The sequence below is a fragment of the Grampus griseus genome, assembly GCF_964374135.1.
Source record: "Grampus griseus genome assembly, chromosome: 4".
NCBI classification, from domain to species: domain Eukaryota; kingdom Metazoa; phylum Chordata; class Mammalia; order Artiodactyla; family Delphinidae; genus Grampus; species Grampus griseus.
The window spans coordinates 34,783,902-34,928,080 of NC_138997.1; the positions used below are offsets into that span (position 1 = coordinate 34,783,902).

General features: G+C 39.0%; 3 protein-coding genes across 4 annotated transcripts in view; all 3 read right to left on the minus strand.

Annotated features, from left to right (window-relative positions):
• Positions 1 to 3,022: 3,022 nt before the first annotated feature.
• CPE (carboxypeptidase E) lies at positions 3,023 to 110,704 on the minus strand (the record flags this gene model as incomplete). Its single annotated transcript, XM_082653848.1, has 9 exons — positions 3,023 to 3,761; positions 5,365 to 5,483; positions 8,025 to 8,124; positions 13,240 to 13,379; positions 19,802 to 19,980; positions 21,415 to 21,536; positions 30,670 to 30,837; positions 32,495 to 32,691; positions 110,401 to 110,704. The coding sequence occupies 9 exons, from the start codon at positions 110,702 to 110,704 to the stop codon at positions 3,663 to 3,665; spliced, it is 1,428 nt and encodes a 475-aa protein (XP_082509974.1). The 3' UTR covers positions 3,023 to 3,662.
• On the minus strand, positions 34,145 to 34,809 carry LOC309822110 (ubiquitin-conjugating enzyme E2 K-like). The gene is given in 2 exon segments (XM_082653799.1): positions 34,145 to 34,370; positions 34,374 to 34,809. Coding segments are annotated over 2 exon segments (600 nt in total). The 5' UTR covers position 34,809; the 3' UTR covers positions 34,145 to 34,205.
• A 30,320-nt stretch (positions 110,705 to 141,024) lies between the features above and the next one.
• MSMO1 (methylsterol monooxygenase 1) overlaps positions 141,025 to 144,179 on the minus strand; it is a 22,677-nt gene continuing 19,522 nt past the window's right edge. For both annotated transcript variants that reach the window (XM_082653846.1, XM_082653845.1), the window contains exon 6: positions 141,025 to 141,965. In XM_082653846.1, the coding sequence (XP_082509972.1) occupies positions 141,770 to 141,965 (196 nt within the window). In that variant the 3' untranslated portion in view covers positions 141,025 to 141,769. The remainder of the gene's footprint in view (positions 141,966 to 144,179) is intronic.

The following is a 144,179-nucleotide window of genomic DNA, read 5'->3' on the forward strand; positions in this document are numbered from 1 at the left end:
CGGACCTTTGAAACCCTGTATCATAATCACAAATTGCTGTAAGGGTAGAACTATGTGAAATTAACATCTTCCTTCCAACTGCTAAATGAGTGGTGGATTTGTCTGCATGGCCCTGTGGCAGAGGCCAAAATTCTACTTGCCCCCCAGTATTTCCTGCATCCTGTTCAGTTAGGCAAGGCCATGTGTCTAGTCCTGCCCAGTGAATTGTGAGCAGGGCTGACGTGTCACCTGCAGCCTAAGGCAAGTCTGTTCTTGGTTCTTGGGTCTCTCTTACCCACTGCTGCAGTGACCTGGGGCCTCTGTCAACCTAGGTCTTGAGTGAATCAGAGAGATGTTCAAGAAGGCAAGGCCATGGCCACGGGGAACAATGAGGAAGGAAGTGCTTCCCAGAGCGTAGAATCAATTCTGAATCCAGGAACATTCTTCATCCCCTGAAGAGGAGGCCTATAAAATATCTGTTCAGCAAGATTTCAGAATTGCTGCAGATCAGTGAATGCTGGGCACCTCTTACTCCTTACCATTCTGAATGGAGTGTTGACTCTGTTCTGTCACTGTATGTTGGGTGTGAGGGATGCAAAGAACCTCTCTTTTTAGTTCACAAGTTTCTGGAGCAAGAGTGACCATATGCAGACCTCATACAGAGGCTATCATGGGACTCCTCAAAAATCCCAAACCTGAAGCTCAAAGCCTTGATTTGCTGTGACTTTAAGCTGCCTCCCCTGTGGAGGAGCTAGGTGAAATCTATATTTGGAAAAAGAAGAGCAAAGGTATGTTGGTGGCCAGAAGGAAAGACTAAGGTGGTGACAGTGTTGCTCACCAAATGCTCTGGTTCAACGAGGCTAAGCGCCGAGGTCTTGTCAATAAGCTGTGGACGGAAGTGACTCCAGGTATCTGTCCCTGCATCTAAGACAAGAGACTAAGGAAACTTTATGTTGAGACAGCAGAGCCACAGCAGAGCCTGAAACATTCCTGGTGCGTCACTACATGCTGCAGGACAACTTTCCTGGAAAGTTACAGGGACCTATAGGCATTTCATGAAATTACTAAGTTAAACCACTAAGATTTAGGGTTTTGCTTCTTACTGCAGCATAGCCTAGCTTATCCTGTCTGAGATGAAACACAGGGAGCAGAATTCTGAAGTTCCTCAGAGATCAGTCCGGATCCTATTTTCCTTCTAACTCTATGGGCTCTTCCTAGAGGATCTTATACATTCTCATGACTTTAAATACCATCTATAGGTAGGTAAGCCTACTCCCAAGTTGCCCCTGGCAGTTCTGAATTGTACTTGCCATCCTGGCAAAATTAGTTGTGCCCCTTTCATTCTCAAATATGCCCTGGTTCGGATAATTAAATAATATAGCACCTTATTTATATGTCAACTACTGTCAAATCTCTATTTCCAATCCCAGGCCTGTTTTAGAGCTTCACACATAGACTATGCAGCCATACAAGCAACACCTCCATTTGTATATATCACAAGCATAGGCATCTCAAGCTTAACATTTCCTATACTGGAATTTTTTCTTCTCACCTTTGCAATCTGCTGCTTCTCCAATATGCCACATGCCATGTACCCATTTGGTCAAGTTAGAAACATGATGTCATCTGTGACACCTGCCTCCTCATCGCCCACATCCAATGTCTCACCAAGGCCTGTCAATTCCACCTCTGAAATACATCACAAACCACGCACATCTTCTCATCTCTACTGCCACAACCTGATCCAAGTCACCACTATTCTGGGCCCTGCAATAGCTTCCTGACTAGTCTCTACTCTTGCTTCTACTCTGGACACAGTGGCAAGAACGACCTTTAAAACTTAAATTAGATCATGTCCTTTCCTAGCTTCAGACCATTCAGTGATTCTAAAAACAGAATCCTCAATTCTGGTCCATAAGGTCCTGCATGATTTTGTACCTGTCAACTTTCCTGGCCTTTACTTCCCACCTCCCACATCTCTGCTCCAGTCATTCTGTCCTTTTCCTAGTCCTCCAGCAAGCCATGTTCTTTCCTACCCTAATGCATCTTCACCTACTCTTCCTTCTATCTGGCAGAGGCTGTTACATGCTCACCAAAGATCATATTCTCTTCACCTACCTAGGTGTGCTGCTAGACTATATTTCCCAGACTCCTTTGCAGTCATTATAGCCAGAGGATACAATTCTAGACAATATGATGTGATCATAAGTCACGTATACCTCTTCCAGGCCTGGCCCATACAGACATCCCCTACATGCTCCTCCGTGCTCTTTCCCCTTTCCCATTGGCTGCAATGGAGATGACCACCAGGCAACTCTCGCAGCCACATGTAGAAGACGCAAGATCATCTGTCAGAAAGAGACTCAGAATGACTGCGTGGAGAAAAGCTATCTCATCTTTCTGTCTTCTGCCCAGTACAGGTACCTGAGTAAGAAATACACTTCTATTGTGTTTAAGCCAGTATATATTTGGGGGTCTATTATTACAATGGTTAGCACTATTTAATCAAAAACCTGTACCTGGAGCATTGCTCAACCATACCACCACCACTATGCACACACACACGCACCCCTACACTCAGTAACTCTGCATTGCTCACACCTACTCATAGCCTAGGTCTGGGCTTACACGCATTGGGAGGCCATCCCTGAATCCCCTCATCCACTCTAAATTAAGTTGTGCTGACATTCTCTTTCTCCACACACTAGTCCTTCCTGTCACTTTACTCATCACAATGCTTAATTACATATTCATTTGTGTGTATATTTATTTAAAGTCTATGTCCACAGCTGGTCCATAAGATCCATGGAATCAGAACCTTTTGTCCACCAAAATAATATACACAGAGCTTGCACTGTGCTTGGCATACAACAGTCACTTAATAAATTTAAAAATATACAGGATGAACCAATGAGAGGCCACTCTCAAGGGAATACATATGTTTTATCACAAGACCACAACTCTAGACCAAAAATCATAGAGAATTAAAATATATACCATAGGGATTTTTTAATATTTAATCATTCAGAATGCAATTCTGGGACAATCAACAACCAAGAGAAACCCTACACTGTGAAGCAGTGTTAGCCAGCTGAATAATATAACAGTATTGCCCCGATATGTACAACCAAGAAGTCAATTTCCATTCCTTTCATAAAACCTCTTGCTAAACGTTTACATTTTCTTCCCATCAAGAATGCATTAACGAGATCATGCTTATATAGCTAGTCAGCACAAGAGACAATGACAATTTACACAGGTCTGGTTTAAGTCTTGCAGTAGAGTGCTCACAACTCAAGCTATAGCTGTTGACCTTTCTGATGGCATTCATTATGTGACATTGTCACCAATTACATTAAAAGGACTCACTAACTTTTAAAATCTAGAATTACTCAAAAAGTTCTGTATTGCAAATAATACATGGACTATTGCATCTACACCTAAAATGGCAAAATCACTTAAATCTCTTCTATGGTCCTCTGTGTCTTATATGTAGGAAAATGAACATTATAGACCAAGTTCTTATATTTTTACTTGAGTCTATTTTAAGTAATGCCTATTAATATTTAAATGATTAAAAAATAAATCAATGTTAAATATTAACTGCACAAAATCTAAAAGAAAATGGCCATATTACATCATACTACATTATATAGATTAAAAGCAGTTAATTAGAAGGCTTTTTAAAAATTTAAAGTTTCTGACATCATCTTCCACCATTCCATTAATTCTTCCTTCTCTTCTTCTTTCCTTTCAGAAAATGACTCCAGTTCAAAATCAACCTAAAGGAGAAAATAAGGGTATATTGTTATCAAACTGATTACGTACTTTTAAAAACTGAGAAAAGAACAGCAGGTTTAGAGTTTATTAAAATAAGCTCAATCCAGCCACCTGAATTAAAATATACCCTAAAAAACCTCTCATGATAAGCAACAAGACACTTTTAGGGAAAAAGAATATCAAAAGCCATTATGTTTCAAATGTGCTTTGATCTAATAGCTTTCTAGAATTATTGGAAAGCAGATTATTTAGAGGCAGATTGTTTAAAGGCAGTTTTTCCCCCATAAAAAGTTGTAACTTATAATTAGTTTTCTGCCTTTGACTATTCAGTGAGCTTCTCCTGCCAACCTTAAATTTTCTCCTAAAAGCTGGGGAAATATGGAAGAATGCAGTTCAGTGTCCTGGTGTTCCAAACCACAAGGTTCTGCTTTCTAGAACCTTGAATCTGCTAAAAAAAACTGATGGAAATACACACATCTCCAAACCACCACGAAGGCCAGTAGTCCAGGAACTCAACTCTCCTATGAACTGGGCATCCTCATCAGGTCTATGGAGAATTCATACACTTCTGCACAAAGGACTATTCAAAATACGCAGCTCCAAACCCCAGTCCTCCCCGGGCCCAGGAGATAGTCATGCCCCATTCCACATGGATCTAAGAGTTCTTTGATCTGGCCACTTGAGCCTGTGGTTATTTAAGAAAGTGACTACTCATACCTCCTTGAACTCAACATGGGCTAGAAAGGCTAAGGGTCAAAATAGTTGAACCTTTTACAACCTGGCTCTGGAGCTACCTTTGTCCAGGTTTTATTTGCCCAAATTTACCTCCTGATTTTAATACATATCCAGCCTAATATATACATACACACAATCGAAACCAAAGCAACAGTTAAAAACTCAGGATATTTAGTTTGCAAAACCAAGCATTTATACTCCAAACTTTGGGGACATAAACAAAAACACAATAAATTCTTTTCAAGCTTTTTAATTGGAAACTCTGTAGGCCATTCCATAGTAAATGTAATACAAGGACAATAGTAAAATCCTTCTCTAAAGGAGTTTTGGTCTTATCACCACCACCTTCCTAGTAAAATAAATGGTATTTACTTAAATAGGTATCATTCTTGATAGTTCTTAGCATAGAGGGCCTTGCTCATAGTGTGTGCTTAATAAATGTTTAGTTAATGCCTAAATTTACCTTGCAGGCCTAATTTATTTTTCCAAATACTTATTGAGTAAGGTATTATACTAGGTGCTAGGGATAAAAAGATAAATTGAACAGAATATTATTGAGATTGAAATCAAGGTCAGCAAATAAAAGCTTCATTTTTTTAAGGTTTTATTTGATTTTCTGGTGGATCTCTTCAAAAACTGAGAAATGGTAATAGAGCTTCACACTGAGTGGTGTTAAATCAATCACTGAGCCCTTGGGCAAGTCACTTAACTTTGCTAGGCCTCAGTTTTCTCATCTTTTAACAGATGGATAACAGGATAATAATGGCTTCTATTTCACAGAATTATTATGAGAGCTAAATATAATCACTTAAACATGCCTGACCCATGGTAAGTGCTTAATACATTTTAGCTATTATCACGATCACTTACCCTGACAGCGGGGCTGTAAGGAACTGCCACTTTCTTTGTTATCGCCAGATAGCCTGGTGCCGAGGCTGTAACTTTATAGTTTCCAGGAACAAGCAGTCTCCAGTAATCACCATCCTTTGCTGCAGGGCAACAAAATTTCAAGTCACAGGCACATATATGAAATGCATAGTTATGCCATCTAAGTTCAATTTTGATTCCCTGTTTAAAAAGTAGATGTTTACTGAATTTAATGAAATTCCATTGAAAAGAGCATGACACTCTCTAGAGGGCATCGTTACTTACAGCAATTTTACAGACATTAGTGTTAAGTTATCTAATAAATCTTCTAATATGATGAATCATCATAATCATGTCAGGAGTAACACAGGTTAACAGATATATCAAGTCCCCAAGCAGTGGGATCCCACCATCTGGAACCATGTTTTGATTCTTGCCGAGTCTAGGTCAGTCTCAGAAAGTGTGGCTGAAGGCACCTCGTCAGAAACCCTCAGGGACTTGTTAGAAATTTAAATTTCTAAAGACTCAGAATAGTTGGTCTGGCTGCCTTCTAGGAACTGCATTTACAATCAGCCCTCCAGAGGACTTCTGTTCCCATTCCTCCCCTCACACCCCTGTCTTCTCCTTGAGCAGCTTAGGTTCCTGGGCACTCCAGTCAACGATACACATATCCTTCAACCTATGTGCTGTTCCCCACCTCCTTATAGGCCTGGCAAAACACCAGCGCTGAGTAACATCCACCTCCTCTACTGTCTGCCTGCCCCTGTGGCTGTGAGGGGCTGGGGAAAACACATACCCAAGCTGGGCTGTCTCCTGTCCACAAACACCAGCCTTCCACAGGCCCTGGTCCTGCCCTGTCTTCCTCCCAAGCCCTTTCACTCTCCCATTTCCTAGATTAGTGTGCATCAATCACCTGGGAAACAGTAAAGTACAAATTCTAATTCACTAGCTCTGGGATGAGACCTGAGCTTCTGCATTTCTGACCAGCTCCAGGTGATGTTGAATTCAGCTGCTGGTAGGGGTCATACTCTGAATACCGAGGACCTAGTGGACAGTCTCCCTTTTCCTAACACCTGTAAAGCATCCTCTTCATCCTCACTCTCTGTTGATGCTTCACATTGTATTTCACTGTGAATATGGAAACCATCAGAAAAAAATAAACCCCCATCACCATCTCTTCCATTCTACCTCTGGACTCTACATCTCCTTTCAGCTAGTGCCTCATTTATCTTCTTTGCTTTACAGCAAAATCTCTGGAAAGACTTGTCTACTCTTCATTTCAAATGTGTCTCCTCCTCTCTCCTTAGACCCTCCCCAATCGGGCTCCGCTGGTCCATGGAAATAGACTCATCAAGACTCTCCACTCTGCCTTATCCACAAGATTCTCCACTCTGCCTCATTCCTGACACTTTTCACACTCTCTCCCTCCTGAAACATTCCAGCCTTCCTGAACAAGGCACTGGGTTTTCTCTCCACCTTAGACCCCGTTGTTCATCCCTCCCTACTACCTCACCCTGCCCTAGAAAAGCTGCAGTGTCCCAGAGCCCACTCCTCAGATTTCATTCCTTTCTACCTATAATTATTCCCAACGTCCAGATTTTTCTAAATTTTTCACAGCTGGAATGCAGAGAAAATGATGTTTGTATGTTATGCTAGAGTTAACAGAAGCAGTTACTTGTGGCCACAGGGGACATGGCCTGGGTCCTTCAGGAGCCCCTCCCTGGGGGCGAAGGGAGCAATAACTTGGCACAGGTTCTGGCATATTGGTCTGGAAGCTGGGCTGGCACTTCATGGGGTGTTGATAAGTATTGTTTAATGAATAAATAAATGGAGTTTTAGAGAACAAATATTCAGAATTTTAAAAATACACGTTATAAATGTGGAGGTTAAGAAATAGGTAATGGTATAGGATGTTTGGGCACTAAAGGTTCATTAATGCTAAGGTCTACAAACATGTAGAGTTTATAGCTAAAAAGATATTGTTGTTGTTGAAAAGATCCCAACAAATGAGAGTTACACTAAAACGAGCTGGATAGATATTTATTAACAGGAGTAGGTAGGTTTGCCAGGAAAATACATCATTTTCCCCAAAGTAGGAAAATGGAAATGAGGCTTTAAACTTAGAAATAACTAACATCAACCTCAATCCTGTAACATCCTGTTCAGCCTTGAATACATCTGGATTAATGATACAGATTAAATGAAGAAATGGATGGGAAATCCTAGACACACAATACACTGGCAGTTACCGTCCTTCCTACTCTTCTGCTCCCTCCTGAGGTTCACCAATTAACAGCTCATTAGTACTTCTTCTTAGAAGAGATCAGTATTTTAATTCCAGCTGGTTCATCTTCCTTTGCCTCGACAACTGCAGAGACTCCCGAAGATGGCCCCACCTCACAGCTCTGGGGTGAGACAGCTGAGGAAAGGGCGCCACCTACTGCACCCCAATTTCTAAGCGCAGCAGCCATCCTAAGTAATTGCTTGACCTGCTCCCCAGAAAAAATTTAACTAGATCAAAGCTGGGGGGAGAGAGGGGGTAAAGAGACAGGACGCATTTAATTGCTTTGCTTAGAACAGTGTAAGAAGTATAACTATGCTAAGAAGTAACCACGCTCTCGTGTGCAATACTAGAGCCTCCGATCACGGCAGAGAACACCCACCAGATGTGACATCATGGTCTATTCCTTCCACGGAGATGGTTGCATTGGCAATTGGGTTACCCTGAAGGTCTCGGACAAATCCTTTAACCCCTCGGTGTATCTGTGATGGTCAAGAATAACCAAAAAATCTGTATTAGAAACGACCTAAAAACATGCTTCAATCAAACATCTTATTTTCTAGCAAAATACTGCAGATCCCCACTGTTTAAGAATCAAAACAAGCTAAAAAAAGCCACTGAATTTTCTGTGTACTCTTTACTCTGCTTTTCTGCAAGCAGACAAATGAGAAGTAATCCCCTGAAAACTGATATCTTGTTCTGAGTCAAAGAAGACTTTGAAGTACCTTCCAAACCACCAAAACAAAAACAAAACAAAAAGGTCTGTCAATGTGTAAAACAGTTCTGGTCTTAGCACATTTCACTGTTTTCTCTCTATTTTAAATTTGGTCACTTGCGTATACTTTATATGGCAGCTGTCAGTTAAAAAGATAACCACATTACAGCCCTTCAATACTTTTTACTTCTAGATAAAAGGATATACACTGTGAATACTTTTGCATTAAACCAATTAATAATATCATTTTGGTTGATAATCAGTACATGAAAGGTCAGTGAACTTACTAACTGAAAACTGGGTTTAGAAATAACATGGAAGAGTTTTTATTGAGACAAGCCCGTGAATTAAGTTGCTGTCATCAACTAACTACTGCAATGCAAACTACAGAAACAGCTTTATTTTCTTTTTATTTTTATTATTTTTTTTTTGCGGTACGCGGGCCTCTCACTGCTGTGGCCTCTCCCATTGCGGAGCACAGGCTCCGGACGCGCAGGCTCAGCAGCCATGGCTCACGGGCCCAGCCGCTCCGCGGCATGTGGGATCTTCCCGGACTGGGGCACGAACCATGTCCCCTACATCGGCAGGTGGACTCCCAACCACTGCGCCACCAGGGAAGCCCCAGAAACAGCTTTATTTTTAAATGATAATTCAACTAAGTCAATATGTATTTGAAGTGACGGAGAGCCACTTAAGGTCTCTGAGAAGGTACTGCTTCTGAAATATCAAATGATAATCTATTAAGCTTGATTACCTAACAAAACATCCCCCTCCCCAATGCTCCAGTTGCTCCTCACTCATCTGGCCCCAAAAAATGAATTTTCTTTTGCTACTGATGATATTTGAATATTTCCCTACAGAAAGTAGAATAAGTCTCATGTATCCCTTTGTCACTGGAGAATAAATTTGGCAGCGGTACAATGTTTTATCAAAGAGATAGCCCTGGATATCAGCAAATTCTTTTTTCATTTGCTTTTTTTTTTTTTTTTTTTTGTGGTATGCGGGCCTCTCACTGTTGTGGCCTCTCCCGTTGCAGAGCACAGGCTCATGTGCAGGCTCAGCAGCCATGGCTCACGGGCCCAGCTGCTCTGCGGCATGTGGGATCTTCCCAGACCGGGGCACGAACCTGTGTCCCCTGCATCGGCAGGCAGACTCTCAACCACTGCGCCACCAGGGAAGCCCCCATTTGCTATTTTTTAAAAAAGCAAAACCTCTGAAACTCTATAAAAGTAACACACAATTCTTTTCTCTAAAGGCAATTTACCAATGGTAAAAAGCTATACATGTTGTCAGTAATAATAAATAATATTTTAATGGCAACCAGTACAGTGAGAGGAGAGTAAACACTTTTTTAAAACAAAAAGACATTCTTAGACTTTTCCCCAAGACTTACCTATGGATTAGCTAACCAAAATTGTAAGAGGCTGAAATTTAGCCACTGGAAACAAGAAAAGTTAGCTTTCTGAATGAAATTCACATGGTAAAAGTCACTGGGATCTGAAAAATTGTGGAGATGAATTTATTCATCTTGAGGCACTATAATCCTGATATATTATAAACCTTAAAGAAATGAAAGTTTTAAACTTCCTCATCTTTGGAAAATAAATCAATCATGTCAAAAACATATAATGCACCTACATTAGGCACAAATATACCCAGTTAATATTCATAACTTTACTTTTTTCTGCCTCTGCAACCCAAGACTTAAATTACAGTATGTGATTAACAAATAGTTAAATAAGTAAATGTCTATCTCTGATATGCCAATTGTGAAGCACAATATTTCTGTTTGAAATTTTCCACTGTAGGAATAAATCTCAACTGAAGTGTTATAGGCTGTCACGACTCCACAGGAATGCAAACTAGAAAATACTGTCACTTTATGACTTTTGCAAAAGAAATTCCAGAAGTTCAAATTTCACTCATACCTGGGGAAGCTATTTTACTACACTTGTCCTTCCTATAATTCTCTCTCCCCAGATTCCAGGACATTTCAATCAACCAAGGCTTTAAAAAAAAATCCAGAATATTCTTCATTGTTACTAGAACTGTTATGTCAATAGCCCTTAAATCCTCGAATACTTAAATGCCCCCCAGAGAGCTTGCTGAAATGGAGACTCTGGGGTCCTGCCCTGCTAGGAGTGTGATTCAGTGTTAGGACAGGAAACTCGTTTTTAACAAGAATCTAGATGATTCTGATGCAGGTGCTCATGAACCATTCTTGAAAAATTCTTTGGAAATTTTGAGAACTAGATGGTTCTAAAGCTGTTGTGTGGGAGCTCTTCTTAGCAAACTATTTACCCTAATTAACTTTACAGTTCCAGTTCCTGCAAACATTCCTTTAAAACTCTGCAAGAGATTTCCTCTCAACCAATTACTGAATTGGATCCCCTAATCACCTACTTTCCACGAGTTCTAAAATTACTCCACACTTAGATTTTAGGCCCAGGTGTTCAATCATTAATCACCACCATATTGTTCCATTGTCAAGAAAATTTCAACACAGAACTTCTGGCAGTCTTCACTGATCTTCCGCCAGCCTTTGATTCCCTAAACTAGAGTGTCCTCTGAGGCAAGCTGTGTGAGCTCACTGCAAATACCACTCTTACTGCTTCTATATAGTCTGTGCCATAACACTGATGTCATGCCAGGGTGGGTCACAGGTATCTGTGGACAGATCAAGTTCTCATTCCAAGTGGCATAAAACAGGACTGTATGACCTGGTCCCTCTTCTTTTCAGCTTATTCTTACATAAATTGTAACAGCTTTTAGATGAATTAATGCACCTGCCACCATAAATATGACAAGCATTCTCCTCTTTCCAATGGCACATTTGGGTTTTGTTTTATATTGCATTTTTTTCTCAAGAACTAAGAGAGAACTTAAGTAGCAGCTGAATTAGTTTTTTAATTGTTGACAGGGTAATAATCTTATTGACATGGACTATAGGGAATCCTATAGCATAGCTCCAATAAGCCTTTTCTGAACTGGCAGGACTGGGTTAGGGACCCTTCTGTGTACTGCCACTGCTCTTTATTTTAGCATTTATCATCCTCTCTTGTAATTAGGTATTGATATCTGAACCTCACTAATACAAAGCCTTCTTGAGGGCACTCTCCCCAGTACCTCACAGGGTACCTAGGACATGAAAATAGCTTAATTTTTGTTGAAAAAATATGTACATAAAATGAAAAGCATTGTATTAAGGAGGCATTCTTTAATACCTAGGCAAAGAACACACCAAATTGGCCCATCTTACTTCCTCTGCCTAAAACTATATGTTTAAATTTTGCTCTTAAAAGGTCCATCCAGGGCTTCCCTGGTGGCGCAGTGTCCACCAGGAGAGGCCAATACAGTGAGAGGCCCGCGTACCACAAAAAAAATAAATAAATAAAGGTCCATCCAAATATAGCTCTCCTCAAAGGACATTCTACAGGGGTACCCACTACATTTGTTCCAGGGTCAACGTGGCTAATTATCCTTAGTTTTGTTGTTGAAAAATGCCTTTTTATGTTAACATGCAGCAGGATCCCACTGATTAAAAAAATCCTGTGTAATGTGTGTTTTTTAATCACTGTCTGTCATCATTGGATGTATTCCATGATAATTCCTTTTGGTAAGGTATTATATGTATACGTGACATGTGTAAAAGAATTCTTAAGCTAATTTTACTTTTTTTTTTTTTTTTTTTTGCGGTACGCGAGCCTCTCACTGTTGTGGCCTCTCCTGTTGCAGAGCACAGGCTCTGGACGCGCAGGCTCAGCGGCCATGGCTCACGGGCCCAGGCGCTCCGTGGCATGTGGTTTCTTCCCAGACCAGGGCATGAACCCGCGTCCCCTGCATCGGCAGGCGGACTCTCAACCACTGCGCCACCAGGGAAGCCCTGATTTTACATTTTTTAATGCACTGGGTTCATGTGTATATGTTTATATGTACCTATATATGCAAACAGCATTTGTTTATGTTAAATTAGCTTAAACATTAGTCTGGACTACCTGCCAGCATGTGAAACTAACATCACTCTCCCTGACTTTGGGTGTAAATGGCCGCATACAGAATGGAATGTGAAATTGTCAAGGCACTGCAGGCAAAGAAAAGAGTCCTTAGGTCTTTCCCACCAGCACTGCCCCTGGTGCCAGTGTCTACCTGGTACAGAGGGCTAGGGCTATCAGGGCACTGGCCTGGGTTAAGTCTGAGTAGGTAGGTATTTTATTCTGACACATTGTGAGATTCCCCCAAATTCTGTACAGTGACTCTCTGGTAAAGATCTAAGCTTATGTCATGAGAGGCAACATGGCATGTTGATTCTGGAACTAGACATTCTGGCTGTTTAACTTCTCTGTGCCTCTGATTCCTCATTTTTAATTCGGGGATGATGATGATGAGGGAGTAGAAGATGCTAATGGATCCAGCTGAGTCTAGGGTGAGACAAGTTAGGCATGTGGGGCACAGAATTTAAGGAGATGCTCACATCCTATACCTGCATGACCCTGAGAGTGAAAGGCTCCTTAAATTTGCATCCCAGGTGCCTCACTTACCTCATTCTAGTTCTGGTCCTGCCTCAGATGCCTGAGAGACAAGGTGATAAGGGTGGAGGAGGATCCTAGGATTGCCCTTGCTTAGTGCAATATGAAAGAAAGTAGGGTGTCACCTCACTTCTCCACAACTCTCCAGTTTAGTCAGTTCTCAGTGAATATTCATGAACCACAAAACCTATGACAAATGAAAGCCTATTTGAATCACTACTGACACATTTTCCAAACGCAGCATCCTCATTCTGGGTCAGATGGAGTCCTGTAGGCTGGGATCCTCTTAGGAAACTATTGTACTCCAGGTTTAAATGTTCTTAAATCTCCCATTTTATGCTAGAGACTGTGTTTACCTGCTGAATGTAGCTAATGAGGGAGTTTTTGTTATCTTCCCAGTAGCTCTTCAAAGTCTCTTCAGGTGGAAACTTTTCACAGCTAAGCTCCACGGTAATCTCAAAACAGTTGCTGCTGAGGTAATTGAAATCTTGCATTCCTGCCAAAAAAAAGAAATGAAAAGTCAAAATATGCATGTGGTGACTAAAACCCTACACAGACTGCTCTGCTGAGGGTCAAGTAAAATATGTACCAACCAGTGCATCTTGGGGAGACTGTGGGAAATCGCAAGTGAAATCACCTTCCATAAGCGATGGAACAACATACTTGGGAAATAGTTACCACCTCACAAGCACAAACTCTCTCAGGTTCTTAAGCAGTCATTTAGTGTAACACATTGCTGTTTTACAGTGCTAAAGCAAGTATCAGCCACATTCCACAATGCTGGAATCAGCTTTGAAGACTGAGAGTGACGTCATTAAAATGGTGAAACAGGAGTTTTCTACTGTCTTCCCTCCCCAAAGAACACCAATTTTGACAATTACTCATGAATAGAGTGCCTTTGTGGAAGTTCAGGAATCTAATGGAAAAGTTAAAGCACATCATTGGAGAAAAAAAAAATCCAAGCTTGGACACATTGAAGGGAGTGTGCATCACCCCCTTCTCTAAGGTGGCACAGCTCAGTGCCAAAGAGACCTAATTTAGTGATATGCAAACATATAAAAATATACAACACACTGGTAAAGGTAAGTATATAGTCAGATTCAGAATATTCTGATTTAATATGGTAGTGTATTAATCACTTAACTCTAGTATAAAGGTTTAAAAATATTAAAAATAACAATAGCTACAATAATTTGTTCATAGATACACAAAATGGTAGGATGTAAATTGTGACATCAAAACATAAAATGTGGGGGGAAGGAGGTAAAAGGGTAAAGTTTTTGTTTGCAATCAAAGTTAGGTTGTTGACAGCTTAAAATGGACTGTTATGCTATAAGATGTTTTATGTTAAGCCTCATGGTAACCATAAAGCAAAATCCTATGGTAGATGCAAAAAGAACTAAACAGAAAGGAATCAAAGCCTACCACTGCAGAAAATCATCAGTTCACAAAGAAAGACAGCAAGAGGGGAAGAAAGGAACAAGGGAACTGCAAAACAGAAAACAATAAAATGGGAAGTCCTTATCAATATTTTAAATGTAAATAGATTAAATTCTCCAATCAAAAGGCATAGAGTGGGGCTTCCCTGGTGGCGCAGTGGTTGAGAGTCCGCCTGCCGATGCAGGGGACATGGGTTCGTGCCCCAGTCCTGGAAGATCCCACATGCCGCGGAGCGGCTGGGCCCGTGAGCCATGGCTGCTGGGCCTGCGTGTCCGGAGCCTGTGCTCCACAACAGGAGAGGCCACAGCAGTGAGAGGCCCAAGTACCACAAAAAAAAAAAAAAAAAAGGCATAGAGTAGCTGAATAAATAAAAAAATAAGACCCAACTATATGGCACCTACAAGAAACTCACTTCAGCTTTAAGAACACATGTAGGCTCAAACTGAAGGGATGACAAAAAATACTCCATGCTTATGGAAACCAAAAGAGAGGAGAGGTAGTGATACTTATCTCAGACAAAATACAGTTTAAGCCAAAAACTGAAACAAGAGACAAAGAAGGTCATTATATTTTGATAAAGTGGTCAATTCGTCAAAGGATATAACTATCAAAAATATATAAACACTCAACATTGGAGCATCTAAATATATTAGGCAAATACTAACAGGTCTGAAGGGAGAAATGACAATAGTACAATAATAGTAGGAAACTTCAGTACCCCACTTCCAATAATGGATAAATAGATCATCCAGACAGAGTATCAGTAAGGAAACACTGGCCTTGAACTATAGTTTATACCATATGAACCTAACAGACATACAGAACATACCATCCAACAGCTGCAGAATAAACATTCTTCTCAAGCATACATGAAACATTCTCCAGGGTAGATCATATGATAGGTCACAAAACAAATCTCAGCAGACTTAAGTAGACTGAAATCATACCAAGTATCTTTTCCAACCACAGTAGTACAAAACTAGAAATCATAAGAGTAAAACTGAAAAATTCACAAACATGTAGAAAAGTAAACAACACACTCTTGAACAAGCAGTGGGTCAAAGGGAAGCCAAAATATCTTGAACAAATGAAAACAGAAACACAACCTGCCAAAACTTATGAGATGCAGCAAAAGCAGTCCTAAGAAAGAAGTTTATTATGATAAATGCCTACATTTAAAAGAAAAAAGACAATTTATTTATTCCTACACTTCAAAAAACTAGAAAATGAACAAACCAAGGGCAAAATTGGCAGAAGGAAGGAAATAATAAGGATCAAAGCAGAAATAAATTAAATAGAGGCCAGGAAAACAATAGAAAAGATAAACAAATCTAAGGGCTGGTTTTTGAAAAGATAAACAAAATAGACAAACCTTTAGTTAGACTTAACAAGAAAACAAAGAGAGGGGACTCAAAAAAATCCGAAAATAAAGAGGAGACATTTCAACTAATACCATAGAAATACAAAGGATCATAAAAGACTACTGTGAACAATTATAAGCCAACAACTGGATAACCTAGAAGAAATGGATAAATTCACAGAAACATACAACCTACCCAGACTGAACCATGAAGAAACAGAAAATCAAAACAGACCAATTATTGGTAAGGAGATTGGATCAGTAATCAAAAACTTCCGAAAAAGAAAAGCCCAGGGTCAGACGGTTTCACTGGTGAATTCTACCAAACACTTAAAGAATTAACACCAATCCTTATCAAACTCTTCCAAAAAACTGAGGAGGAGGGAACACTCCCAAACTCTTTTTTACAAGTCCAGCATTATGCTGATTCCAAAGCCAGATAAGAACACTATGGGAAAAGAAATTACAGGCTAATTATCATGATGAATACAGATGCAAAATTTCTCAACAAGACACTAGCAAACTGAATTCAACAGTACATAAAAAAAAGTCATATACCATGATCAAGTGAAATTTATCCCTAGGATGCAAGGATGGTTCAACATACACAAATCAACAAATGTAATATACTGCATTAATAGAATGAAAGATAAAAATGATATCATCATCTCAAAATATGCAGAAAAAGCATTTGAAAACATTCAGCATTTTTTCATGATAAAAACCCTCAACAGATTGGGTATAAAAAGAACATATCTTAACATAATAAAGTCCATATATGACAACACCACAGCTAACATCATACTCAATGGTGAAAGATTTAAAGCTTTTTCTCTAAGATCAAGAACAAGACAAGGGTGCCTACTCTCACCATTCCTATTCAACATAGTGCTAGAAGTTCTAGACAGAGAAATGAGGCAAGAAAAATAAATAAAAGACATCCAAGTTGGAAAGGAAGAAGTAAAATTATCTCTGTCTGTAACGATATGACCTTATGTATAGAAAACCCTAGAGACTCCACAAACACACACACACGAAGAAAAAAAAACTGTTGGGACTAATAAAATATTTCATAAAAGTTGCAGGATACCAAATCATCATACAAAGATAAGTTGCATTTCTATATGTTAATAACAAACTATCCAAAAAACATACAAAGAAATCAATCTCATTTACAATAGCATCAAAAACAATAAAATACTTAGGAATAAATTTAACCAAGGAGATGAAAGAGCTGTACACTGAAAACTATAAGACATTGATAAAAGAAATTGAAGAAGATACAAAGATAATGGAAAGATATCCAATGTTCATAAATTTAATATTGTTAAAATGTCCATACCACTCAAAGCTATCTATAGATTCAATACAATCCCTATCAAAATTCCAATGGAATTTTTCACAGAGATGGAGGAAAAAAAACAATCCTAAGATTCATATAGAGCTACAAAAGACAATGACTAGCCAAAGCAATCTTGAAAAAGAAGAACAAAGCTGGAGGCATCACACTTCCTGATTTCAAACTATACTACAAAGCTAAAATAATGAAAACAGTAATGGTGCTGGTATAAAAACAGATGCACAGACCACTGTAATAGAATCAAGAGCCCAGAAATAAACTCTGATATATACACTCAACTAATACTTGACAATAGAGCCAAGAATACTAAATGGGAATAAGACACAGTCTCTTTAAAAAAAAGTTTTGGGAAAACTGGATACACATGTGCAAAAGAATGAAACTGGACTTTTATCTTATGCTATACACCTATATTAATTCCAAATGGATTAAAGGTTTAAATGCAAGACCTGAACTGTAAAGCTCCTAGGAGAAAACAGAGACAAGGCTCCCAATACTGGTCTTAGTAAAGTTTTTTGGGTATACCAAAAGCACAAGCAACAAAAACAAAAATTAATAAGTGGGACTGCATCAAACTGAAAGCTTCTGCACAGCAAAGGATATGGTCAACAAAATGAAAAGGCAACTTAAGGAATGGGAGAAAGTATTTTTAAATCATATATTGCATAAGGAGTTAATATCCAAAATACATAAGGAACTTATACAACTCAACATCAAAAAAAACCAAACAACCTGACTAAATAATGGGCAGAAGACCTGAATAGACATTTTTCCAAAGAAGACACACAGGTGGCCTAAAGGCACATGAAAAGATGCTCAACATCATTAGTCATCAGAGAATTGCAAATCAAAACCAAACTGAGGGCTTCCCTGGTGGCACAGTGGTTGAGAGTCCACCTGACGATGTGGGGAACATGGATTCATGTCCTGGTCTGGGAAGATCCCACATGCCGCAGAGCGGCTGGGCCCGTAAGCCATGTCCGCTGGGCCTGCACGTCCGGAGCCTGTGCTCCACAACAGGAGAGGCTACGGCAGTGACAGGGCCGTGTACCGCAAAAAAAAAAAAAAAAAAAAAAAAAACCTGAGATATTACCTCACACCTGTCAGAATGGTTATCATCAAAAATAACACAAATAACAAATGTTGACAACAATGCAGAGAAAAAGGAACCCTCCAACACTGTTGTTGGGAATTTAAATTGGTGCAGCCAGTGTGAAAAACATTTTGAAGGTTTCTGAAAAAACCAAAAATAGAACTACCATACAGCCCAACAATTCCACTCCTGAGTATATATCCGAAAAAAACAAAAACACTAATTCAAAAAGTTACATGCACCCCAATGTTCATAGCAGCATTATTTACAATTGACAAGATATGGAAGCAACCTAAGTGTCCATCAACAGATCAATGGATGAAGATGTGGTATATTTACACAATGGAATACTACTTAGCCATAAAACAGAATGAAATTTTGCCATCTACAGCAACATGGATGGAGTTGGAGGGTATTATGCCCAGTGAAATAAGTCACACAGAGAAAGGTAAATACTGTATGATATCACTTATATGTGGAATCTAAAAAATAAAGCTGTGACTATAACAACAACAAAACAGACTCACAGAAATAGAGAACAAACTAGTTGTTACCAGTGGGGAGAGGGAAGTGGGGAGCAAGCTAGGGGTAGGTGATTAAGAGGTACAATTACTATATATAAAATAAGCTACAAGGATATATTGTATAGCACAGGGAATACAGCCAATACTTTATAATAACTATAAATAGAGTACAACCTTTAAAAATTGTGAATCACTATGTTGTACACCTGTAACTTATATAATATTGTACATCAGCTATACCTCAATTTTTTAAAAAAACAGAATAAACATATATCAGAAAGAAAATATCTGGAAGAATATTTTTCTCAGGGCATAATTCAACCAAAAAAAAAAAAACATATTAAACAAACCAAAATCCTATAATTAGCCACTGCTGCTACTGTCCTAAATTCTGTTTTCACTTCCAGGTAGGCCACAGAAAATTGTTCTTAGGCAGAGAAAAAAAATCAGTATCTTTACATTTCACTCTTCATCCTTGGTAGAGGCAATATTACACAACTATGAGTGATCCAGCCCGAAAAATGAGAGCTCTTCAAAAAACGAGAACTCTTCAAAGTCCATGCTAGATTGCCACATGAGCTGCCTTGGTGTCTAGAGATGCTTCCTCCAGCTGTGCTGAGGTGGGCTTTTCCCTTTTCAGACCCAATAAAAGGTGAAGTGCTTCCTGATCTAATCATAGTGTTTACTGCAGCAGTGAATACAAAATAAACATTCCACATGAAGTGAAATTTTTTAAATAAAAACAAATGGTATGTGGACCAAGATATACTAAAGGCCAAAGCCAGCCCTCTAAAATATACATTTACCTACAATCGAAGCATGACTAACATATAACCGGGATGGTACCTTATTCCCTAAGGCCAGAATTTGAAAAGTAGGGTAATTAACAATATTCAATCTATATTTTCCCAGCGGATGTCTTCAGTTCGTTTACTACAGCTCTTCAATTAGCATCTTGATTCTTAAAAATCAACAAAAAACTATAATAGCAATCATCCATGCATAAAGTAGACTAATTTTAATGGATGAACTATAGGTTCAGTCTATTTCTTAATGACTGAAGATTGAAGTTTCCCTAAACGTAAACGGTAATTATTTTTTAAAAGCCACTAATCACATAAAGAGCAAAAGGGAAACTCGCCTCCAGGCACGCTGTACCACGCTGCGCCGTTGGTCGTTCCTTCTACGAAGCTGCTGTCGTCATCATTCTTGCGACACGGGGGCCGATCCGGGTCCGACATGGGGGGGTTGAAGGACGAGTACGCCCGAGCCAAACTTTGGAAGATGTCATCATCTGGGCAGGAGCTGTATTCATGAGCACTACCTGGAAAATAAACCCACAAGACTAAAGAAACTGACACAGGCTGAGGAGCACTGCGTGTTTTCTGAAGAGTGATTTGGTGTTGATCTCTTGCTGACGTATTTTTTAACTACATCACTATGGGAAAGGAGTGAAGGTTTACGTACTCAACAATTACACCTTAGTTTTTAGGTTGTATAACGTCCACTCCTAATACCACAAAGCAGAAACTGGGTAGAATGTACATTCTGCTTATGAATTGAAAGCTTCACAAGAAAAGGTGACAAGTTCATAGTAAATTGGACTTGGGAAGACAGCAAGGATATTTCCATTGTTAACTCCACAGGCACTATGAACCACTCTCACACTTATTTTTCAGTATCTAAATTTACAGTTTTAAAAAATTTCCTATGTGTATTACTGAAATAAATAAATATTTTAGTACACGGTATTCTTATTCTGTATTATCAACTATGCCAGTCCTTTAAATTTCCAGCTATTGACAAACCACAAAATCTCCAAATTTTAAGAATGTTTTACCAAAGACTCTTCAAAACTCAGTTTCCAATACCTACAGTTATCCTGTGTTTACAAAGACCTGACTTTTCAAAGGCTCCTAAGAATCCATTCAAAGCAGGAAATTTCCTGGAACAACAAAAATTAAGCTGATAATATCTATCTGGCTAAAGTTTGTTGTGCTTAACTAAAACTAGTTAAAGCTTAACTAAAACTAGTTAAAGGAAACCAAAGCATCACTTCCCCTCCCTGACACCACCAAGAAACAGTTCCAAATGCAGAAGTGGGGGCTTCCCTGGTGGCGCAGTGGTTGAGAGTCCGCCTGCTGATGCAGGGGACACGGGTTTGTGCCTCGGTCTGGGAAGATCCCACATGCCGTGGAGCGGCTGGGCCCGTGAGCCATGGCCGCTGAGCCTGCGCGACCGGAGCCTGTGCTCCGCAACGGGAGAGGCCACAACAGCGAGAGGACCACGTACCACAAAAAAAAAAAACAAAAAAAACCAAATACATAAGTGTGAGTGCACAAAAAGACACATGCAGAGATGTATATGGGCCCTGATGGAGCGGCAAAAGGCTGCCTCCATTTTTAAGCTATCTTGTACATAAACCTACATAAATTCCATTACTCCTCCATTTTACCACAGTCCAAGAGTGACCCAAGTTCATGACGTCTGTTTTCTCCCTCTCCCTTCTCTAAGTATTCAGTCAAGATCATGTTTCTCTTCACCTAAACTTTTTTTTTTAATTTATAGTCTTTTTCTGCCAGATATATATGCCAATACCACATGAAATAGGGGATATTCCAGTTCAGTAGATGTATTTCTACAGGCAAAATCACTGAATGACCAGTCCCTTAAAAGAATATTACAGAAATCATCCAATAAACTCTTGTAAACGAATTGTAAACCTTGAACCAATTAGAGAAGCAGGAAGGACACCTACCGCTCCGTGTCTCGTCATATGGGTAATTAGCCACAAGGTCTCCTCCATGAAGATTGGCCGAAAGCACAAAAGGAATATCCATAATCCAATGAATGACAGCCTTGGTCTCAGGAGCAAGCTGTATTAAAGATTAGAGATTAAAAGGATTCTAAATGTGGCAGTCATTGGTGGGATCACTTGACAGAAAAGACATAGAAAAGGTAAAAACAACAACAAAAACCAAAAACAACAACTGAAAGCTGGTCATATTCCAAGAACTCTGTGATTGTTTTCGTAGAAAGAAAGGAGCAGCATTCCCCATCTCTATCTTTCTCAGACTTATAAAAAATATTTCGATTTCCTTGAAAGTTCTACTTAAAAGCTGCCAGCTTTTCTTTCTTTGTAACGTGAAAAACAGCATACAAATCACTTACAAATTTGGGCACAACTCCATCTGATCTTTGTTAATAATAACTAAGGATAAGACAAGGAGAAAAGAAAATAGCTGAGCCGCAGAACAGGGTTCCTTCTCTGTGGTGGTGCAACTGAAGAAACATGGTTGATTTTCCTTCCAATTTTTGCTTACTATTTTTCCAATTCCCTTCAACTACTTTAAACATTTTTCCTAAGAAAAAAATTAAATTGGGTCTCTTCCAGATTTCACCATCAAATAGTTTACTTTGGGATGATCATCTTAAATTTTAAAACAAAGGCAAAAGTTTCAGGAATTCATGTTGTCTTTTGAATGATTCACAGCCCCTCATACCTTGGAAGCAAAACAAAGGAGGAACGAAATGTATACCAAAGAATTAAACTGAGCCAAAAGCTTGATACTTTATGTGATGAGTTTTTAATAGCAACTAGGAAGACTCTCAAACTACCAAGTACCCCTCTGATTTAAAAAAAATAAAGCTTTTTACTGGAGATGTGATTCATATTGTTCTTTGGGACAGAATAACTAAAAGCATCAGTAGGTTTTGATGGTTATAATTAGATCTTGTATTTGTATGTCTCTGTTCAGTTTATGAATAGCTCTCACATACACTATTTTATTGAGCTTCACAACATCCCCATTTGATAGGGGATATACATCCCCATTTTGCAGGGGAGAATCTGAGAGTTGGGAGTGTTAATGACGTGTCCAAGTTCAGACATTTAAGATTCAAATCCAGTATATAAACTGTAAGTCCCACATTATTTTCAGTATGTCAGCTTTAATGTATCAAAACTATCCTATTTTTCATGTAGGCTACTTCTAATTGTGGAAAAGTGTGATTGTGATTTAGAATAGGACATTGTCTTTATTATTTGTTTGGTTTATCTTATTCTCACTATAAAAAATATGTTCATTGTAAAAAATGTAGAGGAGATAAACACAAAGGAAATTAATATCATTTATATACCATTTTGTATGCCACCTATTTTGCTCAACAGATAACACTTTTTCATGTCACTGAATTATTATTTCAATGGCTGAGTAGTATCCAATGTATGGACATATTCTTAAACATGGAAAAAATAACAGCTAATACTTATTAAACACTTTCTGCATGACACACTGAATTTTCACATCCACCCTATGAGATAGGGACTGCACATACCCCCATTTTACTGATGCGTAAAGTGAGACACAGAGAAGTCGGGGAATAGCGTGAGGCCACCTCATTGAGAGTAGTAGGACTGGACTCAAACCCAGCAGTATGGCTCAGAGCTACTACACGAGCACTAGGGACCTCCACTTGGTGGAAGAGGAGGAGAAAATAGGAAGATGTTGGTCAAAGGGTACAAACTTTCAGTTACAGAACGTATTAGCTCTGGGAATCTAATGTATCCCCAGATGACTTAATAATACTGTATTGTGTACCTGAAATTTTCTAAGAGAGTAGGTCACAAGCGTTCTCAACACAAAAGAAAAAAAAAAGATAACTATGGGAGGTGATGGATGTGTTAATTAGCTTGATTGTGGTGACCATTTCACAGCATATATGTATATCAAATCATCACACTGTACATCTTAAATCTATACAATTTTTATGTGTCAATTATACTTCAATAAAGCTGTGGGGAGTGGATCGCCAATTGCTGGGTATTGACTTGTTTACTATGAAAAAAAAATGCTGTGAACACACACTGCACTCTTTGTGCAGATCCACATTTTTTTAAGGGAAATTTCCCTAGAAATGGAAAGAACTGACCAAAAACTAAGCACATTTAGAAAAAATTTTTTTAATGTATTCCAGACTGCACCCCTGAAAGATACAACAATATACCCAGCAACACTATAATAAACCTGTCATTTGTAATTACTCTTACCAACATGGGATATGTGTTTTTTAAGTCTGTCACTTTGATACATGACAAATAGAATTTTTTTAATTTTCATTCTTTGATTAATAAAACTAGAGCAGTTTTTTATATGTTTAGTGACCATTTAGGTTTATTCTTTGGTGACATGTTTATACATGGTTTAACTGATTTTTCTATTGAAATGCATATTTTCTTATTAATTTGCAAGAGTTGTTTATTTATTAAAAACATTAACCCTCTATCTACTATATATTATAGATATTTTCTAAGTTTCTTATTTGCCTTTCAAATTTAAGAATAATAATAATTAAAATATAAAACATTAAGATATTTATGTTGTCAAATCTACTGATCTTTTTTTATGGTCTTGTCCTTTGCTTTTATATTTCATTCCTTTATTCAAAAACTATTAAGCGGCCACCATAAGCCAGTTTTCTATACTGGGATTTAGAAAGTTCTATCCCACTCCAAAAATGACAAATTTACCAAAGTTTTCTTTTACTAGGTTCATACTTTTTATATTTAAGTCATAATACATCTAGATTTTATTTTGATCTATGCTAATATTTGTGAAATGGATTTGTCTCAATTCCATTTATTGAATAATCTATTCTTTCCATAATAATCTGAAACACTCCCTTTTCATAAACTAAATTCTTATATACACTTAAATTTGTTTCTAAAGTTTAAATTAATTTAAATCAAATCCAGTTTAAATTTTAATTTAAATCAACTTTAAAATAACTAATATAGGACAATTTAATCAAAAAATCTGTAACGTTTATGCTTTTTTGCAACGAATTTACGGTTTATTAGGCTCGATTGCTCAAGAATGGCATTAATATTATATGATATGGGTTTGTCACACATCCTTCTATAATATTCTGTTCAGAAGTTTTTCTTTTACTGCTGAATTCCTTGTCAGTCCTCTTGTTTGTACATCTGCCCCATCTTTCCTATTTATTCAAAACCCAGTGATTGGCTCTGACAAATATTTCACTGAGTTCAGACGAGACAGAAATCTCTGTGGTTTGGAAAATCACTAAGGATTTCAGGAAGGAGGTAGAACTTCACAATGTCTCGGGGGAAAAATAAGGTAGATTTGGACAGAGAAGCAAGCAAATACTCCCTGGAGCGAAGGATAGGTTTGAATGTGAGCTCAGGAGGCAACACCATTCTGCGGCAGACTGTACCCTTGTATTTATTATTCACCTGAAAAGGTTCAAAATGGCATGTTTCCATATATTTATATGTTGATTCATGTGTAAGAAATAATTTTGAAGGACACATACCAAAATGTGAATGGTGGTCATTTAAGAATGCTGGGTAATGGGTTATTTTTCTGCTTATTTATATTTGCTTTATCTTTTTGTTTATAATAAAATATTAATTTTTTAACAAAAAAGTTTTTAAAGAAAATGTTTTTTGAAGCAAATTTAAAGATACAGTCCTGAAATATCACACGCCACAACATAAATGATCCTTGAAAACATGCTCAGTGAAACAAGCCAGGCACGAAAGACCACATATTATATGATTCCACTCATATGAAGTGGCCAGAACAAGGAAGTCCACAGAAACAGAAAGCAGATTAGTGGTTTAAGGCTGGAGTGGGGGTGGAGGGATAGTGGGGTGATAGCTAAAGGGTATGGGGTTTCTTTCTGAGATGATAAAAATATTCCGAAACTGTGTGGTATTGGTTGCTCATTACCTGTGAATGTACTAAAAACCACTGAATTGTACACTTCACATGGGTGAGTTCTATGGTATGTAAATCATATCTCAACAAAGCTGTTTTTTTAAAAGAGAAAAAGAAAAAAAAAGATACAGTCCCGAATACACAAAGTCGTATGTGGCTATTAGGTTTAGCCTACTGTTAATTCCTATTACATACACTATTGCTAATAGTCATGTTACTAGATGTTCAAAAGCAAGCAAGCAAACTCCACAATTTGATAAGTTGAACTCATTTCTCTTTGACTATTAATAGAGTCTTTTAGGCTGACTAAATGCTGAAATCTCCTGGGTATTGTAATCACATATTTAACTAATCCATAGAGAAGGCTTTGGAGCACCTCTTAGATGGAGCCCTTAACAGAATCCAGAGCCAATTATGACCTATCTTTAAAACTTCCATTTAAAGACTGTAAATATGGGCTTCCCTGGTGGCGCAGTGGTTGAGAGTCTGCCTGCCGATGCAGGGGACACGGGTTCGTGCTCCGGTCCAAGAAGATCCCACATGCCGTGGAGCGGCTGGGCCCGTGAACCATGGCCGCTGAGCCTGCACGTCCGGAGCCTGTGCTCCGCAACAGGAGAAGCCACAACAGTGAGAGGCCCGCGTACAGCAAAAAAAAAAACTACATAAAGACTGTAAATATAACTCAAATGTTATGCTCTATAAGTAGATGGCTTTGGCTCTTAAAATATATCAAAGCTATATTTATTCCATTTTCTTCACCACTTTAGCCATTAAAGACAAGTATTTAATATAATTATTTGATTTAATCACTCTGTTTCCATGCAGTCCAAGCCAAGGCTCATGTACCGAGCCCAGATAATAGTGGAAGTGACCAGGCTGAAGAGCTTGAGAGCAGATGAGAAATGACTTAGCAGGAAGAACTCCGGGGAGCAGGAGAGACCTTGTATTCAGAGAGGTTCGGAAGAGCAAGGAGAGCCTCTGGAGGACTTGGTAAAATGTAAGTTCCTCTCTATCACTCATTCCCATAGCAGATACACCCCAGGCTTCTTGATTCAGCAATCACAGGAATCTACAGTTTTTAAAATTGACGTATAGTTGATGTGCAATATTATATAAGTTTCAGTGTACAACATAGTGATTCACAATTTTTAAAGGTTATACTCCATTTGTAGCTATTATAAAATATTGGCTATATTGCCTGTGCTGTACAATATATCCTTGTAGTTTACTTATTTATACATAGTAGTTTACCTCTTAATCCACGACCCTTATCTTGCCCCCCCCCTTCCCTGTAACCACCAGTTTGTTCTCTATATCTGTGAGTCTGCTTCTTTTTTGTTATATTCACTAGCCTGCTCTTTTTTTAGATTTCACCTATAAGTGATATCATATAGTATTTATCTTTCTCTTGTCTGACTTATTTCACTTAGCCTAATGCCCTCCAAGTCTATCCATGTTGTTGCAAATGGCAAAATTTCATTCTCTTTTATGGCTGAGTAATATTCCATTGTATATATGTACCACATCTTCTTTATTCATTCCTCCGTTGATGGACACTTAGGTTGCTTCCATATCTTGGCTGTTGTAAATAAGGAATCTGTATATTTAACCCCTGATTCCTACAACCATAGAGATTTTAAAACCACTCTAAGGAAACAGGGAACAGATTGGTGGGTGCCAGAGGCAGGAGGCTGGGGGTGGATGAAATACGTGAAGGGAGTCAAAAGTACAGACTTCCAGTTAAACAATAAATAAGTCCTAGGCATGCCATGTACAGCACAGAGTAGATAGTTAATACCGTACTGTATATTTGAAAGTTGCTAAGAGAGAAGATCTTACAAGTTCTCCCCGCAAGAAAAAAAATGTGTAACTGTGTATGGTGATGGATGTTAACTAGACTTATTATGGTGATCATTTCAGAATATATAAAATATCAAATCATTATGTTGTACACCTCAAATTAAATAATGCTATAAATTATATCTCAGTAAATACATACACACACACACACACACACACACACACACACACACACACACATACCTACAAACACACACACCACTACAAGGCCAAGAAGGCGAAGTGAGAAAGGGGTGATGTGTAATAACATTAATGAAATATCTACTATGTATCTTGTACTGGGCTGGGTCCAAACACTATCTGTGTCTAATTGACAAAGATGGAAAAAGGAGATGAGCCAGACATGGGCAATATCATCCCGTGATTTAAACAGGTTTACTGAAGATTTAGTAAAATGTAAACAAATCTTACTTCTGTTCCAGAAAAGAGACTAAAATTTAATTTTTATGCATTTTTTTAATTTTACCTTTACCCAGAAAAAGTATTGACATTGAGACTATTTAAAATAAAAGCTCTAATTTTTTTAAAGTGCCTTGAACAAACATCATTTTTAAAAAGTATTGCTTAAACTAGAAATATGAAAACATCTAATATAAATATTATACAAGTCCCATTGAGGAAGAGGAAGGCAGTGCTGGCTGAAAATGAAGGCACTTACGTGAAGGCTGCTAATCTCATATCCTGTCAACGTGAGTTTATTTCACAATTCTTCTATGATAGGTGACAGGAATTCTTTCTCTCATTTCTTAGTTTTAACAGACAGCATGGGCAAGGGGGAAAGTTTGGGCTGATACCCACACTGGGCTTCCAGAACAGTTTTTCATTTCAGTCTTAGGCCTCACAGGTCATCACACAAGACTACCCTCTTTTCCCCTCTAATTACCCCTGCCCTTTGCTTTTCCAGCTCTCCCTTCTCCAGGGAAAGATGGTTTAGGGGCTGAGAAACTGCAAATCTGTGACTCAGAAACAGGAGTGTTGGGGCTTCCCTGGTGGCACAGTGGTTGAGAATCTGCCTGCCAACGCAGGGGACACAGATTCGAGCCCTGGTCTGGGAAGATCCCACGTGCCGTGGAGCAACTAGGCCCATGAGCCACAACTACTGAGCCTGCGCGTCTGGAGCCTGTGCTCTGCAACAAGAGAGGCCATGACAGTGAGAGGCCCGCGCACTGCGATGAAGAGTGGCCCCCACTCACCGCAACTAGAGAAAGCCCTCGCACAGAAACGAAGACCCAACACAGCCAAAAATAAATAAATTAATTAATTAATTTTAAAAAAAATAAGAAACAGGAGTGTTTAAGTGAGTCACTTATCAAGTTCTGCCAAAATCCTCAGCCCCTGGCAGCCCTTTTCACAGGCCAGTCCCCACTTAGGCTCAGTCCAGGTTTCTGGGATGAACTTTAAATACAGGCAGGAGAATTTGAAGAATTTTAGACCAATAAGCTGAGACTCCCTCTCTCCTGGATCCTCTACACAGTGTCCCAGCCACGTGCTGAGTGCGTGTCTGGAACTCCAGCAGCTGGCGTTGCGATCTGCTTGCCAGGCTGGACTGCACTCATTCATAATAGGCTTCAAGCCTACTATGAGTCAGACTCAAATAGGAATTCTAATTCCTGTAATCAAGGTACTGAAATCTAGAATCACAAAGAAAAACAGCTGTGTAAACAAATAATAATATAACATCTATAAAGTTCTATACAACTATAAGCACCAGACTGGAAATATATATAAAGAACATAAAGGCAGGCTCAACAGGATCTGTCTGGAGGAGGAGAGGAAGGCTTCACAGAGGAGGTAACATGGAAGGAAAGGGAAGAGCACTGTGAACATAAAGTTAGTAGAAGACAGTATGCTTATGGAGTACATGGCATATCAAAGCCAGATTAAAGAGTGGCTGAGCTGGCAGCTGCCAGCAGCCAAGGGAAACTTGAATGGCCCTGGAACTGTAATAAAATGGAGACACCGTCTTTTCCAAGCTCTCACTTAGGAAAAATACTAGAAGAAGCTGATAAGCCAGAGTTGAATTGCCTGGAAAGACACAAGACGCAGTGGGGGCTGCCCCCAGCAGTCCTTGCCGTTCTGTGATGGGCTCTGTGATGGGCTCGCCTCCCCTCTGTGGAACTGAAAATAGTGTTCAAACCCAGTGTTTAGTGTGTGTGTGCATCCATCTGACCTTGTGGTCCGTAACAGAGCACTGAGCAATGACGCTGACACAGCAGTAACAATTCCAGGTCCTGGCCTCCAGCACTTCACATGTACTGGCTCATCCAATCCTCATAACCTCACTATGGGCTGGATGCTATTGTCAGGTCCACACTTCGGATGAAGGGGAGGAAGCACACAGTGGTTACAGAACTTTGCAAAACTCACACAGCAAGGACAGAACCAGAATTTGAAGCAAAGTGGCTGCCTCCAGAGTCTCCACACTAAACCATCACACTATTCTGACATTTTGAGTCTTTTCCTTTATCCTCTGGGCGGTGGAGACCCGGCAAGGTTAGGGTTTTTCAGCAATAGAGCAATAATTTGTGTATGAAGATCACTCTGGAGGAATCTGAGAAGACTGAATGGAGCTGGGAGAGGCTGAACCCCAAACAGGAATGGGGGCTCCCTTCCTCGTCAGAGCAAACCACAGGGCCTGAGTTGGCAGAGGAAGGAGAGGCTGAAAGGTGTCAGGAGGCCAAATCGCCAAGGTCTGGTTACATGTGTGGTGAGTGGTGACAGAGACGGAAAAATCAAGGCTTTGACGATCAAGTAAAGGAGAGAATAGTGTTTTCTTAGGGAATGATTTATTTCTGGTCATGCTGAGCTTGAGGCCCCAGGTGTCACCAGATAAAGGGACTCAGTGAGCAGGCAAAAGAGATCTGGGAGAATTTGTATAATGGACAACACTGAAGGTCCAGGAGAGGATGGAAACCCAAGGAGAGACAGGAGGGTAGCAGATGGGACCCTGAAGGCCAGCATTTAGGCCAAGGCAGAAGGAGCAGGGAAAGAAACTGAGGAGTGGTTTGAAAGGTACTAGAAGAGGTAGGAGGAAGTGCAGTTGTGCAAGGCAGAAGAGGAGAAAGTTCTGGAAAATAAGAAAAAGTTCAACAAGGTGGAATGCTGTAGGAGTTGCTAATCAGATGTGCTGATAAAGGGCCTCTAAAGAGGCCAAAAAGACTTTCTAGACAACTGGGTTCTCCCTCCTACCCCTGTCCCTGCCTCCCACTCCCTAAACCCCTGACCACTTCTAGGGGCAGGACTAGTTTCCAGGCCCCAGGCATCCCAGCCTTGACTTTCACAGCCATAGTGAACTATCCCATACAAGCTTTCACAACACTCCTGTGTCCTTCATTGTGATGAAGATAATAGACATCTTTCCTTAGGCTGGAGGACAGAACCCAGGAAAACCATACATGTTCTTTACCTTTGTGTTTTGATCCACAATTTTCTTCAGATTTTTCAACAGATGATTATTTGGACCACCTTCTTTCTCATTAACATAAACTATTCTGTCCAGGTCAGGAAAGTTCCGGTTCAGATCTATTCCCTGGGCATTGCTTCGACCCACGAACCAGTCCTTCAGCTCACCAGGCTGAAAAAAAAAAAAAAATCAGAGGAAAATCATCAGTTATTTATTATTATTGTTACCATCTATTTAAGGTCTTCATTAATGGTTTTTAAAATAATTTATTAAGATTATTCATTTCAACAATATCCTCCTACAATGGCATTTTCACTATCTTACTGATATACACATGAAAGTATCAGGTTTAAAGTATATATTATGGATATTTTGAAAATATTCTCAACGAACGATATTTTACATGTCAATAATAATTTTATTTAAAAGATATTCAACATCAAACTGCAAAAAAAGTCCATGTGTGTTAGTAGTAGATGGCATGCCATCTCACAGCATGCCACTCTGTACTTGGTTTAAGTAAAATACTCACTGCCTCTGAAAACCACAGCAACTACTTCTAAATATTCAAAAGAATAAATTACTAGAGAAGGTTAGATGCTTAAAATGAGTTTAACATGAATTGTTTACATATTAATAATATACCTCTCTCTTACCGTCTTCATGAAAATATATGAGCTCTAGAACTTTTGTTTCAACTTTGTAAGTTGAAAATTTTTTGTTCAATTTGAAACCTTTCATTTCACTAATGATATAATCTGGAAATTTAATAAATTTCCAGAATATTCAGTTATATTCCATAGTGTAGATTTTCTTGTTTTACTGTTAAATTTTACTAGATCTCTAATATAGAGATAATGCCCATATTCTTAAAGTCATGTAAACTCAGATACCTTAGACTGTGAGGAATCAAAACCTATAAGACAGAAAATAGCAATGACAGTTTTTTGTCTATCCTGTCTTACAGTTCTGAATATCACCTTAAAATAGTCAATAATTTAATTCTCTATGTTACTAGAATTTTTCTCTCATAACTTTAGAAATTATATCAATATTATACTTACAGAAATTCACTGTCTGGTCACTTGATCTTTTATTTTTAAGGTACAAAACAACTTCTTAACTATAGATTAACATACTAAATATATGCTTTAATATGTTCCCGTAAAATAAGAAAATTATTTCAAACTGTAGAAAATAAAATGTCCTCCATCCCTGTCTAAACAAAAAGGGAGCACACTTAACTGTGAAAACATAATTACTTCCCAGCTTCTCTAACAGTTAAAATGTATTAAATTAATTTTGATTTGTAGATAGGAGGGTTTTGTTTTGATTTGTTTGTTTGTTTTTACTTTACACATCACATATAGATAAGGATTATACATCAGTGAAACATTGGCCAAAAATCCTCATTCCTTGATTTCAGTAGAGGGCGCTATGATATCGCCTCATTCAGAGACAGCAATGGCCTCACTCTTCAATACATGGCAGTAGATAGTTTTCAAACTTCTAGATTTTTAGGAAGAAATTTACCTAGTCACACACATGAATGAATAAATATGATTCATTTAACAACGAAAACAAAACATTAATTTAATATTGACTAACAAAATCTCTCATTCACGATCTCTGCTGAAGAAACCCTCGCCCACCATCCCTTACCTTCTGCACTTTTTCCTTACCAGCAAATTAAACACCATATCACTTATACCCGCCCCTGCACTATCTGTAAGCTTCATGTGAGCATATATTCCTTATATGTGAGCATATATGTACAAACCATTAAAAAAAAGCAAGCATGCCCTGTTGTGAGCTGGCCCACACCCACCTGAGATGCTGCCTTCTCAAAGCCATCAGGGTTGAGGGAGGGCATGATGTGGATCCGGGTGTTGTGGATCAGCTGGACGATTGTCTCATTCCCCTTTTGGTATTCGTTGCACAGGTATTGGGCCAGGAAAACCAGCAGTTCCCGTCCAACAGCCTCATTGCCATGCATATTCCCAATGTATTTAAATTCAGGCTCACCTAAAAGCGCAAAAATAGATAGTATGGAGACTTTTTCTATCGCACCAAAGAGAAGGCAAATGACATAGTGTAAAAAGTATTGTATAGTTACCAATTTATTACACACAGCTGATAACTTCTTTGCCCTCCACAGCTGATGCCTAAGAAATCTGCGCTAAAAATAAAATACTCCAAATGCCCCTCTGTCCTTCTAGTTCTCTCTCCCCAGCTTCCCACTTGTTATGCAGTGAATTATGCCCCCCAACATCATAGGTTGAAGCCCTAAGTACCAATGTGACTGTATTTGGAGATAAGACCTTTAAGGAGGTAATTAAGGTTAAATGAGGTCATAATCCAGAAGGATTGTTGTGCTTATAAGAAGAGGAAGAGACACCAAAGATTCTGTCTCTCTCTCCACATGCATGAATAAAAGGCCATATGAGGACGCCTCAGGCAGGCAGCTGCCTGCAAGTCAGGAAGAGAGGCCTCATCAGAAACTAACACTGCAGGTGCCTTGACCTTGGACTTCCATCTTCCAGAACTGTGAGAAAATAAGTGTCTGTTGTGGTATTTTGTTATGGCAGCCCGAGCAGACAAATATACACCCCCCCCCATAACTAATAATAGTACATCGTGTGCATCCTACCATTAAACAGTGAACTTTCATGTTTTCTTATTTAGTCCCCACCAAACAGCTAAAAATAGGTATTATTACCCATCTGTATTTTAAGGTGAGCAAACTAAATTTCAGACTGCTTGAGAGGCCTGACTTCAGTTACACAGCCAATGAACCCAGGATTCAAACGCTGGTCTTCTCATTTAGTTAAAAATCTACTTTTTTTTCATTCTTTTTTAAACCATAGTGACTAAAAGCATTAACTTCTAGAGCCAGACTGGGTAGTTTCAAATCCTGGCACCAATTCTTACTGGCTGGCCTCAAGTAGTTACTTCAGTTTTCTGTGGCTCTGTTTCCCCATTTATAAATGAGATCCTAGATTCTACCTCATAAGGTTATTATAAAGTTAAATAATGAGTGTCAGTGCTTAGAACAGTGCCTGGCAAAAAACAGTGCTATGTGTTTGCTATTTTTTTTAATATTATTATTATTACATCACATTGTCTTGTCATTGTAAGGTGCTTTACCATACATAATCTAGTTTTCTCTTTATAACAGCCCACTAAAATACAGGAGACAGATAGTTTTATTATCATTATTGTAGAAATGCAGCCAAAGAGGATAAATTTTGCTGAAGGCCCCAGAATTCAAACATAAATCATGCTGCCTATCCCATTGCATTTTAGGAGGAGTAATAAAATTGTAGAGCATGGCAGCAAAATAATCTTTTTTTTAATTTACAGAGATGTTTAATTAGCTTTATTTACAGAGCAGAGATTATTTTGTCTCCAATGGTGCCTAGATAACATCATTAGGCAAGAATGCCAGTTTAAAAGAAATCTATGCAGAATCCTAAAAATAGCAGATGTTGACGCTCCTCAAGAAGGGTCAAGCTTGACTATATCAGCAGCTCTATGTCTCAGTTACTCAGAAGCAATTCTGTTGCAGTCTCTACATCCCAAGATTTTGAAGACAAGGCCACTATTACTGCATTCCTATCAAAGCCCATAGCACATAGGTTTTCTATTTTTTTGGTGTACTCTGGACTAGACACGGGTGCTCCAGCATACACATGTGCCCCAAGTCAAGCTGTCTGTTTGAACATTTCGGGATTTTGTTTGTACTGATTTGCTACTACTGCATCTTGCAGATCTTCTGGTTCTGCAGCTGCCAGTAGTGCTTCTAATGACAATAATACTGTGCGGAGAGTCATTGCTGCTGCCCATTGATCTTTCAGGATATCCAAACAAATAGCCCCTGTGATGGAACTAATATTAGGATGCCATATTTTAGTGATAAACCGGACCTTAGGGGGATTAAATAGATATGTTTCTGGTATTTTAATCTCTAGTTGATATCTTCCTCCTTCATATGGTGTGTCTGGAGGTCCTGCTATTTCTCCTCTTAATTCTGTAAAATTCTCATCTACAAGATCTACTTTAGTTTGATTTTTGCTCGTCTCCTCGCTCTTCAGCACCTCCTTGAACTCTGGCTTGATTCGCTGCACCGCGATGTTGGCCATGTCTCCGCCCGCAGCTGATTCGTGCCCACCTCCTCCGCCACCACTACGACCGCTGCCATCTCTTCCTCCACCGCCTCCTCCCTCGGCGATTCACACCCGAGCGCACGAACGCTGCCAATACCACCCCTGCCGCCGCGCTCTCCTGAGTGTGCAATCACCTCCGCACCCGGCCCCCAAAATCCAAAATAATCTTAATTAATCCTATTGTTCTGCTCCTTTCTGCTTCATCCATCCAAAAGACCCAATTTCTGCAGTGAACAAGATCCTCCCATTTACAAAATCACTAGGACTGCCCACCCCTGGTTAAAAAAAAGAAGTTGGAATTATCCTTCTCTTAGAAATATGTTACCTAAATATTCTTTGCATGAGATTTCTGGGTGTGTGATTTGAGTGACCGCCAGCTGCAGAAACCATGTCCTGTGTGACCTCTCAGCCTGAGCTGAAGCTAATCTTAATCTAAGGATCAGGTGGGAGCAGGGTCAGGGCTGTATTTATATGTCCCTCATTTTTCACTTAGAGGGAAAGAAAGCCTCACTTAAACCACCTCCAGAGACACGCACCAAAGGTATGCATGTGGGAAGAGATGTTTTCTTTGCTTCTGATTTCAAGTCATAATAATCTTCCTCCTTTCTGTCAAACTCACCCCTTCAGTGTGTGTGTTAGTGGGATTGAGGCACAGGGGACACTGCACCAGTCCACTATGGAAGAAAGCAAGAGACCAGGAAGCCAGTGGGGTCTCAGAAGCCTGCCTCCCAAAGTTATTAGAGAAGACTGCAGTGTTGGAGGCTTTCTGGTCCTGCTGCTTTACCCCAACACAACTTTGGAGCTTTCGTCACTCAAAAGAGCTTGGCCCACAACTCATAATGAATACGTGAGCACATTGAAATTTCCTATTATTCCTCTGGATTGAAAAACTAAAATTCTTTAATCACTTGAAGGAGGAATAGCAAACTCATAGTCACGCAGCTAAACTTAGCATCCCAGTGTTTTGTTTGGCTATCAGAGACTATCTTGTGTTTGAATTTGAATGCTTGGGATAGAGCGTGCTTTTTCCAGTCTGCCACAGGCCGCACCACTCCATATCACTGCTTTATTTATTTATGTTTCCAGAGTCAGAAAATTTCCAATGTGGTTTTGCTTCCTGCTCTGTAGGAAGTCTCAGGAACCAATCTCCCCAATATGTCTATTATATTTGTAAGGAGGTAGTAATGACACTAGCAATGCTTTAGGTTGACATAAAGATAGACTCTAAAGGTCATTTTATAGAAGATATTAATGTGTGGAAATAAAGTACAAGGCATATATGAGTTAGCAAAAGAAAAGGAAAGTGTATTTTTATACACTTCCTCTGTCTTAAGGAACAAATTAGATCGCTAGATAATACTGTCACCAGAATACAGAAGGGCTGTGATCTTTTAAGGTGACTGACACGTCTTGTGAGTTGGGGAAGAGCCACAGTTTAAATACAGCCTTTGTTGAATGTATGCAAAGCCCAGTGTCAGACACTACAGGGACCCCGAAAGCAAGTAAAGCAGCATTCCTGAACTCAGGGAACACGGGGTCTGGAGGAGGGCGCTGACATGCGAACAGTGTTTATGAGGGAGGCAACCATGCAGGAACTTTGGATCCACAACCAACCAGCTTCAAGGCTCCAAAATGAAATGTTACCACCACCTCTCTGGCCTCTCTCTGGCCCTTTATCCTCCCAAAGCCAGAGCTATCTTTTCAAAAGATAGTTCCCTCTACCTGAAAATCCATCAGTTAACTTCCCACTGGCCTTCACCATAAACACCAAAGTTCTCCATAGTGTTAGAGCAGGCAGGTAACTAGGTGTGAGCAGAGAAAGCGGGGCAGGGGCCAGGTGACAGGAAACCACGCCTCTTGTAAACAGTGCGGGTTCACGGGCAGATAAAGAAAAGCAGGAACTTCCAGACTGAAAGGAAACCACACATTCTGGGGTTATAAGTGTCCTGGAAACAGACAAAGAAAGGTGGGAAAAGGCAGCAATCTCCAGTGTCTGAATGTAACCTGTTGCTCATTATGCTCTCATTACAATAAAATTAGCCTTGCAGATAAGAAATTCCCATCACGCACCAAAGCTATGACACTTCCAACCAAAGCTAAATAAGGACAGAAATCCCTCCTCCCCTTGGGAAGGTGGAGCTGGGATGAAAATCAGGGAAGATGACCCCCAAACCTCTCCTTCCCCAGTGAAATTCCACCCCTTCATTTGTATGGCCCTCATAACTGGCTTGCCAAAGAAACCCAGGGCAGCTCCTTACCTGTCTGCCCACTCTCCCTCTGAGAGCGTATTCTTGCTTATATAAATTCTCACTTTACTTTCTTAACCTCCCTGTCTCCTTTCTGAATTCTTTCTGTGAGGAGACAAGAACCTTACTTTCACAAGAACAATAGGATCTCTAACCCCCAAGGGGCCTGGCCTGAGGACCTCTCATCTCCTGAGGCACCATCTCCTCTCCAGTCTTCCAGCCACACCTCCTTCAGCACAGGGCTCTTCTGTGATGCTGTCTACTCCTCACATATATTTTGCCCTCTCATCCCTCTGATCACGGATAACTATGGTTTCCTTAGAGTATCTTTCATCCAAGTCCAGTTCCTCTGTTATTTTTAATACCTCAGTTGGAAAATGTACATTAATCAGTGTGATTATGTGCTTAATCCCCATCCCACACTGTATGTAGTGGGATGGTGTCTATGTCAGCTCATGTGTGTATCACCTGTGCCTGGCATCTATGCAGTGAGAGCACAGATACATCAGTTAAATAAATTCATGACTAAATGAATAGAGGAATGGTCTTTTCCTAAATCCCATGCTCCCAGCAGCATAGCTGAGAGTAGAGCTTCCCCTTGAGATGTTCCTTTCTGGAACAGTGAAGGGAATAACTGAATAACTGAAGGGGGCCTGAGGCAGTGTCAGGGAGGCTGCGCCCCGCCCCGAGTCCTCAGTGCTTGTTGCCCCATCCCGCATTCTCAGACAGGAATGGAAATTCTTTGGGGAGGAAGGCAGCAGTGTTGTGGATAGCTGATTTCCCAAAAAGATTAATCTCCATGGTCACAGAGAACCATAAAGCTCTCCAGGCATACACTTCCCTAAGGCTATTTTTGTTGTAAGGTCTAAACAAAGGGTTCTGAAAAGACTTTGCCTTCATAATGTTTAATCCAGAAATAGAGATAAAATGGAAGATTTTGGAATAAGCCTCTCGCTGTCAATTTACTTTCAATTTGTTTAACAAAGGGGTGACAGCTTTTCCTCAGCACTTAATTTTCTTTTCTGTGGCTATAAAGATGGAGTTTACAACAGGATGACATATGCATTCCTGTTTATAGTGTCTGCGTGGACCAGATGCCAGGTTTAACCAAGATGTCATTCCTTGTGTTTATAACTGGTGACGCACATGTACCCAGGCACTGGCTCATCTCTCTCCTGGCAACGGGAGGAAAAGGCAGCAGGCACTCTTCCTAGTACACTGGGGGACAGTTGTTTTTACCTTCATCTTACTTTCCTCACTATCTTTTTACGAAGTAGTTACCCTGTTCCTGAGGAATCACACTTGCACAGCCTGCATCACATTGGCTCAGGAAGTACAGTTTCCCTGTTGCACCAATTTTTCCACAGTTTTGTGTAACTATCAGTTTTCCAGTCACTTCACATGGCACACAGTCATCAGTCAAGCTAGCATTAAAAGACAATCAACTCACCAACCACATTCAGCCTGGCTGGGCTGCGTTTCTATCTTCCTCATCTGTGCCGTAGAACAATCAATGTACCTGAGTGGATCTGTATTTTCTTCATCAGAACAAGATAAGAATAACTTATAAGACTTTTTAAACATAAGATCCAAACTTTTATTGAAGTCAGAAATAATAAATCCCCACCTGGAGCAAGCAAATAATTTTAAATTCCATACTTGTTGTAACTCTTAACTTGCCCGTTGTGTATTGATGTAATTTGAAATAACTAAATCAGTAAGGAGGGAGATGGGGAGGGGAAGAAGGGAGGGAGGGAGGGAGGGAGGGAGGAAGGAAGGAAGGAAGGAAGGAAAGAAGGGAGGGAGGGAGGGAGGGAGGGAGGGAGGGAGGAATTAATTTCTATTGCTTTAAAAATAAAACATAAGTATTTTACACCCCAGAACCCCACACCCTTAGGCTCAGCATTTGAGGCAAGTCTGCAGCTGACAGCAGACTGGCAAAGCCCCCAAATGGGAGAATTAATGGTCTCAAAGTGACCAGAGACTCTGAAGCAGAATCCATACTCAATAGGCTGATCCTGAAAAAAATGATCAAATAAAGGGGCAAAAGTAAAAAAATAATACTGTCTGCCTTTCCCACAAAAAGCAAAATTTACTTTCACCTCCTTATTTGACCCAATTAGTCTCTCTAATATTTTCTCCTTCTCGAAATAGCTAACAGACAGGCTGACTATTGGGTAGAGTAATTGATCAGATAAATTTAAGGTCCCTTTCACATCTCAATTATTCAATGACCTTATATGGGAAGAAAACTGCAGAGGGAAAATATCTAATAATGAGATAAATGTGAAAGTGGGTGGTAAATTGTGAAGTTCTATCTAAGAGGTATAGCATCATTATTTAGAAAATATAAGTAGATTAAGGGTATTTTAAGAAAGAACTTGATCATAGTAACAGAACCCTTCATCTTTCATCCTGTAAATAGAGGTGAAACTCACACTGAGATGAATCCTCCAACATCAAATTATTGCCAAAATATAAGTTCACTAACTCATTCGAAGTGTATATACTTAACTCACTGATTACATAATTCTTAGAGCTAGGGACAATTTCAAAATATATGTTCCCGGCACATGTAATATACTAAACACATTGCTGAACAACTATAGCATCTAAAAACAAAACCCCATTTCTCAAAGATATCATGGTAAAATGCTCTCATAACCAATGATTTTGAGAAACTGATAAGCAGTTACGCAAGCAGCACAATCACTGAACTGACTTGATTCACAAAACACTGGGCAAGCAAGTCAAACACACCTTTGGAACAGATGGACCTTTTAATCGATGACGTTCCTCCCTCAGTTGTGAAACTGGGGTTAAGACATTAGTGCTGGTAATGGTTTCCACTTGTTTGACATTCTAACATATTATAGCCTGTAAATCATTCTTGCAGAATGAACCCTGCAAGTTTCCTAGAACTCGTGGACAAATACGTCATAAATTGGTTCCTGTTTTAGCACATCTTAGCAACCTAAAATGCTGAGCAAATTCCTAAAAGAAATGCAGATCTTCAGGGTCCAAAGAAACAATGGAAGAGGATGGGTACACTCATAAAAAATGATTCCTCTTCTACAGAAGAGATGAGGAACAAATAAAGAAGGAAGGGAGAAAGAGAAACCAAGGAAAGGCAAAAGTATAAAAAACAGCTGCAGAAGAAATTACAGAATTAGAAGATATTATCTCCCCTCACTCCCTCCTTCAGAGTAATATTTTTAAATAATTAAATTAAATGACATCTTGAAAGGGAAACCTGATTTTTAATGGGCAGTCAATATAGAATACATTACAGAATTATTCTGTAGAGGTGCATTACAGAATTGTTTTTGAAAATATTATGTATTAGCCATTACACATAATTTTAAAGTTTTCTTACATATAACATCCAGAATGTTTCTAGTAATATTCTACTTGAAGAGGGTAAACAAAAGACCAGAAGATATTTCTAGCCATACAAGTCCATAAAACAATGTAAGAGTTCTAATATTAATGAATACATTCAATTTTTTTTAATTAAAATGTTTGTTTTCACATGAGTATGTCAGATACAGTGAGAAGCTGGTAAATGTTTAACAACCAGCTCTGATCTGTAGCATATGCCAATTTCCATGGTGTAAATACTCCTACCATGGCCAATTTGAAGCTATCTATATGAGGTCAATTAGCTCACAAATTTACTGAATAGTAAAAATAGGTCTCCTAAGCCAGTACAAGCCTACTCTAGCACACCACTGGACAGCAATTATTTGGGATGTATGGCTCCCAGTTTCCTCATAAGTTCTCCAGAAGGGGAATCTGAAGTCTAGGATATTTGAAGACTTTTCAAACACATGATAAGAAATATAATCAGATTAGTCTCTACTCTACTGTCTTTCTTTATGTTTAATTTTATACAGGAAGAAGTAAAAGAGGTTTGTTTGGGTTTTTTCTTGTATTGATATAGAGCTGTTTTCCTAAGCACTGCACCATCATCCATTCATTCTAGGAGGAAGGGAAGATAGAGAGAAGTGGGGAATTTTTTTGGTTGAGTTAATTATCCCAGAAGGGACTAATGCACTGGATTATATCACCCTTTGCTCTAAATCTGCCCATAATAAATCAATGAAAAAAATTTAACCTAGTCAATAGTTTTTCTAAAATATTTATCAGCAGTTTCACATATTCAAAGTTCTTCCTACAGTCTTGACCTATAAGGCTATCTTTACAGTGGAAAAGGCAATATAATTTCTGTGCCCACTCACAGAAATCAGTTATTTAAAATTAGTAACATGGGGGTTCCCTTGTGGCACAGTTGTGGCAAATTCAGGGGACATGAGTTTGAGCCCTGGTCGGGGAAGATCCCACATGCCGCAGAGCAGCTAAGCTCATGCACCACAACTACTGAGCCCACGAGCCACAACTGCTGAGCCCATGTGCCACAACTACTGCAGCCCACGCGCCTAGAGCCCATGCTCCACAACAAGACAAGCCACTGCAGTGAGAAGCCCGCGCACCACAACAAAGAGTAGCCCCCGCTCGCCACAACTAGAGAAAGCCCGCGCACAGCAACGAAGACCCAATGCAGCCAAAAATAATAAATAAAATAAATTTTAAAAAATTTTTTAAATTAAAATTAGTAACATGAAACACTTTATAATTACTGAGGAGAGACTGCCTACAAAAGCCTTTAGATTCAGAAAAATCTTTAAGAGCATCTTGAAGTGAACACAGAGAACTTTTAATACAGAAATGAGATATGGCAGAGATTATTTTAATGATGTAGTTTCATGATAGATTATCTTTCTGTAATACTAATCACAGAATTGCTTTAAAGCACTGCAACAGTTATGGATCTCCCCAAATGCTTGGCAGGATGCCTTTGTACACTCATTTACTAAAGGTGGCTTTTGGACCTTAAAGCATCCTTCAGAAATATTAATTTCTAGTTATTTTAAATAACTCTCTTAAAAGATTCTGCTGTCTTTCACCAGTATTCTTATCAAATAAAATAAAATGTAAAGTTAAATTTATCTAAGAGGCCAGGAACAGAATTAAATGAACTGGCACTAGAAGAGAGGAAACAGGAAAGGACCCAGTTTCAGACAAGTGATTATGATTCAGGTCTTTGCCAACTCTCTCACTAACGTATTTGGTTGTGACTGGTATGTTTATTCTGGAAAACAATGCTTATGAGGAACTCTTTTTGTAGCTTGAGAAATTTAGATGCAGTGTCAAGTTTCTGAAGGTTGAAGTTTAAGTTTCCTAAGGTTGTTATGTGGGGAAGGATTTGACTCTGCAAAAGTCCAAGGACAAAACTAGAATCGAAACTAGAAGGTTCAGAGAGAGAGCATTTTATACAGCTGAAGAACAAACCTTCTTTCAGCTAGAGCTCTCGGAAGACAGAATGGTTGCAATGAAGTCATTAATTCCCCTGGAAGGCACAAAGCTATCTCAGAGATACGGTATAGAGGTTGGACTGGATGGTCTCTTAAAACATCCTATGATTCCACTGAAACAGGACCTTTGACAAACTATTGGTACTCAAGCTTCTAAACTTGTCCTATACAAATCATAGCCCTCAATACATGATAGCTGACAATTTTGATAGTTCTCTGAAACAGAGAAAATGGTGGATCATCATAGTGAACTAAGACATGATTATGAAATGTAATGGAAAAGCACGAGTCCATTTCTACCAATCATCTCTCTTTATGCCCATGAATAAAGAGCTCATCTTACTTCAAAGATGAATATTTGAGAGGATGAGTAAAGTGAAGTCATCAGAACCTGTATGGGTGGAATATGACAAGCATTTCTAGCAGACAAGGATGAATGAAGAAGAAAAACTTCAATTTGCTAATAAGCAGATAAAGTAGTAGCACAAGTAACTACCTAAAGCAAAATCAGCAATGTAAAAGCTTAGCTGAACAATATCTCCCCAGAAACTCCTTGGAACTTTCTTTTTACCTCTCTCAGGAATAACTGAAAAGTCAAATTTATTTGTCAAAACATCTTCAAGATGTTATTTTTTGCAATATCATAACTAAAGACTTGCAGTGCTAAATATATACCAGTCTCAGCAGAAGTGGGCAACATAGTGGAATCTTCAAAGATGAGTAAAGGGCCAAATGGAGTCTGGTCTCTGTGCTGCCTCAATACCTAGCTGGTGATGACTCACCTGTGGGAGGACTGAGTCTACTCCAGGTCTCCCTCCAAGAGATTACTCCATACCAGGGCATGCATGAAGTATCCTCTTTTTTCAAAGATTTTAAAGAAAAGTGTGCTGACTTAACAGCTCTGTAGGTCAGAATCATTTGTGGACTTCCAACACATACAGATTTCTGAGCTCCGTTACCAAAGATCATACTTCAAAAGGTCTGAGAAGGGGCCTGAACACATGTATTTTTTAAAGGATCTAGAGGTGATTCTGACGCCCTTCCAGGATTGAGAAGGAGTGGTTAAGGAGGTAGGTGCAGGGAAAGCCTAAAGGTAGAGAGGAGGTCGATAATGCCAGCAGATAGGTGGGAATTCCAACAGCCAATTCCATCAGGATACAGCCTGAGTAGGGTGATCATTCTTAACAATTTGCGGGTCGTGGACTTTTTTTGAGAAGTTGATTTAAACAAAACTATGAATTCTCTTCCCTCACATTTGCAAGGAAAAAAAATCCACAAAATTATGCAAAGATCTTACAAACTTAAGGAATATTATACTAAACAGTTATGTGTCAAGAAAGAGGGGAAATCATAGCCACCATAAATATCAATCTCTTACACAGGTTTCTTTTCTGTTCCAGACAAATAGGAGACTATTGCATGCACTTCCTTCCTGCACGTGGAACATGGCAGCACAGCAGCAACTTGGCACTGTTTTAAAACGTTGGGGAGGTGCAGAGCATGGACTTTGGTGAGACCAACTTGGGTTTGAATTTCAGCTCTAACATATCTAAACTTCTGCAAGCAACCCCTTCCCTGAGTCCTAGTATTCTTTTCTATAAATTGGCTTACTAAAACCTCTTTTGTCGAGTTGTTGAGGATTAAATGAGAAAATATAGACAAGACATTCTGCACCATGCCCAACAAATAGTAGGTAACCAATAAATGGAAATAATATTGCCCATGACCCACGCTGTTATAATATGAACAATCTTCTCTACTCAAGGCATATAGAAGCTAGAAGCTTCCAACAGGAATATGAGGTGCGTTGGGATCTTTCAAAGAGCTATGGAATGTAAATGTTTTTGGAAAACTAACCAGTCCTTCCAGGAGTGTAGATAATAATTTCAGCCTAGTGTCAACCTATCCCATATGGCAGGCTCCTCGAGCTTGGACGTGCATGTGAATCATGTGGATATCCTGTTAAAATGCAGATTCCGATTCAGTAGGTCTGCAGCGGGACCTGAGAGGCTGAAGCTCTAATAATCTCCTCAGAGATACTGCTGCTCGTCTATGGACCACTCTTTCAGTGTAGAAAGACTATTTGAAACCTCTAAAATCAAGAGTAGTGGAGAGAAAGAGCAAGAGAGACTGACTTTTAAATAACAAAAAAACCCTTTAGAAACTTGAGTGCTTCTTCTTATTGTTGGGTTACTCCAAGCAACCTGAGTCCCTACCTCCCCAAAGGGACACAGCATAATTCTGGAGGCCATGACATGGCCTTAGGTCTAAGATTCACAATAAATGCTAAACTGCATGACCAAAAAAGTATCTGCTGGTGTACACTGAACCCAATGTTAGATGTGGGAAGATGGTAGACTATTACAGGGCTTACTGAAATAACCCTATAATGCTCCGGAACTATTCAGATCATAGGAAAGTATACTGCTCTTCTCGATTTTAATATCAATGTTTACACTTTAAATATACATTAAATAATTATACACAGGGTTAAATTTTTATTATAGTTATGAATAAATTGAGTAATTAGAGTCATATAGGATTATGTACTATCATATTTTTATTTTGTTTATAGTTCTCTCACTAAAGTACTTTCAAGATTTTCACTGATTGAAACTATTCTATTTTTACCTCTCACTCCATCTCACCCATTTTCTGCTACCCTTTTTATTTCTTCGGAGACTAAGATAAAACCTATAGAGAATTTGTGGGGGTTTTTCTGCAATGAAGACAAGAGGTAAAATAAGGGACAAAATCTCATACGAGGTCAAGTAGACAACTAAACAGATACACGTGGCCCCCAAAAGACTAGAGATTTCCGATCTTATAATATTTTATATTAGTTTGTATCGATATTAGTATTTTAACTTTTCCTTCCCTTAGGGATTCTTTTATGTTAATTTAAATAAATGTTCTACAAGCATTCAAAAGTAAAAATAATATTGAAATGTTCTGCTAAATAAAATATAAGCCACATGGTTTCAATGAAGAAATAAAGCCAATGAAGAAATAATGTCCTAAATATTAACTAATCATCTTTAATTTCATGTGATCACAAATAAACCATATCTAGAATCCCAAAATGTCAACAAAAAGTTTTATATTGAACCTTATTATTGTTTTTGCTATCATTGTTTTTATTCACAATTCTTTTAAAGCTATTTAAGATTTTGTATTTGGATGGTTTGAGATATCTTGTCAAAAACAGTCTTACTGAAACATTTCTTGGTGAACAAAATAAAGTTGTCTGCTTTCAAGTTTAATGATACAAATCATCATGTGTATCAAAATTTTCCATTTAAAAAGATTTTCTAATTGCTTAACAGCTCAGAAAAAGAAAAATAACTGTATCCCAAGCCCAACAAGAGAAAGAATTTCTTTTCTGGGAACATAATTAAATAACAACAACAAAAAAAAAACAGAAAAATTGCACATGAAATTGCATGAAATCAAAACAAACAAAAATGTATACAGTTCTATCTACGCAGATAGATAAGTATATTTCAATAGCTTCTTCCAAAAAGGTTATAGCAATTCACACTCCCATAAGCAATGTAAGACAGTATCTGTTTACCCATACCATGGCCAGCAATGGAGCTTATTGTCTGTTTTTAATTTTAATAATAATTTCAATTTCATTTTAACTTGTATTTCTTTTATTAAAGAAGTTGAACCTTTTTCCTATATTTCATTCATTTGTATTGGCCATCTGCATTCCATCATATGTATCTTGCTTAATTGCAAGCTTTGCCTATTTTCTATCACGTTTCTGTTTCTCTTATTTTTTATAGAAGCTCATAGTACATTAAGTACAAGTTTCTAGTTTATCATGCAGTCTTGTAAATATTTTCAGTCTATAATTTTAATTTTTTACTTTTTGTCATATATTTTCCCACATAAAAATTCCTAATTTTGCTAGTCAAAAACTATCCAACTCTTTTCTTAAATGGCATCTAGATTTTTCTTCTCTTTTAAGAAAAATTAAACAAATGTAATCCTAAATTTTCTTCTATTACTGTATCATTTTAATTTTTGCATTTAGATCTTTATTCCACTTCCATATATGAATATGATGTGAGGTAGTGTTTATCTTATTCCAGATGGAGGCCAATTACACCAACATCATTTTCCCCCTGAATTTAAATTATACATTTATCACAAATTAGATTTCCATATATACTTTAGTCTATTTCTGGATGTCTTTCTATACTACTAGTTATTTCTTTCTGGACTTTACACCATGCTGTTTTGATTAGATAATCTTAAAAGTATATTTTAACAGTTGGTAAGACAATATAATTTTCCTTTTCCAAGATTTTCTCTAGAATTCTGATACATTCATTCTTTCACGTAAAAGTGGAAATAATTTCCTTCATAAGGAACATAAGACTCTGGCTGGAATTTCATTAAAAATGCACATTCATTTTGGAAGAATTACTATATTCATGATTACTAGTTTCAGAATTACTATTTCATGATTTTAAGTATTTCTGTGAATTCAGTTTCCATTAATTCAACTCCTCTCAATAAAACTGTACATCCTTCTTCACATAGAAGCTGCGCCTTTCTTGTTAAATTTATTCATGGATATATAACTGTGAAAGGAATATTTTTCCAATACGATATGTAACTTACTATTGCTATTTTTAAAAAACTGTTAACTTTTTTGTTGTTTCTTTTATTTTTTCAAATGCAAAGAAAATGTCAAAATCAACAAAAGAAGGTAGGGAATTTTCAAAGCTACAAGCAAAAATTAACCACTAAGATAGGAAATATTAATAAAATATAAATTCTGTTGAGTCTGAAACAAAAAAAAGATAAAAGAAATTTACATACTATTAGAAAAAAGGAAAAAGAACTATAAATGTAGACAAAGTTAAAATAACTTTTAATAGTAGTAAAAAACCAAAGCAACAAAAGATAAATAAACAAGTGGGACTACATCTAACCTGTGACCTGTTTTCCCCACTTGGTCATCATCACCCCCAAAGCTCCACCTCAATCAACAGTTATTTCTCTTTCTAATACATTTCAAATCCAAATGGGTTGCCAGCTTAAGAAAATGCAGTACGTCTCCAAGGGGTTAAAAATGCAAGCTCTGGAGGCATACAGGCTAGATTTTTATCTGCATTCCATCATTTACCAGCTGGGAGACTTTGGGCAAGGTATTTATCCTCTGTACCTCAGTTTCCTCAACTCGGATGCAGGAATAACAATACTACTACTTCATAGGGCTACTGGGAGGATTAAATTAGAAAATCTATTAAAAGCACTTAGCATAATGGCTTGCATGTAATAAATGCCCCAAAAGGTTAACTATTTGATAATGATGATGATGATGACGAAGAGGAGGGAGGATAGACGGGAGAAGAAGGAAGAGAGGAAAAAGGAGGAAGCACTCAGAAAACTGTCTGCTAAATTCTTTGTTCTGACTTCTACATGGAAGACACTTCCAATGACTCTTACCTGCTCCTTCTCATAATTCTAGAGAAACTTCAAAATGATCCAAACCCCAAGAGATGCTCACATCTTTGTACTTAAGGACCCTTTAATTGGTCTTTGCTGAATTCTTTCATTTATTCACTAACAGAAGTGTGTATTGAGTGTCTGCTATGAGCCAGGCCCTGGAATTACAATGGAAAACAAAGCAGACGTAGACCTTACGTTCATGAAATTTCAAGTCTCCTGGACCTTGGGTTCTGAGTTCTGGGACCACTTTTAGGTTTCATTGCTCTTCTTCAAACTAACACAAGGGCGTCTCCTAGAGCTCTGACTCACTGGCACAGACTCGGAACTGAAGACACACTGCAGGTTGATCAACTATATTTTCACCAGAGAATAAAAGGACTGTTTATACAAGCTCTGCCTATTCCTCTTTGTCATCGCCATCCAGTAGAACTTTCTGTACTGGTGGCAATCTTCTACATCTGTGCTGTCCAGTATAGTAACACGAGGGCACCCAAAATGTGGCTAGTGCAACTGAGAACTGGATTTTTAATTATACTTAATTTTAATTTAAATAGATGTGGCTACCATACTGAAGAACACAAGACTAAACTCCTTACAGCTTTTTTGTTTGTTTGTTAAAATCTGGAAACCGAATTTGGCACTTTTGTATGAATTCTCTGTATGCTGAGTTTATTTACATTACAAAAAGAAAGGTTTGAGGAGTACTGGAAGGAAACTCAGAAGCACTACTGTGGACAAACAAGCAAAAGCTGCAGTTATATTTTGGAATAAAAAACTCATTGTTTTGCTGTAGAAAGAAACTGTCCTTAGTGGGGAAATTTTAAAAGGTTCTGCCAAACCAGAAATTCTATCTGAATAATAAGAATTTACTCCCTTTTTTTAGCAGCAGAGATGACCAATGATTAGAACCATTTACAAAAGTCACCTTGAACACATCTGCATCCACAACCTAGGGCAGCAGCGAGAGAATGGAAGCAATAGAGGTCATTTTGGTGTGGTCAAAACATCCATAGGTCCTCAACCATAACCCACACCCTCCAGCTCGTGATGAAAGTCAAACCCAAGATTCTGAGTGAAGCCAAAGGAAAATAAAAAGGATCTGTAAAGAAAGCTCAAATATGATGTGTTAAATAATTGAGAGTAACTGAAACCAGGACCTTATGGAAAATGCCCACCATGAAAGTTACTATTATTGGTTCTAGACTGCTACCTGGAAAACAGAGTTAGTGCGTGTGTGGAGCTGGCTTGCAAGTGAGTGCCCTGAAGACTCAAAGGACCACAGTGGCCTACTCCAGAGGCAGGCCTTGACAGGACATTCAAATGATGGCATCATTCTTTAGCAAAATGGAGCTGAGTTACTGTGATGTCCTCTGTCACAGGAAAGCTGAGATCCACCAAGTGCTGATCAGCCTTCTCTATGAGTTCAGGATATACACGAGCCACCTCTTCTGCAAGTTGCTTCAGTTCTCTGGATAAACAATACTTATGCATTTGAGCAATTAAAAACACTTCAACATTCAGCAGATAACCAACCAAACTGGGACTCCTGAGAGTGCAAGAGTTCTCAATGACTAATTACTCCAGGGAAACAGTCATAAACCAGCCCATCCTGAGCAAACCAGGATAGGTGGTTATGCTAGCAATGCTGGGCATCTGGTGCAAAGGCCTCAGTTTGCGGTCAGGAGATGTTTCAGCACCTGTATCTCCCTCACTTTGTCTCCTTTGTACTGACGAAATTTTCCATCCAGTGACATCCTGCAGTTCCTTTAAGGTAACAGCATTTTACATTCTTCTTTTACTGATGAGATTAGATTGTAGGGGCTGGACTTTTAAGATTTACCTCATACTGACATTTGCTAATGCTGTCCATGCGATAAGGAGCATGGGAGTCTCACTGGGAACCAAGAAGCCCCTACCTCAGAGAGGGATGTCAGACATTCAGTAGCCAGTGCTTATCAAAAATTCACAGGTCCCTGAGGCAAGCCCCTCAAGGCAAGCATTTCTCCATTGGAAATACAAAGACACAGGTGGCCATACTTTCTTGCACACTCCTTGGAATTCCCCCAGCATTGATGCTTATATTTACTAAGGACTATAGGTCATAGTGACACTATAAAGGAGCTCAATTGGGAGGGTATGAAGAGGATACCCTGTAAAGTGGATAAGGCTTAAAGTATATAAATTATTATAAAAATTTACTCTTGTTCATTCGCATGGTATTTACATGAATCATAAAATCAGTGACATTTCCCAAAACCCTGAAAGTCATGCCACTGCTCCAGAAGCCACAGCTTGGGAAGGGGTATGGCAGTAGCTGGGGGAATTCTGAAACTTATGCTTTGTTCATTTCTGCTGCAAATGAATACCTTGGTAATACTTCCATTTGCCAACATGTATGTTATAAGAGGGGCTTAGCTGATCTGACTTCTGAATAATTAAAGAGACAAAGTTCTTTTCTGTGATGGTGAAGATTAACTCTAAAACCACCAATATTCCTGCTGCCCAGTGATTCAGCACTGACAAAAAAAACTAGGAGCCTTTCTGGTTAAAGACATCACAGCATGAGAAGCATGTTGAAAACTTGGAGAGGATACACAGAAAATAAAAACAGAAAACACACATATACACACAGTGTTTTTAGTAGGAAAAACTAAACAAAGCAAGAAAGGCTGATGTGGAAGTCTTATGTGAAGCTACATAACAGCCTAATTATATTATGCAAATGATAGTCTTTGAGCTAAGGTATCTAAAAATTTCTAGAAAAAAATCTAAAAAATCTAAAAAAAATCTAAAAATATCTAGAAAGCAGAGAAGTAAATCTTCAAACAAGCAAATTGCATTTTGTTCATTCATCGGATTAATGAGCTGATCTTGGGAATGGTTTAGCTCACTCATAACTCCATCAGTTCCCCATCACCTCAACATTCTTTTACCTATTACACTGACATTCTCTCAATTTAAGAAATCTGCTCCCCTTTTCTAACCAGATGGCTGCCCCAATCTTCTGGAAAGTTCTAGCAGCAACTGCAGATTTATATTATTAGTAATAGTATCCTTTTATTGTTAGTCTCTCTGAATTTTTTATGAGTAGGAAATGCAGCATGAATTTTCTGTTACATGAGAAATAAGTTTAAAACTGAAGTAAATCTTCAAAGTCACACAAAAAATTGCTTCAGCAGACTTCTGCCACAATACTTTGTTTTTCCTATGTGGTAAATTAGCAATAGAGAACACAGATGAATAATTTACTTCTAACAATTTAACTACAAAATGAATTCCTCTTGCCTTATTTTTTCTGAATGCTTCACATATATGCTTTATTTAATCTCCATAACAACCCTTTGAAGTAGACATAGAGAGGTTAAGTGACTTGCTCAAGGAAACACAGCTAGTCAGAGCTGCACCAATGTTCAAACCTAAGCAATCTGGCTCCAAACTCTGCTCTTAACCACTCCTCTGGAGTGAGGGTTTCCAGCACAGGCTTTTTTTTTTTTTTAATTGAAGTATAATTGCTTTACAATGCTGTGTTACTTTCTGCTGTACAGTGAAGCAAATCAGCCATATGTATACATATATCCCCTCCCTCTTGGACTTCCCCCCACCCCATCCCATCCATCTAGGTCATCACAGAGCACTGAGCTGAACGCCCTGTGCTAAACAGCAGGTTCCCACTAGCTATCTATTTTACACATGGTAGTGTATTTATGTCAAACCTAATCTCCCAATTCATCCCACCCTCCCCTTCTCCCCGTGTCCACACATCCGTTCCCTACACCTGCCTTTCTATTCCTGCCCTGCAAATAGGTTCATGTGTATCATTTTTCTAGATTCCACATATATGCGTTAATACATGATATTTGTTTTTCTCTTTATGACTTACTTCACTCTGTATGACAGACTCTAGGTCCATCCACATCACTACAAATGACCCAATTTCATTTCTTTTTATGGCTGAGTAATATTCCATTGTATATATGTACCACATCTTCTTTATCCATTCGTCTGTCGATGGACATTTAGGTTGTTTCCATGCAGTGCTGCAATAAATACTGGGGTACATGTGTCTTTTTGAATTATGGTTTTCTCAGAGTATATGCAGTAGTGGAACTGCTGGGTCATATGGTAGTTCTATTTTTACTTTTTTAAGGAACCACCATACTATTCTCCGCAGTGGCTGTATCAACTTACATTCCCACCAACAGTGCAAGAAGGTTCCCTTTTCTCTGTACCCTCTCCAGCATTTATTGTTTGTAGATTTTTTGATGATGGCCATTCTGACTGGTGTGAGGTGAGAGCTCATTGTAGTTTTGATTTGCATTTATCTAATGATTAGTGATGTTGAGCATCTTTTCACGTACCTCTTGGCCAGCTGTATGTCTTCTTTGGAGAAACATCTATTTAGGTCTTCCACCACTTTTTGATTGGGTTGTTTGTTTTTTTGATATTGAGCTGCATGAGCTGTTCGTATATTTTTGAGATTAATCCTTTGTCCATTGCTTCATTTGCAAATATTTTCTCCCATTCTGTGGGTGCTCTTTTCATCTTGTTTATGGTTTCCTTTGCTGTGCAAAAGCTTTTAAGTTTAATTGGGTCCCATTCGCTTATTTTTGGTTTTATTTTCATTACTCTAGGAGGTGGGTCAGGATAGAAAGCCCCAGAGATAAACCCACGCACCTATCGTTACCTAATCTATGAAAAAGGAGGCAAGAAGATACAATGGAGACAAGACAGCCTCTTCAATAAATGGTGCTGGGAAAACTGGACAACTACATGTAAAAGAATGAAATTAGAACACTACCTAACACCATACACAAAAATAAACTCAAAATGGATTAAAGACCTAAATGTAAGACCAGACACTATAAAACTCTTAAGAGGAAAACATAGGAAAAACACTCCTTGACATAAATCACAGCAAGATCTTTTATGACCCACCTCTTGACTTATAAATCAAAATGATAAATAGGGCTTCCCTGGTGGCGCAGTGGTTAAGAATCAGCCTACCAATGCAGGGGACACAGGTTCGAGCCCTGGTCCGGGAAGATCCCACATGCCGCGGAGCAACTAAGCCCATGAGCCACAACTACTGAGCCTGTGCTCTAGAGCCTGTGAGCCACAACTACTGAGCCCGCGTGCCACAACTAATGAATCCCGCATGCCTTGAGTCTGTGCTCCGCAACAAGGGAAGCCACCGCAATGAGAAGCCCGCGCACCGCAACGAAAAGTAGCCCCTGCTCGCCGCAACTAGAGAAAGCCCACGCGCAGCAACAAAGACCCAATGCAGCCAAAAACAAATAAATAAATTTTTAAAAAATAAATAAAAAATAAATAAAATAAACAAAGTCACGGTCTACTGTCCTCCCTAACCCTAACCCTCCCCAGTTAATTCTATGTTTTTCCCCCTCTTCTACCTTATCTATTTCCCTTTTCAGATGATCTTTTTGTTGCCTTGCCAAATTTTAAAGTTGGCTTAACCCAAGGCCACTTTTGGCAATTACCAGACAACTGGTTTTTATGTTTTTGCTATTTGGGGGTGGGGTTGTTTGGTGGTGGTTGTTAACTGAGTTGGTTGGGTTGGTTTTTCTCAAACATGAAGCTGGACTATTTATCCAAAAACATCTTTAGTAAACCAGGCAAATGAAGGGTTTCTCATTATTCCTTTTTTTCTGTGTCAATTATACGAGCCAGACTCTCTGAAGGTTTAAGTCTCTTCCTGACTGCAAATCAGTCACCTCTGAAAAATACACTTACTCTTTAAAACACCAGGACACATATTAGACAGGAGTGTCTTATGCCAGATTGCTCAGTGTGAAAGGGGTCAGTCTTAGCACTGGAGTCAGTCCAAGCATCTCTGCCTCTTCCCAGTTTTCATGCTAAAATAGCAAGCTTACTATTTTTTCATTTCCCTATATAATTCAGGAGTAAGAGTTTTTAATGTTTTAACAAAAAAGTTTTAAAGATTGTAAGTTTTCCCATTGATCATGAAGACTGCTCTGCATGACCAGTCATTTTTATGATCCTATACTGCCACACAAAGTGAAAACTGCCTATATATTTACATATCATCAGCACAAAAGTGGCATCTAAAGCTATGAGACTGTGTGACACCTACTCAGAAAAATGTTTTTTCAACTGCTAGTTGTGACTCATAAGTGGGTAGTGCAATCAATTTAGTGGATGTGAAGAGAATTTTTAATGAAATAGAAAAAAGAATAAATGAAAGTGCATTGTTTTGTGAGGACTTTGACTCAGTGTGTATGTGTGTGTGCGTGTGTGTACTCAGGAATGTCATAAAATGTATTTTTTTTTTAACTACCTAGGAATCGAAATAAGTTTGAAAGTCACTGAACTAGGAAATGTATACAGACAGAGAAAAGGCTCAAGAACAAAGTCCCAGATACCCTACGTATTTGAGTCTGGGGAGTTGAAGGGAACTATAAAGCAGATAGAGAAGAATCAGCCAATGAGGAAAGAGGAGAACTAAGAAACCAAGTCCTGGAAGCCAAGTCAAAAAGTGTTTGTTTGGGCTTCCTGGTGACACAGTGGTTAAGAATCCGCCTGCCAGTGCAGGGGACATGGGTTCGAGCCCTGGCCCGGGAAGATCCCACATGCCACGGAACAACTAAGCCCGTGTGCCACAACTACTGAGCCTGTGCTCTAGAGCCCACGAGCCACAACTACTGAGCCCACATGCCACAACTACTGAAGCCCACGCGCCTAGAGCCCATGCCCTTCAACAACAGAAGTCACCGCAATGAGAAGCCCATGCACAATGAAGAGTAGCTCCTGCTCACTGCAACCAGAGAAAGCCCGCACGTAGCAACGAAGACCCAATGCAGCCAAAAATTAATTAATTTTTTTAAAAAAGTGTTTGTTTGAAGAAGTAAGAAATGACCAGCAAGGTCAACTGCTAATTCAGTTACTACCGTATCAGCAACGTGGGCAATGACAGTCTTGACAGTGATGGAGATGGTAACTTTCACTGGGGTTGAGGGAGCAAAAGCTTAACTGGAATTTATTCAACAGGAAGGAAAGCCAAGATTCCAACACAAAGGTTTTGCAGTAAAATGGCACAGATTGATATTTAAAATGTGTGAGGGACATGACACCAATGAAGTGAGTAAATGTCAGTACACATGGTATCAATCATGGTATATAAAATATGTCCAAATGTATATGTCGTATTATTTTTTGCTCCCTTTCTATACCTTTTATGAATCATAAAGCTAAGAGGGCACACAAGAGGTCATAGTCCTCATATTTCCAAAACTTTCAGGAACTGTTAATATTTCACATCATAGTTATAATTATTTCCTATAATTAAACAACCCATAACATATTCCACTGAGTTAATTATATATCTATTCTTTATAAAAACACAAACTCAAGCTTTCATCCTTTCTTCCTTTGCATCTGTGAATTATTTTTCAAGGTATGTTTTCTCCTATAGCCCAAAAAGCATTAGCATTTCAATTCTCCCAGAAAGTCATGACGTGCAAAATCACGGTCTCTTTTCATTTCATGGAGGCTGTATACAGTATTTGAGGCTATAACTTTTCCATCTTTTTTCCTATAGGTTTGACCAACTAGCTCCAAGGATCTTTTGTTATCACACATCAATCACCAGGTGTTGCTACAGCTCTTGTACCTGCTCACAGGCAGTTTCCCTCACTCTTACTTCCAGGATTTCATCTCCATCAATAGCTCATTAAACCCAGTGTTCAAGGCAATATGGTCCAGGTGGGCACTGTGATCCCTATGTTGGTGTTTGTTGGTTCCAATGAGTCCTTTAGGTGCTGGAAGTAAGAAGCTATAAGAAAGAGGGCACACAATATTTAGTATCAGATTGAGGCACATGAAATTGCCTTTTTTGTAGGTCAAGGATAGTCAAATAAGCAGTTTCATATGGTTCAGCCTCTGCAGAAAAAGTTTTTCTTGCAAAATCTGTATGTCCTCCATAGCTGCTAGCCAAACACTACAACAATCTCCATTTCACCTTGATAATAGAAACTAGAAACAGTTTCTCTAATATCAATTTTCACATTACAGATAGCAATTATAGATTTATTTACTTAGCAAATATTTGCTAAGTGCCTACTATAAAGGCACAGGATTTGATGTTGAGAATTCATAGGTGAAACTCCAGACATGTTTCCTGACCCTCAGGCTTTACTGTCTAGTAAGGGGCTAAATGTTAGACAAGCAATGACACAATTGGGACTTCCTTGCAGTCCGGTGGTTAAGACTCTACTCTTCCCATGCAGGGGGTGCTGGTTCGATCCCTGGTCATGGAACTAAGATCCCACATACCACACAGTGCAACCAAAAAATAAAAACAAAAAACAATGACACAAGTATTTATTTAATTAAATTGAGTTTAAAACTATGAAAAAAAGGTATGGATATAGCAGAAAGAAACTAAATTAGTCTGAAAGGGGGTAGGGACGATTTCCCTGGGAAAGTGACATGTAAGCTGAGAGTTGAGTGAGAGTTAGGAAAGCGAAGGTTTCCAGGGAAAGGAAAACAACTTGTATAAAGACCCCAAGTCAGGAAGGAACTTGGAGCTTTCAAGGACCTCAGTGAAATAAGGCCAAAAGGACTGGCTCAAAATGATCTGAAGGAAGGGGGTCATAAGCAGAACAAAGACGCGGGCATTTCCAATTTACTCCCATGAGCTGCGAGAAGCAATTAAACAGCGTTAAGCAGGGGCCTGACACCATTCACTCTGCATTTAAGAAGCATCACTAGCCACAGTGTAAAGCAGGATCCTCAGCAAACCATGGCTAGGACACCAAACCCTGTGGATGTGTTTTGTTCTGTGTTTCTATCTACCACATTCTTCTCTCTTGCCTTTGTTACCTATGTTCTCTATTAGCCTCTGCCATGGATGGGAATATCTACTTTATTCTGTGAAGCCCTAAATATATGCCCTTCCCTTCAGATCTTTTCTCATATATTTAACTGTTCTTATGACTCTGGGATCTTTATCATCCTTTACCATATTTTAATGCCTTCATGTTCAAACAGAAGCCTAATCAGCTTTCACAAGTCTCTACCCCAAATTCCAAGTTCTTCAAGTACTTAATTTCAGTTATCACCATTGTATGTTATACAGAAAAAGCAGAAACTTTCCATTTCAAATGTTTCAAACTTGTAAGGCAGCAGCATGTTGTGGTGGAAAAAGAATGATTTTTGTCAGAAAAATTCCTCCTATTATTAACTGTGTGTCCTGACGTAATGGGGCTATGAATACCGGCTTCATAGAGAGCTGAGGGAATTAAAAACAGAGATTACATATGGAACGTGCCCCCAAGTTATCTTCTTCCCCTTCTTCCCTTCCCCTCCTCTCTCTTATACAGAAAGACAATGAGTTCTGCTAGCCCTTTACCCTTTGTGTAAGGGTGATTTTGTAGCTTTAACACACCTAAAGCACAGCCAGACAGGTAGGGAGCAGATGCAAAAACAAACGCTGATGCTAACCTGGGTGGCGTAATGTAGGCATGGACAGTGGGCAACAGAGGTGTCCCCTCAGGACGAGGGAGTCGTACCAGAGCAGGATCTGACAGGTATGGATGTCACTCAACACTACAGCTCCTGAGCTCAGAGGAAATATGGCTCATAGATCAATATAAGGAGATCTAAGGGAAAAAAGCCAGGAGGCTAGGAAAAGGCAGGGGACATGTGGGAAACTCACTAGGAAATGGGGCTGGGGCTCCATCTTTCCAGAGTGAGCAGGTGCAGCAGGGGGCTGAGGCCACGTGCTGAAGAGCTATCTTTGGAGGCAAGTTTACTGGAAAAGGCCAGAGCGCAGGGCTGGTCAGGAGCAACCACCAAAGCCAGAGTTTCCTCTAGTAGGGAAGGTGCTGCATCAGTAACAGGATGCAGGTGCTGCATTGGACTTGCCCAGAGTCCCATTCAGTCCTTAGTTTCCTCTGGACTGTGTCAGCATCCTTCAACCTAAATCCAAATATTTAACTGAAATCATTTTCTGATTGTTCCTTTTGCTTTTTCTGAAATACAACTTCCTCACTCTAAATTTCATTCTCCCTTAGTAAGCCTGAAAAGTATATATCCTTAAATAACTTTCTGTTTACATTTCTTTTGTAAGGCATATATAGTAGATATAAATAAAAATCACTTTCATACAGATCTATATTTTTTTCAAACTCCAACATGGAATGAAAACTATACATTTTACCAGCACACAGTTTCAACCATCAATCATACTGTGAATTTCAGACAGCTCTTATCATCTTCCTTTTGAGATCTGTGCTAGAAATGATGAAGCTTAATATTAATTGACAACAGTTCTAGTCTGTTCAAAATGACACTGAAATGGGATCTTGCAGAATATATGTATAAACATCATTCAAAATGTCACTGAAATGGGATCTTGCAGAATATATCTATAAACATCATTCTGAAATCCCACACAAGCACTTAGGTTTGGAATCAGGCCCCCCAAAAATATTTTTGTTAATTTGTCACACATTGTTTTGCACTGCTTTAAAAAAAAATTGTGCGAACTTCCCAAAGTGACATTTTCTTCAGGAACAAGAAGTCTTGTAGCAAGTATGACTAAGATTACTTCTTCCCAAAGTTGAGTCAGCACATGCAATCAACGTGGCCACATATGGTTACTTATATTAAATAAGTTAAATTTTTTAAATGAAAACTACCTCTAGGCTATGTGATATCTATATCTATTAAAAACTGATACAAAGATAAAAAGACTAAAATCAATCCATTGTAAAGAGTATGGTAGCAATAATAACATTATTTCTATTTTTCTTTGATATTTACACTCAGCTTTATAATGAGTCCCAACACAATCCTGGCTGGACTCATGCCAGATGAGGTCATGACTTCCCCAGGGATTAGAAGTTAAGCATAAAACCTTTTTTACCTAACCATTAGTCATATATACAGCATGAAAAATAATCCAGAACCACAAGCACAGCATAAACAAGAATTTGTAATCCCTTATGGTTTGTCGTGGTGGTTTATTGTTTTTACATTATATGTACGTATATTTAATCTTTCTCATAAATTTAAAGTGTTGGTAACATGACAGAAGCTTAATAATTTTTAAAGTGTGTGTAAAAGAACAAAGAATCTTCCGAATATACTTACCCTGGTAATGCTTTTGTACAAACTTGGATTTCCAAAAGTATTAAATATGGGAGATGCAGGGAATTGTTAGAAACTGTTAAATTAATGGCTCTCAAAGAATCACAACTGCCTGAGTCCACATCCTGTGCCATCCCCTCTGGCCTGCTGGTAACCCACAGCCTGCGCAGGCAGATATAAGTGCAGCCATGAACCCACCAGCTTCTATGTGAACTCAGGCAAACCCAGAAGAACTGAGCCCAGCCCAAACTGCTGACCTACAGATTTATGAAAAAAATCAAATGATTGTTTTTAAGTCACTGAGTATTGAGGGTGGTTTGTTATGCAGCAATAGATAACGAACTAATACAGGAGAGAAGAGTGACAACACTGGTTAAGAGAAACAGTAAAGACTGATGTTGTTAAAAGATAAACTGAAGCATATTAAAATTTTTTGGAGTTTATTTGAGCAAAAATCGATTCAAGTCAGGCAGCATCCAATCTAGCAGATAGAAAGGAGCTCCAAGAAGCTGTACAAAATGGAAAATTTTTACAGGCAGAAGGGAGCACAAATGAGGAAGTTATAATAGGCAAAAGAAGCAGGTTGCTTATTGCAAGGTTACTTTCCTTCAGTGGATGGCAGGGGTCTATCAGGCAGGTTACTAGTGCTACTAGTGCTGATCAGGTGATTCCTAATTGACTGGGTTAAGATTCCACTTCTGGGAGAGCTGAAACTGTAATTAAGTCTTGGTTTGGTGATATGGGGCTCAGCAAAAGTGACTCCATATGTTATGAGGAGATTTCACATACAGAAGAGGAGAAAGCAGTGTGACTACAAAGGCAGAGACTGGAGTGAGGTGGCCACAAGCCAAGGAATGCTGGCAGCAACCACAGCCTGGAACAGGAAAGGAAGGGGCTCTCCCCTAGAGCCTCTGTAGGGAGCAATGGCCCTGCCAACACCTTTACTTCAGCCCAGTGATGCTAATTTTGAAATTCTGGACTCCAAAACTGTAGAGAATAAATTTCTGTTGTTTTAAACCACCAAGTAATTTGTTACAGAACCCACAGGAAACTAATACAATGGGTAATGCATGTATATGGGAGACAGGCTGTCTTTATGTATGACGTCAAAGGAAAAATTATCTGCCATTACAGATAAATCTTTTTTCTTTGAGCAGCAGGTCATTCTTTGAGTGTTTTCACTTTGGAATACTTAAAACTTGCCAAGGAGTAAGAAAGTACCATAAAGTACATAATCTTAAGGAAAGAGTCCACTTCACTAATAAGTAATAAAAACATTATTTTGGGGGCTTCCCTGGTGGTGCAGCAGTTAAGAATCCGCCTGCCAATGCAGGGGACATGGGCTCGAGCCCTGGTCCGGGAAGATCCCACATGCCACAGAGCAACTAAGCCCGTGCGCCACAACTACTGAGCCCACGTGCCACAACTACCGAAGCCCGCGCGCCTAGAGCCCGTGCTCCGCAACAAGGGAAGCCATCTCAATGAGAAGCCCGCGCACCACAATGAAGAGTAGCCCTCGCTCGCCGCAACTAGAGAAAGGCCACGCACAGCAACAAAGACCCAACACTGCCAAAAATAAAAATAAATAAATTTTTTAAAACACATTATTTTTATGTTATAGAATGCAATACAAATTCATATGATTTTTTTCAAGAAGAAAATTACACCTAAAATACATATCAAATGTACAAGGTATGGGTGCTTAGGAATACACTCTGAGACTGTTGGAGATTCTAAATCACTATCCCCTATTGCTAGAGGAAATTCGATGAAAACTACTGAGATGAGTTATATCCACTTGTATTCATGTAACAAGGATAATGGATACTGCTGACAGAGTCTTAGAGATGTAAAGCATCAGCAGCAGGGAGTTCTGTCCATTCTGTAGAAGACAGGGTCTCCTTTAGAGGATCTAATATTCAGAAAGAAAGAATCAAAAAATTTTGTAGGTTCTTACCCAATGTCCATATAATTTTTTCTTTTTAATTCAGAAAATATTCTCCACAAAACAAGTAAACTATGCTACATCCATAAAATGGAGTATTATGCAACCATTAATATGTCTTCCAAATCCCTATAGGAAATGGTTGAGGAGATGTTTCTGATAAAATGCTTTAAAAAGGCAAGACAAAACTATAACACCTACATACACAAAAGTATAATATCTACATACACATATGCATGGAAAGAGGACAAAAAAAGGAGTAATGCCAAAGCACTACTGTGGTTATTTATATTTTTAATTTTCCCAAATGTGTGTGCATGTCTTTCTTTTATAAACCAGAAATGGTCCACCTCAGATAGACACAGGAGATTTTTACTTCTTCCTACTTCTAAAAGAATTTGAGGCAGCTTACATAATTTAACATTACATAAACTAGACACTTAAATTGAAAAGTAAAACCAAGACCAACAAAAGGTGTCTCAAACTTTACTGTGCATAGGAATCACCTGGGACCTTGTTAACACGGAGACTTTGATCCAGTGAGTCTGTCTAAGGCCTGAGAGCCTGCACTTCTAAGGCAGGTGTTGTCAGTGCTGCTGGTAGAGGGGGCGGGGTGGGCACCACACTTTAGGCAGCAAGGAAAGAAACAGGGAGCAGGTGGCGTGGAGCACCTGAGATGACTTACTCGCTATAACTGGATGTGGGATTTAGCACTTTTCCTACCTGTTTAAACAGAATGAATCACCATACGTAACAAAGGCTAACCTTGGAAACTAAGTAAAAAGAAATTTTCCAATAACCTAGCCTTCAATTTTACTTTTTTAAAATACAGAAGTTTGGGCTTCCCTGGTGGCGCAGTGGTTGAGAGTCCGCCTGCCAACGCGGGGGACGCGGGTTCGTGCCCCGGTCCGGGAAGATCCCACATGCCGCGGAGCGGCTGGGCCCGTGAACCATGGCCGCTGAGCCTGCGCCTCTGGAGCCTGTGCTCCGCAAGGGGAGAGGCCACAACAGTGAGAGGCCCGCGTACCGCAAAAAAATAAAAAAATAAAAAAAATTTAAAAATACAGAAGTTTGCTTCACATCCTTCTTGAAGAAACAGTATTTATAGATTTACATAGGCTTTTGTTGAGCCACTAAAATAAAGCCTTAAATTTCTACTCTTGAAAGGCATTCTCCAAGAGAATTTTTTTCAGTGTGGTAAAATTACCAGTTATTTTGACTTGGCTGAAAACTCTAGATCATAGCCAGTAAGAGTCCTGAAATCCAAAATACAGAGAATACAGAAAAGTTTATTGCTGACGTCTTCATGCAATTCATTCAGGCATGGATAGGTATTTGGATTTTTGCTTCTGTCTTAGAAAAGTTATACAATGCACATTAACATTATTAAAAAAAACAACATCTACTACCATACATAACCACTTAATCTAAGGTATCACCTAAGCTAAAGGAGGTATAACTGCAGCATTATTGCCCTTTGGGATCAGATTATTCATTGTGGGGCTGTCCTATGCACTGTAGGATGTTTAGCAGCACCTAAGGCCTCGACCCAATAAATGCCAGTAACACCTCTCCATGAGCTGTAACAATGAAAAATGTCTCCAGACATTGTTAAATGTTCCCTGGGGAGCAAAATCTCCCCTTGAAAACCACTAATCTAAAACATCTACTTGAACTTACTGGTATTAAGTAGTTTTTAGAGGAATATTTTGCTTGTAAACATATCTGACTTTGAGCAATCTTTGTATGATTTTGAGTGCATTATCAATATCTTAGCAACTCTGACAGATTATCTTTCGTTTCTGGCTCATCTTTATCCAACTAAGAAACAGGCAGGTTGAATTTTCTATTTTCCTAAACAAGAATCAGGCAAAGCTTTCACCCTATCTTCTATCTGTAGGCACATAAAGGGAATATTAATCCAAAATATTTCTTGAGCAGAGTTCTACAAATTCCTTATACTCAGGAGATTAATTCAAGAACCAGAAGATGCAGTAAAAAAAGACCTGTAGCAGTTTTTTAACAAGATAAAACTATAGAAGCTAAAAAAATCAGAGTAAAAACTCCTAACAAATATACAGAACCAACCAATGTTGAAAGATTTATATTTTTATAAGAATAAAAAGATTATAAATCTATATTATCTTTATGGTAAGCAACAGTGAAATTAAAAAGAGCCTTCTACTTTTAAAATCATTATATAAGCTAAAAATAAAGATGATGGCCTTTGTTGTAAAATGCAAAATAGAAAGTAAATAGTAATGAAAAATAAAACCATAAGAATAATAAAATCAAACATAATAATTATGGCAATCAATATAAATCTTTTATATTTTACTTTTATAAATCTTTTATATTTTACTATCAAAACGATAAAGGCCTAAGCCTAATTCTACAACTTCTGGTAAATATACCTAAAATAAAATAACATGGAAATATTTTTTTTTAAAAAGAATATGTATAATGCATATAAAGCAAACCCAAAAATAAAAAAGTGAACTAATTATGCAAAGTTGACTTTATCTTTTTCTAAGAAGTAAGTAATATTTTGAAGTTACAATATCTACTGAGTACATATAACTCTGAATAAGGCATCAAGAAAAGTATATACACAAAAACCTTTGGAGATATAAGTAGAAAATGGTCAAAGTACACTTACATAAGAGACCAACTGTCCTCCACCGGTTTTCAGTAGGTCAAGCAGACAAAAAGAAGGATGGGGAGATTTTAAAAAGAAAGATGAAAATTAATCAAAACATATCCAATTTGATAATCTAGAAATGGGAAATTCACCTTCTAACTTACAAATGAAACATAATGACTAATTACATAATTGGTCATAAAGACATTTTTGAGAAATTTCAAAAGGCAAAATTGTATAAATAAGACTATAGATCACATTCTCTAATAACGATACAATAAAACTGGAAATTAATAAAAGTTTGAAAAGAGGCATATAATTAGAAATTTTAAAACGTTTTCCTAAAAAATGAGATTAAAGAAAAAATTAAAATCAAATAGCAATAATGAGTTTGTTTTATCAAAACCTTTAGGATTGGTCAAAAGTATAGGTACTCAGAGACACTGCCATTATTTTTTTCATATTTAAATATTAAAATAAATGGACAAAACTTTTTAAATTATAAAATGATAGAAAAATTCCTTTAAAAATAATTAAAAGTAAAAAAAATTAGAGAGAAAAACTATGACTTGAATAAACAAATTCCAAAACTCCTCACTTGAAGAAATAATGATGTTGATGAAATAGACTAACACTTGCCAAATTGGTGTTAAGGAAAAAGTCAATAACTGTGCCAAGAAAAAGTCTTCCTCTACACAAATAAGTTCTTTATTTTTAAGTTCTTTACAACATTAAATAGACTTCACAAGTTTTCCCTTTTACTTTGAAACTTCTCAGATCTTTTCTTATGTTAATATGTACTTTGAATCCTTAAGAAGGGTATTTACTACAATTTCCCAAGCTTATTTGCCCTCTTTTTTAGTATTCTGAGAATAGCTTGCAAAATGCTGAACTAGACAAACCCCTAGCAAAACTATTAATGAAAAAAACAGAAATGATTAGATTAGAAACAATAAAATGGAAATAATATATAGAGAAAAATGTGTTAAAATGGGGTACTATGCACACACATTAATTAAAATGGGAGAACACACTAAGAAAGCATTGCCTTCTCATTTTAACTTTTGTTTTAAATCAGGACATGATATTAATTAGGATTATAAGATGGAAGAAAATGTGAGCACAAAATATTTAGCCTAAATCCAATTTTAAGTGAGCATTCTATAACTGCAGTTCAAATTGTCCTTTCCCAGGTGAAAAGATAGGCTATTTGAAGGGAGACAAAGAAGCTTCAAGTGTTCCTCTTTTAAAAGCAAGGATAGGGGATTTGTTAGGCAAATGTTAGGGGTACTTTGGTCAAACTTGGAGAAGAAAAGGGAATTCGCCCATTGGGAATAAGCCCTTCCTCAGACAGTGAGACACCAGGACGGGAGCTTTAAACTGCCAAGTTCAGGGAATGGAATAGGGGCAGAGGTTATTTGCTGACCAGCCACACAAGGGACATAAAAATTAAGATTCAATCCCTTCTCTGCCCACTGGAGGAAAAGGAGCCAGGCATGCACATCCTGAAAGTAAATCTTTCAATATACCTGTTGTTTTCTGCCCTGAAGAAACCATCAGCCTACAGATCACAGCAATGAAAAGTCTCCAAATCCTACTACAGGGAGAGTAGAAAAAAACAGATTTAGATGATAAAATATTTTTTACTTTACTACTGCACTTAAATGTCTGCCTTAAGATCATGCTTAATTTGACCAGTCTTAGGCAATTAAAGCAGAGTATTAAGAACTGTAATACTTATGTAATTTTCCTGTATGATACAGACCTAAGTACATTTCCCATTACATTAATAAATATGTAGATCTCCATTAAATAATTTTCTGAAAATAAATTACAACTCTAATTCCAAATCTGACAAAAACTATATAAAATAGAAAAGTATAGGCTGTCAACTAAAAAAAAAAAAGCACAACCTTAAAGTTGAGAATTATGTTTTATTTGGCAGACAAAACTGAGGACTTAAGCTGGGGAAACAGGTCTCAGCAGCTCTGAAGATGGCTCTGAAGGGGTCAGGGAGGAGCCAGGTTACACAGGAGTTTTTGCAACAAAGACCAGGCAGTCGGAACATCAAAAGATTACTGTTAATTAAAGACAACCAGACATCTCAAGTTAATGAGTTTAGCACTTTTCTTTGTATGGGAAGATTCAAGAGTCTGGTCTCATTGAAATCATTCCTTTGATACACATCTTAGCTATCTAGGGCCATATCCTGCTTTTCTCCATCCTGAATCCCCTCAGGTGCACAGGTGGGGGTTGGCTGCAGTGTCTGACTGTCAGATGGCAGGGCACCCTGTTTCTATCCTGAGTCCCCTCAGTGCACACTGTCAGGGTGGCTGTTATGTGATGGCTTGAAGGCTGCAACACCCTTTGTTTACTGATATGGCAGGCAACATTTTTTCATTGACAAGGCCAATCTCCTTTACGAAAATAGATATAAAAATCTAAATGAAATATCAGAAAACAGAATATATTAGAACAATCTGCCCCAGAGTTTTTAATATCTTTTAAATAAAAACTCATTTCAAGTCAAAACAACATTTGATAAAACTAATTAATTATTGTAAAGGCTTAACATATTGAATCTGCAAGTACAGAAGTGTAGGCATGTGGACCATCATGCAGTGACACAGAAGAGCGATTCTCTCAAAAGCCAGAGGAAAGAGACACCTAATGGTATTATTATGTAACAATGCACTAGAAATTCTTAACTTTTAATATACACACGTGAAGAAATTAAGATATATAAACTTTGACAAATAAAATGTAAATATTGTATACAAATTATATCATATATTCAGGAAAACTGAAAGGAATCAACTGGACTACTATTAGACTTGAGAGTTCAGCAAAATGGCCCAAAATAAGATACATATACAAAAAATCGATAATTCTTATACTCCAGCAATAACTTTAAAATATAATTGAAAGACAATTCATCCACAGTAGTAATAAAAATATTGTTTATATAGGAATGACTATAATGAAAAGTATATTACCAATATTAATAAACTGCTAGAATTTTCTAAGAAACAAAAGGTATAAAATATTTTCATTTTTTCCAGATTCGTTCTTTGATGCATTTTCAGTCAGTATAAAAGAGGATATTTTTGTTACATGATAAAATGATTCTGAAGTTCTCTTATAGAACAGAAATGGTGAGAATAACAAAACAAAGAAAATAATTAAAGAGATGAGATCTGAGAATGAGGGTGAGGAAAGCACTAATCCTGAAAGATATTATGAGATACCCACACATATAAGCCATAAAAGTGAAAAAAATATGGGCACAAGAGAGAAACAATTATGTGTATATGTACATATATCTCTCAGAAATAACCTATTACATTTCTTAATACCTGATAAAAAGACATTCTAAATCTGTGGTTTAAAGATAGTATTCAATAAAGGAGGTTGGATCAATTGGCTAGCAACTTGTAGAAAATAATGTTTAGGTCTGCACCTACCACCATACAATAAAGACTTAGTGGGTGGATGGGTGGGTTGGTCGGTTGGTTGGTTTGGAAACTTTGAACTTTAGCATTTCCCAACTGAAGGCTGGAATCAGAACCTCCTCTGAAACGTTTTCCATATACATATGCTTAGGCTCTACCCTGGACAAGTGTAAAGGACAGGCAGTCTAGGGGACAATGGGATTTATTTGCAAAACCCCTCCCCCTATTAAGATGCACTACCAATGGAAAGAGCTGGGAGACAAACAAAACTGAATTCAAATCCTGACTCCGTCGCTTATTAGGTGAAGACATTGACTCGGTTTTTATGATCCTTTGTTTCCTCAATTATAAAGTAGGGAAGATAATAACTGTTAAAATGTTATTTTGAGGATTAAATAACTTATGTAAAGTGTCTAGATATCATGATTCTGGTTCATTTAAAAATATACCAATACACAAGCTTGTTTCTCTGTCTGGAAAACCATGTATTTAAAAAGTAAAATAAATTTTCATGATACAGTTGACCCTTGAACCATGCAGGGGTTAGGGGCACTAATCCTCCACACAGTCAAAAATACATGTACAACTTACAGTTGGCCCTCCGTATGCGAAGTTCCTCCATATTCATAGTTCCTCTTGTCTGCAGTTCTGTATCTGCAGATTCAACCAACTGAGGACCAAGAGGTATTGTAGTACTTACTGTTGAGAAAATAACTGCCTATCGGTGAATCCATGCAGTCCAAATCCATGTTGTTCAAGGGTCAACTTTATATATGCTTTTTTGCCTTCAGTTCTCAAGGTAAAAGGCAGAAGCACCACTATACAATCCACCCCCCAGCCTTTCACTGTAGCCATTTAAACTTAAAACACAAAACTTACTGGTCAGTATGGTTAAAAATCCAAGAGCAAATCAACAAAAATAGATAAGAATCCAATATATTAAATTATTAATAATTTCCTCTAAAAAAGGAGAGTGAAGCATCTAATATTTCTTACATATGAAATCAAAGACATGTTCAAGCACACAACAGAAATGCTTAGGTGGTCTAGAAGAAGGCTATAAAAACTCAGACTTCTTTGATTCCTTAAATTGGATACTGCCCTAAAAAAATGAAATAAGTAGGTTTGAATTAAAATTTAAGCATAGAAGGAGGCATGGCCAAGATGGCAGAGTAGGAAGACCTGGTCTCACTTCCTCCCGTGGACACAGCAAAATTTCAACTATTTACAGAGCAACTACCTATGAAACGACCTGAAGACTAGCAGAAAAGATTTTCCATAATTAGAGACATAAAGAAGGAACCTCAACAAGAAGGAAAAGAAGGGCAGAGACATGGTATACTCAAGACCTACACCCCTGGGTAGGTGACCCACAGACAGGAGGATAATCACAATTGCAGAGTTTCTCCCCAAGAAGTGAGGCATCTGAGCCCCACATAAGGCTCCCCATCCCAGAGGTCCTGCACCAGGAAGATGAGACACCAGAATGTCTGGCTTTGAAGGGCAGCAGGGCTTCCGTACAGGACAGCCAGAGGGCTGTAGGAAACAGAGACTCAGCTTTTCAAGTGCGTGTGCAAAATCTCACATGTGCTGAGACTCGGGGCAGAAGTAGCATTTTGAAAGGAGCCAGGGTCAGACCCACTTGCTGATTTGGAGAACCTCTCAGAGAAGTGGGAGGCAACTGGGACTTTCCCTGGGGATACAGATGCTGGCAGCAGCCATTTTAAGGATCTCATTCTACCATGAGGACAATGGCACTGGCAAGTGCCATTTCAGAATCATCCCTGTAGTCTATCAGCACTGGAGGCTTACCTACCCACAAGGAGGCAAGGAGGGACCCCCAAGCCCATGCATCCAATCACTCCAAGACTGGGGCCCACCCACCAGTGAGCCAAAACCAGCATGGGACCCCCAGCCCTGGCAGGCAGCCACCCCAGGACCTGGCCCTGCCCACCACTCGGCACCCAGCCCCACAGCCAGCTGTCCCTGGACCCAGCAGCATCCACCAGTGGGCCAGCAGCCACTGCATGAACCAGATCCTGGCAGCTAAGTATGCCAGTGGCCAGCTCTGCTTACTAGCATGCCCATAGTAGTTAACCCTGCCACAACAGAAGGGTCCACTCAGCACACATAGGGGGCATGCCTAGATCATACAGCTCTGGTGACCAGAGGGGAGAGTGATGCTGGGCTCCAAAGGATGGCTCCTATATAAGGCCACAACTCCAAGAATCAGGAAACATAACCAACCTACCTAACACATAAAAATAAACACAGAGAATTAAAATGAGGAGACAGAGGAATATGTTTCAAATGAAGGAACAAGACAAAACCTCAGAAAAAAAAACCAAATCAAGTGGAGGTAAGCAATCTACCCAATAAAGATTTCAAAGTAATGATCATAAAGATGCTCAATAAACTCAGGAGAAGAAAGGAAGTGAGAATTTTAAAATGAGTTAGAAAATATAAAGAATAACCAAACAGCTGAAGAATATAATAACTGAAATAAAAAATAAACTAGAAGGAATCAACAGTAGATTAGATGATACATAGGAATGGATCAGTGAACTTGAAGATAAAGTAGTGGAAATCACCCAAGCTGAAAAGAAAAGAGAATTTTTAAAAATGAGGATAGTTTAAGAGACCTCTAGGACACTATCAGTGTACTAACATTTGCCATTACAGGGGTACCAGAGGAGAAGAGAGAGAGAAAGGGGCAGAGAACTTGTTTGAATAATAATAGCAGAAAACTTCCCAAACCTGGGAAAGGAAACAGACATCCAGGTCCAGGAAGCACAGAGAGTCACAAATGAGAGGATCTGAAAGAAGTCCACCACAAGACATATTATAATTAAAACAGCAAAAATTAAAGATAAAGAGAGAATCTTAAAAGTAGCAAGAGAAAACCTTATGAACTGCCATAAGGCTTTCAGATGACCTTTCAGCAGAAATTTTGTGGGCCAGAAGGAATGGCTTTATATATTCCAAATGATGAAAGGACAAAACCTACAACCAAGAACACTCTACCTGGCAAAGCTCTCATTTAGATTTCATTCAGATTTGATGGACAGATCAAAAGTTTTACAGACAAGCAAAAGCTAAAAGTGTGCAGCACCACCAAACCAGCTTTATAAGAAATGTTCAAGGGACTTCTCTAAGACCATAACTAGATACATGAAAATTACAAAATGAAAAATCTCATTGGTAAAGGCAAATATAATAAAGCTAGTAAATCAACCACATGTAAAGCTAGTAGGAAGGTTAAAAAGACAAAAGTAAATATAGTAAAAAGTAAATATAGTAAAATCATCTATATCTACATAAGTAGTCAAAGAATACAAAAAACACAAAGATGTAAAATATAACATCAAAAATATTAAATGAAAATGAGGGAGTAAAAATGCAGTTGTTAAAATGTGTTCAAACTTAAGAGAAGATCAATTTAAAATAATCTCATACATGTATGAACTTCATGGTAATCACAAAACAAAAACCCATAATAGACACACACACACACACAAAAGAGAAAGGAAACCAAACATAACACTAAAGACACTCATCAAATCACATGTGAAGGGAACAAAAGAAGAAAAAGAAATAGAAAACTACAACAACAACCAGAAAACAGTTAACAAAATGGCAATAAGTACATACCTTCAATAATTACTTTAAAGGTAACAGGACTCCAATAAAAGACAGAGTGGGTAAATGGATTAAAAAAACAAGACCCATTTTTATACTTCCTACAAGAGACACACTTCATATCTAAAGACAAGCACAGACTGAGTAAGAGGATGGAAAAAGGTATTCCATGCAAATGGAAATGAAAAGAAAGCTGGGGAAGCAACACTTAATGTCAGACAAAACAGACTTTAAAACAAGACTGTAATAAGAGACAAAGAAGGACATTATATAATGATAAAGGGATCCATCCAACAAGAAGATATAAAATTGTAAACTATATGCACCTAACATAGGAGCACCTAAATACATAAGGCAAATATTAACAAACATAAAGGGATACATTGATAGAAGTACCAGAACACTAGGAGACTTTAACACCCCACTTACATCAATAGACAGATACTTCAGACAGAAAATCAGTAAGGAAACACTGGCTTTAAATGACACATTAGGGCTTTCCTGGTGGCACAGTGGTTGAGAGTCCGCCTGCCAATGCAGGGGACACGGGTTCGTGTACCGATCCAGGAAGATCCCACATGCCACGGAGCGGCTGGGCCCATGAGCCATGGCTGCTGAGCCTGCGCATCCGGAGCCTGTGCTCCGCAACAGGAGAGGCCACAACAGTGAGAGGCCCGCGTATCACAAAAAAATAAATAAATAAAAATAAATTTTAAAAAATGACACATTAGACCAGATAAACTTAATAAGTATATATATAACATTCCATCCAAAAGCAGCAGAATACACATTCTTCTCAAGTTTTCATGGAACATTCTCCAGGACAGATCACATGCTAGGACACAAAACAAGGCTCAACAAATTTAAGAAAACTGACATCATATCAAACATATTTTCTTACCAAAACAGAATGAGAATAGAAATTAACTACAAAAAAAAATTCTAGAAACATGAACATGTGGATGCTAAATAATATGTTACTAAACAACCAATGGGTCACTGAAGAAATCAAAGAGGAAATAAAAAATGCCTGAAGACAAAGGAAAATGAAAGCATAATGATACAAAATCTATGGAATGCAGCAAAAGCAGTTCTAAGAGGAAATTTATAGCAATACAAGCTTACCTCACGAAACAATAAAAATCTCAAATAAACATTCTAAGCTTACACCTAAAGGAACATACTTCAATATAATAAAGGCCATATCATAGTCGATGGAAAAAAGCTGAAAGCATCTCCTCTAAGATCACAAAACAAGATATGGATGCCCACTCTTGGCATTTCTATTTAGTATATTATTGGAAGTCCTAGCCACAGCAATCAGACAAGAAAAAGGAACAAAAGCAATCCAAATTGGAAAGAAGTAAAACTGTCACTGTTCGCACACAACTGATACTATATATAAGAAGTCCTAAAGATATCACCAAAAAACTTAGAACTCATCAATAAGTTCAGTAAAGTTGCAGGATACAAAATTAGTATACCGAAGTCTGTTCAATTTTTACACACTAACAACAAACTATCAGAAAGAGAAATCAAGAAAACAATTTCATTTACAATTACATCAAAAAGAATAAAATACCTAGGAATAAATCTAACCAAGGAGGTAAAAGACTTGTGCTCAGAAAACTATAAGATGATGAAAGAAACTGAAGACAATAAAACAAATTGAAAGATATACTGTGCTTGTAGATTAGAAGAATTAATACTATTAAAATGACCATACTAACCAATACAATCTACAGATTCAATGCAATCCCTATCTAAATACCAAAGTCATTTTTCACAGAACTAGAACAAATAATTCTAAAATTTGTATGAAAATACAAAAGACCCTGAATAGCCAAAGCAAACTTGAGAAATAAAAATACATTGAAGGTATCAAACTTCTGATTTTAAATTCTACTTCAATGGTACTTTAATCAAGCTAGTATGGTACTGGCACAAAAACAGACACATAGATCAATGGAACAGAATAGAGAGCCCAGAAATGAAGCCATATGTACATGGTCAAGTAATTTACAACAAAGCAAGCAAGAATGTACAATGTGGAAAAGAAACCTTCTTCAATAAACAGCATTGGGAAAACGGGACAGCTAAGTGTAAAAGAATCAAACTGGACTACTTCCTCACACCATACACAAAATTAAACTCAATATAGATTAAAGACTTAAATGTAAGACCTGAAACCATAAATATCCTAGAAGAAAACATAGATAGTACACCCTTTGATGTCAGTCTTACCAATATTTTTTTGGATCTTTCTCCTCAGGCAAGGGAAACAAAAGCAAAAATAAACAATGGGACTACAACAAACTAAAAAGTTTCTGCACAGCAAAGGAAACTACCACAAAATGAAAAGTCAGCCTAGTGAATGGAAGAAGATACTTGCAAACTATATACCTGATAAAGGGTTAATATACAAAATACACAAAGAACTCACAACTCAACATCAAACAGACAACCAACCCTATTTTAAAATGGGCAGAGGATCTGAATAGACATTTTTTCAAGGAAAGACATACAGATGGCCAACAGGCACATGAAAAGATGCTCAACATCACTAACCAAAAACGAAATGCAAATCAAAACCACGGAATACCACCTCACACCTATCAGGATGTCACCTGACACCTATCAACAAAGAAAACAAATAACAAGTGCTAGTGAAGATGTGAAGAAAAGTGAACCCTGATACACTCTTCGTGGGAATGTAAACTGGTGCAGCCACTATGGAAAACGGTATTGAGGTTCCTCAAAGAATTAAAAATAGAACTATCACACAATCCAGCAGTTGCACTTCTAGGTATTTATATAAAGAAAAAATATATATTCATTCAAAAAGATATATGCACCCCTATGTACACTGCAGTATTATTTACATTGGTGAAGATATGGAAGCAACCTAAGTGGTCATCAATTGATAAACAGATAAAGAAGATATGGTGTATATATACAATGGAATATTAATCGGTCATACAAAATGAAATCTTGCCATTTGTAACAACATGGATGGATCTAGAGAGTATTATGCTAAGGGAAATGAGTCAAACAGAGAAAGACAAATACTGCGTGATCTCACTTATATGTGAAATCTAAAAAGCAAAACAAACAAACAAAAAAAATGAAAACAGGTTCATAGATCCGGAGAACAAATGTGGTTGCCAAAAGTGAGGGCAGTGGGAATGGGTGGAGGAAACTGGTGAAGGGGATTAAGAGTATAAACCTCCAGTTATATAATAAATAAATCCTAAGATGTAAAATACACTATAATGAATATAGTCAATAATATTGTAATAATGTTGTATGGGGACAGGTGGTAAGTAGACTTATCATGGTGATCATTTCATAAGGTACTGAGATGTCAAATCATTATGTAGTATACCTGAAACTAACATAATACTGTATGTCAACAATATTTCAATTTAAAAAATTTAAGCATAGGGTAGAGTAGAAGGACGTGCATTCACTCCCTCTGGTGAGAGCACCGGAATCACAACTAATTGCCAAATAACCATTGAAAGAAAGACACTGGAACTCACCGAAAATGATACCCCACATCCAAAGCCAAAAGAGAACCCACAATGAGACAGTAGGAAGGGCACAATCACAATAAAATCAAATCCCATAACCACTGGGTGGGTGACTCACAAACTGGAGAAAAATTATACCACAGAAGTCCACCCACTGGATTGAAGGTTCTGAGCCCCATGTTACGCTTCCCAATATGGCGGTCTGGCAACGGGAGGAGGAATTCCCGGAGAATCAGACTTTGAAGACCAGTGGGATTTTACTGCAGGACTTCAACAGGACTGGGGAAAACAGAGACTCCACTCTTGGAGGGCACACGCAAAGTAGTGTGCTCATCGTGAGGACCCCAGGGGAAGGAGCAGGGACCCTGTAAGAGACTGAACCAGACCTACCTGCTAATGTTGGAGGGTCTCCTGCAGAGGTGGGGGGCAGCTGTGGCTCACCACTGGGACAAGGACACTGGCAACAGAAGTTCTGTGAAGTACTCCTTGGTGTGAGCCCTCCCAGAGTCCGCCATTAGCCCCACCAAAGAGCCTCTAGGCTCCAGTGCTGGGTTGCCTCAGGCCAAACAAACAACAGGGAGGGAACTCAACCCCACTGAAGAGCAGACAAGTGAATTAAAGTTTTACTGAGCTCTGCCCACCAGAGCAACACCCAGCTCTACCAACCACAAGTCCCTCCCATCAGGAAGCTTGCACAAGCCTCTTAGATAGGCACCAGACGGCAGACAGCAGAAGCAAGAAGAATTACTATCCTGCAGCCTGTAGAATAAAAACGACATTCACAGAAAGACAGACAAAATGAAAAGGCAGAGGACAATGTAACAGATGAAGGAACAAGAGAAAAACACAGAAAAACAACGAAATGAAGTACAGATAGGCAACCTTCTAGAAAAAGAATTCAGAATAACAATAGAGAAGATGATCCAGGACCTCGGAAAAAGAATGGAAGCAAAGATCGAGAAGAGGCAAGAAATGTTTAACAAACATGGAAAGAATTAAAGAACAAACACCTAGAAGAATTAAAGAACAAACAAATAGAGATGAACAATACAATAACTGAAATGAAAACTACACTAGAAGGAATCAATAGCAGAATAACTGAGGCAGAAGAACGGATAAGTGACCTCGAAGACAGAATGGTGGAATTCACTGCCATGGAACAGAATAAAGAAAAAAGAATGAAAAGAAAAGAAGACAGCCTAAGAGACCTCTGGGATAACATTAAACGCATCAACATTCGTATTAGAGGGGTCCCAGAAGGAGAAGAGAGAGAGAAAGGGCCCAAGAAAATATTTGAAGAGATTATAGTCGAAAACTTCCCTTACATGGGAAAGGAAATAACCACCCAAGTCCAGGAAGCACAGAGAGTCCCAAGCAGGATAAACCCAAGGAGAAACATGCCAAGACACACAGTAATCTAACTGACAAAAATTAAAGACAAAGAAAAATTATTAAAAGCAACAAGGGAAAAATGACAAATAACATACAAAGAAACTCCTATAAGGTTAACAGCAGACTTTTCTGCAGAAACTCTACAAGCCAGAAGGGAGTGACACAATATAGTTAAAGTGATGAAGGGGAAGAACCTACATCCAAGATTACTCAACCCGGCAAGGATCTCATTCAGATTTGACAGAGAAATCAAAAGCTTTACAGACAAGCAAAAGCTAAATGAATTCAGCACTGCCAAACCAGCTCTACGGCGAATGCTAAAGTAACTTCTCTAGGTGGGAAACATAAGGGAAGAAAAGGACCTACAAAAACAAACACGAAAAAATTAAGAAAATGGTCATAGGAACATACATATGGATAATTACCTTAAACATGAATGGATTAAATGCTCCAACCAAAAGATACAAGCTCGCCGAATGGATACAAAAACAAGACCCATATATATGCTGTCTACAAGAGACCCACTTCAGAGCTAGGGACACATACAGACTGAAAGTGAGGGGAGGGAAAAAGATATTCCATGCAAATGGAAATCAAAAGAAAGCTGGAGTAGCAATACTGATATCAGATAAAGTAGACTTTAAAATAATGTTATGAGAGGCAAGGAAGGACACTACATAATGATCAAGGTATCAATCCAAGAAGAAGATGTAACAATTATAAATACATATGCACCCAACGTAGGAACATCTCAATACATATGGCAAATGCTAACAGCTATAAAAGAGGAAATCAACAGTTAACACAGTAATAGTGGGGGACTTTAATACCTCACTTACACCAATGGACAGATCATCCAGAGAGAAAATTAATAAGGAAACAAAAGATTTAAATGACACAATAGACCAGATCAGATAGATTTAATTGATATTTATGACATTCCATCCGAAAACAGCAGATTACACTTTCTTCTCAAGTGCACATGAACATTCTCCAGGATAGATGACATCTTGAATCACAAATCAACTCTCAGTAAATTTAAGAAAATTGAAATCATATCAAGCATGTTTTCCAACCACAACGTTATGAGATTAGAAATCAATTACAGGGAAAAAAATGAAAAAAAAACACAGACACATGGAGGCTAAACAATACATTACTAAATAATCAAGAGAACACTGAAGGAATCAAAGAGGAAATCAAAAAATATCTAGAGACAATTTACAACAAAAACACAATGATCCAAAACCTAGGGGATGCAGCAAGAGCAGTTCTAAGAGGGAAGTTTATATCAATACAATCCTACATCAAGAAACAAGAAAAAACTCAAATAAACAATCTAACCTTACACCTAAAGGAACTAGAGAAAGAAGAACAAACAAAACCCAAAGTTAGTAGAAGGAAAGAAATCATAAAGATCAGAGCAGAAATAAATGAAATAGAAACAAAGAAAACAATAGCAAAGATCAATAAAACTAAAAGCTGGTTCTTTGAGAACATAAACAAAATTGATAAACCTTTAGGCAGACTCATCAAGAAAAAGAGGAAGAGGACTCAAATCAATAAAATTAGAAATGAAAAAGGAGAAGTTACAATGGACACCGCAGAAATACAAAGCGTCATTAGAGACTACTACAAGCAACTCTATGCCAATAAAATGGACAACCTGCAAGAAATGGACAAATTCTTAGAAAGATATAATCTTCTAAGACTGAACCAGGAAGAAACAGAAAATATGAACAGGGCAATCACAGGTAATGAAACTGAAACTGAGATTAAAAATCTTCCAACAAACAAAAGTCCAGGACCAGATGGTTTCACAGGTGAATTCTGTCAAACATTTAGAGAAGGGCTAACACCAATCCTTCTCAAACTCTTCCAAAAAATTTCAGAGGAAGGAACACTCCCAAACTCATTCTCTGAGGCCACCATCACCCTGACAGCAAAACCAGACAAAGATACCAAAAAAATAAAATTACAGACCAATATCACTGATGAATATAGATGCAAAAATCCTCAACAAAATACTAGCAAACAGAATCCAACAACACATTAAAAGGATCATACACCATGATCAAGTGGGATTTATCCCAGGGATGCAAGGATTCTTCAATATATGCAAATAAATCAATGTGATATACCATATTAACAAATTGAAGAATAAAAACCATATGATCATCTCAATAGATGCAGAAAAAGCTTTTGACAAAATTCAACATCCATTTATGATAAAAACTCTCCAGAGGGTGGGCACAGAGGGTAACTACCTCAACATAATAAAGGCCATATATGAAAAACTCACAGCAAACATCATTCTCAATGGTGAAAAACTGAAAGCATTTCCTCTAAGATCACGAACAAGACAAGGATGTCCACTCTTACCACTATTATTCAACATAGTTTTGGAAGTTCTAGCCACCGCAATCAGAGAAGAAAAAAAAAATAAAAGGAATCCAAATTGGAAAAGAAAAAGTAAAACTATCACTGTTTGCAGATGACATGATACTATACATAGAGAATCCTAAAGATGCTACCAGAAAACTACTAGAGCCAATCAGTGAATTTGGTAAAGTTGCAGGATACAAAATTAATACCCAGAAATCTCTTGCATTCCTATACACTAACAACAAAAGATCAGAAAGAGAAATTAAGGAAACAATCCCATTCACCATTGCAACAAAAAGAATAAAATACCTAGGAATAAACCTACCTAAGGAGGTAAAAAGCCTGTACTCAGAAAACTGTAAGACACTGATGAAAGAAATCAAAGATGACACAAACAGATGGAGAGATATACCATATTCTTGGATTGGAAGAATCAATATTGTGAAAATGACTATACTACCCAAAGCAATCTACACATTCAATGAAATCCTTATCAAATTACCAATGGCATTTTTTATAGAACTAGAACAAAAGAATCTTACAATTTGTATGGACACACAAAAGACCCCGAATAGCCAAAGCAACCTAGAGGGAAAACAACAGAGGTGGAGGAACAAGACTCCCTGACTTCAGACTATACTACAAAGCTACAGTAATCAAGACAATATGGTACTGGCACAAAAACAGAAATATAGATCAATGGAACAGGATGGAAAGACCAGAGATAAACCCACATATGGTCAAATGGTCAAATAATCTATGACAAAGGAGGCAAGGATATACAATGGAGAAAAGACAGCCCATTCAATAAGTGGTGTTGGGAAAACTGGACAGCTACATGTAAGAGAATGAAATTAAAACACTCACTAACACCATACACAAAAATAAACTCAAAATGGATTAAAAACCTAAATGTAAGACCAGACACTATAAAACTCTTAAAGGAAAACATACACAGAACACTCTTTGGCATAAATCACAGCAAGATCTTTTTGACTCATCTCCTAGAGTAATGGAAATAAAAACAAAACAAATGGGACCAAATGAAACTTAAAACCTTTTGCACAACAAAGGAATCTATAAACATGATGAAAATACAACCCTCAGAATGGGAGAAAATATTTGCAAACAAATCAACGGACAAAGGACTAGTCTCCAAAATATATAAACAGCTCAAGCAGCTCAATATTAAAAAAACAAACAACCCAATTAAAAAATGGGTAGAAGACCTAAATAGACATTTCTCCACAGAAGACACACAGATGGCCAACAGGCACATGAAAAGCTGCTCAACATCATTAATTATCAGAGAAATGCAACTCAAAACTACAATGAGGTATCACCTCACACCAGTCAGAATGGGCATCATCAGAAAATCTACAAACAACAAATGCTGGAGAGGGTGTGGAGAAAAGGAAATCCTCTTGCACTATTGGTGGGAATGTAAATGATACAGCCTCTATGGAGAACAGTATGGAGGTTCCTTAAAAAACTAAAAACAGAATTACCATATGGCTCAGTAATCCCACTACTGGGCATTACCCTGAGAAAACCATAATTCAAAAAGACACATGCACCCCAGTGTTCACTGCAGCACTATTTACAATAGCCAGGTCATGGAAGCAACCTAAATGCCCATCGACAGATGAACTGATGAAGAAGATGTGGCATACATACACAATGGAATATTACTCAGCCATAAAAAGGAACGAAACTGGGTCCTTTGCAGAGATGTGGATGGACCTAGAGACTGTCGTACAGAGTGAAGTAAGTCAGAAAGAGAAAAACAAATATTGTATATTAACGCATGTATGTGGAATCTAGAAAAATGGTACAGATGAACCAGTTTGCAAGACAGAAATAGAGACACAGATGTAGAGAACAAACATATGGACACCAAGGGGGGGAAATGGAGTGGGGGGGGACGAATTGGGAGATTGGGATTGACATTTATACACTAATAGGTAGAAAACAGATAAGTAATAAGAACCTGCTGTATAAAATAAATAAAAGTCAAAACAAAAAGAAGTCAAGAAAAGAGGGGGAAAGTCCACAGAAAAATCAAAAATAAGACAATAAAGCAATATAAATATAAATAAATAAATAAAAAATTGAAGCATAGAGAATTAGGTCCTAATTTACTTAAAAACAAATCCTAATTCTAAATGTTTTTTGACTGCATCTGCCTTAAAATATTGACAATGAATTTTTTTTCAAATTCTCCCAATAATGCAAAATGATCGGTTCTCATTGTTATATTTTTTCCTCAACTTTCTAATTAAAATTCTGTACCTTAAGTCTCAACATTTTTATTTCTCCTTTTCTATATCCCACACCAAAGACCTTTCTACGGGAAAAAAAATCAAAAAATATTTTGTATATTCTTTCAGTTGGAAAATTATTATTGCCATCCTAGCAACTTATTACCATTCTTAGGAGAATTGTTTCTTACATCAAAAATGTGAAAGGGACAGATTTAATACAAATCAGTCCTTCCTTTTATGAAACACAAAACTTTTAAAATAATTTTCGTCACAATCTCTAAGTAAACAAAACTTCTAATGGAATAATGCATCCTGACACAAATACACACTTAATATTCTGTTTCTGTACTATCGCCCTTTCTTGTAATAAATACTAGCCAAGAGTTTTAACTTTTCCCCAAAACTTCAAAATACCGATGGATAATTTTATAGTCTGTGATTTTTAGCACAATCACTGCTCACTGAATACTTCCTGTCACCCTCTGCCTCTTTTAAGGCCAAATAGAACATTTCTTGGCTTGCTTCCTTTTCTGCACAGTCTGTTGTCTGGCATTTTTCTCACCACCTCCTGGCCTTCTGTATTTTTGGAGAGCTGCTGCAGTCTGATCAAGTCTCAGCTCTTCGTACTCATGTGTTCCTGGTTTTTCCAGTGGGTTTTGAATGTCAATCAATGGGCTAAGCTCTCATTCACACAAAATGTGTTTGCCTTGCTGCCAGCTGATGATGCTTGCGTTTTAAGCCAACAAATTTATTAAATTCCTGTATCTATTATTCTGAACGACTGCTGCATTGGTATGCTGTCTTGTTATCTTTTTTATATTTATTTATTTATTTGGCTGAGTTGGGTCTTAGTTGAGGCATGCAGGATGTTTGTTGTCATGTGCAAGATCTTCATTGAGGCATGTGGGATCTTTAGTTGATCCATGCAGGGTCTTTTAGTTGCAGCATTCGGACGCTTAGTTGTGGCATGCAGGATTTTTAGTTGCAGCATGTGAACCCTTAGTTGCGGCATGTGGGATCCAGTTCCCTGACCAGGGATCGAACCTAGGTCCCCTGCATTGGGAGAATGGAGTCTTAGCCACTGGACCACCAGTGAAGTCCTGGAATCCTCCATCTTAGAGTAAAGGTGTAGAGGACAAGAAACTCAGTTCTTCTCAGAATTTCATTCCAACAGTGAGTGTAACAGTAGCACTTGAATTTGATCCTTGAAGTCCTTCATAATTTACATTCAGTGAAATGCCCCTTACACAGAATCACGGGGGGAAAAAAGTCAGACTCTGCTAATACTGAACAGAAAATGATTTATGATTCTGACTTTTCTCGTCCTATTTATTAAATGCCCACTGTGCATCAGGCACTGTTCTGGGTGCTGAGGATACAGTGCTGGAAAAGACAAAGTGCCCACCTCTCCAAATGGAAGGCCTAATGGGATGTGTGACTGCAAAAGAGAGTGATAAGCAGGCAGCTGTGGGTTTACTAGAGCTTATGGGGTCAGTCTAAGCCAGGCCTTGGGAATTGGGGGCATCTTACTGACTGTGAAATCTGAAGAATGAGAAGAAGCTAGTCAGACAATGGTGGGAAGAGTAGTCTAGGCAAAAGAAACAGCATGTGCAAAGCCTGGAATGGAACAGTGTTTTGGAGCAGTGGAAATGAAGCAAGTTACATGGAAGGGCTCAAATCGTCTATTGCATTTTCTCCCCTTTCTGGTTTCCAATCTGTTAACCCTACCTCCCCCATGTGTAAGTGCTTCACCCTGCTATGAGCTGTGCTACTGGAAATTTGAAACAGTATTTTGTGTCCCCACGTGGGGGAGAGCATTAGGAGAGCAGCCCCTCGGAACCAGCCCAGTGGTGACAGCGTAACTGCTGAGAGCACAGAGGGGCAGGTGAGTGGAGGAGAGTGGGCAGAGTCAGGGCCAGGCTTGGTTACACCCTCCGTGGAAACATCTTCTCCCTCCATCACCCAGCATGGAAGATCAGGCTGACTAAAGAGGCCAGAGTCTCCTGGCACTGAACCAGAAGGCACTGATTTGGTCTCAGTTAAAGTTATGGTTGAGTTGGCACAGGAGTGTGGATGGTGACTGAGCTGGCAGGGAGCACAAGTGGGAACGTGCCTCACCTGGACCAGCACCTAAGTCTCCAAAACAGCATAAGTGCCATGCCTAGAACTGGAGAACCCAAGCCAAGTTCGAATTCTCTATTTTACATTTACTGTTTAAATCTAGTGGATCTAGATCCTAAAAAAAAAAAACTAAACAAACAACCAAAAAGGCTGTCTCCTTTTGAGAGCTATATATAATAGGACAATGAAGTTTAGTCCAGTTCTCCCATATTACTTACAAAGCAGACAAAGGACTTATGCGTGACAAAGATATACTTGAATTAATTTTGATCTATACATTTCTACATAATCAAGATTATATACTTTCAAGTTATGAAATAATTAGGTGATGCTAGGGAAACAGAGACAGACACAGAATATAAATGATCACCAAAAAGGCTATACTTGTGGTGAAAATTTAAGTATTAGTCATTGTTAATTATCCCAAAACATACCTTCAGGGAAAATAATACTGAGAAAGTATTAAAGTATTAAAGACTGTGGTGACAGCTATCCTAAATAATGACGCTTTCATTTTGCTGTATTTAATCCAAATGGTAAAATAATTTATTAAAATTACCCTCCAGGTAGTAGTAGCTTTAAAAGAAAATCCAAGTCTGTTCTTACACAATCGCTCCCTAGAGAACAACTGATTCTACAAGTGACATGGGAAGAAACACACTCCTGTGTGTTTAGAAGCAGATTAGCTCACTGCCACAGAAACCTGTAAAAACCTTTCTGTGAAGGTTTTCCCAACCAGAAGGTTAGTGATGCAGAGAAACTTTCAGGTTTGGCATTATTAACATTTTCACTAATTTTACCTGTTTAAGATTTGTGATCAGCAAGGCTAAGGATGAAATAAAGATTCTAGACCAATGTTTCTTTCAAACACACACACACACACACACACACACACACACACACACACACACACACATATGTATATATACATATATGTCATCCAGGTTATTTTTGTCAAACATTTCTTTGGACAAATAGTATAAACCAGTTGATTTTTGTCAAACTACTATAACGATGGAGCCAGGGAGCCTTCAAGGGATCACTGTTCAGCCTGTTAATACATACAATTTATGCAAGAAAAATATTCTTAGCTTCCTGACTGCATCACTTTTTATTTTTCTTACATAAAAACTATTCTTAGAAGCATAACAAATTTTGTTTTTCAATAAGAACATCTGGCTTTAAGTTGTATACAAATACACTCATTATTTAAATTCACCCTTCTTTAAAGCAGGTCATCCTATTCATTACAAGATTCTTTAAAATTTATAGCTTTGCTTGCATTTGTCATGAAAAAGCTTCCTTTGGCATAAAATAAATTTTATCCAAAGAGGCAGAACTATTTTCAAAATATGTTCATCTGACCAATTTGATACATGAAGCCTCTTCAAGGAGTAATTCCTCAAGTTATTTTAGGAAAACTGATGAAAGAGTAAAAACTTAAAATGTGAATTACATAGCTTTAAAAATTCTAAATCCTTCATGGATTTTATTTTGCTATTCTATTCCAGGAAAAATAAACAAATCTTTTGAGAAAATAATAAAGCTAAGACTTTTTTTTTCCCAGTAAGCTATCAGAAAGCTCAGAAAATGTTTCAAAGTGAACACTCTTCTTGTCCATATTAAAAACAGTAGTCTCCAAGTGCTATTAATAATTTAACCTAGAATAGAATCATAAATATGCATGAATGGAAGATCACTTGCTCTATCTCAATACTCAGAAAGACCCTGGACTACACTTTTCCAGAGAGATAAACAGCTGGCCAATGTTCAGTATCTCTGGGCACGTCTATGCCAGAAGCTCTAAGGAGGACGAAGACAAGCTTCAATGTCGGCTTCCCGGACCCCTGGGCTGCCCTAGCTGCCATCCTCTGTGTTCCCACAGCATTATCCCATAATATGCATCATGCGCCATAATTATGTTAAGTCAGTTTCCCACACAAAAGTTCCCAAGCCATTTTAGTCATCCCTTTTTTATTTGAGAAAACAAGCTCTGAAAGGTTAAGTAACTGGCTTAAAGTCTCAAAAGTAGTAAGTGATAAAGCCATAATTCAATTAAGAGCTATCTGATTATGAAGTCCCTCAGACTCTCCATTATAAGTTGTATGGCAATTAAATTTCAATTTAAAAAGAGAGAGAGAGAGAACATGCTAAGAAGTTTGAGTTCGACCTGAGTACAAGCGGATCATTGGAGGGTTTTGAGCAGAGAAGCAGTATAGATTTGTGTTTGGGGGAAACCACTCTACTACAGAGGGGTGAATGGGGATGGAGGGATGTGCTGATTGGAGGCTGGGAAGCCAGTGAGCAGCCTGGGGCATTAACCAAGCTACAGATGGAGGAGCAGTCTCCAGAACTTCCCTGATGTACCTCTTCAAATAGGGCACTTTCTAAATTTTTTATTTTTTCATATTTTTTAAATGTGAAGAAAAATACTTGCCCTGCCTGCTTCATGGGCCATCATTAAGGCTAAGACACCACACAGTCGGGGTGCTGACTGCATTGGACGGGGCCATACGGTACGTAGGAGCACAGACTCGGGAGTGAGAAAGTCTGGGTTCCAATCCTGTCTGCTCTGCCTTCTCTATGAAACTTTGGGCAAGTTATGTCACCTTTCTGTGTCTCGGTTTCCTAATATGTGAAATAGAGATAGTACTGGTACCTAATAAATTGTGTTTGTTGACAGGATTTAATGGAATAATGCCTGTTTTATTTATTGCCTTATCTCCAGCATCTAGAATTGTGCCTGGTATGTAGTAAGTGCTTATTAATGTTAATATTAAGTTGAAAATTATAAAGGATTATGTAATTGTAAGGAGTCACCATAACTATAAAATGTATTTAACATCTCCAATTTTCCCCACCAACAAACTGTACTAAAAAAATCCACAATCTTTGTTAACAGCACATCTGTTCTTTTAAACATAAAATGTAAGTTTACATCCTTCTCCTTTGCTTCTTCCTTAACTTTTCCATAATGTGCTTTATTCTTTCAAACAAAACCCCTTCTGTTGAATGCATTTGTTAACTGTAAGTTTCAGGCTGGCTGGGGCCCAAATGCCCTCTAACATCACCTAAAACTGCTCTGCACATGGACAGACGCTGTTCCACCAGAAGAGCTGTTTCTTGGGTGATGGCAGCCACTTGCTGTGCCAAAAGTTATGAATGATTACAAAAAAGATGGTTCTGCTATAGAAAGAAAGGGCTTTCATATCTGAAGAGGGATCATTCTCGTGGAGGAATTTAGAGATACTAAGACCCTACTGTTCCACATACCCCTCTCCCCACTCTTTCGGGTAAAGAAGGGTTTTCTCCTCGAATCACCAGCAACAGGTGTAGTGCTTCATCCAGCAGGGCCAGAATCCACTGAACAATTCACCATATACTGTAATAAGAGCAAAGTCTTCACTCTGAATAAAATTGAATTAATCACTTGATCATAAACAAAATGTGTTTGCCATGTACCCCTACCCCCTGACAGGCAGCTAGATGCTCATGAGAAAGCAGCTTCAATCACATCACAAGGTTTCCACTGTGTACCATAAAGAATTAGAATTCAAGCGGCCATACCTAAAAAAGAGGAAACCCTGGTTTCCCTCTTCATTCAATGGAGAATAAGGAGGGGAAGGTACATTCAGTGATCAAGGCTGTTGTTAGCCATTTAGCAATTTCTATGGCACTGACTGACCAACTGTGTTCGATGTCAAGTGGATTCTACCAGATGGTTGACTGTGAGCCCCAAAATGAGATAAACTCAATGAAACAAGGGATTATAGGAAGTTGAGGGGAAAGAGCAGGAAGGAGTTAGGAGGAGGGGAGAGAGGGAAAGGAGGAAAGGGAGGGAGAAAGAGGAAAAGGAAGAGAAAATGGGAAAGATGGAGGAAAAAAGTTGACAAAGAAAGGCCATTCTTAAATAAACAAGTACTGACGGCACCTCTCTTATGTGACTAAAAAAACTCCCTGATAATACTTCTTTGTTTTAATAATTTCTCTTCACAGAGGAGAAAAAGGGCAGAAATATTTCCTCCAGAGAAAAAAAAGGCCAACTCTCAGAAACAATGAGCTAGATTATTATCTTAAGTAACAGTGTGGTCAAGATCCCCTATGGTAATGCTGAAATAATCACTTCCCTATTTCCTTCAGGTCTGAAAGACAGTAATGCCCTCCATTCATACTCTCTCTGGTCCTGGTTTCATCTCCCCATGTAGTCCGTCAATCACCTTTGACATCCCCCAAACCAGGTTTCCTGCTGAACTGTTGTCATTTAGCCTCAATCTGGTAGCATCCACAGAAAGGGAACCCCAACAAACACACAGAAACCATGTACCTAAGGGGCAAAAGGTAGCACCATAAGCGAAAAGAAAAGAAATTTAGAGCAAGATTTTCTCATTATCTAAACTAATCCCAGGCTTTCAGTTAAGCCTTTAAAATATCTGTTAGTAAATTATTCCACCTTCCATTTGGGGAAAGGAACAAAAGTGAAGACAAATTTGGTCCACTCCCCTTAGTTATCTTTTCTTTTTTTTTTTTTTAATAGCGGCAAACTTATAAAACCTCTGTCTCAACTCAAGTAGTACTGAGATTCTATTTCAGCACATTCTGGGATGACAAGAATCCATCCAAATGTATAATGAAAATAAATCTCCATTAATAGCTGGGTCTTTGGCAGCTGAGAGAGTTACTGGTCTCTTTCATTTACTCACCCAGCAAGGGTGTGAGTTCTACTTTGGGCACAGCTGTGAATAGGACCATTAATAGTCAGGCTGCATCAAAAAGGGATCAGTTCATAGCTCTGGGCGTCAGTGATTATTTTTTGATCCTTATAAATTGAATTGTTCTTCTGAAATGGATTGCTCATACAGTTCAAGACTGATCCATTAAGATCTCTGATTTTTTTTAATTTATTAATTTAAAAGCCTTGTATGGTTGATAGAGGGGCAACCAGTCCAATCCTGAGATTCTGTAAATCCCATTAATACTGCTTCTGCAATGAATTTACAGAACTCAGCAATATGAAGGTTACTAGGTGAGCATAAAGTCTAAATAAACTATAGTGTAAAACAATAAAGACTGGCCCATTCATGTCTGCTGCAGGATGAGCGAGATCACCACAGTATTTCATAGCTTCTTAGAAAAGCATTGATACACTGCTATTTTTATATTTTCTTTACCGAGATTTCATTTGTACTTTGAAAGACTTAAAGCCAAAAAGAATCATCAAATTAAGTCCATTACTTATTTTTAGTCTCTCATACAAATGGCGTCAATTCACTGAACCCGACTGTGGGATAGAAGATTATAACCAGCCTCACTCACATTACTTTCCTGATTCAGATTCACAGTCCAGCTGCTCTCTCTGTACTTCTCCCATCAACCACTCCCCAACCACCACCCCCTCCACAATAAGCTTGCCCATGCACTCAACAGCTCAGCTGCTCTAGGCATATTTGTGACAAAACAAACATGATAGTTCTGCTCCGTGATTTCACCAGCTGGAGGCAAAGGCTTGAGGTGGTTTCTTTTTTAACTTTTTAAATTTGTATTGCAATATAGTTGATTGACAATGTTGCGTTAGTTTCAGGTGTAAAGTGATTCAGTTATACATATATATGTAAATACATGCATTCTTTCTTTACATTCCCTTCCATTATAGGTTATTACAAGATATTTAGTATAGTTCCTTATGCTATACAGTAGGTCCTTGTTGGTTATCTAATTTATATATACTAGTGTGCATATTTTAATCCCAAACTCCTAATTTATCCTGTCCCCCCCTTCCCTTTGGTAACCATAACTTTGCTTTCTATGTCTGTGAGTCTGTTTCTGTTTTATAAATAAGTTCATTTGTATCCTTTTTTTAGATTCCACATATAAGCGATATCACATGATATTTGTCTTTGTTTGGCTTACCTCACTTAGTATGATGAACTCTAGGTCCATCCATGTTGCTGCAAATGACATTATTTCATTCTTTTCTATGGCTGAGTAATATTCCATTGTACATATATACCACATCTTTTTATCTATTCATCTGTTGGTGGACATTTAGGTTGCTTCCATGCCTTGGCTATTGAAAACAGTGCTGCAATGAACATTGAGGTGCATGTATATTTTCAAATTACGGTTGTCTCTGGATATATGCCTAAGAGTGGGATTGCAGGACCAAGGAGGCAAGAAAATACAATGGAAGAAAGACAGTCTTTTCAATAAGTGGTGCTGGGAAAACTGGACAGCTACATGTAAAAGAATGAAATTAGAACATTCTCTAACACCATACACAAAAATAAACTCAGAATGGATTAAAGACCTAAATGTAAGACTGGATACTATAAAACTCCTAGAGGAAAACATAGGCAGAACACTCTGATGTAAATCACAGCAATTATCTTTTTGGATCTGTCTCCTAGGGTAATGAAAATAAAAACAAAAATAAACAAATGGGACCTAATTAAACTTAAAAGCTTTTGCCCAACAAAGGAAACCATAAACAAAACAAAAAGACAACCTATAGAATGGGAGAAAATATTTGCAAATGATACGACTGACAAGGGATTAATCTCCAAAATATACAAACAGCTCATATAGCTCTGTATCAAAAAAATAAAAATAACCCAACGAAAAAATGGGCAGAAGATCTAAAAAGACATTTCTCCAAAGAAGACATACAGATGGCCAAAAGACACATGAAAAGATGCTCAACACTAATTATTAGAGAAATGCAAATCAATACTACAGTGAGGTATCACCTCACTCTGGTCACAATGGCCATGATTGAAAAGTCTACAAATAATAAGTGCTGGAGAGGGTGTGAAGAAAAAGGAACTCTTCTACACTCTTGATGGGAATGTAAATTGGTACAGCCACTATGGAGAACAGTACAGAGGTTCGTTAAACTAAAAATAGAGCTACCATATGATCCTGTTCTCCCCACTCTTGAGTTTACCCATAAATTAATCCATTCCCATAATGCCTCCTACAGAAACTTTTTCCAACTGTCTAACCAGAATTAATGTTTCCCTCCTCTGTGCCCTCTAGGCCCCTTTTATCTATATTGACTTTATATTATTTTCTCTCAAGTCTCCTTCCATCCCAACTGAAAGTTCTTTGAGTATCAGGAATCATACATAGTGGAAGCATGACATTGTCTTACAATGGCTCGCAAAGTGTGGTCCCTGTACCAGCAGCATCAGCATCCCTGGATACTTGTTACAAATGCAAAATTTCATGTCCCAAACCAGACCTACTGAATCAGAAACTCTAGAGGTAGGGCCCAGCAACCTATGTTTCAACAAGTTCTCTAAGTGCTTCTGATGCAGGGTCAAGTTTGAGAACCTCTGGTATATTTGAACAAGTCTGGGTTTTGGAAGCAGACAATCTAATTCCTACTGTACCACTGATGACGACATTAAGCAAGTCATTTGACATCTCTGAGTTGCCTCTCCTCATCTGTGAAATGGAGAGAATATTAAACAATGCCTGACATTTAATAAGACCTCAGTAAATACTACTGCCTTTATATTTTGTATCTTCAAAACTGGTGTCTAGTCAACACTGTGAAAATACTTTGCCCTCAATACTTACTTACTTAATTGAATGAAATGAACTGAATGGAATGAGAAGAATAGACACAACCCCTGGGAACCAAACGGTAGTGTACCTGCAAGCAACACCACTGAAAGATACAGGTAATGGATAAGGAGGAAAGTCACATAAAACACCAATGAGGTAATATGCCAGGTCAGTAATCTTGACTGCTTTGTCTCAAAATGACCCTCCTGTAATCTCAAATTCCTGCCATATCTTTGCCACAATAAGAATTCCATTCTCTGTTAGAGATAAATATCCCATCAATCTCCCAAATTCTGTAATACTCACTGGGAATAAGTTATGGTACCCACATAAACTTTATACTATAGCAGTTATTTGCTAAATAACTCCTTTCAGTTGGAAATAGCTAACTTTCCTCCCATACTGTAGTCCAGGATTTAGAAAAGTTTGACCTCACAGAATTATCCCTGATATCTGGGGAAACCAATAAAACCCATTCATGACAGCTGAAAATACTGTGGGGGAAGGTTATTTTAAGAGAATAATTTTCAGTAACTGGTGCTGAGATAACTGGATATCCACATGCAGAAGAAGAAAGCTGGACCCCTATCTTATACCATATATAAGTTACCTCAAAATGAATCAAAGACCTAAGTAAAAGAGTGAAAACTATAAAATTCTTAGAAGAAAACATAGGTGTAAATCTTTGTGACCTTGGATTAGGCAACAGTTTCTTAGATGTAACACCAAGAATACAAGGAACAAAAGATAAAATAGATAAATTGGACTACATCAAAATTAAAAACATTTGTGCTTCAAACACCATCAAGAACAGAGAATCCACAGGAGTAAAAGTTTCCAAATCACATGTCTGAGAACAGACTTGATTCCAAAATATATAAAGAACTCTTACTACTTAACACTAAAAAGACAAATAGCCTAATCAAAAATGGGCAAAAGATTTGAAAAGGTATTTCTCCAAAGAAGATATAACTATGGCCTATAAGTACACGAAAAGATGCTCAACATCATTAGCCACTACAGAAATGCAAATCAAGTAACAATGAGATACCACTTCACACCTAGTAGAATGGCCATATCAAAATGACAGAAAATAACAAGGTCAATAGGATGTGGAAAAATTGGAACCTTCATATATTGATGGTAAGAATGTAAAATGGTGCAGCCACTTTGGAAAACAGTCAGGCATTTCCTAAACATGTTAACCTAAATGTCACAATATGACCTAGCAATTTCACTGCTAGGAATATACCTAAAAGAAATGAAAACATATGTCCACACAAAAACTTGTACATGAATGTTCATAGTGGCATTGTTCATAATCATCAAGAAGTGGAAAACAATCCAAATGTCTATCAAGGTGAACGGATAAATTGTGGCATATTCATATAAAGAAATATTATTTGGCAATAAAAATGAATTAAGTACTGATACATGCTACAACATGGATGAATCTTGAAAACATTATGCTAAATTAAAGAAGCCAGTTAACAAAAGACCACATATTGTATGATTCCATGTATGTGAAATACCTAGAACAGGCAAATCTATAGAGACAAAAAGTAGATTAGTAATTGCCGAGGGCTGGAAGAAATGGGGAAATGGAGAATGATTGCTAATGGATACAGGGTTCCTCGTTAGGGAGATGAAAATGCTCTCAAATTGACTGTGGTGATGGCTGCACAGCACTGTGAATACACTGAAACCAATGAATTTCATCCTTTAATGTGTGAATTGTTTGGTGTGTGATATCTATCTCAATAAATAAAATTTATTGTAATAAATATACTGTAATAAAATAATAATAAAACAGCAAGGCTTTTTGGCCATTAAAATAAAAGAAGCAAGGTTTAGGATACAGCTTGATAACAGTATGACTGAAATCTCAGGGAAAAAACTGTGACGTCAGTTCAATTATATTCTTCTTGATTACAGTGTGCCAAAGGAAATTTTTTTAAAAGATGAAAATGAGATTAAAAATGTGAATTACAAGGGGCTAGTGACTTCATCTTTTTATGTCATTAGCAACCAGAAAATACATCTCCCAAGGCATATACTGTCATTTAAATCTTGTTCAAAAATTAAACCATTGTCACATTAATAGTAATGGCAAGATTTTGGAGCTGGGGCCCTAGTGATTGTCTATTTCAACTCCCAGTTTCTACAAAAATAAACTTCTCTACCATTTTTCATACCATTCCACATTACTTCCCCTCTAGTATGCAAACATTAGTTTTTACTTAATGCAATTCTAATAAGTTGTCTTCTGGAACATGTGTTTTATGGCCTCAAGTATGCAGATTTATTTTTATCTTAATTTTCTCACACTGTCTTCTTTTCAAGCTTTGCTCATTTGAACCTTTGTTGTTTTGGTAGGTGGTGATGGTTTTCTTTGTGATATACATACATCATAATCATTCACCCTTCAGCTTTTTCCTTTTAATATCTTGTCTAGATAGTTATACAGAACTACAAAAGAATCAAGTAGCAACCTAAAAACTCTTCATAATCACCATTCATTTTTAGTTCTTTCCCCGTGCTGGACTTCTTAAATCTGAGCTCAAATTTGGTGTGTCTACACTTCAGTTCAAGACCATCTCCCAGTATTTGTTTCAAATCTTGAAAAGAGGAGGAAGTCTGGCAATTTACATTCCAGATTTCAAAGCAATAATTATTCCAAAGAAAAAGAAAAACTTTTACAAGTACTTTAAAGACATCGGTAGTTTTCTCCTTTCCATTCTTCAACTTGCCAAATTTATTAGATTTCCATATTGAATCATTCCTCCTCTTCAGTAGAGATAAATCTTTCTGTGATATATTTCAAAGTCTATATCTTAACTCACATGGCAACATGTAACAGACCAGAATCACTTGAGGTACAAATATCCTCCAAAAGTGAATTATGTATCAGGAGAAGTCTCTGTAACTGTAAGAATAATAAAGACATCACAACTGGAAACAGTCATTTACAAAAGTCATGCAAGATATGAAGAGGCAAATTAACACCTAAGTAAACAGTGGGTGAATCCGGCTGAAGACATTTTCCATCATTATTACACATTCTCCTTCTCTCTCACACATATAGTGGCTCAAAAAAGTCATGATATCTTGATCTATAATGAAGTTTTACTAAATATTTAATAAATATATCAATGAAGTTATCGTCTTCTGAAAACTGATATGAAAAAAAGTAATCTACAGATTTATCACCTTCCCCTACCTATCTTTTCCTCTTTATCCCACTGTCACCACCCTCTTCTAAGTCCTCATCAAATTATGCCACTATTATTTCAACAGCCTCCTGGCCCTCTTCCCTGTCGCAACTTTTAATACATCTGGCTTGATAATAAAATAACTAAGTTTAGTAAAACACCACTTTTCATAGAGCCACCCCTATACTTAAAAGCTTACGGATGCCCCTATTATCCACCATTGTCTCTAAGCTTCTTTGTCCAGCTTTCAGGGTCTCACATACTGTGGTAACACTCAGTCTTTTCAAAAATATTTTGTGTTCCCGCAACCATGGACCCTCCTCCACTCAGATAGGTAGGTGTTCTACATTTCATCAAGGTGGGATATATGGTAAGACAATAAGGTTTGGGGAATAATAACAGTCCCCATTATTTACTAAAGATTATCATGTGCCATGAACGACATAAAGCACATTACATGTGCTATCTCATTCTCTCCCTACATAAATGTGTGTGTGAGAGGTTTCCTGATTTTACAGAATGAACGTTCAGCCACATAGAGATTAAATATCTTCTTCAAGGTTTCTAAGCAACTAAATGGCACAGCTGGCAACCTATGTCTGTCTTACTCCAACACTCAAATTCTTGCCCACGTGTTGAATTTCACTTACAGCGAAACTGTCCATCGGGCAGATGAATATGCAAATCTGAAATTCAAGAAGAGAAACTAGAGTGATATTTTGCAGTTATTGTCTTATGGTTAGCTGTACCTATCTCTAAGAATGAGCTTGTCCACAGAGAGGGAGTATAATAGAAAGAGAAAAAACAGGAACAGAATTCTGAGCAAAAGGGGAGCTCGGAAAATACTGAGAAGATGTGAGGAGAACCAGGAGACTTACCCAGCACAAGTCAGAGAAAAGGAATTTCAAGTCACAGTTAAGGAGCACGATCAACCCACAAAGCAAAAAAAATTAAGTAAGGTCAAGTAAGGTCAAGATTGAAAACCGCTCACTGGAATTGTTGGTTAAGAGCTAGGGTGACTCAGAACTTATCATCCAAACCTGAACAGTTTTCAAAGTGAAAGAGGGCTCTATTAGCAAATATCCCAGGACCATGGAAAATTGTCCCGTGCAAACCAGGACACATGGACACCCTGTAAAGAGGTCACCTGTGCCCTTCATACAAACAGTTTCAATAGAGAGATGCAGTGCAAGACACACTGCTGTGCGTTCAGAATGAAATGTGCGATGAAGAGGTAGAGAGAGAGAGACTAGTCTTTCAAGAACTTTGGTTTGATTGATGGGTAACAAAAAGGTTACTGTTGGAGGGGAATCCACCCCCCACTTCCTCCTTCTTCCTTTGTCTGGCTCCTTCCTCTCAACTCTACTGAAACTGCTTCCCCAAATGGCACCAGTGATTTCCAACCAGCTCAGGCAGAGAATAAGTGTCCTCTGCTTCAACCACTTCCACAGCATCTGCATTGTCCTACGCCGCTAGTCCTTGAAACTCTCTCTTGCCGTGATTTTGAGGCACTGAATTTTATCAATTGTCCCTATCTCTCTGACTACTCTCTGCTCTCATCTACCTCTCCTAACCTTAAAATCATCAATATATCCTAAGTTTCTGCCCTGAGACACCTTCTCTCTTTTGTTTATTCTCTCTCCCTCGTGGTCTCATCCACTATCACCACTTTCACCTTCACCAGTCACACAAATGAGTCTGAAATCTTTTCCTCTGTCCTCAAAACTTTCTCCTAAAATGAAGATCCTCATTTCAAACGAAGGACCATACATCTCTCTCCAGTAGTTGGTCCACAACACATCACCAAACCTGTCAAAACTGCACATTACCTTCTTTGTAAACCAGCGATCTGTACGTTTTCTTTTCTACAAATTGCCACACAGATGACATCTAAACCCTCAGCCTGGTAGTCAAGGTATGGTTAGAGCCTACCTGTTAAGACTTTGCTTCTACTACACATGCAGTAAGCTCTAGACACAAAGTGTTCTGTCAGTATTCACTGCACATTATGTGGGAATCCACTCTTAGAGAGGTGGGGGTTATAACTTTAATGAATGCTACTGCTTCTTCTAGAATTCTCCCTTCATCTTACACTGGCTAAGATTCTGGCCAATCAGGCCCCATTTCTTCCACAGGGACTTCTTGGTATCCTTACTGAATGTCCCACGTCATTCTTTAATCTCAAACTCAACTTTGTATTTCTATGGCACTGCAAGTCCTTAAGACATATTCTGTCTTGATTATCATAACATGTACATAACATGTACATTATCCTCCCTACTATTTTGGAAGCTCCTTAAAATTAGGGTATGTCTCTTAATAGACACACAACAGCTATTTATTATTTAGAATGGATAGTTGTCATTTGTGTGACAGATGCACTTGACATCTTTTCATTCCTTACTTGAAAATCCATTATGTTTATCACCCTCAAATACAAAAGAAAAACTGACTATTCATGCTCTGACATATTAAGCATCCTTAGTAATCATTATTTTGAAAAATATATCTCTAACTATATAGTTTATGGACATGCAATGTGAGAGAACATTTTATTGAATGGGTCCATTTTCAGGTACATCAAAAATAATGTGACCACGTAAAGGTGTATATTTAAACAATTAAATTTGTATAACATAAGCAAGCTCAAAAGTAAAGCCCTTTAATTCCTAGTGTCATAGCCTAGAATTATGAATTACTAATTGGCTATAATAGGCAGTGATTTGAAGTAGAACTTCTTAGTCACTGACTAGTTAAAACAATGAACGCCAGCAAAACCTATTTTTAACACCTCAGTGTGTGTCACCCGGTATTCTTTGTCCAACAGAACTGTACCTTTAAATACGGCTAATGCCAGATGGTCTCCTCAATAACAAAACAGCAGGAGGCAACATATTAATGCTACTCAACAAGCAAGTCTGCAGACACTCAACCAATGAAATTAGTCTTCAGTTGCTAAGCCTTTCTGTCACCATGGCAACACCTAGTTCAGAAAAAATATTGGATTTTCAAGATAAATGGGCCACCCGTCTTAAAACTCCAGTATCCTCCAAGCTTATGATCAGATACTTCAGCTAAAAGAACTGCCTAGATCTTCTCACTCATCTCAAATCAGGTCTACCTATGAAAAGCCATTTGCCCTTCCATTTAAAAATATTTATGTACATTCAGTTTCTAACTTTATTGACTTCCTAGATAAACACACTCCATTTAAAGGGGTGTGTGTATGTGCATATACTTGCAGGCTAACAGTTCTAAATATAATGACAAATGTTACTTAGAAATTTTTCACCGGTACATACTCTTATCAGTCTGTTATTATATCTGATTCAAGAGAATAATCAAAAAAATAAATAATGTGGAAAGACCAGAATGACATTCCTATTGTTACCTAAGATACCTAATATGAATGTTCAAAGTAACAATTAAATCTTACTTTTAATACAGCCTCATTTTTAAGTTGAAATGATAATTTTCCCCAAGGGAGATGATCTTGTTTTACCTCATGAAAATGCAGGGTATCTGAAATAATGTTTGGAAATATATTGTAGAATCAAGATATGATGGGGGGGTGTGGAAAGGAGGCTTACTTTGGAAGCAAGGAGACAGGGTATCTTAGAACATGGCAGCAACTCCCACTCAAATCACATGGTAAGAAGAATTCTCCAAAAAGGAAAGGGAGAAAGGCAAGAAGAAAGGAGACAATTCAGAAGAAGGAAAGGGGATGAAGCAAATGGTATCTAATGCACTGATTTTTTGTATTTATTTAACAATGTAGCTATATATAAATATATTTTTCTTATCTTGGTTTTGCCACTTATAAGCCCATGATCTCTCAGGTAAGGGAACAAATCACTTATCTCTCTGTGCTTCAGCTTCCTAATTTATAGAATGGGGTTAATAATAGTATCAACTCCATAGGGGTTGAGGATTAGATGAGTTAAACCTTTAAACAGTACTTGACATATACTAAGCATTATTTAAGTATGAGGGAGAAAAAGTATACTCGTTTTATTTTCACAACATTTAAATACGCTTGTTTTTAGCCTTTCTATTTCATCGTTAAACTTTATTTTCTACCTTACTTATACTTTTGTGTGTGTGTGTGTGTGTGTGTGTATGTGTGTGTGTGTTGGGTCTTCGTCTCTGTACGAGGGCTTTCTCTAGTTGCGGCGAGCGGGGGCCCCTCTTCATCGCGGTGTGCGGGCCTCTCACTATTGCGGCCTCTCTTGTTGCAGAGCACAGGCTCCAGACGCGCAGGCTCAGTAGTTGTGGCTCACGGGCCTAGTAGCTCCACAGCATGTGGGATCTTCCCAGACCAGGACTCGAATCCGTGTCCCCTGCATTGGCAGGCAGATTCTCAACCACTGAGCCACCAGGGAAGCCCCTGAACAATAATTTAAGGAGGTGCTTTATTCCAGGTATAGTTCCTATACATATTTATTCTTTTAATATAGGCTGTTTGTTAGATATGTAATATATCAATAATTCTTATACCATAGTAATGTTTTATAAAGGATTCACAAATATGGAAAGAAAGTTCTTTAAGAAACTGTATGCTGACCATTGGTGTGGAAAAATTCTGAACAAATACGTAATCCTCTTTAGCACAAATAACTTTTTTAACATTAAAATTTAATGCAGACACATGAACAGGTCAACATGAGCACTACTTTCCTGAAAGGAAACCTCACCCAATTTAAGTTATTTATACTCCATGCCCCTAATCTCCAACATATAATTCATTCTGCTTGGTGCACACGAACCTCGAATTGGCTTACAAACCATAACCTAAAGGCTCTCTCCCAGTGTTTACATTCTCCTGGGATCAGGATTCCAATTTGGAATACACAACTCAGGAATGTGGGATTTCACTGTAAATGGTCAGTGAGATGGGGGATGTCTGGCTGACATTCCAAAAAAATTGCCTTTATGTCTTCTAGGAAGCACTATAGTATAGTATATATCTGATCTTTATTAATAAGGTTAATAAGTTCTTGTTTTATAACTTCTGTGTAACTGTCCTTCCTTGGACAACCTCTGGTTTTGCCAATCTTGAAGCAAGATTAAGTACTTCATCCCATCTCCCAAAGCAATCTACCACAAAAGCATCACAGAGCATAGAAGATTCTGTGACGTCACCATTCAACATGTCTGTTATCCCCAAAGTTCTTGTAAGCCACCAGCCATTAAGTCTTTTTCTCCCTCTCTGACTCTCCACCCAGTCTCTGAAAATATGCCTCTTCTTTTTATTCAATATTTTTATGTATTTAAACTGAGTAAGTTTAGCCCATTCCTGAGCCCTGAAGGCCCAGACCTCAAAGGAGTTCATCAGAACAGCCTTTCAACAAAAGCTTGTTTCTTCCTTGAGAGAGGATTCTACTGCCAAGAAAAATAATATTTTCTGTATATATTTACAGTATACTAAAGTGATTTACTTCAATCCTTTCTGGATTTTTTTGCCACTCAACATACTCTCCCGCCACCCAGGCCCGGTCCCTCCACCTGGAAACATCCATACCCATTACAGCACATAGGTCAGGAAACTGCTCTAAGAAATTGAAAACACACTGATAAGTTACATTCCTGTACACTCCCTCACAGACTTCAGTCCATGTAAATAATTCATGACCCTCAAGGGCCACAGAAGTTATGTTTATCCCCCATCTGTATACATTGCTGTGAGGAATATTCTGAAAAGAATGCCCAACTTCCTGTATCAGGAAATGGGTTCTAGCCTCCTCCGAGGCTACACAAGCTCGAGCAGGTTGTTTAAAATCTCTCTGAAACTCAATTTATTCATCTATAAAAGTGTTCCTTCCAGCTAGGAAGAAAAAAACTATAATTCAATGTTCACAGTTCTATGTAACATTAATGAAAACTGGGCTTAACACAAGGAGTGATTCAAAATAAATTTACCCTAATCAAAAATGTATAGTTGGAAATTTTAAATAATAAACATTTCTGCATAGTGAATTTTTCTCCCAAAAGCATCCAACAAACTACATGGTCGGATATAAGTGTTAGACAAGAGCAGCTAGATGAATGCTCTGGAGTGGCTGCGGGGCATGGATGCAGCTATGGGCTGCATCCTCCTTCAATAACTCAGACTATAGCACTTTCTTACTGTGGTTCTTATTTTTGTTAAATACAGTTTTTGAAATGCATAATCAAAACAGAACATGAATTGAGCAGTATATAACTGCTGGGAATTGGCCTAATAAAATCAAAATTACTTGACATCTTTTTACTCCATGCCTTCAAGAGAGAGTTCAATAACAGCTACCTAGAGAGGAAAAGGAATTGTAATCAATTATTGCCTATTACAATATAATATACATTATATGCTTCATATCATTATATTTATATTATATATAGCCATATCATTATATATATATATATATATATATATATCTCATAATCTCCATCCCAAATAGTTTTACTCTTATGATGAGGGAAATCAACCCTAAAGGACAACACCCTAAAAACCATATTCTCTCTAACAAAGTGGAAATTTCACATGTTAATGGAATGTAATTATCTGTCACAATACTTACTGAATATTGGTATGTCACCGCTATGGGGGATAGTGGAGAAAAACACACAAGAAGCATGAATGATCTTACACTGGCATAGAATGAAGTCCTCTCTTCTACTTTCCAGATGTGGTTCATCCTTTAAGACCTGCTCAAGTCCCCGCCTCCTTCTGAAAGCCCTCCTTTGATGATGTCTCTCAACTTCCTGTGGAAATTGAATTAATATCTTCATCTTAAGTACTCTGTAAAATACTGTTGTTTGTTGCTCCTTTTGTAAGTATCTCTTCAATTTGCAAAATGTCACTAATATAGCAGGTACTTGGCAACTCTTGTGAAGTACATTCGAACTACAAATATAATAACACACACCAGTAATGAAAGATGTACTTCGTTCTGACCTGCAGTACTCAAAAGAGTTTGATTTCTAAACGTGAACTGATTTAAAAGCATTTCTATCTGGTGTTTCCAAATGTCTAGTGAATGAATGACTTTAGTTTTCTTGGTGATTTGTCCAATTAGGGTGATTTATACCTGCAAGTTGTTAGTAGGGTCTAAAAATAATAAAGTGTTACTACCTTGGTCTGGGAACTGAGGACATCATGGAAAATGTGGTATGGGCTATAAAGGAGAGCCTTCTTGGCCTCTTGGAAATGCTGGTAGGTGTATGAATGTTTTGCTTATGCTACTGTCTTTACAGAGGCTATAAAACATTTTACCTTTATTCTATAAGTTTGGGGAAAATACCAGCCAGTCTCACCCCCTGTACGTTCATTTCAGAAACACATTCTCATTCATTCCCTCTCCCTGTGCACACAGGTCATAGAATTACCGCTGCCAGCGATTCAGCTTCAATGTTAAAATAACAACAGCAACAATACAAGTTTTAAAACTATTCAGGAAAAATGCTTGATGTTCCTAAAAGTTACATGTCACTTTTTAAAATACAGTTTGTGCAAACTGAAGTAGAGTACAAAGAGAAGGGGAAATGGTTTATTAGAATACCAGGTGCCCCCAACTCCCATCTATCCAGGAATTTGAATCAACTATGAAAAGCACACCGAAAAATCTAGAAATAATGGAAAAGAGGTCTCAAAAATATTAAAACACTTATCACATAGTTCATGGCTTTTACCACTCGTGCAAGGCTTAGCATTGTCCTCAACATACAGCCCCCCATGTGGACACTGAAGTGAAATTAATATACTCTGTCAACGAAGTTTCTCCAGGCCAGTCCACAGGTACCAATGAAGAGCAAATGAGGCACTAATGTGGGTTTGAGAGATACAGTAAGATTGTGTATAACTCACACATATGAACCAATCCCCTGTAGATAATGAGGGATGACTACACAGACTTAACCAAAATGTGCATATTTTAAGACTCACAAGATTTTCCAAAACATAAATAACAGCATAATAACACCATAAATATCAGCAATTTATGTACCTTTTCAGAGGGAATTAAGATCATTGTGACAAGATCTTTAAAAAACAAGAAAATCCACATTTCTAATTTTTCTTTTAAATACTTTTCAACAATAGGCAGACTCTTCCTGCATCTTTAAGTCCCCATAAAGGTAAATATTATCTAATTCCTCACCTGTGATAGGTATGAAAAAGCTGTTCATTTAGGACTAAACGAGGTTGTTTATGGGGAACCATCGAGTAAATGGCTGACAAATGAGCCAACACATGTCCCAGTGGGTTCATGACGCACATTTATCAGATGAAAGCCTCCCAGCTGACACCCAGACAATGACCCTTTCTTATTCTAATACCCACAGAAGAGGGGGAAGCAGAGGGGTACGGGGGAGCAGAACAGGCAGGGCCACATCCATCTGTTAGGGTCTCCAAACCCGCCTCAGTGGGTACCCAGTCAGAATCCTTGTGAAAGTAAAGGCAAATTTGGCCAAATATTTAAAATCCTGGTGGAATATCTGACCATACTTAAAGAAGGCAACAAGAGCCCAAGAAAACTTTCTGAAAGAAAAAAACTTTTGAGAAATGATTTTTTCCATATAAGCCACTTATAAAAGAGAAAATTCTTCAATTCCTGATAAAAGCTATAGAAAGAAGTAAAAACAACTAAATTGAAGGGTATTTTATAGATGCAAGTGAAATTTAAAATACTGTAAAATGACGGCTCCACTCATGATTATCCTGCTGTCATCAAGACTTAGACAAAACCTACATGTCTATACAGTATTTCAGTCCATGTGTCAATATAGCATTAGTCACTATACATCTATAAAATATTCACATGAGAAATATCTACCTATATTTTGTATTGCTTTAACATCTTCCAAAAACTGAATTTGACTCCAGAAAATACATTTAACAAGCAATTTCTCTATATATATTTTGCTGTATAGGTTCTGCTGATTACGTAGAGTTAGTGCTGTTTCCAAAAGTACATTAACTTAATTCCCATGATGCTGATTATGTGCAGAATCTGGCCTGACATTTACTGAGTTCCCACAATGAATAACACTGGTTTTCTCCAATAAAATTTTTAAAAATTATGCTGAACAATGTCACGACTTAAGACAAATAGAACTATTTCAGTAGATCTGTTGTACTTTAAAATCAGATGTCCGACACCACACCTAAAACACAAAAGGGCAAAAAAACATTTTATTTTGCAAATGTCTAACATTCCCAGTAGTTTCACCTACAGATACTGTCTTTATATCTGCTACATCAAGAATAGTATAGGGAACTATTTGACCCTTGCATCTATATGCAGCATATATTTTGTAGTATCAAGGGATATGTCCACTGGTTATAAAACACGTCCGTTAAGCTCAACATGCGAAAGAGTGAATCCAAGACCAGTACCCAAATACATATTTCAATATGCAAAGGAACTGCTTAAAAGGGTGACCGGCAGATAGAGTAAAATAGCATATACAGAGTGGGCATTTGTTAACTATTCCCTAAATTAAATTGACAGTACTAGCTATATAGACAAAAGCCTACAGCTTCTTTTCCTCTTGGAAAGTCAATTTTAGCTTAGAATGATACACAGCAATTTTTATAAAGGTTATGAGAAAAGGTTGTTTTAAAAATTACCCCTTGGCTAGGAAAATAAAAATAACAGTACTGAGGACATTGGTCAGGGATGTGATGGTCCAACCTGTATATTCAAGTTTTCCTACCCTGAACTCATGGTCAAAGCTTATGATTTGTACAAGTTGCTGAACTGAGCTCTAGAAACAAGATATTTCTTGGGGAAAAATTACAGAATGGCAGTGAAGGAAGATTTTCTGGTTTTGAATACTTTAGGCTACGCAGGAAGGGAAATTGTGTAGGCCCATTCTGGTGGCATCACTTTGGGATCTGAACATCTGAGTAGCTGCCTGCATGTGCAAATACATGAGATAATTGTTGCTTTTCCCAATTACCTTGACATGAATCACCACAGCAAGGGATTTTTTTAGAACCTGGATTTAAGTTAAAGGTCCCATTTAAAAAATAAGTAATCTGTATCCACTTTTTAAATAAACAGCTTCTGTTTGAACTCAAACAGCTTTAAAGTGAATGGCATTATTATTATTGAACTATGATGCTCAGAGTGATTTCATAGTAAACAGATTTCTATTAAAATAACAAAATATTTACCCGTAGTAGAAAGTTGTTTCAGGGTTTATTATCATAATTAACTTATTTATTTTTGTTTAAGAATCAACTTTGTAATTCTCTACACGAGCCACCCTAAAAGTTACTACGTAGGGACAGTTAAAGTTGTAGGTAAAGCATTGGAACATAGTAAGAGGTACTGGCAACACAGTCTCTTCTCTGAGGCCACATTGTATTAGAAAGAGCTGGCTGCTGGAAGGCCTACAAAACACCACATCCTGAATTTCAAAAGAAACATTTGCAGAGCAATGGACTGGCAGCAATTCCTGTAATTAATGAGATGGGAAGGAAAGAGCAAATTTAAACATGTCTCAAATTTGAGCTCATTTGACCCATCAGCTAACTTTCAGATAAATCTCCTCCTCTTCAGCATTTTCAAGTGCATGATTTGAATGCCATTTTCATGAGGGAAGGAAAGTTAAAACCTGGAGATGTATGGCTTCTATGTGTAAAACAGCCATACTAAGGAATCAGAATAGATATCTTAAAAGCCAAAAATTTTACTAAGTGAATTTTTACTAATTATCTTCAGAACTTTTATTTAACGCTTAAAAAGCAGCTTAACTTTCTATCAATAAAATGTCTCAAGAGGAAAGAGGCCAAGAGGAAACGAGCCTCAAACTACCTCACTTACAATAAACACACTCGAAAAGACATGCAGTAGATGGATTTCTCCATTATGCAAAACCGGATGCATCACAACAAAATACAAGTGTTCACATAAGGAAAATACCACTTCTATCCTTTCTTGATATCATGCTTCTGGCTTGCTAACATGTATTAACTCAACACCGAACTTCAACACAGCTTTGTTTTGTGATGCCCATTCTTGCCTGTTTGAGAAATTTCAATTATTCCACAAACATTCACTGAGTGGCTGCTATGTCCTAAGCATAGAACTAGACATTTGGGATAAAGAAATGTGCAAAATACAACTCCTGACCACAAGGATCTCACAGCTTACTGGGGGAACACGTATACCAACAACAGAAAATGCCATAATAGAGATAATAATAATTGTTGACATACATACTTAAGAGCTTTACATTTACTACTTCATTTAATCATCACATTATTGTCATTTTGTAGGTGACGAATCTGGGGCTTTGAGAGAAGTTAAGTGACTTGCCCAAGAACATTTAGTTTAAAATAGGAAGCCCTGATCTAAACTCAGGTCCCCTGACATTGAAGCATATACTGTAAACCTTGATGCTACCTCACCTCTCTTCGAAGAACTGTGGAAACACAAAGAAAAGACCCCAGTAGGGGTAAGAAAATTAGGGAGGGGTGAGAAAGGAGGTTTCGAAGATCTTTCACTTACACTGAGTCAGTAAAAGAATAAAGTAGTCAGGACCTGAGCAGTTTTATTATAAATTCTTCAGAAAAATAAGTTAGTTTGCCAAAGTAAATGCTGGAATTGCCCTAGATTTGTTTAGCTAGTTGAAGATATAGTTCATCAAATAACGATGAGCACTTACACTGTTTCCATTGAATGAAGCAAAATAAGATGTCAAGCTGAAGCAAAGCAGGAATGTCCTACATTTTAAAAATCGATAGAAGACAAACGTTTGTGAACAAGGAAACATTGACGAGAGGGTAGAAGTCCATTAGGGCTGCCTGCCGGGCTTGTGCAGATGGGCTTCCACTGGAACAGGGAAGCATCCAAGGTCTCCTGTGATGACACACCAAGGAGGCCCCCTCCCAATGATGAAAGCTGATGGAGCACACTCCAGACCAACTTCCAGTTGGGAAGAAACATTTCAACAAATTACCCCATGTTCTTAATAACCAGATGAAAGCAACTGCATTAAATTCTTTTCTTTACTACTTTGGCCTCACAGCAGCCCTGTGAGGTTTGAGTTTTTAAAGTATTCCTATTTTATAGACAAGAAAAGGAGGTACACAGAAGTTAAAAGCATGAAGCTACGTAACAATAAAACAATGGTAATGCACTTGTCACTTTAATCTTTCCAATCGAAAGCATCTGTCCTATGCCTCGTTGCCTCAAAAATCATGCTCTCAATTCAATAAGCATAACTTAAGAGCTTACTCTACATAAATCAATAAGTCAGTTGTTTATGGGCAAAAAAATGGAAAACATATGCTCCCCACCCCTAAGGAACTCCCTATTTGAGTGTCTCTGCTACAGAATTACCAAATCAATCCTTCAAAATATGATAATGAATAATAATGAGCTAGTGCTGTGCTTCTCTAACTAGTGCAATACCAGGTACAAAATAAGCTCCTTGGGGGATAAAAGGGAGTTCCATGCTGAAAAAGATTGGAAAATACTGTACAGCAAACATCTAAGTTGGAGGTTTGAAACATACATTAGTATATTAAAGGCTCTGATAAGTCTTGCAATATATAAACCTGTTTATCTTTGTTTACTTAATCCTTCTCAAACCAAGCTGAACTAACGTTCCATCGAATACACTTTGGGGAAAGCTGGTTTATGTATCACCGCTTCTTACTGGAGCTGTTTTTGTATTTGTCAAAAATATCTTTCCCAAAGAACGGTAAAGGTGGGTATTGGAATATCCTCTGTGCTACACAATGAGGGAGATGCGGGCAGATGATTCCTTTGCCACCTCTCAAATCAGTTTCCATAGAAAGACACTTACTTTGTCTGAGTACAGGATATAATGTTAGGGGCCAGCTCAATTTCCTCTCTTCCTTTAGCCAATCACAAGTCAATCAAGTACATTATTTCTGGCAAGAGCTACATTGACTCACTTGGGTCTAAAAATAACTCTTGACAACATGTGGTATATCTAGATCCTTCTCCACAATCTAATGTCAATATTCACCAATTATAAGGTGCTACTCAGCTGTAATCATTGCCCACTAGTTCACACTAATCTGGTATTAAAAGAGGCCATACGAAATAACCAAAACCCCACTTTTTTTTTTTGAGTTGTATAGAAATTTTGCCAGCATTTAATGTTGCTCACGATATTTGGCAAATGCACACTGGCATTCATACACTTTAAATGTGAACATATTTGGGGAGGAACAAGTCCAAAATAATCATTCCAGCCTTTGAGAGAGGAAAATCTATGCCCTAAAGAATGTTTCTAAGATAACATTTTAGCTATAAATCAGATTTTCTCCCCAAGAGCAATCTTAAACTACACGTGAAAGAATTAGTGTTTTAAACAAACTAATCTTAACTCACGTTTAACCCTAGGAGGATTGGTCTGGGAATACAGATTCCATTGCTTAGTCATAAATTAAGAAAGGCTTCTTTTATGAGTACTGCGATAATTGCTATGCATGCCTAGGAGCGCATATATTTGGGTTTGAGAACATGAGTCCCTATGTGTAGAAACATTTTAAATGTATAAAATATAAGCAAGCAGAAAGAAAAATGGGAAACATGATCAGGCTTGGCAGTTATCACACCTCATGGGAACATACCCAAGAGCAGAGACTCAATCTTAGCCAATGCTCCATCCCAGCCCCACGTCTGGCGTCCAGATTCATGATGTGTGAGGAGATGAGACTGGGGCCAAGACCACGCGCAGTTCTTCTGAGAATGGCTGAGACCCACCACCCTCCTCCAGTAGATTTGTGCAGGCCTCCAAAGTGATCAAAATGAAAACTGAGACCCAACGTCCAGCTGGTCAGGAATCAAGCAGACAGAATAGGTATGGATATTCCTCCCTGACCAATTCCAAATAGAATTTTCTTTCCCTTTTGATGAATTCAAATGTGGAATATCTGAGAGAATTGATCACTTTCAGGAGATCAGTTCAAATTCAGCCCATGGCCTGGTACCAAACAAGTCCAATGATCACTTTTTCCCACTCAGGAAGGGAGCTGGTGGGATCCAGGAACTCCCTCTGTCCATAATCTGCAAATCTAACCACATCAACTTCTACCACAGGGAAAGACTTGATGTATATATGTTGTTTTGTTTTGGGAGAGTTTTTCTATTATGATAAATACTTAGACATTAGCTCTATTTTTTTAAAGTTCAGAAAAAGAATTTAGACTAAGAGGACTAACAAACCTGACACTTCTCTCTTGTTGGAGGATAAAATGAATATGGGCAACTTGATCAAAGTTTTAGTCAAGTAAATGAATTCGTTAAGTTAAATATTATTTCTGAATAGTATCGTCAGAAACATTATTTTAACCTTCCCCAAAACACTTATAATGTGAAAACAGTGAAGACAGTTGCCCTCTTTCAAAAGCAGGGGCTCTGTTAAAACATACATCTGTATGAGCTACACTGGAATTGGTAAATTTCACTAATCTGTACATTTCCTGGCTTCTTGTCATCTATTCTTCAATAACCAAATGCCCTGACCTAACGTTCGCAGTCTCCTTTCTCTGGGCCCCCCACTCCCTTCTTGCAGCACTGACCACCTTTACACTGTCCTCCAACCTCCCAATTCTCAATCCCCGACAGGGCAAGGACCATCCTGTGTATCGCTGCACAGCCCATACAACTTGCCCCATCTACAGTGTGTGGATGGTTCAAAACACACTGATTGCATCCATTTCTATCTCAAAATAAGTATGGAAATTCCCTTCTCATTTCTTAAAATATTTTAATCTAAAAACGAATATGAAGGCCATTTAAGAATGGTGAATACTTTCCTTCATTCAAAACTTCCTAAAAAGTTAATCCCCACAAGTGCTATCAAACTCATATACTGATCAGATCTCTGCATTCACTAATGTTAAAAACCAGACAATAGGCCCCAAATGGAGTTCCTTATGCTAAGTCCCACATCACCAAACTGAAACTTAATTACAGTTTTGGTTCTCCCAGAAATGGAATCTTAAACCAGTCAATCAGGAACCCTGTGATCAGCACAAGTGAGGTAATCAAGGACCCCTGCCAACCCCTAAAAGAAAGTAACCTTGTGATAACCAACCCATCTTTTGCCTAGTGTAACCTCCTTGTTCCTGCTCCCTTCTGCCTATAAAAGTCTTTCATTTTGTACAGATCTTAGAACACCTTTCTATCTGCTAGACTGAATGACATTTAATTCATGAATCACTGAATAAAGTCAATAAGATCTTTAAAATTTACCCAGTTGAATTTTTTTTTAACACTAGTTCCCTGAAGATTTCCAACCTGCTCATCTCCTCTAAAAAGGTGGTGGAGGGGGAAATCACCCTGTGGTTTTTTAGTGTTTGCTCATAATAGTTTACTTCAACCTTTAAAAATACAATGGGTAGACATTTTGTATTCTATTTATTAAGTAATACCATGAACTTAGTTTCCCTCATTTAACATGTAAACGCTTCTTTGTCCACCTTCTTAAGATGAATTTAATTGGTGTATTTTGTGTTTAAAAGGAATAAAACATTGAAGGCATTGTGTTATTCAGCAAATGACTGATTCATTTTTTCCCTAATGTGACCTGAGTGTCTGCTATGTGCCAGACCCGGCCTGGGTGCTGGAGATACAGCCCTACCTCATGGAGCCTAGTCTGAGAGGGATCTGCAGATCTTGACAGACTATACATTCCGGATATTTAAGCAAAAAAATTATGGTTTTCATTTTCAAAAGCATATCGCATTCTAACAGTAATATCGCTTTACAATTTTGTTTCTAAACTTGAAGACAACAAAAAGTTAACATTCGCTTTCATATAATCTCTTTGAAGAAACAATTAACAAAATGTGAGGAGCAATCTACAACAGAATAACCAAAGGTTCTAATTAAGTAGGCAGGAGAATCACAAATATTTAGATTATCTTCATCTAAGCCTAGGATGTCTTGACTTTGATTATCTGAAATAACTGAAAATGAGTTGTCACATTTAAAATTTTTCTTTATCTTTAGATACAAACACGAAACTAATTTTCCAAATTTCCAATTCTACATGCTGAATCCTGCTAGAGAGCATTACTGAAAATGTTTTCTAGGATCTGATTTTAGGGTTTTGACTGCAAAATCACACATTTTTGTATACATTATTTGAAGATAAGAGATATTTCCCATTTGACGATTTATTATTTATCAACCCATACTATTTCCATTTCAGGATCAAAGTGTCTCCATCGATCACCTATTTTCATCCCTTCTCAGTTTATAAATATCATTATAAAACTATCCTGGCGCTACATTGAGAATTTTTACCTGTTTTCTTGCTTTCTTTGTCATTAAAAACAAAAATCCAAGCATCCCATGCTAATGTCATTAGCCCAGATAACTTCAACAGTACCTTTATGATCATAAGACATAAGACCAGGCCTTAAGAGTTATATCATTTCCAAAAAGCAATGAAAAAGAAGCACCAAGAACATTTTTTAAAATACCTCTTTATTAATACCAAATGCATAACATTTAACATAAGTTAAAACGTGCCCTAACACACTCAGGAGGAAGATGCATAAGATGGCCATATGGAAACATCTGTTGGAATAAAATCCTGGTCACAAACTACTCATCTCCAAGGGTTAGAGCAGAGAAAATGGAATATTCCTTTTTCCTTAGAAAAACTGTGTGCAGTTTCAAGATCCGAATGCCTGCCAGAGGCCACTTTCTCACCCTCTACCACCCAGTGTTGCCAAGGTCCTTAACATTCTCTGAGTATCCCAGCAGCGCGTGTACCTAATGCGCACATACAGGTAGAGGCGGGTACGTAGAGTCATCAGCACCAATAAACTGGAAATTAGGAAACAAATGATAATTGACTTTTCCTCATTTCCTCCAAGCTCCTGCCTTCTGCACCTTATCGTTCTACTCCTGTCTGCAAGGAAGGGCGACCTCCTTGCAGAGGCCTCGAAGTTATTCCCTGCGGTCTTCGGTACAGCGAAGTGGGGGTGACAGCGGGTTTGCAGGCGCGCAGATTTGCTCGCTGCGCTCCTACCTCCATCCGCCGCAGCCCCTCGGGCCTGTGCTCACCCAAGGGGGGGCCTCGAGGCTGGGGAGGGCGGCTGGCCGAGACTAGGTGACGGCAATCCCCATCGCCATCCCTCCCTCCACGTCCCATCTTCCACCCCGGGTGCCCCTCTCCCTCCTCCCCCACCGCCAGCCCACCCAGCGCGGCGCCCTTACCCGGCTCGTGGACGCCGGGGCTGTCGGACAGCTCGAGCACCAGCAGCTCGCGGCCCTCGAAGCTGCGCCCCACCGTGTAGATCCTGCTGACCGCGGCGCACTGCAGCCACACGGACACCAACGCCTCGCGCAGCTCGGGGTAGCGGTGGTACTCGAAGGGGATGCCGTCCTCCTGAGGCCGCCGGCGCCGCCTCGCGCCCGCCGGGGGCCCTCGGGGCCCCCGGGCCTCGGCGCCCAGCAGCCACGCACAGGCCGCCAGCGCCCCGCACAGCGCCAGCAGCGCGCGGCCCCCTCGCCCGGCCATCGCGCCACGCGTCTCCCGTGCGGCCTCCTGTATGCCCGACGCCTCGGGGCGCACAGCCCGCGGGTCCCCTTGCCTCGCCTCCCGGCGGCCTGGAGCAGGCAGCGGAGGGAAGACCCAAGCAGCGAGCGCGGAGCCTGAGCGGACCGCAGGACGCACCGCCGCCGAGCGCGGGACGAAGGGGAGGTGGCGCGGAGCCGGGCGGGGCGCGCGGGCGCGCGGGCGGGGCGGGGCGGGGCGGGGCGGCGCCGCGGGCCGGATTTGCGGATAACCGGGGGCAGCTGCACGATTTGCGGGCTCGGAGCTACGTCAGAGCCAAATGGCGCCGGAACGACCCATGTGGGATGACAGCTAAGGTTGGGTCTGGATATGTTGCTGTCATTGAGAGACCCGTGATTACTGCCTGTGGAAAAAACACTCTGGGATTGTTAGTGCAGCCTTTTAATGTGCCATCAATCCCAAGCCGACCAGGTTTCTATCCTGATGCTCCAAAAACTAGAGAATATTGTAGAAAAAAAGAAGCACAAAAGAAGTATTGGCAGCCGCTTGCCTTCTCCCCGTGATGTGTGTTTAATAACTGTATTGATAGTCCAAACACAAACCCACGGGTTGGATGTTCATTGATTGCAAGGTCTGGCTGGAAACAGAACACAATGCACTGTGATTCAGAGGTTTAAGAGACTAAAAATGCATTCTATCAATTTGTAGATACTGTCTTTAATTGTATTTATGCACATTCCTGGATTCTTGGTGGGGGGACGCGCAAATGAGATAATGTCATCTGCCAGTGCCTACCCCCTTCTCTAACTCCTGTGGGGAAAACAGAGTGCCGCTGGGGAGTGCTGGACAAGGGATTTAGTTTGATATTAAGGTTAAATCTTTCCAGAACAGCTTATCTGGGTGGTTCAGGCTCAGGGTCTCCTACCTGGTTGAAACTAAGATGTTGGCCAGGAGTGCAGTCATCTAAAAGGCTTGCATGGGGCTGGAGAGTCTTCATCCAAGAAAAAAATAAAAGATCAAATCCTGTTATAGAAAGAAAACTCTGATGGTGAAAGATAAGATCTCCATTCCCATAATTGTTGCAAAAATATAAAATCATTTACAGCTTTAAATACCCAGCCTTTACACAGGATTTGTAGTCCTGGAACAACTCTGGAGCAGATGTTATTCTGAAGAGGTTGCCATTTGGATTAAAAAATAGCACAAATCTAAATAAATAAATAACCCATTGGATATTTCAACCAAACAGTAAAACTGGACATCATGTGGGTGATTTTTCATGTTAGCCACTTTTTTTCTTAACTTACTCTTTCTCCACCTGTCTAACAGTGCAGTGCACTGAATAAAAACTTTCTCCTGGAAAAGAATCCAGATATTTAAATGACTTTATTGGATCAAAAAAAAAATGCTGCTGGAGAGGTTGGTTTCAAAACCCTCTGACTGTCTACGTTTCCACAGCAGCATGGATCTTCTTTTTTGGATTTTTTTGGGAAAAGCTGCCACTATAAAGACATGCCACTCAGTTGAATTTGGACGCCACCATGATCCTTGTCAATGTAGGCAGAGCTAAGAACCATATATTTTTCTCTATGACCAGTCTGAGTTTGATTACATGGTCCAGAAGTTGAAACCAGAGTTATACTTAGATTTCTAAAATCATGCCCAAAAGAGCAATCTTGGAAATCTAGAAAAAGAAAACAGTGTAGCCAAAGCCAATAACTTCAGAAGTAGAAGTTTAGGATTTTCATGTTAGCAGTTTAAGGTAACCACACTAAATAGAGGCAAGGTGGGCCATATACTGGTAATGACACACATAAACAACATATGATTCAGTGAAATCTTGTTGCCCTTAAGCTTCTCTTCGAACAAAGGGTGTTTTCTATTTTCTCCCAAATCTCAGTTTTATGGATTTCTTTTTAAACTTTTTTTGAAAATGGATGGAATCCCACCAGCTCTGTGGCCTCACTTGAGGGAGATTTTTGTGAATCTTAGAAGTTTGTTTTCTTTATCTATAAAATGAAAGATTTGGATTCATTTGTGTGCAGCCGGATCATCTAGAGAATTTGTAAAGTATGCAGATTCCCAATCCCCCACCAATGCAGAAAGTCTGCGATGGGTTTCAGGTGTTAACAATGTTCCAGGTTTTAACAAGAATATCAGGTATTTCTGATTTTGATGTTTGATTGACAAACATACTTCAACAAAGTGTTTGTTCTATGGGTTTTCTGAAGTCTTTTCAAATCTCAAATGCTGTGATCCTGGAAGTTTTCTTTTTGAGAAAAGTTCCTGCTCACCAAAGCTCTGGGACACACCACATACACCAAGGAATCAGTTCAAAGGAATTAAAACTTTGTCTTTAAATTTCTGGGCAATTTTATGTGTAGGACAGCTTCACCGGAGCATAATTACTTTTGTGGTTTCATAAGCAATTATGTAAAAGGTTATATACCCATCCCGATTGCTACATAGAAAATCTTGCATGCTAACTGTCTAATGTGTTTGACCCTGTGTACCCATAGTTAAATCTAGTGTGCACCCACACTTTAAATCATGCACATGCATGCACACGCATGCAAGGAAGAGATCTGTTTTTTGTGTTATTTCTGAACATCTGTATGAGCATATTTAAGCTCCCCAAACCTTCACTTCCTGCATCACCTCCACTATTTTCAAACCCAGAAACCGTCTCTTCCTATATCCCAAACCCTGTATTCCCTCCTTCCGAAGCCATGTCTAAAACTGATCTAGTCCACAAAGGTTCTGTAAACACATAGCTTTATATCCTTTTAGTGGTGTGCTGGTAAATGTTTGACACTCAGCTCTCCATACGTGGTAAAATCTGATTTAGAGTGTTTGCTGATTTCTGTGGTATTAATATTCCCACCGTGGCTGATTCCAAATTGCCGATGTGATATCACTGAGCACAGCGTTAAGGAGAGGCACACAGCACACTTTTATACAAATTCTTTACACTCCTTCCTTTCAAGAGGGGGAGCTTAATTCCCTTCTACTTGAGTTTAGGCAGGACTTAGTGACTCGCTTCTAATGAACATAATATGGCAGAACTGATGGGATATATCTACTAAAATTAGGTTATGACAAAACTCTCTCTCCCCCTCTTTCTCATATCACTTGTCCTGGGCAAGTTGTCTGCCATGTTGTGGAGATGCACACAGCAAGGACTGGGAAGGCTTCTGTGGAAGCCTGAGAGGGACCTATGTCTGTAGCCCAGCAGCTGTGAGTTATTGAGGGCTGTCAACAGCCACGGAGCAGATCCTTCAGCCCCAGTCAAGTCTGGGAGGGCTGCTTGACTGACAGCTTGACTCTAGCCTCCTTACAGACCCTGAGCCAGAACCACCAGCTAGGCAGCAAAAGGTTCCCAACCTACAGAAACTGTTAGAGAATAAATGTGTGTTGTTTCAAGCTCCATATGCTGAGGATAACTACTACATACAGCATCTCTCCTGTACAGATACAATAGACACAAAAACCTCGAGAGCACAGAGGATAATAAAATATAGCAGCATAATGAACAAGTGGTGGGTTTTGAGTGTTTATTCCCTTTTTCTTCATATAATTTATTTAATTGCAAGTTTATATAATTTATTTTTTGTAAATAATGGCTGTGTTTAACAAGTGACTCATAAGATTCCTTTAATTTTAACAATTGGCTCTTGCAAGTGTCAACCAAGAAACACACAAGGCTGCAAATAAGAAAAGAGTTTATTGGGGGGTCTTAGGAATTACAATACCAGAGACACAGATTCAGATAAAACCCAGTGTTCCAAGAAAGAGAAAGAATCAGGGGCTTATAAAGGCAAAAGCCACAAGGTTGTTAAAGTTGTCTGGCAAGAATCATGATTGACCCTGGTGCAAGCAGATATTTGGGGTAAGGGTCCAATAAGCGTCTCGAGTTTCTGGAACATTGGGCAGGTGTTCTGCATGGCCGCGTAAGGAGAGTAAGTGGTCAAAAGGTCAGATTTCATCCGGAATCACTTCCTCAGTGGCCTTGAGGCTTCATTTCAGAGCTCTCTTAGCAGTCCCGCCTGCATTTGATTTTCCTTCCACACAAGCTGGTATGACCGGCTCCAGCAAATCTCTCTTCTTCCCTCTCCAGGCCCTATTCCTCACTCAGCAGTATCCCTTTCCGGCTGGCCCTCCTCTCTGGCCCCCCGGAGAGGCCATGTAGCGTTGAACTTCAGGGTTCATGAACCTGCTGCATCAGAATCACCTGGTGAGCATGGCCACATGCCAGACCGGTTAAATCCAATTTTCAGCTGGGTGTGGGGCTTGGAAGTCTGCACTTGAATAAGTTCCCCCCACCCCCATCCCCTCAGGGTGACTCTGATGCACAGTAGGATTGGAGGGACACTGGTTCCGGAGACTGGTGTTGAGGTTTGACAGACAGCGTTCTAATCCCAGGTCTGCTTGTTTCTGGAAGCTGCTCAGTGACTTCACCCCAAAATGAGGGGCACGATGAGCATCCCATGAACTCGTGATAATGGAAGCAGAGGGAAGCAGAGTTAAAGAGAGAAGATGCTATGCTCCTGGCTTGGAAGATGGAGGAAAGAGCCGCCAAGCCAAGGAAGGCCGGGGAAAGAAGATGGAAAACGAACTAAGGCCTTTTTTTGTTTTTTTTTCCCCAGCTTACGTGCTGAATAAATAAGAATTTATCTACATACAAACGCACTTCATTTTCTGTAAAAGAGCTCAACGACCACACTGTTCTGTTTCTGACACAGAGGCCGCATGGATGCCCCGCAGGCGGGCGCGGGTCACGAGGGCGGCAGGTGGTCGTCCCCGCATTCCTGTACAGCTCGTTGGCTCCCAGCCCAGACAGCGCCTCGAAGAAGGGGCTCTGGGCCAGCGGAGACTCAGTGAGCCCTGGTCCACAGGGCTGAGCTCGACGTCATACCCGTCCTCCCACGCCGGCAAGGCGGGCGCTCACAAGAGGAGTGCTGGCTAAACAAAGCCTTCTGAGCCCCTTCACTCCCTGCTGGGACAGACTTCAGGCGTGGTACGTCTCACTGGCACTGCAGCCCCATCCAGACATCCTGCTTCAGAATCCTCCCTCCCCCGTGAACTCCCAGCACCAGTGCCGGGCGTTCCTGGGAAGCCCTGAAGAAATTCTCTGACCAAACTCTGCTTGACCTTCTCCCGTCCACACCATGAAGCCACTGTCGGGAGCCTGTGTCCCCAACCTGACCGGGGCTGCAGCTGGTCTCACCGGTCTCTCATTTCTCCCGTTTCCCATTTCCTTCATCACTGGGTTGTGTGCAAACCAAGCATCAGGCAGGTGTCACCAAAATGTTCATGCCACTTTTACTTGTCATTGTGTAATTAAGTTAAAAAACTGGGTAAACTGATAAATACAAGAGTAGAAAAAAGTTGGATGCTTTGGAAACACTTGAATTTTTAAAATTTTTTTATAAATTTATTTTTCGCTGCGTTGGGCCTTCGTTGCTGTGCTCGGGCTTTCTCTAGTTGCGTCGAGCGGGGGCTACTCTTCGTTGCGGTGCGTGGGCTTCTCATTGTGGTAGCTTCTCTTGTTATGGAGCATGGGCTCTAGGCACGTGGGCTTCAGTAGTTGTGGCACACAGGCTCAGTAGTTGTGGCTTGCAGGCTCTACAGCGCAGGCTCAGTAGTTGTGGCGCACAGGCTTAGTTGCTCTGCGGGTTGTGGGATCTTCCCGGACCAGGGCTCAAACCCGTATCCCCTGCATCGGCAGGCAGATTCTTAATCACTGCACCACCAGGAAAGTCCAGGAAACACTTGAATTTTAAAAATGGAATTAGGTATGAATGAAAAAACAGTGAAGGACTGAGGAAAAGATAAAAATCTTTAAGGATTCTGCTCTTAGATTTGTTCAAAACCTGTCACTTTAAAGAAACCGTAACAGTAGAAAACACATTGTGGGGAGAAGGCCTCGTTCCAACAACCAACAACCAACTGATGGATGAGTGGACACGTTTTAAGTTTAAATAAACTAATTAAAGTGTGCTTTGTGCTTCTTTTTTTTATTTTTATTTTTGCGGTATGCGGGCCCCTCACTGTTGTGGCCTCTCCCGTTGCGGAGCACAGGCTCCGGACGTGCAGGCTCAGCGGCCATGGCTCACGCGCCCAGCCGCTCCGTGGCATGTGGGATCTTCCCAAACCGGGGCACGAACCCGTGTCCCCTGCATTGGTAGGCGGACTCTCAACCGCTGTGCCATCAGGGAAGCCCTGTGCTTCTTTTTTTATGATTCTCTCCTTTAGTTGATTTTTTTTCCATTAACCACCACCGCATATCCAGTTCTATCAGCCGAGAGGGTGGATGTACCATAGCAGACAGGTAACAGCCAAAGGTACTCTGAACCCCCTGAATGAATCAGCAGGACAAAACTCCATGTATAGGTATCACAGCCTGAAACCTAATTACCAACTCAAATTAAATATGGTTTATCACTACAGCTCTGCCTTGTACCAATTCCTCCGTATCCCAGTGGCCACCCCAGTATTACTGACCTCCCAGCAGCACTGCCCAACAAAAATATATTTTGAGCCGTATATGTAATTTGGAACTTTCTAGTAGCCACGTTGTTAAAAAAAAAAAAAAGTAAAAAGGAAGAGGGGAAATTAATTTTAATAGTAAAATTTTTAACCCAGTATATTCCAACTATTATCATTTCAACTTGTAAACAATAGAAATATATTAATGAAATACTTTTTTCATACTAAGTCTTCAAAACCTGTTGTGTAATTCACATCACAGCACATCATCACAATTCAGACTAGCCATATTTCCAGAGCTCACTGGCCACAAGTGGATGGTGACAGCTGTATTGGACAGTTGAGATATATTGCTGTTCTTATATTCCTATCTTCTAAAATTATTCCTCCTGTTTTATCTTCCCAGTTAATGCCTTAGTCCAGGCTCTGGTTATTTCTTGCCTGGACTATGGCAACATCCTCCCCTGGAGATTATTCCTCTCATCACCAGTTAATCTCAGTTTCTAATCTTGCTGCCAAAACCACCTTCTCCATCATTCACCTTGATTATGCCATCCACCATCCTGTCCTGTCCATCACTCAGGGACCAAAGCCAAAGCCGTGGTCCTCTTCCTCGGAGAATTCCTTAGAGAGCCTTAGGAAAGCTCATTTCCTTCCTGCGCCCCCTCCTGCTTCTTTCACTACCACACTTTCTCTCTCAAATTCCTGCACCGTCATCCCCCAAGCCACAACGTAGTTACACCTACCCCATCCTTACGCTGTGCCGTCTTTCCCCCTCCCCAGGCCAGCCTTAATCCCCACCCAACTCCTGCCCCACGTCCCCACTAGGCAGGCTTCCTCTCTCCTGAAACTGTACCTCTTTGCTCTCCTTGCACTTCCCTTTGGTCAACCCTCTTCTTTCCTCTGGAAAAAAAAACTGAAATTCTCATTTGAGTTTCCTTTCCCCATTAGTTATCATCCAAACACCTCAACTTTCTCACAGCTCATTCCCCTCCCACTCGACTTCTACTCTGTGGGTTCTACCCACCCAACCAGACTTAATGTCCTCTGGCCTTGCCTGGGCTTCCTCAAGCCCACACTCAGCCTATTGTTCTGCCCTCTCTTCACGTGATCTGTCTGGGTGAACTTATCCGTGCTCATGGTGTCAAGTATCACCTCTCTGTTGCCCTCTTTGTAGCTCCTAAGATTGAGTCCTATATCCACTCCCTCCCACTGAGAGACAGAGACTGGCCTGCTTGTGTGTTTGCCTCCACAGGCCAGCACAGTGAGAGCCACGGCCACTGGGGCTCAGTATGCTTGCCATGAGTGGATGAACTACTACTGCCACCATCTACCTTCTACCTTTGGCACTCAGACTTATGCCTGTGTTTTTAATGCTTTGCTCATTCTGCAAACTCCTGGGCTCTTACATTCTCCTGCAGGATCCCTTCCTAGGTGTGACACAGCCAGTTCAGTTCCCTCTGCACTCATCAACCATATTTACCAAGTTGCTTGCATGTAACAAGTCGTTTGCTAATGTTCTCAGTTTATATAATGTAGTTCCTATTTCTGTCTTCATTATTATTGTCTATGTTGTCAGTTTATGTCTACCACGTCACAAATACACTCTTTAGCTATGATGTTTATGTTGACCATCTTACAAATTTTTAAGTATTATAAATTAACCAGTCTTGTAAATAAATAAGATCTTTATTTATGGTGTGAGTTAAGTTGCTCAGGAATCTACAGTGGTAACTCTAAACATTGCCCAGGTGTGCATGGCACATCCCTCCCTCATCTCCTCTCCCCCATCACCCCTCCCCTCCCCCTCCCTCTCCCATCTCCTCTCTCCCATCTCCGCTCCTAGGTCTCCCAGGCACCCCTGTTACCACCTGTCAAGTCTTCAGGCTCATTTCCATCTTCACACTCATCACAAGGTAATGTTTCTTTACTTGTGTTGTCTCTTTTCCCTTGAGAAGGTGAGCAACTTAATGGTAGGCCCCTACCACCAGAGTCTAGCCCATAAAAAAGATAATAAATATTTGTTGGAAAATGAGACATGTCCTAACATGTTAATTTAAGTCCACAAGAACTTTGTGCCTTTTAAACTTTAAAGATATCATGGAAATAACCAATTTACCTCTAAAAGAAGAGTATCATTTCTAATAGTCTCAATATCTAAAATCTTTGAACTAAGCACTGTACTAATTATTGGCTTTAATCCTCCAGCAACTTACCACATTTTACAGATAAGAAGACTAAGGTTTAGAGAGGTTAAATAATTAGTACAAGTTTATATGAATAGGAAATGATGAGAGCAAGATGGTAGAGAAACATGGCTTTATTTCCATGGAGTACTGTAGGGCTTTAAATTCACCCGTTCATCCAACAAACTTTTATTTAGAACCAGGTACTTGGTAGTTACTTGGTGGAATGTGGTCAGTGAGGAATATAAAATTGATTAACACATAGCTCCTGCCAGAGAGGAGCTCAGAGCTCACTCTCCAGTGTGGAAACCCAGGATAGTCTTGTCCATGATGAGTGTGTTCACTGTGAATGGGAGAGTTTGTTTTAATTGGGATTTAGCAGAATTAAAGTCTGGGAAAAACACATACTATTAAGAAGTGACTTGTTGAGTGTTTTAAACACCTGGAAAGCGATATACAATAAATATCCAATAACTAGATTGGTCAAGTAATTAATTCACAGATTCAGAATGCACTACACTCTAGCTGTTTGGTAACCCACCTGTGGCAGGAAGTGTCACCAAACACACTGAGTCATTAAGTCTTCCTAGCTGGGTAAAGAAATTAGGTTCAGCCACCACATTGCTCAAATTGTTTTATGAAAGATTCTTCCAAACTTCAGTGTCTTACTTCTGTCTGATTCCTGGCCTCAGGAAATTAACCTTTTGACTTCTTGACTTTGCTTATATTTTATTTTACACTTGCGAAACCCTGATAGCCCAACTACTGTCCCATCTTTAGTCTAGTTTCACCTCTTCCTAGGAGCTAGTTTTTATCTCCTTATCTTGTTCAGCCTGCCTACCAACCTCTGCTATTTCGTTAGCCATTTAACTCATCCACCCCTGGATGTCTACGAGTGACTCAGGCTCAGCAGGGCAGCTGACAGGGGCTGAGCAACAGCAGCACAGAAATGGTACCTTGAACTGATGGGATTACGTAGGAGAGGAAAGAGTGAGCCAGTGAGAGTCACGGGTGCTCTGATGGAAAATGAGCCACATGACCCTCGGCCATTCTTCCATCCAGCTGGCCTCTAGTTGCCGGCCACAGGGCAGGGCAATCTCTCTTGTCTAAAGTGTCTCCCAAACAACTCCAAGCACAAGCACAGCTTCTCTCACCTTCACCCCTATTGCTTCCATCCTTCTTTCAGTGTATGGCACTGTATTCCATACTCTCTCATCACCAGATCTTAGCATGAAGTCCCCTGACTTGGATGAATCATCCCTTTCTGCCCTCCCTCCCCCCCCCCCACTTCCTGGGTAACTTGCTGTCATTCAGGTCTCAGATAAACATGACTTCCTATGTGAACCTTCTCTAACAGCCTCCATCAGGCAAGAAAGATCCTGCTGCTCTGTGACCCCAAAGTTCCTTGTGCCTCTCTCCCTTCTCAGAGCTCTTTCATAATTATTTGTTTAATCAACTTTTATCTCCCTTATACTTTACATTTTGTGAAGGCAGGAATCACCTCTCTCACGCCTACTAGTGTATCCCAGTGCCTAGCAGAGTTTGATACATAATTGAAACTAAGTAAATATTTGACTGAAAAGGGCTTCCCTGGTGGCGCAGTGGTTGAGAGTCTGCCGGCCGATGCAGTGGACACGGGTTCGTGCCCCGGTCCGGGAAGATCCCCCATGCCGCAGAGCGGCTGGGCCCGTGAGCCATGGCAGCTGAGCCTGCGCGTCCGGAGCCTGTACTCTGCAATGGGAGAGGCCACAACAGCGAGAGGCCCGCATACTGCAAAAAATAAATAAATAAATAAATAATTTGACTGAAAGAATATATAAATTCTTAGACATCAAGCTCTGCTCTCAGTTGACATCTGATACACCACCAGTTACGCCTCAACAATTCAAAAATAACTTGGTTAAAATCTATGTTCACTAAGCTGCAACCACTTCCATCACCACAGGAAGCAGCTCATAGTTATGGATGAATGCAGATCTGAGAGGAGTGGCGTTCTGAGCTTGAGGAAGGACCCCCTCCTCACTGCCTACTTCAGCCAGTTTATGTGGAAATACACCTGGAGCCAGACAGAACCTGGAATATAGTCCATTGACTGTGAGGTCCTGAGTAGGTGAACTGATCAGTACTCGCTTTGTTGCAACTAAAATAAACTGAATTCAAAACTGCATAAGTAAATAGGAAGGAAGAGAGGGACCGAGGGAGGAAGGAGGGAGAGAGGGAGGAAGGGAGGGAAGGGAAGGTAAAAATAAAGTGGAATAGAATGAACACAATTTAAGAAGACCATTAACTTTGGTCAACTAAATTGTCAGGGGGAATAGCCACCTGGACCATCTAGTTCCAGAGTTATTTTATGCTTTCAGTCCAGGACAGTCCTCCTCCCAGCAGGAAAATCACTTTCATTTTTGAAGTGTTATAAGAGATGCTGAAAAATAAAACATGATTTGTCTAGACTAAGAAAACCTGGTAAAATGGCTGATAAACATCATTCTAGCATAAACTTTCCAATCAAATTGAAGACAAATCAGGAATTCCCTGGTGGTCCAGGGGTTAGGAATCCATGCTTCCCCTGCAGGGGGCACGGGTTCAATCCCTGGTCAGGTAACTAAGATCCCACATGCCTCGCAGCATGCCACCCTCTCCCCCAAAAGAGTCAAAAAAATTGAAGACAAATTTTTCAAGTTGTTATTTTTAATAAATATGCTAAGTTATAATATTGTGAACTAATAACTATTATAAGTTTAAATGTGCATTTGGTACTTATATCAATTTAATTTATTGAGTATATCTACCCACCACATTTTACAGAAAAATGTTTGTAAAAGCTGTATATTATCAATTAGCGTGCATATGGGAAAATAGGACTTTCCAATGAAAACGATCAGTATTGGTTCAAAATTTTTCATTTCCTTGACAGTGCATTTGAAAAACATTAGTCAATTAATTTAGAAAATCAAACCTTGGTTGCTTTGTTTAATTTTCAGCTTTTTGTTGCTATTGTTTCTATTTTGTGTTGGGCATTTTGCTATAAAAAAGTTTTTTATAGGTAACTGTGCAAGGCAAGCATTACTAGTCCCATTTTATAGACAAAGAAGCAGAGACTCAGTTAAGCAACGCACCCAGGTCACACAGACAGGCCGCACAATAAACTGACTCCAAACCAGGGTCCATTGTAGTTCCTGTGCCCTTTCCTCAGACCTCAGGACTTCAAGCAAGATACTGTCACCTATCGGCAAGGGAGCTACTGCTGGATGGTGAATTGCTTGCCAGTGGTCCCGTTTCCAAGCCCGGTTTCATGTCTATCCATTATAGAAAGGAGATTCAAGTCTAGGTAGGTGATTAAATTAAATGACTTTTAAGGTCATTGAAGGATACAGAAACATTCTGAAATTTCATCACCAACTCTGGAAAAGCTCCACTTCCTCCAGGTAAGTATTCAAGCTAATAGGAGGTAGAAAAATATCTTCTCTCTGTATTACAGTCTTACAGTCTTAAAAAGAGAATGGGATGTGTTCTTTAGAAGGAAGCAAGATTCTAGCATCCTGGCCTTCTATTTAGAATCAAATAAAATAATAATGTCCTTACTGTTGCTTATGAGTTGAAATGTGTTCCCCCAAAAGAATTTGGAGTTCTAACCCGCAGGACTCGTGAATGTGAACTTACTTGGAAATAGGGTCTTTGCAGAAGATCAGGTTAAGATGAGGTCATTAGGGTGAGGCCCTAATCCAATAGGGCTGGTATCCTTATAAAAAAGGGGAAAATCTGACACAGAGATACACACGCACAAAACACCATGTGAACGTGAAAGCATAGGTCTGGGGAATGCATCTATAAGCCGCAGAACACCAGAGATTACCAGTAGTCCACCAGAAGCTAGGAGAGCGGCATGGAGCAGACTTTCCCTCAGACTGTTCCTCATGGAATAGACTATGGAAGAAACCAACCTTGGCAAAACCTTGATCTCAACTTCTAGCCTCCAGAACTGTGAGACAAAAATTTCTCTACTTTAACCCCCACCCAATTTGTGGTACTTTTGTTATGACAAACTAACACATCGTTAACTAAGGTTCGTTTGTTTTTAACAGCTTTGTTGAGATATAATTCACATACCATACAATTCATTTTGAGAGTATACTATTCAATGTCTTTTAGTGTATTGACAGGGTTGTGCCACATCACCAGTCTAATTTTAGAGTATTTTCATTTCCCGTGGAAGAAACTACATACCCATTAACAGTCAATTCCCATTCTTCAGCTACTCCCATCCTTCACCCACCTCCAGACCTAAGCAACCAGTACTCTACTTCCTGTCTCTATAAACTGCCTCTTCTGGACATTTCATACAAATGGAATCATACAATATGTGATCTTTTGTGACAGGCTTCCTTTGCTCAGCACGTTTTCAAGGTTCAACAATTCATGTTGTAGTACGAATCAGTACTTCATTTTTATGACAATGATTTCTGTGCTACAGATATTGCATATTTTATTTACCTATTTACTGGTTGATAAACATTTGGGTTGTTTCCACCTTTTGGCTATTGTGAACCATGCTTCTGTAAACATTCACTTACAAGTGTTTGTGCTCACATACATTTTCATTTCTCTTTGATATGCACCGAGGGGAATTGCTGGGTCATATGGTAACTATGTTCAGTATGTTGCAAACTCTTCTCTTTTTTTTTTTCTTGAATTTCTTACTGTTTATTGATGTGCCAAAAAGAGAAATAAAGAAAAAAAATCAGCAAACACAGGCTAAACTGCTTGGAGTTGGGGTGCGGGAGTATATCCATGCCCTGCAGTATTTGTTTCATTGGTTGTTTTTTTTTTTAGCATCTTTATTGGAGTATAATTGCTTTACAATTGTGTGTTAGTTTCTGCTTTATAACAAAATAAATCAGTTATACATATAAATATATTCCCATATCTCTTCCCTCTTGCATCTCCCTCTCTCCCACCCTCCCTATCCCACCCCTCTAGGTGGTCACAAAGCACTGAGCTGATCTCCCTGTGCTATGCGGCTGCTTCCAACTAGCTATCTATTTTACGTTTGCTAGTGTATATATGTCCATGCCACTGTCTCACTTTGTCACAGCTTCCCCGTCCCCTTCCCCATATCCTCAAGTCCATTCTCTAGTAGGTCTGTGTCTTTATTCCTGTCTTACCCCTAGGTTCCTCATGACATTTTTTTCCCTTAAATTCCATATATATGTGTTAGCATATGGTATTTGTCTTTCTCTTTCTGACTTACTTCACTCTGTATGACAGACTGTAGGTCCATCCACCTCATTACAAATAGCTCAATTTCGTTTCTTTTTATGGCTGAGTAATATTCCATTGTATATATGTGCCACATCTTCTTTATCCATTCATCTGATGATGGACACTTAGCTTGTTTCCATCTCCGGGCTATTGTAAATAGAGCTGCAATGAACATTTTGGTACATGATTCTTTTTGAATTATGGTTTTCTCAGGGTATATGCCCAGTAGTGGGATTGCTGGGTCATATGGTATTTGTATTTGTAGTTCTTTAAGGAACCTCCATACTGTTCTCCATAGTGGCTGTACCAATTCACATTCCCACTAGCAGTGCAAGAGTGTTCCTTTTCTCCACACCCTCTCCAGCATTTATTGTTTCTAGACTTTTTGATGATGGCCATTCTGACTGGTGTGAGATGATACCCCATTGTAGTTTTGATTTGCATTTCTCTAATGATTAATGATGTTGAGCATTCTTTCATGTGTTTGTTGGCAGTGTGTATATTTTCTTTGGAGAAATGTCTATTTAGGTCTTCTGCCCATTTTTGGATTGGTTTGTTTGTTTTTTTGTTATTGAGCTGCATGAGCTGCTTGTAAATTTTGGAGATTAATCCTTTGTCGGTTGCTTCATTTGCAAATATTTTCTCCCATTCTGAGGGTTGTCTTTTGGTCTTGTTTATGGTTTCCTTTGCTGTGCAAAAGCTTTGAAGTTCCATTAGGTCCCATTTATTTATTTTTGTTTTTATTTCCATTTCTCTAGGAAGTGGGTCAAAAAGGATCTTGCTGTGATTTATGTCATAGAGTGTTCTGCCTATGTTTTCCTCTAAGAGTTTGATAGTTTCTGGCCTTATGTTTAGGTCTTTAATCCATTTTGAGCTTATTTTTGTATGGTGTTAGGGAGTGATCTAATCTCATACTTTTACATGTACCTCTCCAGTTTTCCCAGCACCACTTATTGAAGAGGCTGTCCTTTCTCCACTGTACATTCCTGCCACCTTTATCAAAGATAAGGTGACTGTATGTGCATGGGTTTATCTCTGGGCTTTCTATCCTGTTCCATTGATCTATATTTCTGTTTTTGTGCCAGTACCATACTCTCTTGATTACTGTAGCTTTGTAGTATAGTCTGAAGTCAGGGAGCCTGATTCCTCCGGCTCCTTTTTTTGTTCTCAAGATTGCTTTGGCTATTCAGGCTCTTTTGTGTTTCCATACAAATTGTAAAAGTTTTTGCTCTAGTTCTGTGAAAAATGCCAGTGGTAGTTTGATAGGGATTGCATTGAATCTGTAGATTGCTTTGGGTAGTAGAATCATTTTCACAATGTTGATTCTTCCCATCCAAGAACATGGTATATCTCTCCATCTATTTGTATCATCTTTAATTTCTTTCATCAGTGTCTTATAATTTTCTGCATACAGGTCTTTTGTCTCCTTAGGTAGGTTTATTCCTAGATATTTTATTCTTTTTGCTGCAGTGGTAAATGGGAGTGTTTTCTTGATTTCACTTTCAGATGTTTCATTATTAGTGCATAGGAATGCCAGAGATTGCTGTGCATTAATTTTGTATCCTGCTACTTTACCAAATTCATTGATTAGCTCTAGTAGTTTTCTGGTAGCATCTTTAGGATTCTCCATGTATACTATCATGTCATCTGCAAACAGTGACAGTGTAACTTCTTCTTTTCCAATTTGGATTCCTTTTATTTCCTTTTCTTCTCTGATTGCTGTGGCCTAAACTTCCAAAACTATGTTGAATAAGAGTGGTGAGAGTGGGCAACCTTGTCTTGTTCCTGATCTTAGTGGAAATGCTTTCAGTTTTTCACCATTGAGGACAATGTCGGCTGTGGGTTTGTCATATATGGCCTTTATTATTTTGAGGAAAGTTCCCTCTATGCCTACTTTCTGCAGGATTTTTATCATAAATGGGTGTTGAATTTTGTTGAAAGCTTTCTCTGCATCTATTGAGATGATCATATGATTTTCTCCTTCAGTTTTTTCATATGGTGTATCACGTTGATTGATTTGCGTATATTGAAGAATCCTTGCATTCCTGGAATAAACCCCACTTGATCATGGTGTATGATCCTTCTAATGTGCTGTTGGATTCTGTTTGCTAGTGTTTCGTTGAGGATTTTTGCATCTATGTTCATCAGTGATATTGGCCTGTAGTTTTCTTTCTTTGTGACATCCTTGTCTGGTTTTGGTATCAGGATGATGGTGGACTCGTAGAATGAGTTTGGGAGTGTTCCTCCCTCTGCTATATTTTGGAAGAGTTTGAGAAGAATAGGTGTTAGCTCTTCTCTAAATATTTGATAGAATTCGCCTGTGAAGCCATTTGGTCCTGGGCTTTTGTTTGTTGGAAGATTTTTAATGACAGTTTCAATTTCAGTGCTTGTGATTGGTCTGTTTATATTTTCTATGTCTTCCTGATTCAGTTTTGGCAGTCTGTGCACTTCTAAGAATTTGTCCATTTCTTCCAGATTGTCCATTTTTTTGGCATAGAGTTGCTAGTAGTAATCTCTCGTGATCTTTTGTATTTCTGCAGTGTCAGTTGTTACTTCTCCTTTTTCGTTTCTAATTCTATTGATTTGAGTCTTCTCCATTTTTTTTCTTGATGAGTCTGGCTAATGGTTTATCAATTTTGTTTATCATCTCAAAGAACCAGTTTTTAGTTTTATTGATTTTTGCTATCATTTCCTTCATTTCTTTTTCATTTATTTCTGATCTCATCTTTATGATTTCTTTCCTTCTGCTAACTTTGGGGGGTTTTTTGTTCTTCTTACTCTAATTGCTTTAGGTGCAAGGATAGGTTGTTTATTCGAGATGTTTCCTGTTTCTTAAGATAGGATTGTATTGCTATAAACTTCCCTCTTAGAACTGTTTTTGCTGCATCTCATAGGTTTTGAGTCGTCATGTCGCCATTGTCATTTGTTTCTAGGTATTTTTTGATTTCCTCTTTGATTTCTTCAGTGATCACTTCGTTATTAAGTAGTGTATTGTTTAGCCTCCATGTGTTTGTATTTTTTACAGATCTTTTCCTGTAATTGACACCTAGTCTCATAGCATTGTGGTCGGAAAAGATACTTGATACAATTTCAATTTTCTTCAATTTACCAAGGCTTGATTTGTGAGCCAAGATATGATCTATCCTGGAGAATGTTCCATGAGCTTTTGAGAAAAATGTGTATTCTGGTGTTTTTGGATGGAATGTCCTATAAATATCCATTAAGTCCATCTTGTTTAATGTATCATTTAAAGCTTGTGTTTCCTTATTTATTTTCATTTTGGATGATCTGTTCATTGGTGAAACTGGGGTGTTAAAGTCCCCTACTATGAATGTGTTACTGTCGATTTCCCCTGTTATGGCTGTTAGTATTTGCCTTATGTATTGAGGTGCTCCTATGTTGGGTGCATAAATATTTACAATTGTTATATCTTCTTCTTGGATCAATCCCTTGATCATTATGTAATGTCCTTCTTTGTCTCTTGTAATAGTCTTTATTTTAAAATCTATTTTCTCTGATATGCATAATGCTACTCCAGCTTTCTTTTGATTTCCAATTGCATGGAATATCTTTTTCCATCCCCTTACCTTCACTCTGTATGTGTCTCTAGGTCTGAAGTGGGTCACTTGTAGACATCATATATATGGGTCTTGTTTTTGTATCCATTCAGCCAGTCTGTTTCTTTTGGTGGGAGCATTTAATCCATTTACATTTAAGGTAATTATCGATATGTATGTTCCTATTCCCATTTTCTTAATTGTTTGGGGTTTGTTATTGTAGGTCTTTCCCTTCTCTTGTGTTCCTTGCCTAGAGAAGTTCCTTTAGCATTTGTTGTAAAGGTGGTTTGGTGGTGCTGAACTCTCTCAGCTTTTGCTTGTCTGTAAAGCTTTTAATTTCTCCATCAAGTCTGAATGAGATCCTTGCTGGGTAGAATAATCTTGGTTGTAGGTTTTTCTCTTTCATCACTTTAAATATGTCCCGCCAGTCCCTTCTGGCTTGCAGAGTTTCTGCTGAAAGATCAGCTGTTAACCTTATGGAGATTCCCTTGTGTGTTCTTTGTTGTTTTTCCCTTGCTGCTTTTAATATGTTTTCTTTGTATTTAATTTTTGACAGTTTGATTAATATGTGTCTTGGCGTGTTTCTCCTTGGATTTATCCTGTATGGGACTCTCTGTGCTTCCTGAAGTTGATTAACTATTTCCTTTCCCATATTAGGGAAGTTTTCAACTATAATCTCTTCAAATATTTTCTCAGTCCCTTTCTTTTTCTCTTCTTCTTCTGGAAACCCTATAATTTGAATGTTGGTGCGTTTAATGTTGTCCCAGAGGTCTCTGAGACTGTCCTCAGTTCTTTTCATTCTTTTTTCTTTATTCTGCTCTGCAGTAGTTATTTCCACTATTTTATCTTCCAGGTCATTTATCCGTTCTTCTGCCTCAGTTATTCTGCTATTGATCCCATCTAGAGTATTTTTAATTTCATTTATTGTGTTGTTCATCATTGCTTGTTTCATCTTTAGTTCTTCTAGGTTCTTGTTAAATGTTTCTTGCATTTTGTTTATTCTATTTCCAAGATTCTGGATCATCTTTACTATCATTATTATGAATTTTTTTTCAGGTAGACTGCCTATTTCCTCTTCATTTGTTAGGTCTGGTGGGTTTTTATCTTGCTCCTTCATCTGCTGTGTGTTTTTCTGTCTTCTCATTTTGCTTATCTTACTGTGTTTGGGGTCTCCTTTTTGCAGGCTGCAGGTTCGTAGTTCCTGTTGTTTTTGGTTTCTGTCCCCATTGGCTAAAGTTGGTTCATTGGGTTGTGTAGGCTTCCTGGTGGAGGGGACTAGTGCCTGTGTTCTGGTGGATGAGGCTGGATCTTGTCTTTCTGGTGGGCAGCTCCACGTCTGGTGGTGTGTTTTGGGGTGTCTGTGGACTTATTATGATCTTAGGCAGCCTCTCTGCTAATGGGTGGGGTTGTGTTCCTGTTTTGCTAGTTGTTTGGCATAGGGTGTCCAGCACTGTAGCTTGCTGGTCGTTGAGTGAAGCTGGGTGCTGGTGTTGAGATGGAGATCTCTGGGAGATTTTCGCCATTTGATATTTTGTGGAGCTGGGAGGTCTCTTGTTGACCAGTGTCCTGAAGTTGGCTCTCCCACCTCAGAGGCACAGCACTGACTCCTGGCTGCAGCACGAAGATCCTTTCATCCACACGGCTCAGAATAAAAGGGAGTAAAAGTAGAAGGAAGGAAGGAAGGAAGGAAGGAAGGAAGGAAGGAAGGAAGGAAGGAAGAAAAGAAAGGATAAAATAAAATAATGTAAGATAAGATAAAATAACGTTATTAAAATAAAAAGTAATTATTAGGGAAAAACCTTTTTTTTAAGAGAAACAACAACAACAAAAAAAACGGACGGATAGAACCCTAGGACAATTGGTGAAAACAAAGCTATACAGACAAAATCTCACACAGAAGCATACACATAAACACTCGCAAAAAGAGGAAAAGGGGAAAAAATAATAAATCTTGCTCTCAAAGTCCACCTCCTCAACTTGGGATGATTCATTGTCTATTCATGTATTCCATAGATGCGGGGTACATCAAGTTGATTGTGGGGCTTTAATCTGCTGCTCCTGAGGCTGCTGGGAGAGATTTCCCTTTCTCTTCTTTGTTCACACGGCTCCCGGGGCTCAGGTTTGGATTTGGCCCCGCCTCTGCATGTAGGTCACCGGAGGGCGTCTGTTCTTCGCTCAGAGAGGACGGGGTTAAAGGAGCAGCTGCTTCGGGGACTCTGGCTCACTCAGGCCAGGCGGCGGGGAGGGAGGGGTGTGGATGCAGGGCGAGCCTGCGGCAACAGAGGCCGCGTGACGTTGCACCAGCCTGAGGCGCGCCATGTGTTCTCCCGGGGAAGTTGTCCCTGGATCCCGGGACCCTGGCAGTGGCGGGCTGCACAGGCTCCCACTGAAGGGAGGTGTGGATAGTGACCTGTGCTCGCACACAGGCTTCTTGGTGGCAGCTGCAGCAGCCTTAGCGTCTCATGCCCGTCTCTGGGGTCCGCGCTGTTAGCTGTGGCTCGCGCCCGTCTCTGGAGCTCCTTTAAGCAGAGCTCTTAATCTACTCTCCTCGTGCACCGGGAAACAATGAGGGAAGAAAAAGTCTCTTGCCTCTTCGGCAAGTCCAGACTTTTCCCTGGACTCCCTCCCAGCCCGCCGTGGCGCACTAACCCCCTGCAGGCTGTGTTCACGCCGCCAACCCCAGTCCTCTCCATGCGCTTCGACCGAAGCCCAAGCCTCAGCTCCCAGCCCTGACCGCCCCGGCGGGTGAGCAGACAAGCCTCTCAGGCTGGTGAGTGCCGGTCGGCACCGATCCTCTGGGCGGGAATCTTACCACTTTACCCTCCGCACCACTGTTGCTGTGATCTCCTCCTCGGCTCCGAAGCTTCCCCCTCCGCCACCCGCAGTCTCCACCCGCAAAGGGGCTTCTAGTGTGTGGAAACCTTTTATCCTTCACAGCTCCCTCCCACTGGGGCAGGTCCCGTCCCTATTCTTTTGTCTCTGTTTATTCTTTTTTCTTTTGCCCTACCCAGGTACGTGGGGAGTTTCTTGCCTTTTGGGAGGCCTGAGGTCTTCTGCCAGCGTTCAGTAGGTGTTCTGTAGGAGTTGTTCCACGTGTAGATGTATTTGTGATGTATTAAAGGCAGCCATCACCAGGGCCAGTGTGACAATAATCCAAGCTCTTTTCAAAGCAGCTGCACCCACCAGCATTGTGTGAAGCTTCCAATTTCTCCACATTCTTGCCTACACTTGCTATTGTTTGTCTTTTTGATATAGCCATCTCCATGGGTGTGAAGTGATACCTCACTGCTGCTTAGGTTTACATTTTCCTAATGACCAATGATATTGAGCATCTTTTCCTGTGCTTATTAGACATTTATATATCTTCTGTGGAGAAGTGTCTATTCAAAACTTCTGCCCATTTTTTTTTAACTCAATTTTATCTTAAGCAGTAATGTCCAGGAAATGATGTGTAGGATGTACTGGCTAGTTGTTTTCTAATATGTTAAGGTAAATATGTAATTATGAAAAACTACTTGTCCACACTTTGGAAAATTGTGTTTACTACCCCAGAGCTTCCCAATCAGTGTGCTGCAGCCTGTGTACTATTAATGAGGTACAGATGTCCCTGATGGCAAGCAGCCTCATCTGTTTAACTCAGTGTGCTAGATAAATATTGTCTGCTGCCCAGTTTAAATTGAGTTATTTATAATTATTAAATTTGAGTTCTTTATATATAGAAGATACAAGTCCTTTATAAGATATAGAATATACAAATGTTTTTTTTCCCATTCTTTGGATTGGATTTAGTTTCTTGGTAGTGTTGTGTGCCACACAAGCGTTTTTAACCTTGATACAGTCCAATTTATCTATTATTTTCTTTTGTTGCTTGTGTTTTAGGGTTATTTCTAAGGAACGATTGACCCAATTCCTATGTTTTCTTTTAAGAATTTTATATTTAAATCTTTTACGTTTAGTGCTAGAATCCATTTTGGGTTATTTTTTGTGTATGGACTGGGTAGGGATCTAACATCTTTCTTTTGCATGTGGATATCCAGCTGTTCTAGCACCATTTGTTAAAAAGACTATTTTATACCCATTTAATTGTCTTGGTACTGTTGTCAAAATCAATTGATTATCAATTAAAGATTTATTTTTGAATTTTCAATTCTGTTCCCTTTACTTATGTCTTTCCTAAGCCAGTGCCACATTGTCTTGATTATTGTAACTTCATAGTAAGTTGTGAAATTGGAAAATGCGAGTCCTTCAACTTTGTGCTTTTTCAAGATTATTTTGACTATTCTGGGTCTCTTGCATTTGCATATAATAGGATCCTGCTTACCATCTTCTACAAAAACGACAGCTGGGATTTTGACAGGGATTGCACTGAATCTATAGATAAATTGGGGAAGTACCTTAACAATATCGTCTGGTGATCCCTGAAAATATAGGATGTCTTTACCTTTATTTTGATCTTTAATTTCTTTCAATAATGTTTTGTAGTTTTCAGTGTATGTCTTGTATTTCTTTTGTTAAATTTATACCCAAGTATTTTATTCTTTTTGATGCTATTGGAAATGTAATTTTTTTGTTATTTTTAGTTTTTAGAATGTTCATTCTTAGTGTTACTGGCCAGAACCAGAACTGAACTCAGGTTCGGCTGCTTGTCACTCAAAAGTCAATGTTTGAGAGACAAGGGTTGGTGGAAAAAGAAAGATGCTTTATTCAGGAAGCTGGCAACCTGGGAAGATGGTGGACTAGCATCCCCCAAACCAGCTCCAAGTTGCCAATCAGAGTGCAAGAGCTTTTAAAGTAAATCTTCAAGGACATGCAGGTGGGGGTTATGTGCAGAACAGCACAGTCAGTTCCGAGAATCATCTTAAAATTTGTCATGTAATGTTCTGGTCAAGGTCATCTTGATTGTTTTAAGCAGTTAATTTTCAGTTCCAGGTTGTTTTTTTTCCCATTCCCTTGAGGCCAGTTCCTGGAATTGTCCTAGCCATAGATTTAGTACTACTCAAGATGGAGTAGCGTATGTCATGGCTACAGTCTGGGCATCATGCAGTTAGCTTTTTCCCTCTGGTGGCAGTTTTAGTATCTGCAAAACAACTCAGGAATGTGCATCTGACAGTGTTATCTATGTCCTTCAGGGAGGAACTAAAGATTCTGTGACTGCTATATGGCCAATTTACTGTTTAAACTGTTACCAGTTCTCTTGGCCTAACAGCTATTTTTGTCATACAAGTCTATATCTTTTCAATCATTAATTCTTGAGCGATGCTTTTGTGACTCAGGGGATGCCCCTAGTGACTAAAGCCTTTTTCTGAAAACAAGAAACAGGGGACATGGAAGGGCTTTTGTTCCTGGGAGTTTCCCACAGTGTCCTGCTTGGTTTCATTAATGTATAGAAACACAATTTATTTTTGTATATTGGTCTTGTATTCTGCAACCTGGATAAACCCGTTTAGTTATTTTAATTAGTTTTAGTAGATTCTTTAGGATTTTTTAATATAAAAGATTATGCCATCTGCAAATGGAGGTAATTTTACTTCTTCTTTTCCAATCTGGGTATGTTTTATTTCTTTTTCTTGCTCAATTAGCCTGCCTAGAACCTCCATTACTATGATAAATAGAAGTGGCAAAAACAGACATCCTTGTTCTGTTCCTAATCTTACAGGAAAAGCCATTAGTATTTCACCATTAAATATATTAGCTGTGGGTTTATGGTAGATGCCCTTTATCAGGTTGAGGTAGTTCCCTTCTAGTGCTAGTTTGTTGAGTGTTTTCATCACAATAGTGTTGGATTTTTGTTGAATGCTTTTTTCTCTTTTTTCATTGAGATGATCACATGGTTTTTATTCTACTAACATGATGTTTGTTGGTTTGGGGATGTTAAACTAACCTTACATTTCTGGGATAAATCTCACTGATGTTGGTATATAATCCTTTTTATATGTTACTGGATTTGGTTTGCTAGTATATTCTTGTGGATATTTGCATCTATAGTCATAAGGGATATTGGTCTGTAGTTTTCCTTTCTTGTGATATTATTGCCTGCTTTTGGTATCAGCATAATACTGGTCTCATAGAATGTGTGTTAACTGAATGATAAACAGTTACTATTTTTTTTTCTCTCTTTCTCTCTCTCAAGTCACTGCCAAGTATTTTCACTTTCTTGAAAAGTGTGTGTACCTATAGGTATTCTGATTTTTTTTTTTTTTTTGCGGTATGCGGGCCTCTCACTGCCACGGCCCCTCCCGGCGCGGAGCACAGGCCCTGGACGCGCAGGCTCAGCAGCCACGGCTCACGGGCCCAGCCGCTCCGTAGCATGTGGGATTCTCCCAGACCGGGGCACGAACCCGTGTCCCCTGCATCGGCAGGCGGACTCTCAACCACTGCGCCACCAGGGAAGCCCAGGTATTCTGATTTTGGTCAACAATTGATTGAATATTCATCCACTTAATATTTACACTGAAATAACTTTTAGGCATTTTTTTGTCAACTCATTCTGGTTTCAGTCCCAAATAGTCATGTTTTCATTTTATTTGGCTTTCCTAGTAACCCCAGACACTGTGTAGGAACTGGGGAGGCTACTATGAGTGAGATAACCACTACGACAGTCCTTGAGGATTTTCCAGTCTACTGGGGGACCCAGACAAGTAAAGTGGTCTTTGCAATGCAGTGTGCTGAGAGCCATGATAGGGGAAGAACAGTGTTAAGAGAGTACATCAGAGAAGTGCCCACGTCAGACTTGGAGAGAAGAGATCAGAAAATGATCGCCAGAAATGTCTGATCTGAGACAGGAGAACATGTGGGAATTAATTAGTTAGGTGAAGAGGACAAAAGTTCTTAGAGAAGAAAGATTGTTCTAGGCATCAGGAAGAGAAAATAAAAATGCCAAGAGGAAGGAGAGAACAAGGCTGTGTGCAGGGCTGAGCAGCTCTGTGTGGACCCAGCTGGAGCGGTGCAAGTAGGATCCATTGGGACAAAACCTTGTAACCATATGAAAAATTGTTATAACAATAAAGTAAAATATCTCCACTAGAACAACGGACAGAGCTGGAGGTATCATTGGAAACAACTCGGTTCAAACTCTCCCTCATTTCAAGGATCTCTCTGTGACATACTGATTAAGGATCCTATAGCTGCTGCCTAAACCATCAAGGAAGGAGCAGGCAACAAGCTCTGACGGTTAGAAAGTTCTTTCAAAGTTTGAGTTATTAAAAAAATTTTCTATAACTTTATTTCCTAGTAAAGTTCTTCCATCTGGGGCAATAAAGAATGCCTCACCCTCTTTTACAGAAAACCATCTCAGATATTTGAAGACAACTTTGATATTTCTATTTAGTCCTATTGTCAGCAACCAGTGCTTTCCAAAAGACCTTCTGTAATGACGAAAATGTTCTATAATCTACTCTGTCAAGTGTGTCAGTAGCTACATGTAGCCAGTCACTCCCATACTCGATAGAGCTGCTCTAGACTAGGTCTCTACATTCACTTACACTATTTTTGTGTCATTATTGCTAGGCCTTAAGCCATTCCTAGTTACTGTTTTGAATCAAAATGCACCACAATAAACATGATATGCTTTTCCGTGGGCAGCCAACCAAGCAGTCAAATAAGATGATTGATTACCTTCTCTGCAGTTTGGGCTTGCCAATAATTCAGTTTAAGATTGTCTTAACATTGGGGTAAGTTAGTGCCTGTAGTCTACTAAAATTCTTAAGTTTTTTGGATATGTGTTGCTATTAATCCAAGTCTGTAACTCTCAACCTCCATTTGAACAGCTGATCCTTAAATGAAGGCAAAAATTTATTGGTTCTTGACTCTGTCATGTAGGACAGAGCGTTAGCTTTCTGTTTTTCCTTTGCCTTGATCATAAATTTGATAAGCTCACCTTCAATGGCATTATGCAAGGAAGATACATGTGTTTAACAGGACAAGACCACAGCAAAGTCCCCTGTTACGACACTAGAAACTCTCATTAATCAAGATAATTTGTATTCAGTTGTTCAACCAGGTAAGAATATTATAACTATATTATATTATATTATAACTATAACTATAACTATATTCCTGGTCAAAAGTGATCAAGGAGGTAGTCAAGTTCTTGATCTGGATAGTGACTCATGGACGTGATCATTCATCAAGCTGTGGGCTTTTGTTTGTATGATGTACTACAATTAAAACTTTCTAACAGAGTATTGAAAAATACATCTAGCATTGCAATCTCTATTCAGAACTCTGTTCACAAAGGCTTTAGGTCACAGGCCTCTTCCCCAGCTCTGCATGGCCACCCCTCCTAGGGAGCAGGTTTATTCTCTGGAGAAGTTGAATAGAAATTGAACAAGAGAGGCTCAGGACTCTCTAGATACTGGGGAGGCCTCGTGTGAGGTGGGCATGAGGCTGAGAACAGAAGGATTTTGTGAAAGGGCACCTGCTAAACTTGGGGTCCTAGGTCCCCTTTCCATACCTGATCCCCAGAATGATGGCATCTGGGCATATTCTTCCCCAGACAAATTAGGAAATTCTTCTCTGGAGAAACTGAAACCAACCTACAGAAAAACACAAAGTCTGAAAAGATGGAGTGCTGCCTGATCGTCTAAAATGGTTTCAGAATCACATTTCAAATCCTTTCCCTCCTCAAAAATGTAACTCATTTGAAGCTGGAAACTTCAAAGTTAATTTAAATCTATTAGGTGCTTGATGAAATATCTCCTCCACTATATTGGGATTCAGTTCCCTCTCAACAGGGCTATTTTGCTTCCTTTTCCACCTTGAACATGGCTTTCCCTTGATAAAGGAGTGCAAGAATTGAGTTGTTCTGAAGCCCCCTAGCATGTTAATGGTGTGCCACCTACCCCTGAGGAGTGGCCCCTGCTTTATTCTCACGGCTTCCTTTTTACCTTCTTCTAGCACTAGCAGATGAATTATTTTCTAGCAAAAGAAATCTCAGAGACTCTTTTTTTTTTTTAAATTTATTTTTGACTGCGTTGGGTCTTTGTTGCTGCATGCGGGCTTTTTCTAGTTGCAGTGAGTGGGGGCTACTCTTCGTTGCGGTGCTCGGGCTTCTCATTGCAGGCTTCTCTTGTTGCAGAGCACGGGCTCTAGGTGTGCAGGCTCAGTAGTTGTGGCTCGTGGGCTCTAGAGCGCAGGCTCAGTAGTTCTGGCGCACGGGCTTAGTTGCTCCGCGGCATGCGGGATCTTCCCGGACCAGGGATCGAACCCGTGTCCCCTGCATTGGCAGGTGGATTCTTAACCACTGTGCCATAAGGGAAGCCCTCAGAGACTCTTCATGGAATACAAGAAGTCTGGCTCAAATCTTCCAAAAGACTAAACAAAGTTTTACATTTTCCTTATCAGGTAGATACAGTCTTTGTTCAAGTTAAATACACACACGCCCTCTAACCTGTAATTTGTTCCCTAAAAGAACACATCAAGCTGCATATCCCATGAGAATCTGCACTTATTAAGTCAAACCTTAGGATCCCGAAGTATCAGCATGCAGTCAGACTTCAACTGGCCCCAGCAGCCCCACATCTGGCTCTGGCTTTGGAGTGCACATCAAACACCCCTCTCTCTCTCTTCTGGCACCCCCACTATATGCTGTTATTATTTAAAACTTTCTGAATTGATTGTTTAAATGGCAATGTAATTGCCAAATCCTACATTAAGTTGCTGTTACAATATTCTCCCCTTTTAAAAATCAGTAAGGGGCTTCCCTGGTGGCGCAGTGGTTGAGAGTCCACCTGCTGATGCAGGGGACACGGGTTCGTGCTCCGGTCCGGGAGGATCCCACATGCCGTGGAGCGGCTGGGCCCGGGAGCCATGGCCGCTGGGCCTGCGCGTCCAGAGCCTGTGCTCCGCAATGGGAGGGGCCCCAACAGTGAGAGGCCCGCGTACCGCAAAAAAAAAAAAAAAAAAAAAATCAGTAAGACATTTCTTGAACTCCTACCATGTACAAGGCATCGCGCCAGGTGAACAGAGGATACGGAAGGAAAGATGGAGAATAGCAAAGTCCTAGCTCTGCAGTCAGTGCAGCCACTCATGACCTGCATGACTTTGACCTTATTAATAACCCTCACTGAGCCTGTTTCAGGCTAAGAGATTAGCATGAGAAAAGGTACAGGAGAATGAAATTACATAGTGCAAAATAGAAATCTTTGGATTAAAAGAAGTAGCAATACAAGGCAGCACGTGCTGAGGTGTGATAGAGGTGAGTGATGCAGAACGAGGAGTGAGGGAGAGTGGCGAGAGGTTGCTGTCACCTGAAGCAGGGATAGGACCTCAGTAAGGAAGGTGGGGCTGGGGTGGGGAGGCTGGAGCTGGTTCATTAGAGAAGGGGAAGGAATTTATAACACAATAGCTAACGTTTATTGTGCACAGCAACACATACTTCACATGGAGCGTCTTACTAATCCTCACAAACTCCCTATGAAATGTTATCATCCTCATTTCACGGATGAGGAAATCAGTGTAGAGTAGCAGGAGGGGGAAGGGCTTTCTAGGAAGTGGACCAGTTACCTGGAGCCAAGGGGCAAGGCCTGCTGTCCCAGCAGCTGCAGCTCAGTTCCCTGTCCTGCCTGGTGATGGGTTCAGTCTCCTGTGAGCAGGTCTCCTGGGAAGGTACCTTGGGCTCCGAGCCTCCGAGTATGCAGTGAGCCTCCACCCATCCTGACTTTTGCTTATTTTCGCAATAGTTTGAAGGTAGTATTTCATATAGTGGGTTCTACCCTCTCACATCCTTCCTTTCAATGTTCGAAACACAACAGTACTCCTAAGTGTGTCGTAAAGACATTTTACCATGGTCCTCTGGTGATTTTATGGAAGAATGTCAACATTTGACAGCCACCATTTGACGAAGGGCACGTCACTCTTCTGAACATTAGCTGAAAGATTCTGATCTTTTCGAAGAATGGATTAGAAGCTAAATCCTCAGAGACAAACATACAGCCCTCTGTGCACTCATGCATGAAGATCTTGAACAGCATCTTTCTCCAGCTAGGGGAATTTAATAGCCCTAGGCTTTATGCGAGAGTTTATGAATCGGAAGTTGGGATGAGAATTTAAGTATTGCAGACCCAAGCTTTTCCAAAGGTCTACATGTCTTTAGCTAGATTATATAGAAAAAAATAAAATTCTAGTTAATTATGACTTTGTAGATACTAACTCTAAGCATATCCTATCCATTTTAATTACAATATTAACTTTAAGCTTTCAAATTACATTAGCAAAATCCAAAATAGATAATCCAAGAAACAAAGAATCTCTTGTTTTCTAGAATAGACTCAGATCTATGTATTGTTTTTGTACTCTAGTCTTCGTATTTATTTCTGTCTCACCGTCAAGTGCTAAAAGAACGCTTAATTCAGGTAACTTTAAGTCTGGCCAGTGAATCATATCAAAATCCATTTGTACTAAAGTGCTTGTGAATGAGTCTTACTACTTTCTGGATGGCTACTGGCTTAGAACTTTCTTTCTTTTCAAGTGTCTTCTTAAAGACTGTGCATAAGAATGAGGGGGTATTTGGGAAGTATCCCCTGAGATTTTCGCAGATGCAAGTCTGCAGTGCATGAATGGTCAATGTAGTGGCCACAACCATGGCTTCTGAAGTCAAGTCTGGTCCCGTGGGTCTGAGGTAACTTCACCTCTCAGACAATTCCCACAAATATAAATGGAAAAAAATGGCATCTACGTCAGATCGATAAGTGAGACCATGCACAATTCAGGGTGTACTGTCAGTGCTCAGTAAAACGTAACTAAGTATGAAAGAAAATTAGAATGTACCAAGTTGTTTAAAAATGTTTAGCACCATTTTTAACAGTAGGTGTCGCTCTCTCCCTAAGTGCTGGAAGGCGTTGCCTTCTGTTAGTTCAGACACCTGTGTGTTCCATAAGTATTAGGGAATGAAAGCAGATGATAAAAGAATTCCCTTATTATATACCTTACAACTAAACAGCACAGTTTTAGGTACAGCCCGCAACTTGCTGTTTGAGATTTAAGAGATTGATTAAATAGACACACACACACACACACACACACACACACACACACACACACAAACACACACACACAGCAGTAAGGGTTGGAAAAGGAGAATGAAAAAGGCCATAGAACCAGGTACTAGTTAGAAAACATGGTCTAGCAAGAGTCTCAGCTGTAACTTTCTCAACTCTTATTTGAACCTCTTTACTGTATAAGTGTTAAAAAAAAAAAAAAAAAGAGGGCTTCCCTGGTGGCGCAGTGGTTGAGAGTCCGCCTGCCGATGCAGGGGACACGGGTTTGTGCCCCGGTCCGGGAGGATCCCACATGCCGCAGAGCGGCTGGGCCCGTGGGCCATGGCCGCTGGGCCTGCGCGTCCAGAGCCTGTGTTCCGCAACGGGAGAGGCCACAACAGTGAGAGGCCCGCGTACAGCAAAAAAAAAAACCAAAAACAAAACAAAACAAAAAAAAAAAGAAAAAAGAAACTTACCAGAAGATGGCTCCATATTTTTTAAAAATTATAATTTGGTACTACCGTATACAAAGTTAGAATTATCACCTCTTGCTTTAAATCAGACTCTAGATACTTGAAATTAAACCAGCCCTAATAAGTTTAGCTCCATTCTTCTTTACATTTTCTAAGTGGAGAAAAGACCTGCTTCGATATCCTCCATTTTAATAGAATTTCCCACAATAGGTAGCCTGATAAATACATGTTGAGACTGCCAAAAGTTTAGCAAATGAAGCACTTAAAAAGATAAAAACTATTCCTTTTATGACAAAATTTAATAATTTAGTGATTTCTATACATTTCCTGATAAGAATAAAAGGTGACAAATGATGTTCAAAATTGGAAACCAAATAATCAAACAAAATCACATTTATTTCAATAGCTCCAAGTGCAAATACAGCAAGTCAGTACACAAAGTTTCAAGATACAGCTTTAAGTATAATGAAAACTTGATATACAAAAAAGAAAGGGTAAATAGCAGAAATAAAGCTCAATGTTTAAAAAATTCAAGTAACCTGAAAACCTTTAGACTAAAATAGTCTTTCAGAAATGCCTTAATTTATAGATAAGAGTAGTACATTACAGTCAAAAAGGACTTCTCAGAAAGAGAATCACCCCGAACTGGTCAGCTCCAGATACGAGCAGAAATTCCCGGTGCTGGCTATTTCAGAGTTAGCACTCACTCACACTATACAGATTGGTGTGGTTCAACCCATGGCATCTGATCTTTAAGCAAATTCCAAAATAGTATTTAAAGTTCAGTACTACTAAGAGTTCTTGAAATGGTCACTATATATTTAAAAGGTTTGAAGACCAATTTCAGCTTCAGGCCTATGGTACAACTTGGGAAAAAGACATACATTAATATTCCTTCCATTACTTAAATCCTTTTTGTAAAGTTAGCAACATGGCCTTTAAAGGTTCCTCAGGGAAACTGCACTTAAACATATAAAAGTTCCCACTAGGAAGATAATTAAAAGTTGTTAATGTTCTTTTTATCACTTAGCAACCAAGACACATGTTTATTTCCACTCCCCAGAAGCAATGTTAGCTACTAGCTTCAATTCAGGAAATGTGTATCTGCGGGAAGGTTTATGTGAGATGCTTATTCAGTCTTTTTCTCAACCTTCTTCGTTTTCTCAATGTAGGCAATAAATTGAGAGTCTGTTCCAAAAAGTCTATCCCACCATGTAAATGTCGAAGCATAGTTTCCAATGAAGTTCATGTGGTGGAAATCGTGATGCCGAGAACCAGCATAGAAAGGAATGAGATTTAAAGGGTTGAGAGGAATGTCATAACCACTGAAATAAAAATGATAAGGAGTATTAAGAAAGTAAATACACCTTAATCGACATTTTCATTGATAGTAATATGCTTGTTAACTATTCAAATAACATTCCACTTTACCTAAGTCACTTATTTCTGACATGTTTACAAAAGACAAAAACTCACAGCAAATGGTGCATATTCTAGAAACCACTTTAAGAAATTTAAAAACACCTTCAACAATTAATAGACATTAATATTACACATCAGGGGATGAAAGAGGGGTTATAGTAATGAATCTTTAGACATAGATTTTCATGACTTTTTTTTTTTCTGTTTTAGAGGACTTCTCACCATAGTTTGTAACACCCATAATACTACATATTTTTTTTAGTTAAAGTTATATAAAATTAGTACCAAGCATTACAAAGGTTAAATCTGAGGATTACTGTTTTGCAACTTCTTTTAGAGTACCCACCTTTATTTCTAACTACAAGTCTAAAATCTGATATCTACAATTATACCAGTCTGAATCACCCCAATCCTTCCCGTCCTTAAGGAGTATGAAGGGGGAAGGAAGGAGAAAAGAGCGATGGAAGGAAAGATTGAAGGAAACACCATCTACCACTTTTCTGCCTAAGACTAGAAGCATTAATTTTGCTACTTTAGTGACTCAGAAACAATTCCTAGAATTTCATATTCTGCTTTCACAGAAGAAAATTCCCAAATAAAAATGCAATAAATATATAATCATTTTTAAATGATGAAAAATTAGGATATTAGGAATTTGAAAAGGCATTTAATAGAAATAATTTACCAAAAAATGCCTTCCAATCAACAGAAAGGAAGCATGTGAAATATGAACATATCACAAGCAGTTTTCATCAGTGCTGGGCAGTGGAGTACACAAATGTTTTATTCGGTGAATCCATTCGGTGGATGTTTCAATATTTTTTTCAAGTAAGAGTTAGGTTTAGGTTCATTACAGAAGGATAAAGTAATTGCTGCTCCTGAATTACAGTATTTAACCAAATTTTTAAGAAAACAACAAGAATATTTTCATTTGAACAATGTTTCAGGAAGACTCTGCAAGGCATGAAATCCAAAACGCAAGAGGGAAGAGATATGGGAACATACGTATGTGTATAACTGCTTCACTTTGTTATACAGCAGAAACTAACACACCATTGTAAAGCAATTATACTCCAATAAAGATGTAAAAAAAAAAAAACTGACAGATTTTACTACATAAAAATTTAAAACTTCACAACTGCAAAAGAACCATCAAGAGTTAAAATTCAAATGACAGATGGAGAGAAAATATTTACAACATAGGTAACAAACAAAGCTTACACATGAACCAATAGGTTATAAAACGTATAGCCTTAACAGAAAAACTGGCAAATGATATAAAATGGTAATTCAAAGAAAAAATTACTGTTGGTCAACAAGCACAAAGACAGGTTGAGCAGAAAGACATGCTCTCACTCCCTCTTGTGAGAGCACTGGAATCACAACTAACTGCTGAACAATCATCGAAAGGAAGACACTGGAACTCACCAAACAAGATACCCCACATCCAAAGACAAAGGAGAAGCTGTAATGAGATGGTAGGAGGGGCACAATCACAATAAAATCAAAACCCATAACCGCTGGGTGGGTGACTCACAAACCAGAGAACACTTATACCACAGAAGTCCACCCACTGGAGTGAAGGTTCTGAGCCCCACATCAGGCTTCCCAACCTGGGGGTCCAGCAATGGGAGGAGGAAGTCCCAGATTCAGACTTTGAAGGCTAGCAAGATTTGACTGTGGGACTTCGATTGTACTGTGGGAAACAGAGACTCGACTCGTGGAAGACACACACAAAGTAGTGTGTGCATCAGGACCCAGGGGAAGGAGCACTGACCCCATAGGAGACTGAACTAGATGTATCTGCTAGTGTTAGAGGGTCTCCTGCAGAGGCGGAGGGTGGCTGTGGCTCACTGTGGGGACAATGACATTGGCAGCAGAAGTTCTGGGAAGCACTCCTTGGTGTGAGCCCTCCCAGAGTCTGCCATTAGCCCCACCAAAGAGTCTCTAGGCTCCAGTGCTGCCTCAGGCCAAACAACGAACAGGCAGGGAACTCGGCCCCACCCTTCAACAGACAAATGGATTAAAGTTTTAGTGAGCTCTGCCCACAGAGCAACACCCACCTCTACCCACCACCAGTCCCTCCCATCAGGAAGCTTGCACAAGCCTCTTAGACA